The sequence below is a fragment of the Peromyscus leucopus genome, chromosome 13 (genome assembly GCF_004664715.2).
Source record: "Peromyscus leucopus breed LL Stock chromosome 13, UCI_PerLeu_2.1, whole genome shotgun sequence".
In the NCBI taxonomy this organism is placed as follows: Eukaryota; Metazoa; Chordata; class Mammalia; order Rodentia; family Cricetidae; genus Peromyscus; species Peromyscus leucopus.
In genome coordinates, this window is record NC_051074.1 from 7,474,934 (window position 1) to 7,618,573 (window position 143,640).

Genomic DNA, 143,640 nt, shown 5'->3' on the forward strand with positions numbered 1-143,640 from the left:
TCAAACCATCGAGTGGACAATGGCGCTCTTCTTCCCTCAAAAAGCCCTCAGCAGATGATCATTTGTCACAGATGCATGACAGAGACAGGTTTAGAATAGTATGTGGGGCTGCCTTGGTGCACCGCCTTTCTTCAAAACCAGCAAGGAACAAGAAAGAGGTTCCGTGGTCAAGTAAACACATCTGAGAGAAATGGTGCCTCAGCCCTTCCTCTTCGCTCATGGGCCGTCAATCTAGTTATGGGATAAAACTAGTTGTTGGTTCATACCAATAACATGGATTTTTTTAAATGGGAGAAGGTGATCTGCCTGGCAAGGACATGGCCTGAATCATTCCTTCAGTGACAGTAGCCAAATCTCTTCAAAGTGGGGAGACACACACACACACACACACACACACACACGCACACGCACACGCACACGCACACACACACACACACACACACACACGGCACACGCACACACACACACATGCTCCTGGGAGCAGGGAAGCCCAGGATGAGAATGGCTGGCCTACTCAGCCAACCACCTGAATCTCTATGATCTGTTCTTCTAACTGGAAAACTAGTGGCTGTGATTTTCTCAGCAACCTTAAGCATCCCAGGAACGGGTGCAGAAAAGCAGCACCCAGTCGCAGTGGACCAAATCCAAGTGATGGGGCAGGTGTAGAGAGTAGGCAACAGTAGACAGGAAGAGCAGAGAGGGTCTCTCAATGCAGCAGGAGAAAATGAATCTTCCAGTAATAGACACCACTCAGCTTATTTGTAGCTTACCTGGAACAGACCCTTCGGGGATGTCAGAAATATAGAAATATCTTTGGTCCAACTACTGCCCTGTGCCCTGTAAACACAACATGTATCTACAGGTCATTTCCAGAATACTACACACAGGCCCCGTGGCCAGTGGGTATACAAGCAGAAACAACCAGTGGGCTCACTCTCTAGAACAGACAGACAGACAGCCATCCTGGGAGTCAGTGTAAGACATCCCTGCTCCTTCACACCACAGCTAGGCTGCAAAGTGCACAAGCTACAGTGGTTTTCAGAATTCCTTCATAGAATCAAACCTGTGACCCCCAAAGTGGACATTGACTACCACCTTTTAATCCTGGTCTCACCTCCACCTCACTTCCCACTCCCCAGCTTCTCGGTGGCCCCCTTCACCTCTCTAAGAACTGACTCACATCTAACTCCTCAGGGCTGCATCTGGAGGAACCCAAAAAAGAACACTGGGTCATGATAACCCATTTTAGGTCCAGGTCTCATAAATCAAAAAGGAAGGTGCAGAGCTCAGCTCGTTGCTAGGATCCAAAGTTCTCTGCTACCGAAGGTCCTTTCGGGGCTGTGCTTGGGTGTCTGGCAGTCTCATCTTTCAGAGCCATGAGTCATCAATGCTCCAAATCAGAGCACTGAACTGAAGCCACCACGGTCTCTGCTAGGACAGGAGATGACCAGGAAAGAAGGTCCTAGTGATTTCATGAGGACAAAACAGGACTTCTGCAGAGAGATGTATGCTTCCCTCGTCTTCTGTGGAGAAAGGAGGGACATTCAGCTGATCCTTCCTCAAAGCCCAGGTCCCAAAATATCTTAAGAGGACACTCAAAGTTGTATGGGCAGTCATTGTATGGGCAGTTTCTTCCCCACTCTGAGTCAGAGGATGGACTCCACTCTCCACTGACCACATGGTGACTGAGCAGAAAAGGGGGATGCCAGTTTCCATGGCGACATCATGTGTGTTTTCTATAGATGGAGTGACCCTAGAAGGGGATGGACTTAGGCCAACTTTCTTATGCTCCACCAGAGGGTGACCAGCCTGATAAAGGATCAAGAGCCTGTGAGTGGTGGTATTGCCTGACACAGAGATGTGGGGGAGAAAAGGAAGTTTATCCCCCAAGCTAGGTGACCAAGAGTCCTCCAGAGAACCAATATATGCTTCACATAGGGGAAACCTGCCACAGATGTGAGCCAAACAAAACCAATAGCAACTGGTAGGCACCAGCTCATACCTCCTCCCATCTAGTCCAGGAAGCAGTCCACCAGGGCACTCTATGGGCCTGGAGAACAAAGAGGGGGAGAATGCAGGGTCAGGTCATAGGTTTTCCACTCGAGTTTCACCCAGAGCCAGGAGCTGAGCTTGTCCTGGGGGAGTGGAGCCTGTATAAGGCTAAGACAGAAAGGCTTCATCTAGGATTTGAGATTCAAACTTCAAAATAAATAGGAGATTCCCATCTTAAGACTCAGTCGTGATGGTTTCAGTAACCAGTCACAACAAATGAACAGTAAGACTCACTGTGGTCTCGTTGGTGGAGCCGACATCTAGCAATGAGAAAGATCAGCACCTAGGGGTGGGAGCAGACATTGATGATGCTGAAACTGTGATTGATGGAAAAGATGATTTCCTGACCCCCAAGTCACTCAAGATGTGTTTTTGTTGGAAAGTGGGGTAACTGCAGAAGTCATTAGATGAGCTCAGGTTGGACCAGAGGATGGAGGCTCCTAGTCCAATATGGCCGGCATTCTCATAAGAAGACAGCCATGTGAAGACAGAGATACATGAGAAGAAGCCCTGGTTATGAAGGAGACTGGTGGGGAGCATCTGCTAGCTGAGGCACGCCCAGGGCTATAGCAACCTTGAAAGGCAAAGAGAGACAAGGGAAGAGGAGGTCTCCCTTCTGTTTTAAAGGCAGCTCAGTTCCGCTGATATCTTGGTTTAGACATTATCTTAGTTAGGGCTTCTGTTGCTGCAACAAAACACCATGACCAAATAAACGTGGGGAGGAAAGAATTTATTTGGCTTACACTTCATATTGCTGTTCATCATGGAAGGAAGTCAGGACAGGAACTCAAACAGGGCAGGAACCTGGAGGCAGGAGCTGATGCAGAGGCCATGGAGGGGTGTTGCTTACTGGCTTGCTCAACCTGCTTTCCTTAGAACCCAGGACCACCAGCCCAAGGATGGTTCCATACACAATGGGTTGCACCCCCCCCCCCATCAATCACGAAGAAAATGCTCTACAAGTTTGACTACAACCTGATCTTGTGGAGGTATTTTCTTAATTGAGGTGAATCCTTTCTGATAACTTTAGTTCATGTTAAGTTGACATAAAACCATCCAGCATAGACTTCCAGACCACCTGATTGTGAGGGCTCTTGAAATGTCTCCAAAGCTTTGTAATTCCCCTGAAGTTACCCTGATGTTCATTTGTCATCTAGACTCAAGATATACATGAACTCAAGTCCTCAGCATCTTGGACCAAGAAGCCCTCAGTTCTTCCCAAGAGCATCATTAATTTCCAGTAATACTCTCCTTGACCCAAGCCATCCCTCATGTCTGCACAGTGACATCAGTGCAGAGCTCAGTTCTTGCTCTTGTTTCTAAAATGTCTGCTCACTCTGAGAACTTAGAAATCTCCTTTGAGAATCTTGCAGGTGTTCTGAGAAGGGTCCCTGAGGCTACTGTCTCCCCTAACTGTCCTGACTCTGCACACCCCATTATCCCTCTCCTCTCCATCTTCTCTACAGATCTACATCAGTTTTACCTTAACAGTTCTGCTCAGGCATAAGATCCCATCTGGGGCCTACTATAGGCACCTCTCAGAGTAGAGGCATTCTATTCAAAAAGATAGTCTCTTCTCCAGTGGGAATTTTTTTGTGTACCCTCTGAGAGTGTATCTGCTTGTAGTGTTGTTGTTGATGATGAAGGTGGTAGTGGTTGTGTGTGTGTGTGTATGTGTGTGTGTATGTATGTGTGTGTGTGTATGTGTGTGTGTGCAGAGTGGGGAGGGGAAACTGCTTCATTTTACTTTATGGGTCTTTTGCCCTTATGTATGTCTACGCAGTATGTGTATGCCTGGTACCCCCAGAGGCCAGAAGGCGGCATTGGCATCCACCCCCACCAAACAAGAGTTACAGGCAGTTGTTAGTGTCCATGTGCACTCAAACACTGAGCCATCTCTCTAGCCCCAGGGGAGAACTTTCTGAAGAAAGGCGGGAAGATTGTTAAACAGGAAAAACAAAAACATCAACAACAAAGTGTATTTTGTCTTAGAGATTCCAGGGAAACAAGAATCAAAGGGAACCAACTCATCTCAGCCATTGTTGGGTAGGAAAAAAAATAATAATAATAATAATCACGGTAGAGGTCAGAAGCTGAGGTTCTGGGGTCAGCCAAAAGTTAGAAGACAGCATGAGCATCAGGCCTCTCTTGAGTCAAAAAGAGTCCAGGGCAACCCAACAAGAGTACAGGCTGAATGGGGGTGGCATGCACCTTTACTCTCAGCACTCAGGAGGCAGAGGCAGGAAGATCTCTGTGAGTTCAAGGCCAGCCTGGTCTTCAGAATGAGTTCCAAGACAGTCATGGCTACACAGAGAAACCCTGTCTCCAAATTCCACAAAAAAAGAAAAAATATATATGGTATGGTCTGCCTGGCTGTAATAAACACTGTGCACCTGGATATTCCACAAAAGGGTGGAATATCCAACTCCACTGGCCTCCCGTTTCCATAGGGTTTTCTGTCCCTGCCAGTAAAACCATAGGCTGGGCCTGAGCCAAAAGTCCTTGGCCTTGGGGGAATCTTGACCATGAGCACCATAGAAATAAGAGAACCAAGACCACAAAACCCATGACACATTCAATATACTTTATTAAAAAGTTTCTTTGTATAAATTTCCTAAAATTTTAAACATTAAATCCCACCTCCAAACTCCAAGACAACAACAACAAAAGAAACAACCCACATTAGAGGAATGCCAACAATATTCTCTATTGCAACTTTCTTTGAATTCTTTAATAGGGGCATTTGTCCCAACAGTGCACACAGATGAATGGGGGTCTGATTTCTTCCAATAAGATCATTTTTCAGAGAATTTAGAAGAAAAAAAAATTTTTTAATCTAATCCAGGAACTCAGGGCCATGAAAACATTAGACTCTTGTTTCTCCATCTAAGCCATGCAGCTACAGGGGGATGAACCAAGTAGAAATGTACAGAGCAGCTGTGACGTTGGGGCTGTGTTCCAGATATCATCGCTTTGCCCGGCACAGGCCTAGAATGAAACTCCAGCGGGAATTTGAATTTAGAGGAATGTTCACATAAACACCAGCAGTGGCTAGCTATTACATAATGGTCCAAGTATTCGGTAGAACTGCCTGGAGACGGAGAGCAGGGTCCACAGACACTTTTAGCACCATATTGACAGGTCACGTGCAGAGGCTTTCCTCCCGAGGTTGAGTGTCAATCAAAGCATGAAAAGGCACCGTGCTGGGGGCATTTACCCAGAGCTTCTATTAAAAAAAAAACAGTTGGAAATGGCCGCCTCCTTCTTCTCCCAGAGGTACGTGTTGCCCGAAGGCCATGCTTAGGTTCTGATCAGGCTGATAAATCTGGGTGTGGGAAGCATTGAGTGTAGAGAGAGGGAGAGAAGAGTGAGGCAAGAAATAGAGAGAAAAGAAAAGGAGAAGTCACTAGACATAAAAGACACCATTTACCACGGCACGAGCCCACTGCCTCCAGTCTCTACCCGCTCCTCACTGGTTCCTGTGACCTTCGTGGCTTCAGGTTTGGGCAGTCTGAAATGGGACCCCGCCCCGACAGCGCCCCAGCCCTACTTCCACTTGGTACACTGGCTCTCTCCCGACTCTGAGCCCAGGTCCTGTGCCATTACTTAAGGAATTCCCACTATGATGCAGAGATCAGATAGCCCCAGTGTCAACATGATTATTTATGGGAAGCAAAATTAGTTTAAAGTGAATACGTGAATGTTTATCATTAGTTTTGTTATTGATCATTATTCTATTCTAACAATCATGTACAGTGGACATTTCTAAAGAGACAAGGATGTGGTAATATTTCTGATATACTTGGCTCTGTGTTTCCTAACTGCCAGAGATACACTTATGCTTTCAGGACACAAATCAATCATTCCAAAAACTAATTTCATATGTGTGTGTGTAAAATTAAAAATTGTATCTCTTTTTAGTGTTTCACAAGAACATCTTATCTGAGGATACAATTTAACTTTATTCAGGTTTTCCATAGTCATTGTAATTCAATATTTTTCAGTGGTGCGGTTATTAACCCGGATCTCTACTAAGAGCAAAATAAACACAAGGGAATGACCACTTACCAGGACTGCACATCTTTTCACATTCTTCCTGTGACTTGAATCTGTTCTCATTGCCCCCACAACCTCCATACCAGAATCTCTTGCAGCCCCTCTCATTGAGGTCGTAGTACCATAGTAACTTAAACTGATCACAAGTCCCACCGTCTTTGGTCAGCTTACAAATGTCTATAATATCAAGAAGAGGAAGGAGCATCAATCGGACTGTGTCAACAGCTCAGGCTCCAGAGCCAGTGTGGGAGCCTCTGGGCTGATCTCAGTGCTACAGTAAAGAGGGGTTTCATGGTGGGAAGAGTTCAACCTAGCCACACCTGTTTCCTCACTGTTGTACTGACTGACATAAGGGTCCCTCTCAGGTTTACAAAGAGTAAATAAAATCACACCAAGAATCTCAAATATGAGCCATCATTGAACAACAAAAATAAAATGACTAACCCCTCCTCCCACCCCATTTCACTCTCCAAGCCATTTGCTTTCCAGTTCTTTCTATCTTTAGGGTTCAGAGAAGAAACTGAATTTTCAGACCACAGGCTTTTCTGCTCCTTGGTAAAATGGCATTAAATTCTGTTAGAATGTACTTCAAAAGTAAGACTGTACATTCCACAAAGAAAGTAAACTGAAATTTTTGGTAGAATGTAAATGGGTGTATTTTTTAAACTTTTATTTTATTATTTTTTTTTTTTTTGTGTGTGTGTGTGTGTGTGTGTGTGTGTGTGTGTGTGTGTACGTGCTACATCAGACCCCCTGGAACTGGAGTCATAGGCAGTTGTGAGTAGGCTGACATGGATGCTGGAACTGAACTCTGGACTTCTGCAAGAGCAGCAACCACTTTAAACCCCTGGACCTCCTCTCCAGGCCCTCAATAGACGTTTTTTAGGATAGGTGTGCACATGCACACACATGTGTAGCCAAGTGTTTTCCTGGCCCCTCACATAAAACTAACTCGAAGATGAAACTCCTCACCACAGCAGAAATACTCCAAGGCAAGACTGTGTGAGAACAGGATTTTTTCCTCCAGTTAAGGAAGTTCACGGTTTGCAGCCCAGCTGCAAAGGAAAGCCAGATCCCCTAGATGCCTACAGAGGTAAGTTTACAGTTCAAGAATAGTGAGGCTTCCGTGTACAGAACTTTCTGGCAAACTCTGGAGTTTGCTGGAAATGATGTGTGCGTGTAAAGTGCTTTAATCTCAAAGTCTGGAAGGCTAAGCCTTCTTTCAACAAAAGCCCTGGAGCAGAGACTGTGCATATTGGTGCAAGCCACTACCAGCCTGACACGCAGCTCTCCCCGCCAAGTGCCTCCTCCATCTAACACTGCACAAACCAGAATGTGATTGCTGTAGTTAGGGCTTCCTTGAGCAAGCAAGGAGGCTCAGTCAAGTATTCCAAATACAACTGGAAACGCATTCCTTGGCAGTTCCATGGTTTTAAGAACACGAATTTGATCACCTTGGGTACCAGCCGTGTTGATGTGTTGATATAAGAGTCTGCCAAATTTACAAGGCTGAAGTCAGAACCCCATGTCTACGATTGGGGCTTAATGTTTCACTTCAGTTTTCAGTGTGATTGTGACTGAGTTTTGGGTCCTTCCTTTCATTGTAAGTCAAACACTGCAAGCAGTTAAGCCACCGTCTCCCAAGAGATCAACAGCCTTGAGCACAGCCAAGGAAAGCAAGCATTTGTGCCATTTATCTCAACTTGCAGGGTTTAGCCCTTTAAGTTGTTATTGACATGAATTTCCCCATTGCATCATCTTGTGCCAATCAGTGGTAGACAGAAGATAGATGAATGGATGGATGGATGGATAGATAGATAGATAGATAGATAGATAGATAGATAGATAGACAGATAGATGATAGATGGATAGAGAGATGATAGATGGATTGATAGATGGTTAATGGTAGAGATATATAGATAGCTAGTGATAGATGGATAGATAGGTGATTGATGATAGAGCTAGATGGATGGATGGATAGATGGTTGGATGGAGGGAGGGATGGATGGATGGATGGATGGATGGATGGGCGGGCGGGCGAGCGGGCGGACGGACGGACAGACAGACAGACAGACAGACAGGTAGGTAGGTAGATAATCTATCCATGTGGCATATGGCTAACCAAATGGTGTACTGCCGAATTAAATTTACTTTCTATCCTACCAACACAAAACACTACCAAAAAAGAAAACACAGCATGTATCAACTGTGAGTCATATTTTGGTGTCAGAAGTGATACTATGTGAAAAAAAATATGTATCTTAGAATTAATACAACAATAAAATGTTGGCGAGCATGGGACAACCATTCATTTGTGTAACCGACCCAGTCATACCAACAACGGACACCAAACGTACAATGAGTTCTGCTGGCTAGCTTTGCCATTTGTACTTCTCTTCCACAAGCATGGTTCAACTGTTGATTTGTGGTTCATTTGGTAATAGTGAAAAGGAATCAGTGCTCTTAGTTAGACTTGCTTTGTTTAGAAACTTTCACTTTAACTGTAAGATGCATAGAAAGTATTCACCCAAAGACTTCACCAGGCAAAAATGAGATGAGAAAAAAATAGTTACTTACAAAGTTCTAAAACCAAAATTAACAGCCAGTGCATGGCCCTTGCAGTAATAAGCCTGTGGCTGTCAACTGCACACTCAGCCTCTCCATGCTTTCCCAAGTGAGCTAAAACCGAAGGATTTGTTCAGTGGTTGCTAAGTGCCCGTAACAGGCCCCAACCGTACTACTTTAAAGTGGCTGCACTGGGATATTTAAGAGCTGAAGAAAGCAAAAGGTGGAGTAGGGGCTTAAAGGGAGGTTTGTTTTGCTTGGTTTTAAAAAATACAATTTTTAAGCATCTCAAATGTAATTTCAAAGTCTAGAATCTTGAAAAGCAAGTAATGGATGGCACCATAGGTCTATCAGCAGAATGGACCTCCATCTTCAGGCAAGGTCTTACAGAGGCACAGTCCTCTACCAAAGGGACAGGCTTTATTTAGATGGAGGGCATGGAGCCGGGCAGTGGTGGCACATGCCTTTAATCCCAGCACTCGGGAGGCAAAGGCAGGCAGATCTCTGTGAGTTCGAGGCCAGCCTGGACTACCAAGTGAGTTCCAGGAAAAGGCGCAAAGCTACACAGAGAAACCCTGTCTCGAAAAACCAAAAAAAAAAAAAAAAAAAAAAAAAAAATAGATGGAGAGCATGGAGTCAGACTCCCTTCTCCTTGTGAGGCTATGTCAAGCAGACATGGATGCTCACCTTCATCCTCAGGCTGGGTGCTTCATACCCACCAGTGTGACAAAGACAGATTTCAGAATCACCTGCAACAAATGCTCTGTAGCCTTGACAGGGACGTGGGCTCCATTAAAAAACAAAGCTAACATCACCTCTCTATCACATAGTGGTGCACATCTGAGTGGAAAATGCTTCCCTAAATCTGAGAGCAGCAACTCCACACTGAAACACAGAACAGCCTGACCCAGATTCGTATTTAAGGATTATCTTGTTTACACTAACTAAACACTGTTTATCCAGTCTCATCCTTCTGAGATACACATAAAGGAAACAAATCCATCCCTGAATCTTGCTATCTAGGAGTTCCTCCAAGCCATCTTTTCCCAATGAAACAAGAATTTTTGTCTTTTCCACATCCAAAGAGGCAAAAGCTAATAAGAGGGAGTCGAATAAAACAGTTTCCTGTGCCTTTGAAGTGCATTGTGGGTAACACAACAGTTTTCTGTGCCTTTGAAGTGCATTCTGGGTCTTCTTTGGCAGGTCTTTTTTCCCCCTAAACTTTATTTATTATTTTTGTTGTGTGTGTGTATGATAGGAGAGAGGGATGTGCCACGGCAGGAGGACGGAAGTCAAAGGAAAATGTGGACGAGGTTCTCTCCTTCCACGTTTATATGGGTTCTAGTGGGTCAAAGGTCAGTTGTCAGGGCTGACCCCGTGACCAGTATCTTGAAGGAAAATCTGGGAACCCCCAGCCACAGAGATGTGGCTTCTTTATGAGATCAGTCCTCTTGTTGGGGCGCCCTTACCGGGGCAGCTTAAGAACATACCGGAATAGACTCTGAGTCGGGTGGCAGACAAAAGTCTGTCTGCAGTCATTGGTGTGGGCAGCAGAAACGGCCGACCAGCAGTGTCAAGGGTATGGAAACTCACGTTCATTCTCTCCTCTTCCTCCTCCCCCTCCCCCAACCAACTCTCACGGCACCGACCCACTTCAGTTTTCCAGTTTGAGTTGACGACATCATAGCATTAAACGTCTTCAAGGCGTTTTATGCAATCTCTCAGCCATTTAATTGGCACAACCTGTATGGATTCCTGCCTCGTTTCCATAAACTTCTATTGAGAAAATCCCCTAGTTTCCAGCCAGTCTTTTCCCTGGGAAGGGTAGAGGCACTGAACACCATACCGTCGTTTGCCCATTAAAAGATGGAGGTGGTTCTTCAGTCTAGCACAGCTACAAAGGCAGCTACAAATGCTTCTTATGGACAATGATTCACAGCGGGGGGAGGAAAGCACATGGTGAGAGGCACTCTGTTCCTCCTGACTGGCTAGAAAGTACCAAACCGTCTCCAGGCTAAGCAGAAGCTTGCACTTGGAGGACTATGAAACAGCACCATACCTAAGTCCTCTGGGGATATTGAGTTCTGTTAGCGCTGGCGTCTTCACTGACCCATCTTAAGTCAAATACGCTGACCGCTGCAGCAGTCGCTTCCTCAAAGCTCATGGCCAAGCCTCCCTTCTGCTACAGGGGAGTGGTGGTTGGAATGAGAACGGCTCCCACTGGCTGATGTGTGGGAACGATTGGTTCCTGTGCTGGCTAGTTTAACGACAATTGGACCCAGGCGAGAGCCGTCTGAGAGGAGAAAACCCCAATTAAGAAAACGTCTCCATACGATCAGGTCATGGACAAGCCTGTAGGGCATTTTCTTAATTAGTGATTGATGGGGTGTGGTGGGTGGTGTCATCCCTGGGCTGGTGGTCCTGGGTTCTATAAGAAAGCAGCTGAGCAAGCCATGGAAGCAAGCCAGTAAGCAGCACCCGTCCATGGCCTCTACATCCGCTCCTGCCCTGGGTTCCGGCCCTGCTTGAGTTCGTGTCCTGACTTCCTTTGATGATGAACAGTATCTGGAAGTGTAAAACCAAATAAACCTTTTCCTCCCTGAGCTGCTTTTTGGTCATGGTGTTTCATCACAGCGACAGTAACCCTACCTAAGATAGTCCCCAGTTGGTAGAACTGTTTGAGAAAGATTAGGAGGTGTGGTCTTGTTGGAGGAAGTGTGCCATGGCTAGGCTTTGAGGCTTTAAAAGCCTCCCACCAAACCCAGTGAGTTCTCAGCCTCCTGCTTGTGGGTCAAGAGATGGGCTGTCCACTACTCCAGCTGCCTGCAGCCTTCTACCTCTGTTCCACCATCATGAGAAGACCCTTATTCCTCTGCAACTGTAAGCCCCAAATAAGCTCTTCCTTCCATTAGTTGCCTTGGTCATGGTGTCTTATCGCAGCAACAGAAAAATAACTAATTCAGGGGTTGCAGGTTCTCAGACTCATATTCCAAGGACATAAGTCATGCCTGTCACACGCCTGTCGCTAATAGACACACTCTGTGCTCAGGTACCCAAGAGAGTGGTATACAAGACCAAGCCAGAATGTGGCGTTTCAGGAGCACATCTGAATTCTCGTGTTCTGTGGGGTCTAATCCGGTTGTCTTGTGTTTCCTAAGCAGTTTCTTATAGATAATTCAATGAGTGGATGAAACCCTATTCTTTGCAGCACCACAGACCACAGGTCAACCCTAGTCTCAACACTAGACAGAGAGGAAGTGACTAATGGAGACATGCATGCTGCCCGCGGGCTCAGAAGCAGCTCCATCCAGCTTCCTCTAGCAGTATGGTAACAAGCATAGTTCCGATGCATTTGAAACAGACAATATGCAGAATGAGATGAAACTCAGCAGCTGAGAGCCCCTTCGGAACTTACCCCCCGGAAGTCGAGTGAATCACTCTCAGGCAGTTGATCTCAATTTCAAAGGATTTGCAATTCCTGAGAGAACACTTTCGGAGAGCCCATAGTGGGCCTACTATTGCCATGACTCACCTGTTTTAGTGAGAAACAATGGTTCTGTGTTCACCATTAGATTGATGGTTGAACTAGATGCTGGTCGGGCTGGCTGAAGAGGTGGAGCCTGAGTTTTCTCTATAAGAAAAAAAATGCAAGCAACTAGTAGTTGATTCAGAGACAAAAAGGGCTGGGGAATGATAAGCCACAGATGCACACTTCCCTTCCTGGATTAATCTAAGCCACAGATGCACACTTCCCTTCCTGGATTAATCTAAACCACAGATGCACACTTCCCTTCCTGGATTAACCTCTTAGGTGATGGGGTGCTGTTGAAACCCAGGAGAAGATGCTGCAATACACATGTTAAATGCACCTGTTAGCAAGTGTGTAAGAGGGATCCCCTGCCCCAGGAGAATGGTGTCCTGGAGTTGGGCAGGTCTTCAGACTCCCTGAGGCTACTGGTGGGAATGCCTTTCTTCAAGAATGATTCCTCCATCTGAGCCATGCTGAACTAAGGATGATCTGCCCACACCCTTGAGCAGAGGGGTCAAGAATAAAGAGATGAGGACCCAGAAAGACTAGGAAAGAGGAGAAATATGTTCGTGGGTGGTTCAGAAGGACTGGAAATGAAGAACATGGTGGTGTGTGCGTGGCTGGGGTCACATGGGAAGTGAAGTGGGGAGATCATTTGGACCCAAAGTTTTCAGGACAGCCTAAGCGACATAGAGACCTAGCTAAAATAATAATAATAATAATAATAATAATAATAATAATAATACAGGAAATTCCTGAAAAGGAATGTGAGAGAAGGCCTGAGCCAAGTGTGCGAGCCAGTGGAGTACAGGCCGGTAGGGCCAGGGAGGGAGAGACTGGTGCCCTACCCACCACAGCTCCAGACACCTCATGACTCTGCACATGGAGAGTTCTCAGCCTCTTCCCTGGCTCCCTAAGGATTCACTTCCATTCATTGAACTTGGAAACGGGGACAGATAGTGACAACAGAGACCCCACCATCTCCACTGCCAGGATGCAAGCCCTCTTTCCCCAGGTGCCGCCCTGGATGGGATGGGCCAAGGCAGAGCAAATCTGGTCTCCCCCATAAAGTATGCCAGGAGCCAAGGATGAGGGCATACTGCACAGGGAACTCCATCTTCCATGCTTGTTGCTGTGTTTTAGATTTGCAAGGTGCAACCTAAGTACCCAAGGATGGAGAGCTTTTCCTTTTTAATTGGGTCGGTGACTCAGAATAGACTCGGTACATCATTGTTTTACATGCTGTTTGGTATGCTATGTAGAAATCAAGAACCACGCGCTCTCAAATCAGCCAGGCACTTACTTGTACTGAAACTCCCTTGGTAGATGCCTCTGACGTGAGACTGCAGGTAGCAGACCACAACCACGTGGTACGTCTGTCCAGGCAGCAGGCCACCGATGACACGGTCAGTGACAGTGAGGTTTTGTCTTAGGACCAGCGACTGGTCATGGGCTGAGGTTACAGTGAGGTCATAAAAATAGGAAGCAGAGGGCTCAGGCCGCTCCCAGTAGAGTCTGGCACTGTTCTCCGTGACTTCAGAGACCTGGACTTCTCGGGACACTTTCGCTGAAAGAGCAGAGCAGAGTGCAGAGTTACAAAGTAAAACTCCTCATGACTGGAACACACACACACACACACACACACACACACACACACACACACACACACACTCGGGAGCTTCAGAAGAGTCTGGAAGATGTTAGCAGACAGCTGTCACAAAGCTTGCCAAGAAAGGGAACTAATGTCCCGTTCATCGGTCGTATCCTCCATCAGGCTGCATGGCCTATTACCACATAGTAACAGAGCCCTCCCTCATTCATCAACAAGGTACAGAAATAACTGCTTTCATCTTCTTGTCAAAAATCACCTAAGATGATACTTTGAAATGTAAGTTCCAGCATGCTAGCAGGAAGTTAGGTGTGCACTACAAAACCAACCCTGGGATTTCAGACATGGAAAGTCATGACGTTTTAGGCTATGACATGAACTGGTTGTCAAGAAGTCTCTGCTCTCCCTCTGCTCTTAAAATGAAGACAGTTTCTATTTTTTCCAAGAGCATGTATGTCCTAGATTTGTCTTCTTTTATAGCATATGACTTTCTGTAGAATCTTCCTACATCCACTTTGAAAGGCAGGTAACAATAACTCTCATTAACTCACCCATCCCTCACTAATGAAGTCGGAAATGTGCTTTTCTTGCGTCAGAACAAGCACGCTGGTCAGCCTCTGAGGAACAACTGAGTGTCTGAGGTGTAATTTCTCACTTTACTGAACTAACCCCCAGTACTGCCACAGAACTCAGTGTGGGACCCCTTTCTGTGGCCACATCATTTGGGAAGGAACAAAGCGATTAATTATATCAGCTCCAGCTTAGATTGTTCCAAGTCACATTATAAGGGGAGCAAGTCTGGTTCCAGAAAGAAAGAGAGAAAGAAGGGAGAAAGGGAGGGGGAGAGAGAAAGAGGGAGGGAGGGAGGGAGGGAGGGAGGGAGGGAGGAAGGAAGGAAGGAAGGAAGGAAGGAAGGAAGGAAGGAAGGAAGGAAGGAAGGAAGGAAGGAAGGAAAGATGGCCACCCTGCTGCCCAAGCAGAGCGACAGCAGCAGGTTTTTCCTTCTCCTCCACTCTGAGTCAGGAAAGTCCGACTCATGGCCCACATTCCACATGCGACCAAGGATAGCTATGGATGTGACCCAACACAAAAATCATAAACTTACTTAAAACATTACAGAACGTTTCTTGTGTAACTCGATGACATAGTTCTCGAGCTTGAACTTTGTAGATAACAGCATCACATGGCAATGTCAAAGCAAGCGTTGGACAGATCCCTGGCCAATTACCCATGGGTGGTGAGGCCATGGGACCCAGAGAAGACTCTACTACTGCTATGTCCCTAAACCAGTGTGATTCCTAACTGCATTCTAAATACTCATCTTTATACCCACAGATAAGTATAGCTTTTATAGGTCATCAACGATGCTTCTTTTTGCAACAAAGACTATTGCAGAAAAAGTCACAATTGCTCAAAATGCAGAAACAGCTTCTAGTGGGGTACCCAGCCCTAACTAATGCATCTTCAACACAACCTCTACACCTAAAGCTCAGGGAACACTGTGGAAGACAGGGAAGACGTACTAGAAGAACCAGAGAAACAGGACATCTACATCCCAGGGAGGCAGGGATGGCAATACAGGAAGGAGTTGTCTTCATCGGGACCCCAAGCAGCCTTGGGAGGCTGTAACAGGAAAAACTGCTTTACAATACAGAGAAAAACAAAAGGATGTGTGGACAACCCTATGTAATGGCTAGCATCTTCGAAAGTCTATCATCTAGCTATGCCAACCTCAGATCAGCAGTCTACCCCAGAAACAGGCTTCCAGGGCCATGTCGTTGGAGGGGTAAATTCATACACAAAAGATGGTTCTCTGAGCAGGTTTTCTTACCCAGGGGCTTAGTAGTGGCTGGCTTGGTGGCAGCTGCTTTGGTCTGTGGCCTGGCGGTCTCTGGCTTCGTAGCAACTGTCCTTGAAGCAGTAGCAAGGGGTCTCGCTGCCGCGGGCTTCGCCGCTGCTGGCTTCGCTGCTACCGCAGGTCTGACTGTGGCTGTGTTCGTGGCCACAGGTTTGGCGGCCACATGCTTGTTGGCAGAGACCGGCTTCACAGCGGCTGGTTTAGCAAGGACTGGCTGAGCTGGGGCTGGCTGAGCTGGGGCTGGCTGAGTATGCATTGGTTGAGCAGGGGCTGGCTTAGCCGGAGCTACTGGTTTAGCAGGGGGTGCCTTAGCAGAGTCTGCTTGCTGAGGAGGGGTTAGCTTAGCAGGGGCTGCTGGCTGAGGAGGGGTTACCTTAGCAGGGGCTGCTGGCTGAGGAGGGGGTGGTTTAGCAGGAGCTGCTGGTTTAGCAGCGGTTGTCTTAGCAGGGGCTGCTGGTTTAGCAGGGGCTGATTTAACAGGGACTAGCTGAGCAGGAGCTGGCCTAGCTGGGGCTGGCTTAGCAGGTGGCAGATTTACAATTGCTGTTGGTCTGGTTGTTGTCGCTGGCTTCGTTGTGGTCACAACTTTGGGCGTATGACTTGAATTAACACTATGTGGACTGTTTCTGTTAAAAACAAATCAAGCATTACCTATACCCAAGCTTTCACATGTTATATGAAATAGAGAGTCATAACCCTATGATCTACAGCAAATGTGTGGTTTTAGCAACATGCAGGTACTGGTTTCTGTAGATCTTATATAATATTGCATATACTACATTTCTTACTTTTAGAATCTACCACTAAGAAAATGTTGAACAATAGATAAAATAGAATCATTCAAAATGATTACATCTATTATAAATAAATCTGATATTGAAAATCAGTTGATAATAAAAGGTGGAAAATAAAAGGTAGAATAAATGTTTAGCAATGTTCTAATTTAAACAATTAATTGAGTTATGTATATCAAAATCAGTACTATTCAATGGCACTATAAAGTATCTACTCATCAGGTAAGGTAGCTCACACTTGTAATCCTAAAACACCGGAAAGATGAGACAGGAGGATTGCTATGAGTTTGAGATCAGCCTGGACTACAAATGCTCAGGCCAGTACGGCCTACACAAGATGACCATGTCTTAAAAAAGTCAAAAAGAAAGGAAGAGGGGGAGTGGGGGAGGAAGAAGAGGGAAAGAACTGTGGTACAATATAGCAGATCCTCAACTCAGTTCACACTCTCCACACTCACTCTAATCTAGGCTAGCCCTTGGGCATATTTTGACCCATAAGATATGGTTTAAAGTACCATGTGCTAGGACTGGCTTCCATCTCAAGAGGCCTTATACTTAATCCTTTTCTCGTGAAAACCCTCGTTGTCAGTTTGTGAACAAGCCCAGGCTGGGACAATGGAAGAAGAGAGGTCATGTGGAGCAGAGATGAACCTTCCCATCTAAGACCAGGCTAGACCAGCCTGTCCATTGCTGAGAAACATATCATCAACATAAAGGAGACCCATAGAAAAAGAAAGAAAGAAAAACCATCCAGCTGAACCCAGTGAGAAATTTCTAACCCACAGGATTGCAAATTATTTTTGTTTTAAGTCTCTAAGTCCTGGGTACTTCGTTATGCAGCAGAAGTTAATCAATACAAAAGAATGCTTAAGACCTCACATTACTTAAAGTCGTATTTTCTATATTTCAGTGTCTCCATCCACAAAGCTTTGGATTGGTTGGAGAACCTCTACAGTTATTCTCTCACTGTATTTGGTACAACAATTATAATTACTTACACATGCTTGTGACCAAATTTCACACCATTCTTCACTGGTTGGTCCCCTTGGAACCAATCACACTGTTTCCTGATATCTGGAGGCAGGTAAAATGCGTTTTCACCTAGAGGAGGGAAAAAAAGTTTCATGTGAATCATGGAAATTAAAATGAGTGTGTCAATGGGCTGGTTACACAAATACTTGGATGACTCAGTTAACAATAGTATGTCTTCAATGTGAGAAAGTGGACCAGGACAGAACGCAGCTTTAAGTAGAAAGTATAACAGGTTCCAGACATGACCATCAAAAAATGAGCCAGTTCTGCTAGTGTCCTGTGGATGCTTTTTTGGGTACACTCTTATTTACCCCTGGGCAGAGCTGAGGCTTGTCTTTGCTTCGCACTTTCCCCCCAAATGTTCTGTGGAACAGGCCTTCAGAATGTGAGTAGGATGTTGTTCATGGACCTCGACTTTCTCTTCAATGATGAATATTCAGCATGGACACGTTTTCTTATATTTATAAGCCACCTTCATTTGTTTGATATGTGGCCTGTGCTGGTTCACTGTGAACCATGCCAGGCCCTGGCAAATACAACAAACTGGTTGTCCCTATGGAGGATGCAGTCTCCAGAGATCACAGGTCTAGAAACAAATGACCCATAAGCCACATAACTGATGCCCTAAGTCCCAGTGTCCAAAGGTGGGAACTATTGGAAATTAGTTTTGAAGACAAATGCAGAGCAGCCACTGCGATAATGAAGGAGGGAATGAGAGGGAGGGTATGTCCCACCCAGAGGACAGCATGGGTTGGGCAGCAAATCCCAAACCAATGCAACCTCGTCTAGAAGCTTCCCTCAATCCTCCCAAAAAGGTAGACTTCCTTATGGCACACCAGCATACTAGGTCATGTGTAGTCAATGTGTGTTTGGTCCAATTGCAACCCTAATTGTGAACTCTTTGGAACACCATCAAATGCCTCATGGATAGAAAGTACCAGTCAAATAAGGCAGAATAAGTGAGCAAGGGAGACAAGGGATGGTGCCTATGTGTGCCTTCTTGACTCTAGCTCCTAACTCAAGGCACAGGGTAGTCACATACACACACATGCACACACACACATACACGTGTGTGTTGAATGAATATATATACATACATATTTATATTATATTAATACATATATATTTGTTGAATGAATGGACAAGGTCACATCAGCACATGGATGTGTATATGTTTTTTCTGTGACTCTTCCGGCCTTGTGACCAGTGTATGGGTCAGGATGAGGAGAAGTAAAAGATCATCCACCAATATGACATCTTTACAAGTTGTAAAAAAAATTTAACAATCAAATAGTATACTTACTGCTGACAAAGGATGGCAGCAGCCTTCCAAAGCGCATCAGGGGCTCCTCGTTGAGCTCCGTTGATTTGTCCACAAGTTTGAAGAAGACATCATTGGGCTCACTGGCAAAGCTGTACACCTCCTTGACGTTCACCTTCCTGCCAATGCCCAGAACCACGAAGAAGTAACCTTTGCACTTAGCCTGCAGGATGACTCTCTGGGCCTCCTCCAGCTGCTGCCTCTGCATATCACCAGTCAGCATCAGCACCACAATTTTGAGGTCCCGTGGGTTTGGTGCACTTTCAAAGACATTCTCTATGGTGTACTCAATGGCATTGCCCAGGGCCATGGTTCCCTGCAGCTGGGTCATCCTCCTGCTAAGGAAGTCCAGCAGCTTTTCCTTGGCACCATAGTCTGTCAGTGAGAATTCCACCTTCACGGGGGGCACACTGGCATTGTCCACAGACTCGTAGGTCGCCTGCTGCACAACAGCCACTCTGGCAAAGTGCTGGGAGGCCTTGGGGTCTGGACTCAGGTCCAGCTGCCTGACCACATAGCTTATGTACTTCTTCATCTCATTGAACTGGAACAGAGTAGTGGCCTCTGAGCTATCCAAGATGAAAGCCAGGTCTATGTCCACATCGCTACCTGCTGCCCTCCGGTCCCTGAAGGAAGGCCGCCAGCTGCCAAATCCACAGGATGGGTCAATATTGCAAATGTCTAGAAAAAAAAAAAAAAGCATGGTGGCCTTTTATCTTGTGGTCCCCGCAGCATCCCCACCTTCTGGGAGTCAGGTGACTGCTGTCGTCACGTGAGATAGAAACTTCGCTAGGAAGGGTGGTGCACATCTATAATCTAGGCACTTGGGAGGCTGAGACAGAAGAATCACCAGGTTGGGGCAGCCTGGGCTACATACTAAGACTATGCATCACTGCCCTAATTGTGGCCAGATCTAAGTTTCTGTCCTTTATTTCACTAGATGAAACTTGTCAGTACCCTAAAGTCTTCATAATGCTCTGTGAGACTAAAACACTCCTGTCACTTGCTATTCCTTAAAGAAATATCTTCTAAAAATACTTTTGAGCCAAACATGTAGGCTCTAGATTCCAAGATGAGAACATCCTTGCCTGGCCTTTACATTAGTAAATACAGTGAGCCTTGAATCTTCACTGAACTAAGCTCAGCATCATTGTTCTCCATTCAAATGTCCCTCTGTCGTCATAACTTTAGTGGCTGTGACCGGTCAGATCCCAGGCCCAGATGAACAGCTTACCCAAGCAAACATGGCAGGTGAGGACGTTCTTCAGGAAGTCTTTGAGGTCCCCCCTTGCAGGCAGAACCAGGGCATGTCCCACTGCTGTGTTATTGATCTAGTTTAGACAAGGGGAGATGTTGGCATGGACACACACACACACACACACACAGAGAGAGAGAGTCATTATGCAAATGGGGAGTGGTAACAGGACAAAACCAATGAGACAACTTCCCCTCGGCACAGCACCTTATCATTTGGACTGTGGGTACTTAGATGATTGATTAGGTACCAAGTAAAGGGTCAGGTACATCCCTGATAGAAGTGGGGGCTAAAATGTTATGGTGGTGGCTTTAGTAGTGGCAGAAGCTGGCAAACACTGGTCCATCCTTTCCCTGTTCCCACTCCAGTTTAGATAGTGACAAGAAAAAAGAGAATAGCACTCCCAGATGAAAAGGTCCTGCCTATCATAGCAATAGGCATGTGGCATCCATGTAATGAATAACTGATGTGAATGAGTGAGGGAATTCCCGTCTGATCTATAGAAACCATAGGAATCTCACGTGCATCCGAGTCACTCAGCTCACGCAAAATTAGATGAAAAAAATGTTTCCTCATAAGAACTCATGGCCAGGAACCCAAGTTTAATACTGAATTCCAAATGCAGTGTCTGATCCCAAACCAGCCTAGTTTGGCAGAATGAACACCGAGGGACGGTGGTACTGATGGAACCGTAGCTTGCTAACACGGAGAGTGGTGATCCCCACTGGCAAGACACAAGAGCCCACATCACCCAGGGTCACCTCACAAGAGAGAAACCCAAGACACAGAGACGGGTAATGTGCCATGGCTATAAGGCAATGAGGACTAAGGACACCTAATTCTGGTCAGAGGCTCCTATCCTCTGTATCTATTATCCATGTGTCTTGACTAGTATCACTAGAAGTGGTCCTGAATAGACACTACTGGTCAGTTACAAGTAAACACACAAGTGAGAACAATATGTGTCTTCTCCATAGGCTATCCTAGGGGCCTAGCTAAGGAAAGGTTTTCGCAGTGGTGGAGATCTTGAGGACACTCATATTTTGATGACCTCCTTGGGAGGCTGTAGGCCCCATGACCGGCTCTGGCAGAGTCTTCTCCAGAACAGAGTGGAGTGAGCTGTGTCCAGTACATGGGCCTCAGAGTCTGGTGACCCAGCATCTCCTCTGCACTTGAGGCCCTCACTAACTCTAAGATCTTCTTAACCATGGGGTGGGAGTGAAAGCAATGTGTTATAGGAAGCAAATGCCCAGGACAAGGTCATGAAACTCGAACTGAGCCACGTGGCAGAGCCTTGCTCCCTCGCTAGAACTATCAGCATGGATAATGGGACCTGGAGAGAGCAAGTTACAGTCCTCTGGATGCTGGTCCGGTGCTGATGCTGCAGGCTGCTCTAGATACCTCCCAGGAGATCTCAATTAGCCCAGCCTCACTAGTATCTTTTTAGAAGCCATAGAACACAAATTCTTCATGAAAAGCACGTCATTCCAGAGAACCTTCTCGGGAATAAGAGGGAGGGGTACCCCAAAGCACCAAGCACAGACCTGCAAAGCGTTGATGAGCTGTCGGTCCTCCTGGCTGGTAAGGAACAAGGGTGTGATCCCCGCATCCGAAAGCTTGAGTATAGCCTCTCGGAGCTGGGGGGATGCTCTCGTGGGCTTATTGCTGAAGAAAACGGCCACTTTTCTCATCAGGAATCCACTCCTCACACGTTTAAACGTGTTCCTGGCCACAAATGACATCGCAGTCTCCAGGCTCTGTTGCTTAGACGTCAAGGCCACTTGGAGATTCTGAATACTGTCTAACAGGGCAGACTTCTTCTTGGAGTCAGCAAATCGGATCTCTGTGGTCACTTCATTGTTATAGGTGACCACAGCCACTCGGGCACCCCTCGGACAGTTGCTCTCGGCGATGGTCAGATCTCCCACAATGCTCAGGAGCACCTCTCGCATCCGGCTGAAGGTGTCCTGAGTGACCCCCTCAGAGGTGTCCAGGGCAAAGGCAAGTTCTGTTGGGAATACAGGGCACTCCAGGGGCCCTGTGGAAAATGGGGTTTTCAGAGATAGGCTTTACTCACACAAAGGAGCCTCCTCGCCTCAGAAGAATGTGAAATTACCAGTACTCACCATAGCAACAAGCTATAAAGGGAACAGAAGAAAAGATGAAAGCCAGGTCAGTCAGGTGAGAACGGCAAGGGTAAAAACATGATGTGCCATAGGTAATGGAAGAATGAATACTTACGGCATTTGTCTTTGATGTTTTGGATGAGGGCGCATTGCTTTGAAGGAAAACAAGAGTATTAGAGCGGGCAGGTAACAGGTGAGTCGGACAACAAACAATTCACTCGGAACACTCACTACTTACATCCACAGAGTCGCCTCGGTTGCCCTTGTGACCCTGTAAAACCAAACAAGGACAGTCTGAGAGAGGAAGCGGATGTGTGCGGTATGGAATGAGAGAAGGGGACAGGAGAGCAGGGGTGAGCACGATCGAGTCATGATATGTACACATACGGAAACGGCAGAGTATAAGGAATTACAGCAGCCTGTACAGTGGCTGTGTGCTAAGAATTATAATAACAAGAAAAATAAAGACAAAAGGTCAGTCTAGGGGCTGGAGAGATGGCTCAGTGGTTAAGAGCACTGACTGCTCTTCCAGAGGTCCTGAATTCAATTCCCAGCAACCACATGGTGGCTCACAACCACCCATAGTGAAATCCGGTGCCCTCTTCTGGCATGCAAGGACACTGTATACATAATAAATAAATAAATCTAAATAATAATAATAATTAAAAAAAAAAGGTCAGTCTAGTCGTAGGAACATGATGGGAAGCCATAGAAACTGCACAACCCTGAACTTTCACAACCCTCTGTCTAAATTAGATTCCATTATTTGAACAGAAGAAAGACACTCTGGAAGACAAAGCGTTCTCCCTAGGCAGTGAGCTGGCTTTGAAGAGGCACCCTCACACCTGGAAGCTCACTGTCCATCCGTGTAACTCATGAATCTAACCACAACCACTGAGGCCCCTTTCAACTGTTCTCAGAAACGAACACAGCTTCTCCTGAGAACACAGCTTCCTCCACTATGCACATTCTGCACAAACCGGTCCCTGAAGAAGCGAAGGTAAGGAATCACCACATTGTCCCCTCGAGCCAAAATTCTCCCATCTCTGTAGGATTCTACCCTTAGGCTCTTGGGACAGACTCTCAACTGCCCCCTGTGTCTTGTCCCCATGTTTTGTCAACCTGATGGTCAAGCTTTGCGGGCTACTTGGCCGTCTTTCCCTGAAGCAGTTTCTCTTGGCTATTAACCTGAAACAGCTGTGAGTCACCCTATTAAGTGTGTCCGTCCTCAGTCTTGCACCCATCACATCCACAGGCTCAGCCTTCTTCCCTTAGCTTCAAGCAACCCAGCCCCTCAAATTTTCCCTCGAGGAGAGCTTGGCTAGCTCTTGCCTGTTCTTCCCTGAACCTCGTGCGTTTCAATAGAGGGACAAACCAAATAGGGAAACAGTGGTATCAGTCACAAAGATTCCTCCTGGGCTCTGGCAAAAGCGTGACCCATGGGTTCTAAACAATGAGTCAGTGGATCCCTTGGGAATTTATAGACAAAGGAAGTGCTCCCCAAACCCAGATTTGGCCTAGTTGGGCAATTTCTTCAAGATACAAACAAATGTACTGCAACTTGCTCTCTCTGAACAAACCTTTAGTGAGAAATCATAAAGGCCATTATTATAATATTCCCTGGACCACAGGGTGGCATAAAAAACAAATTTATAACTCAGTGGTAGAGTGCTTGCCTGGCATGAATAGGGCCTTGGGTTCATTTCCCAGTACCACAAAAAAAGTTATTTGCTTTCTTATTTAAGTTTCTGGGGACAAAATCCAGGATCTTGTTCACGACAGGCACGTGCTCTGCCATTGAGATCCATTCCCGGCCTCCAGGAAACATTTTTCAAAGTGTATTATTTCAAATGCACTTCCCTCCGTCATGGCATCAGAAGGGAAGCAGTTTAATAAACAGACAGTCACACAAGTGCAGGGGACTTTTTTGAGGCGAGATGATGGGAAGTTTTCAGGGATCAGATGCACCCGTCACCCTTCCTTCCACGGAATGATTTGTTAGGACGTAGGTGGGTACTTACAGCTGGCCCTGGGTAGCCAGGGTCTCCCTTCTGTCCAACTATCCCTGGAGGTCCTGAATTTCCCTAGAGGAGGAAGAAGATGGAACAGTCTTAGCTCATGTAGGTGGGAGGGTGGGAGGAGAGAACTATTCCAACCCTCCCCTGTGAGAAGTCTCTCACTTCAGCAGGGCTGATTGTCTCCAAACTTAGGGGTAGAGGGTGACCCCAAAGAGTTTCCAGGAGCCTCCACACTGTACACTCTGGCAGGCTTGAGTAAGACATCTGTCTTTCCCAAACCATCACTAAAATTCCTGAGTGTCCAAGAGAATTAGCAACTGCCGATCAGTTAGATAACAGTTCATGAACACCAGTAGCTCATTGTTTCAAAATGATCTAGATTGACTGTTTTTACTGGTCACATTAACTTGGTAGTTATTGTTATTAACTATATTTCAGGCTAAAACAACTGTTAGTAGCTTATATCTATAGCTGGACCACGAATTGAGATTCTATCCAATATTAGGAGGGTAGGTGAATGATCACTGAAGACAAAAATCCAGAGGCATTAGTGGCTTAAGTGAGAGGTGTCTCTGAAACCAGGGAATGAGGAGCCCACAGTCCAGGCATGGCTCACCTGAGATGCTATAGGCTTCCTGACCAGCCCACTCCCACTCCCCCCCCCACCCCCGCATTAAGCCCTGCTCCCTCACTGAACAAACATGGCCAGATGGGACTATGAAGACTGACACCATCCAGCCTGGGACCTAAGCCTCCCTGGCACCATGCTGGGGTAACCTGTGGGCTAGTGACTTTTGAGACACACTATAGAAAGGGCTGTCAGGGCCTCCCCCAACGGGGCATGGCTGAAGGAGGCCCGCGCAGAAAACGGCTATGATGGGCCATGAGGACATTGGTTTGAAACTTGGAATTCCCTTCTACTGCCTGGCCTGTCACTGATCAGGCTGAGAAAGAAGAGGATGGTCTTTTAAAGGCTCGGCATCCCATCCTGTTGCCATGAGCCTGCTCATTCCCACCCGCAGCAAGGTGTGGGCGAACTTACCCTTCGGCCTCTGATACCTTTGGGTCCTGGTGGTCCATCTGCCCCTGGCTCACCAGGGGTTCCCTGGGAAGAGAGCCAAGAAATGACATGTCAAGTTCTGCAACAGAAGGGCCTGCTGAGGGTCCCTGGGGCAGGATTCCAACAGGGCATCTGGACCATACTTTCAAACAGTTCACAGGTCCACTTCTACAAACGGCTCCAGTGCATTGGTGTCATGTGAAGAAAGCCTAAATTTAGTCCATCACTGGTGTTCCTGCCACGTGGGTTAGGGCATTTACAGGTCCCGGATTCTTCCACTGTCCACATAATCTCAAGCACCATGGACAACGAGCACGGCCCCCTCCACCCATACAACAGGGAGCATCTTAGAGTCAGAGACTTTCCCAGTGTGGCCCTGTCCTGAGGGGCTAACACAAGGCTGAAGTTGAGATATTCTAATTTCAGCTCGTGGGAAATGCCAGGCTTCTCCAGAAGCAGCACTGTGCTCCATCACCCAGGGCACTCACCTTTGGTCCTGGATAGCCAGGGAATCCTCTTTCTCCCTATAAAAGACAATAAAGGCCTCAGTATCAGGTCCCAACTTACAGCCATCTAAAATCGGTTTTGATACAAGATGTGAGAAGCCATCTTGGTGACTCTTAACAACAGAAGCTTCAGCAGATACATACTTTTTTGCCTCTCCGTCCTTCGCTGCCAATCCCGTCTCTCCCATCGTCTCCCTAAGGGGAACAGAGAGAATGTTACCGCAAGCCATTGCATCAGGCACCTCACAGCCACCATGTCACACTGTCCCCCACCCTCAGCAGAGGGTGAGGGCGTGAATGTTTTCAGACCACAAGACAAGAGAAGGAAGTCTTCCCATCTCTGCCCTCCTCCACAGGTTTGAGCAAGGTCGTGTCCACAGAGATGCTCAGGTCTACCTGACCATTTATCTGTGAGGCTTCTTCAAAACAGGAACGCTGACCTTGACCTCTCAGACTTCCTGAGTCTTCTGAGCTTAGGTCTTACACTCCAATCGCTGAGCCCTTAATGTCCTAGCCTGTCACCCATTCCAGACACCCTCCTCCAAACACCTGGCTTCTCTGTCCCCAGGCCTGTGCCCACCATCATGCAACACATCCAGAGTGAACACTGCTAATCACTCCACAACAAGAAAAACATGTTGGAAAGACGTATCGATACTTTAAAGCTTGAGATGATAATCATCTGCTGGCTGGCACTTTCACAGAGTCTTCAGAAAGAGTGGTTGTTTTAGAGAAACCGCCAATAGCCTATAGATTTTTTTTTCATCCATAAAGCTGCCAATGAAACAAAACCCACTTTGTGATGAGCAGCTTTCACAATTTTCAACCGTATCCCCAATAACTCAAGCAGGGAGCCACAAGCCTCTCTGGGTCCCGGCTTTCTGCACCTGTCCTCGAGATTAGTGAGTCCTGCGGGGCACTGGGTGGTGGCCTTACCGTCTCCCCACGGGGTCCACGGTTCCCGACGCCTCCCTTCGGCCCTGGCTCTCCTGGTTCACCCTACACAGGGAAAGAAAGGATGACACACTGAATGGAGGCTGGCTCATATTTCACCTTTTAGGTTTCCACGAGGTCAGTTTTTTAATTGTAATAAGTCAGGCTCAGCAAGACAAGTACCACATCTGCCTCATGCATGAAGCGGCAAAGGCTGGCGTCATGGTAGAGTGGAGACCCATGGTCAGTAGGGATGGAGGAGTGGGGGCCAGAGCACAAATGAGTAATAGGTACCAGCATGCAGTGAGGCAGGAGGGGAATGTTCCAGCGGGTACTGTGAGGTGGCTGTGGTTCATAACAATTCATTACGTATTTCACCAGAAGAGTTTCAAGGGTCCCCAGACAAAGAAATGACCGTTTCTCTGACCTTATCATTCTATGTATGTATGAAATTATCACATTGTGCCCTATAAATAGGTACTGTTACGTACACAGTTTTAAAATGCTAAGTGCGGGGGCTGGTGAGAAGGCTCAGGAAGTGCTTTTGCTACCAAGCCTGACAACCTGGGTTCAAACCCCGAATGCCATGTGGAGAATCAAGAAAACCAAATCCCGCCAAACTGTCCAATGACTTCCACATACCCACTGTGGTGTGTACACAGCAACATACATGACAGGCAGACAGATAGATAGACAAAGAGACAGACGGAGGGATGAATGGATGGATTAAAATTTTCAGTAAAAAACAAAATACTGACTATACTTTTTTTTTTCCATGATCTCACTATGTAGACTAGGCTGACCTGACTAGAACTCACTATTTAGACCAAGCTGGTCTCCAATTCACAGAGCTTCACCTGCCTCTGCCTCCTGAGTGGTGGGATTAAGGATGTGCCCCACCACTAATTGTAACATTCAAAGGGTGTTTGTGGCCACTGACACACAGGGGGTCAGACTGAAGGGGAAGGGGGGGCAGGCAGCAGGGAGGTGGCAGCATCCAGTTCAGCACAGGCCTCTGTCCTTAGCCAAGCACTACTGTTCTCCAGACAAACCTTCCTCCCCAGGGGGCCAGTTCTGCCACGTTCTCCAGGCGCCCCAGCTGTACCTCCACTTCCCTGTAAGGCAAGAGAGGGGTGTACATTGAAGCAACAATGTCCAGACCGAGGATCCTGGCTGTCCCCTGTCAGAGGTCATGACCTGTCTCACCCACAAATCCCAAGCACTCGGTGATATTCAGCGCTATCCACTCAAGCCCACCGAATCACAGAGCGGCTCCTGCCGAGTCCACACTGTCAGCCACTCCGGCATCAGCTCCACCAGCCAACACCCACTCCGGCTGTCACACTCAGAGGCTTACCCGAGGTCCAGGGATTCCTTGTTCTCCAATCAGGCCTGGGGGACCAACGGGACCAGGAGGACCCTGGGAAGTGAAAGGCCATGTCACAGGTGAGTGCTGTTGAGCTGAGCCTGTGAAATCCTACGACTTCTAGGTAACCAAAGAGTGATAACAACCCAAATGCCAAGCAACCAGTGAATGGAAAAACCGTTCTTCATCCATGTGGTGGAATACTTTCAGCCACTGAAGGGAGTAAAATTCTGGCATGTGCTAGAACATGTCTGGAGTTCCAGAAAACTGTATTAAGTGAAAGCAGCCAAACATAAAAATCCACCTATCAAGTCCAGATAGGCAAATCCATAATGACCTGTTATGTTAGCCAGAGGTAGAGGGGATCAGGGTGTGGGAGGCAATAAAGGTGGGGGGCAACGGGGATGGAGGGGGTAGGGTAGAAGGAGACAGCAGTTAGGGCGACAGTTGTGGGGGTCTATAAGGGTGAGGGGACATGGGTGGGGATGACAAAGGTGGAGGGTAACAGGTGGGGTCAATAGGGTAGGGGGCAACAATGGCAGAGAGCAATACGGAGGGGTGAGGGTGCGATGGCTGCCTTGGGGTTGGTAAAATGTTTTAAAATTCTCACACAACACGACGAATGCTCTAAGTGCTGTGGAACTGTTAGTAAAGGTCAAATCTGGGTCACGTGACCATCACCTCAACTTAAAACAAAAGGACAAGGGTCTCCGGGGAATACTACAAGGCACGTGTCATGCCAGGGTACTGACCTGTGAGCCTCTGGTACCCTGCTCTCCCTCGAAGCCTGGCTGGCCAGGACCGCCCCTGTTGCCCTTGGAGACAAGACAAGCAGGTCAATAACCCTAGCTCTCTGTTCCGGGCTGAGGAAAAGGTACAGGAGGAGTGAGAACCTGCTCTCAGGGGCAGTAGCCATCCCTCTGAGCCTACACAATTGTTTCTTGCCTGTTCCACAGGGCGGCTTTGAGAAATAAGGATAATTTGGACTTAGTCCTCTCTGGCACCAGCAAGAAGGCCAGATACATGGGCATGCCCGGCAGAGGGCTACCCAGAACCCACCTGTCAGCCATCTTCCTTCCTTCCACCCCCTCTGGAAATCACATGAAGCACCTTCTACTGGAGAAGAGGCTGAGTTTGAGAAATGATGGAGAAGAAGGCCGAGGTTTTGTACGCTGTCGGCCAGGGAGAATATCTTAATCCCTAGGCTGACGGTGTCCCGGATTCTCCTGGGAAGCTGGGTGACCGAGGGACAAGAGACATGCCAATCCAGCCCAGTGGCTCACCTTAGCTCCTGCAGGTCCCCTTCGGCCAAAGCCCCCCTGTGGGAAGAAGCCATATGACTTTGAGGAGGCGATGGGGGAATGCTGAGTCCTAACACACGTATCCACCCATTGTAGAGCAAACTCCATGCCAGAAACTCCTGTCTGTCTAGGAGGCTGGTGAGCTCACACCGAGACCTTCCTGCCTTCTTTCTACTTCTGTGCTATGCCTGCTTGTTACTCCAGTGGAAGTTTGGGAATGACTCCCGACCTGCCAAGGAAAATAATGGCTTCTGGCTGCAGAACCCCAGCCAGTTCCCAGAGAAGAATGAGAAGAAAGAATTCCAACCTTCCTATTGCGCTAACTTAGCAGAGCCGGGATGCTTCCCTGTGGTAGAGAGAGTCCTGGGTTCTCAACCCTCCCGGCCAAATACAACAAGACCAACCCCAGTACACACATGTGGACCTGAGAGTTGGGCTTATGTCTTGGCAGCTTCTCCCTGGGTGTTCCAGAGGTGAGCCTTAGTTTCAAAATATGTGGGCTCACTGCAGAAGGACCCAGGGACTCCCCACCTTGAGACTGCTCCAGTGGAGAGCTGGGGGAAGGGATCTGTGGGTGTGCCAGGCTATCTTGTCAACGTAGGAGCCACATTCTCCACCCCCAGGGTGGTCAGCCCAGGAATGCACAGTAGCTACTCCTCGGCCTCCACAGTGCTGTTCTCCTGCCTTGGGTCAGTGTGACTGTGAGGACCACTCCTGTCCTGCATAGAGTAGCAATCCAGCCCCTCTCCTCCCTAAGGAACATCCATCACACTCCGTGTTTTATTGCTTAATGGCAGCCTGCAGAGGCCAGAGGAGGCAGCCAAGGAGTGCCCTGACCCCGAGGAGCCCATCTTGGTCTGTGTTTGGCAGAGCAGACTCCTCAGGGAAGGGACAGAAGGCATGTCTGTTGCTCCTCACCCTGAGGCAAATTTACTGTGTTCCATCCCTTGGCACCTAGTGAGGCTCTACATTGAGACTAAAAGAGGCCCTGAGTTCCAACAGGAGTTTCTACCTCCCGCCCATAGTGAACATGACCATACCCCACCCCCACCCCACCCCCGCACTGGACTTTCAGCCCTGTCCTAAAATTGTTTTGAGAGCTGGGTTAAACAGCTGATGACAGCGGCCCTTGTCTCCGTGGGACTCAGCCATATTAACCCCCCACCACACCCAGACTTTTACCTACAAACTCAAGCTCACAAGCCCGTATGGTAAGCATTTGGCAGACTGAGCTAGCTCTCCCGTCTAATGTCCAAACTTTTTAAGATAACAATTTAAGTTTTGTTTTAGGAACTTAGAAGCCCTTGAATGCTTCTAAGGGTGTCACCGCTCTGGGAAGCCCTATGCCTCAGGAACTCACTGTGACTGCCAACTGCTGGGCCCAGCTCTGCTGGGGAGCCTGTCCTGAGCTGCCCAGACCAGCCCCCACCACCACCACCACTAACTTCCTGCACTCCCTGAGGACTGTGACCTCCTGGCCACTTCTTCCTCCTCAGGTGGGATTCCTCTTCTCCCAGCTACGGGGACCTGGCTTTCTGCTTGCCTGGGCCCGGGAAGCTTTCAATGGGCTTCATAACAGTTATGGCTTCACCTTGGCTTCCACATTTCTTCCGTGGCTAAATGTGCAATGAGTCGTTCAACGACATACATTCCAGAAATGTATAGAAAGTACGACGTGCTAAACCACAGTGAACCTAGTTTCCTTATGTGAGTGGCACCAAGAAAGAACAAAAAAACAAAACAAAACAAAAACCAAGCAATTATACAAGCAACAAGTGTCTGCTTCAGCCTTCTCCCCCCTCTGCCCTCAGCAGCCAGCATCAGCTGTTAGGATGAGAACAGCAAAGACCTTTCTCTTTTTCTTTTCTTTTTCTTTTCTTTTCTTTTGTGTGTGTGTGGGGGGGGGATTATTTAGCGTTCTCTTTGAAAGGAAAGAACAAAGGACTGATGACAGAGGAAACGAAGAATAAAAATTTTTTCTATAAGCAACAAATTTGGTGTAAAGATCCACGTCTTGCCCTCTGCCTTCCCCATGGGAACACAAGCACGAAGCATGCTAGCTATGCTCTGTGAAGGCCCTAGACTGTGCTCTGGGGCCTCCCTGACACCTCCAGAACCGTGAGCCAAGCAACGTTAAATCAAAAGCCAAAAGCTACTCATTTGAAATTGATGCTAATTGTCTTATTTGGGGTACTGTGTCTGTACAGCATAAAATACGGATGGTTTCAGGAATGGCTCTATCTCCTCCTCCCCCAGTCAGGAGCTGCTCCGTATCAGAACACCAGACGCCAGGCACCAATCTCTTGCCACTGAGCAGCCTGGCAGGACACAGCACCCTAAGATACTCACATCCTTCCCGGGGTCTCCTGGCCTTCCCGGGACGCCATCTCTGCCTGGGAGACCCTGGTGAGGGGAGAAAAAAACAGCCTGAGATTCTCACCTGCAGAGAACATTACCCGCCACCTAGAGAATGTTGCTGGAGATACGTGAGGGGGGGGGGGTCTATTCCCAGGGTGCGGGTCTGTCTACAGGAGGACAGAGATCCGAACACTCTTGAGGGACAGTGCTGCTGGTCTCACAGACTCTGCAGTTCATGGGGGCTGCAGTTGGTGAGGTGTGGTTGACACGAGTCAGTTTTCCGCCTTGAGCACAGAGGGTCTCTGGGTATGGATCACTGTACCATGGGGCCGATGTCACCCGTCTCTCCTTTGGGTCCTCTCTGCTGGCTGTCCCGTCCTGAGTCACCCTGAAAACGACAGGGGTTGGGGAATGAGCCCCATAGGAGGAAAGCTGCAGCCACTGGAATTCTTAGTAGCAGTGAAGGGAAGGTTCTCAAAACAGTGCTCCGAGCTACATCCAGCCCAGCTAATGGTCAGAGCCTAACCATGGCCCTCACTGGGTGGCCTAAGTCCTTCCTACTGAGAACATTCAGCCTCACTTTCCATCCTCTACCACCAAGGCAGGTGACCTGCAGAACAGGCCATCTCAGCAGTGGCCTTTGGCTTAAAGGGTTTCCAAACCACGAACTACAGAGAGCTGCATAGGTTCACTTTTTAAGGCGAGTGCAAAGTGTCCCAGAGGGCATTCCCAGACACACATCTACCAAGTGGCATGCAAACGTTTGTTGTACTGGAAACAAATCAACTCCACTGGACCCCCCCCCCAAATTGAAAGGATAAATTTCATATTTTATCAGCACATTTTAAACGTAAGCCACTCCTTTCTTCTCCCATAGCCTCCCCCCATGAAATCCACAAGAGAGGATCTTCCTTACCGGGTCACCGCGAATGCCAACGTCTCCTCTCTCTCCCTTCTCTCCTTTGGGTCCTTTGTCGCCCTAAATCAGTCACACATAGGAAGTGAAAAACTAGACATTTCCAGTGGAATCTTTTGACAGGTATTTTATCGAGTGTTTGAGATTTATAATATGATGCTGTGTGTTATATACAGGTGTGGGATGGTTGCTATGGTGAGGAAAACGATTGTATCTATTATCCCACTCAATTGCTTTGTTTCTGTGATCAAAGCAGCTGATGTCTCCTATTCTGACTGGAATCTTAATACAGCAGTGTTTATTAATTATAACCTTCATGACATATATTAGAACTCTAGATCATTCATCAAAATTACATTCCCCCTTTTGTAAGTCTCATGATAACACCTATTGCCATTTCCCACTTAGCATGAAGCTGGGGGAAAAAACCACTTCTTTTCTAAAATAAATTTTCTTTTCAAGTATGTATATGTGTCTGTGTGTATGTGGACCCAAGTGCAGTGTCTGCAGAGGCCAGAAGGGGGCATCATATCCCCTGGAGAGGAAGTTACGAGCAGTGATGAAACATCCAAGCTGAGTGCTAGGAACTGAACTGGGGTCCTTTGTAAGATTAGTGTATGTTTTTAACCACTGAGCCATCTCTTCAGCTCCCAAATCACATCAAAACATTTCTGATGTGTTTGGCTAGTCCACAAATGGTTCCTGGGGAGCCACTCAGTGCCAGGCATTGGGAATCCATTTATAGCAGAACAAACGCTGTCTCCACCCTGTAGAACATGCTTTCAAACAAGGAAATAGCATATAGGGTGTAACAGCTGAGAGGGGACATCACTCATACATCTACACACAAACCCATGGAAAGAATATTAACTGGTCCCTGGAGACGGTCTTATATCTTCCCCTGCCCCTGGGAACAGTGAGATAAAGGGACACCTACCCTTCTTCCAGGACTCCCCTGTTCTCCAGATGAACCCGGTAACCCCTTGTCTCCCTGTAAAGACAATGAGAGTGGGTCACGCGATGTGACAGCTCCTCCAGACTCAGCTGCTGGTCACGCGATGTGCCAGCTCCTCCAGACTCAGCTGCTGGTAACTGGGACCTCAGGAATAGAAGCAGTTGGAACTTGGGAAGTAAAGTCACCCACCTCTTCACCATCCAGACCATCCAAGCCAATTTCTCCCAGTTCACCCTGAGAAGAGAGACACAGACAGTGAGTGGAATGAGTTATCCCAGCAAGGGAAAATAAGAATGTACTGGGGGCATTCGCATTAAAGCAAACAAACTTTAGTACCTTCTCTCCTGGGAATCCTCGAGAACCCTGGAAGGTAAGGGAACAAAGGAAACATGAGTGAATCAGGGCCAGTCCCTCAGGACAGATGCCAAAAGATGCTCCCCCACCCCGGCCTGTGTCTGAAAGGCCCTGGCTCTGAGGGTTCCACATTAAACATGTATTCTGGCTTCCTCTCTCACCACCAAGTGAGGTGCTATAAAGTGAATGTGCCTGGAGGTGAACACTTGGGTGGTCTTCATCTCTGGAACGGAGAGGTAAATCCGAAGACAGAAGAGCAGCTTCATAGCTGGCAGTAAGCTGGCCCCTCCCCTTCCACTCTGCTCTCCATGTCAGCAAGCAGCCGCCCCTGGAATCCCATGCAAGTCATGGCTGCACCTCTTCCCCTGGCTCCTCCCAGCCAGCCTGTGGCACCTCGTGACTGGCTCCTGGCTGCTTAATGTTTCCACAGGAAACTATTTCTCTGCTCAGGCTGCTTTCCAGCCATAGCCTCTGCTCTGGACTCCTGACCCACCCACTGCAGAGCTACCCTCAGTAAGAGACCCTGGCTACTGGGCACTAAGTATGGAGAAACCCGGGCCCGCAACCCTCCCTCCCCAAGGCACACAGAGAGGTCGGATCCTCCCTGCATGCACGTTCCTGCCTCTCCTACGCCCCGGATCCATACTGTACCTTGACTCCTCTCTGGCCTGGGCAGCCCTGGAAACCTTGTGTACCATTCACACCAGGTGGACCTCGCTCACCCTGCAAAGAAAACAAAGGCATGTTGCACGCTGGCGTCCCTTGTCTGGTGGCTCTTCTAACTCGGTCTCAGAGAATGGCATGCAGCATGGAGAGGGTGTCACTGGAACCAGGCTATGTGTGCCAACATCCCCAGTCCCCTAGCTCCTGGCTGAGCAAGAACTCACAACTTTATGCGGGGAATAAACTCTGGGATGGTAGCAGCACCCAGGGGCTACTGCCTGACTGGCTGAATGTCAGTGACCCTGACACCCAGTATGGGTGCTGGGTCCCATAGAAGTTCTCTCCCCTGACCATTCCTCTGTGTTGTCATGGTTCCCAGCTGTTCCATGACAACAGAGTCAACACTGACTCCCTTATCTAAGCGGGACACCTGGAGGTCTCTTACTCTCCCGGGAGCCCCGCCATCCCATATCCCAGAGATGGGCCTTGTTCTAGGGTCCCAACGCCTCTCAGACTTGTCAAAGTCTTGCTACATAATAGCTCAGGCTGCCCCTCACCCCCCTGCCTCAGCCTCTCAGAACCTGGGATTAGGAGTGCTTACACTAATTTCTGCTCATATTCACTTAAAGTGGACACTGGGCACACCATGCTTGGAGGCCCCCTGCCTAACCTTTCTCCACTCTGAAACAGATCAAGTCCCCACCTGCATGTCACATCCACAATTATGACGTTCAAAGAACCTCATTGCTCATAGCATGGAAATGCAAGGAAAACGGTTAACTAGGTTAGGAAATCATTTTTTCTCCTAATGAGAAGGGCCCTGGCCGCCAGACAGATGACAAACTCCACTGTTCGGCCCCCACTTGGGAAGAACTAGAGGCAGTAAAAACTTGAGGGAAAGGGTAGCTTCTACTCACCGGTCCACCTTCGTCACCAGGATAGCCTCGGTAGCCGTCTTCCCCGGAGATACCCTGAAATAAAGCACATGAGTCCTCATGTCACCTGTGTTCTGTATAAAGCACCTCATCAGTCCCTCCACTGGGTGGGGCTGTTCTGAAACTCAGCGGGGCAGTAAGGCAGTAGGCGTTGGCCAGAACCGAGTGCTGCTATTCAGTGATAAACCTTTCCATCAGGATCGTTCAGGCTCTTCCTTTACCAAGAGAGCTGGTGGCACCCCCTCAAGGCAAACGCTAAGGGACCCACTGACCCACATCGTGAGGCTGCCAGTGGATTTGCACGGGTTTTCCCATTGGTTTATGAAGTGACAAATCCAGATGTCCAAGAGCAGGAGGAGGGGAAGGTGGCAGGTGCTTGGGCCTTCTCTGTCACCAGCAAGACACACCCTGGGGATACCGGCCGGAGGCCAGAACTGGCAATAGCACTGGGGCTCTTCTCCCTCTCGTGTCCATACACGATATTGGAGAAGTCACTCAGCTAAGATTGTCGGGGCCTGCAGTCTAGCCTGAGGTGTGACGAGCCCAAGTGTCTACCTTTGGCCCGATGCTGCCGATGGGTCCTCTGTCTCCTCTCTCTCCAGAGCACTTGCATGGAACCCCGCAGCAAGCTTTCTCGGCAATGTTGTCCTGCCAAGAAAAAAAAAAAAAAAGAAAAATAAAGAAGAGAAAACAGGAAGCCACCAAGGGGCTGGTAATGGTCTCAATCTGTGGCACACGCGATGGAGAGACCTAAAGCCACTTCCTCAAAGCCGGCTACTGCCGAGGGCTCAGCTCTTGGCATAGGGTGGGATGCCATTGCTGGAAGAGAAAAGAGCAACCAACTATGGTAATTCTTATCCACGCTGTCCCAGACTAGACCAGGTTTCCAGAAATTTCCAATACAGATATTCAAGGTTTGTATTTATTCAGTATAACCTCCACCTGTCTAAACCTCAATTGTAAAATCCGACAAATACTTTAGAGCTGGCTGAGGTCAAAGAAGATTCAAAATGAGAAATTCATGGCCTGCCTTCCTCTGAGCCGTGGTCAGACTCGTGGCAATCAGTACTTGCCTGGTGGAGTCCCTGGAGGGTGGGCAGCATGTGGGAACCTGGCCTCTGAGCCACAACCACCACAATGTGGTCACCAGTGTCTCTACCACCACCAGCCCCTCTGCGTCCCTCCCCCACCCATCCCCTGACCTTACACATCCCGATGTGTTTACATTGCCATGCACTGAACTAGCTGATCACGCATGCCCTAGGCCATGAGCTCCCTGCAGTATTTTTCTGCCCTGTTCTAGGCTGAACCTGCTTCTACCCAATAAAAACAGCCTAATTTTGTGTGACAGAGAGAAGTGGAGAAGAAGAAGGGGCAGAGCTGGTCCCTCCCACTCCTACAGCACTAGTCCCTATCTGAGAATCACTGGCCCCACTCCCCGCCCCCACTCCCCATCCCAGGGGGCAACTGCTCCCACTGAGAGAGGAGCTCAGAAGAGGAGGCAAGGAGAGGACTCTCCCACCAGGGAGTGGTCTCCCTCTCTCTTTCCCTGTATAGTCGTGATTCCATCATGCAGATAAGGCAGATGCCATATCCAGGTCTCATACAGCAATAAAACAGGTCTCAAGTGAATTCAATGACACACCCAAATACCCTTCCCCCAGTCACCGGGCCATCAAGTCATCCGGCTTTGCTGTCTTGAGACGCCAAAAACCTAAATTAGTGTGTGTGCAAAACTCTAAGAGAAACAAAGACTCACAAGCTGCTCTGCCAGCTCATAATCCAAGTCAAGCAAGTTGAGCCTCAGGGGCCTGTCGTACATGAAGCCCCGCCCAAACTCCAGCTGCTGCGTCAGCCGCTCCAGGTTGGCCACGCGTTCAAGGCCCACCAGGATCAGGGCTCGGACACCTGCAAGAAAAGAACCATTTAATTAATACACCTCGCCTAGGCATTAGAGAGCCAGATGTCATTTTTCCTGACTCTGGTTTTGCTCAGTTATCCAATTTTTTGGGGGGAGGGGTGTTGTTCAATTTACATTTTTGGGGGGGGGCGGAGAGTGAATACAAGTACCACACATGATGGTCACACACACACACACACATACACACACAATCAGTCAATCAATCAATCAATCAATCAAAACTTTTTAAAAAGAAAGTATGCTTGAATAGCTCTGCTTCCTTAACATCTTCTAGAGCAGTGACTCTCAACCTGTGGGTCGTGACCCTTTTGGGGATCACGTATCAGATATCCTGCATATTAGATAATTATATTACAATTCATAACAATAGCAAAATTATAGGTATGAGGTAACAATGAAAATAATTCTATGGTGGGGGTCACCATATCATGAGGAACTGTATTAAAGGGTCGCAGCATTAGGAAGGTTGAGAACCACTGCTCTAGAGCCTCTGGCTTCGGCAACTGCTTCATCGTCAACAGCGGGATGTTCCAAAGCTCACCTGACCAAGCAAGGCTGCCCATCCAGTCATGGGCAGGTCTGCTTGATAAGAACTTATGTGATTTATTTCACATTAGTTATGTGTATATTAATTTAAGGGATGAACATTGGTTGTGTTATAGTTAGCGGTTTAACTATGAAGCTGGGAGAACTGGAAACTGATAGTGTGGCAGCTTTCTAGTCATCTCCTGCCATCCTTAGCGTATGTGATGGCCTTGAGTGAACTAATACTTGAGTCCTTTTGCAAAAGCCTCACTAATTCTGGATAGTCCCCTGGTAAATGTGTCTCTGAAGCAGGGCTAGGACCTGGCACTAAAGCTATCCCTTGCTCAAAAGTAACTTTAGTACTCTATGTTATAGCCCAAGCAGGGAAAGAAGGGCCCAGAGGCAGGGCTAGAGCCTCTGGTGGCCCACACCCCAGGACTCCATTGCCAGACCCAGCAAAGTGGCAGGTCTGCCCTGGACAGTGGGGAGGGCTCACTTCTCACACTGAGGAAGCCTGGCACCCACCTTCTTGCCGGAGTTCCTCCGATGCTCTGTGTAAGTCAGCCAGGTCGCCATCGGCTCCATCCGTGAAGTGAATGACTACCTATAAGCAACAGGAGTCAAGGCTCACCCTACTGCCAGAGAGCATGACAGACAGTCGGAAGGGAACTGAGGGGATGGTGAGTTCAAATTCCGCATCTACAGCCGAGGGGACTATAGGCCAAGGTCAAGGGCACTGTGCTATCAATGCGTAACATGATACGTGTGTGTGTGCTCATGTGCGTGTGTGCGTGCGTGCGTGAGTGCGTGCGTGCGTGCATGCGTGCGTGTGTGTGTGTGTGTGTGTGTGTGTGTGTGTGTGTGTGTGCGCGCACGTGCTGGACTAAACTGTGTTGAAATTCTGATTTATGGTACCTTAAAATGTGACTGCTTTTGCAGACAGGATCTTAAAGAAACAGCTAAGCTGAGTGAGACTGCTGGGTAGCCCCTAATCTAGTCTGACTGGTGACCTCCTAGGAGGAGCCGATTGAGCCACAAGCAGCCAGAGGCATGACCCCTGTGAGGACCCAAGGAGAAGGCTGCCATTTACAAGTCAAGCTGAGAGGCTTCAGAGAACGAGCCTACCAGCCTCCAACATTGTGAGAAAGAAATTCTTGTGGTTTAAGGCACTGTGCCTGTGGTATTTTGTTTGGCAGTCTTGGCAAACAAATACAGCATGAGTGCACATAGTGTGTGTGTGTGTGTGTGTGTGTGTGTGTGTGTGTGTGTGTGTGATGTGTTGTGTTAATAATGTGCAGTGGTGTATGTGTGTGTGTGTGTAGTATGGTGAGTGTGTTATGTGTATGTGTGATATAGTGTGTGTATGTGTGTGAGTGTGTTATGTGTGTTTGTAATGTGGTGAGTGTTTGTATTATGTGTGGTATGGTATATGTGTGTGTTGTGTGTATGTGCAATGTGGTGAGTATGTGTGCTATGTGTATGTGTGGTGTGGGGGTATGTATATGGTTTGATGTGTGTGTTTGAGCATGTGTGTATGATGTGTGTGTGTACAGAGAGAGAATACAAACAGACAGCCTATCTTTAACAAGACTATAATTAAAAGTGGGTCCATCACAAATCCTACTCTTCCCAGCTGAATTACTAATTTCTAGGACATTGGGGGCTTAAAGGGCTCTAACAAGACAAAGAAGACACAGGGAATTACGGTCAGTCCATAAGAGAGGAACTCTCCTCACAGGCGCTAACAACCCTGTCCCACCCACTGTGATACACGGCCCAACACTCAGGGTGAGTTTCCAGAAGCCAGAGTTGCTGCTGCACACGGAACTCCCAGCCCTGGGCCACTCACCTTCACACTGTCGGGTGAGGACTGCCTGAATTTGTTCTGGTACAGCTTCAGGGTGTCAGCTGTGAGGATGTATGGGTGCTGGCTTCGCATGTTGCGAAACTTCTCAAACAGCTCCGGCTGGTACTCGGCAAAGTCAAAGGCCTCCACGGGCCCGGAGGGCGTGTTGGCCGCCACCGACACCCGCACAGTGGGCAGCTGGTTGCCGCTGCAGCTGATCCTTTGCATCTGGCTGATTCGATTCAAGATGGTGTCCACCTTGGACTCGAGTCCCTTCTGACTCACAAATACATTCTGATCTCGAGATCCATCAAACCCCAGGATGACTTCCAGATTACAGGCTGGCAAGGAGAGACGCAGGTAGACAGCAAAATGAGGTCTTGCACGTGGGAACTCAGAGAAGCAACTAGTTCTGACTCCCTCTCACTGTCAGGAAACAAAACTCTGGGCCATTTGAATATGTTTGCTCTTGGTGGAGGGGAGGGGTTGGCTATTTAGTCACAATGATGTACATTTGGTATTTAAGTCTCTCTCAAGTTGGTGTTTTAAATTGAAAGTACTGTAGAACACAAATGTCCCAACCCAGGCAACTGATCCAATAAACATATAACTGCAAATGAGAGGCAGACCCATAACCCTAGCACCAGCCCACCCAGGAGTTTTATGAGTTCCAATTCAGGCTCCAAAGCAAGCTGTGTCACACAAAAATACATTTTTAAAAATAAGTGAGCCTAAACTATCTGGGGAATTAAATAGTGGGAGAAAAAGTGAAGCTGATAAGGCTTTGACTCTTATCCTGAGAGAACCTTCTAGAACAGTGGGTAGGTGAGCACAGGGTCATAAATAAATGTCCAAAGCAACCATGAACCTGGGGAACCCACAGGACAGCACTAGGGACACTCAGTGCCAGCAGGAAGAGTGAAGTTGTGCACGTGACGATTACCTTTGGAAACGTCTGTCACACCAGGGCAGAGGGTTTCGTGCATCGCGTCATGCAGAGTCTCCAGAACGGTCTCACTGAGTTCCGACAGCTCCTGTACGCTGCTCACCCGGAAGGCCGTGGCGCTGTTGGAGGCTATCCTCCCCACCTCCTCAGAGTCAATGTTTCTCACGCCCACAGTAAACACCTTGACCCCTTTCTGGGTGAGGGCCAGGCTCACTTCCTGAGCATCCTCCACTGACTTCCCTCCTGTGATCACGAAGGCGATCTGAGGGACGCGCTCATTCAGGCGGCTGCCAGCGTCAGGCACGAAGTGATTCAGCCGCAGGTGCTCCAGGCCCACCTTGGTGTTGGCATGCCTCCCTCCCTTGTAGACCACTTTGTTGATGGCTTCAATAATCTGCCTTTTGGTGGAATAGTCCCGCAGGAAGAATTCATCCGTCGGGTCTGAGTTGTACTGGACCAGCCCCACTCTGATGGAATCGCCATCTTCATAGACGGTGTCCACAATTTCAGATACAAAACGGAGTACTTCCTGGAAACTGTCCCTCCTGAAATTGATGGACCCATCCAACAGGAACACGATGTCGGCCTTTTTCTTCTCTACAAGTGAGTACAAGGGAGATGAGGGGAGCTCGGGCCTCCAAACTCAGAATGTGAACACACACAACACAAATCAAAATAACTAAGACGTCTACTACTTCGTCTGTCAGGAGAGCTTGCACTCTGTTCCATGCCCCTCTAGACCCATCCTGCAGACAGTACACTAAGAACTGGAAGATAAATGGCAAGTCACCCAAATAAAAGGGAAAGGAGGCATAAGAACTCAGCAAACCAGACCTGATTATCTGACCACTTACACTTATGCTTCCAGAAATGCCAAAATGGGAGATTGGAGACAGTGTGAGGAACACAGGATGTGCCCACCCAGCTCAGAAGGAGACAGTTAAAAAATAAAGAGGGACCGTGGATCCCTCAGGAAAACTGCCCCTGCTTGAGTACACTGAGTGTCTGAAAGACCATCGCCCAGAAGAGAAGCAAGGCAAAGGGGTCTGGAGGGGTTGGATTAGAATCTCAAGGGTAAGAACTTAGACATGGAGAGGCTGCCATAAGTAGGACAGTCATGGTGATCATATTGGTCCAAAGAAGGAAGTGTGCCTAGATCACAATAGGTAACCCACCATGAGAGATGACCTGACTTCAAATCTGTGTGCAGTGGGCATTGGCTGACTCCAGCCAATGAATGTGATCCTCCAAGACAACTACATCAAGCCTTCAGCAGCTCTGTGGTTAACTTCAGGAAAGATGGAGGGCTGATGACCATATGCTTTGGGGGACATGTTTCCCTCTACAATTTCAAATGAACTATTTCCCCAGTATTTAATTTCTAATATCTGTAGACACAACCCTGACAATATTATTGCAAAGAAAGCTAGTTATCATTTCATTTAAAACAGTTGACACCATATTCTGCAATCAAGCATCAAACAGCTCCTACCTGGCCTTGAGGGAGAAAATATGTCTACACCAGGAGGCCGAGGAGTAGCCCCAGATGGTCCAAATGCAAACATGACCCTCTCTTCTATATTGGGCAGCTCTCTGAATTCCCGAACCGTGAAGACCAGTCTGGGGTCATTGATGATGGTTTGCAAGTCGACTCTATCGATGTTTCGGTCACCTATCCCTATACTCGTGATCCCTGATGAGCTTATGATTTGGGCATGCCTAGCCACATCATCCTGGGACTTCCCACCCAGGATTAACACCAGGTGTTGAGGCACTCCATCTTCTATCCGGCTCCCAGCAGACTTCACAAAGAGGTTTCTTGCCACAAACTCCAGGGCTTTGCCAGTGTTCAGGGGAGACCCTCCTTTGAACCTCAGACGCCGTATAGCTTCAAGCACAGGAGCCTGTGACCTGTGGGTCTTCAGGTAGAACTCAGGGAAGACATCATTGCTGAACTGCACGACCGCAATCCTCTTTTGACTGGGGCCAATGTTGAATTTTTGAACAATCTTGCTCACAAAGTCTCGGATATAAGCGATGCCTTCAGGCTTGACGGCATCGGAGCTGTCAATCAGGAAGACAATGTCGGCGGCATCACTTTCAATCACTGCAGACAGAAGAAAAAGTGGAGTTCAGTGCCTGTGCATTCCCGCTCGGCCTTTCTCACTACCTCAGCTTCTGGCGCTTGTGTTTGTCACACCTAGTGTGACCCAACACTGAAGTTATAATCTAACACGTGTTGGGCTTTTGAGACTTAAGCCTTGACAGATGTGTTTTCCAGGTTAATGGTGCTTGCCAGCATGCCTGATGATCTGAGTTCAAGATCCCACAGAAGAGCAACCACTCTCAAAACTTGTCCTCTGACCTACACACACACACACACACTTTTTAACAAAAAAAAATGACATTCTAAATGCAGGTAATAACTACTTCTTCAAATATTTTAAGTCATCCAAAACTTTCTCTAAGTCAACTTTATTTTGATTTTGGCCTTGTGGCTTGGGTTACTACTAATTTTAAACCTATGGGGATTGTTGAGAAACTAATCCCATGTTACCATAGCAACAGAAAATCATGAATCATGAACAGGAACCACCAAAGAGACTGTGACCACCGAGGCCCACATCTTTGTCACATGAAAGGAGGGAGGAGACACCTGAGGTCAACTGTGACCACTTGTCCACAGTGAACACCACTAAGATGAGTCCCACGTGGATCTTCAGCATTTGCTGCTGCTCTGCCTCCATCCGTGGGGGAAGGGTTCCCACAATGCAATGCTGCATGCCAAGAGTCATGTCAACTGTCCCCAGACATTGGCTTTCTTATATTCCTTGAATCTTGTTAAATTGCATTTTAATGAACCTATAGCATTCAATTTTTTTCTTTTTACTATTATTTTCTCTTCTCTCCAGGATGAGGTTTTTAACTAGTGGAAAACTCTATACTGCAAAGTTTTACTTCATGCTGGGCTTTTTTTTTAATTGAATGAAATTACCTGAAGACTGTTGCATTAGATTTATGAGAAACAGAAGTAATTTCCTGTCCAGGCTTGGGTCCAATGCCCATGTTAGCTCATGATGAATGTGCAAATATTCCAAAAAAGAGATAAATCCAAAATCTGAAGCAATTCTGGTCCCAAGAATTTTGAATATTTCAACTTGTATAAAATTAATCAAAATATCTTGGGAAAGATGAGCCACATTCTCCTGTTGGAATTCCAGATGTCTCTCAGCTATCCTTCAACTAAACTAATAGGTTGCCTCTCAGTGAATTTCGGCCTGGTTTTTGCCTCAATTCCAGGCTTTTCCAGTGCAATACTACAAAGTGAAATGTTGAGCTGATTATGAAGTGAGGTCATTCACTAAGAAAGAGGAAAACTGGGGAACTGGCCTGGGTCACAGTCTTGGGGTTCCCTGCTGAGCACAACACCCCCGGGACCAAAGGGAAACAAAGAGGGGGAAGTAAGAAAAGGGGGTAAAGAGATATGGGGGTGCCTACAATATATACGAGTATGAAAATTTTATTTTAAAAATATTATGTTAGGAGAGCAGCCTGCCTCCACGGGTCTTACCTGCAGGAGGATAGCGAGTACTGGTCAGGATCTGCTGGATCTGCTGGGAGGTTAGAGTGGTGATGGGTGTCAGCAGTTTCTGCTCCAGTCTGGGCAGCTCCCTGAAGGTGCTCACTGAGAACACGTACTCGGGGCTCAGGGAGATCTTCACCAGCTCCTCCTGGTTTGTGTGCCTGGCTATGGTCAGAGGGGCCACGCCAAACTGCTTAAGCTCCACTGCTGAGTCGTCTACCTCGTCATCGGACTTCGACGATGAAATGAGGACCAGGAACTGCGGGACACCCTCTTCTATCCGGCTCCCCAGCGGCCTCTGGAAGATGTTCTTGAGCACGTACTCCAGGGCATTGCCGATGTAGACCTGCCTCCCGCCCTTGGGCCTCAGCCGGCGCACAGCATTCTGCACTTCATCCTTGCTGAAGTGAGCATTCAGAGGAAACTCCATCTTGGGGTCCTCACTGAACTGGATGACTGCTACCCGGGTGGTGTCAAAGCCTATGTCCAGGAACTCAACCAGCCTCTCAATCAGGGTGCGGATGTGCTGGAACTCCGGGCTGGCATTTTGGGATCCATCGATGAGAAAGACCACGTCCTTCTTGCTGCTAGCACCTGTAAAGTAGACAGCATTATGGCCTTCAGCTTCAAGGATGTCAGACCTCAAGCACTAGTGAGCCATCTCCTAGTCTGTCATCAAATCTGTGCCCAGTGGGCAAGAGATCTTAGCACCAGGCTCTACAGTAAGAAGACCAAAGAGCCATTCCTGTGTGTTTTCACATCTAAATGTCAGATGAAAGAGAAACCAGCAAGAGACTTGGAAGGCAGAGCCCGAGGGAGGCAGAAGCCAAAGAGCTGTACCTACACCAGGGGCATCAACTGTGGCAAGAACTGCCCACAGGCCCCCTACGAGGGTGCTGGGAAGAGGCACTGGTTCTGCCAGGTGGGGGACTCAGAAGAGAATGCACTCTGAGGAGTGTGAGGAGGTGAGGGTGAGCAATGGGTTGGTGTGGTTGTGAGAGGGCAGGAGAGACCCTGCACAGTGCACACCTAAGTCTTCCAAAGGTGAAGGTGCTGGAGGGCAGTGGGGTACTGAGAGAGCTGTCCCGAGCAACACACATCTACCATAAGAGGAATCATCCAGCACCGTGGAGAACGCCGTGATGGGGGCACAGTGAGTGAGATGTGAAGGGGGTAAACTGAGCAGGGACAAAGAGAAGGGTAGAAGGCAGAGATGGGCCATCCCAGGGGAGGGGGGCGGGGAAAGATCACTCTGAAGTGTGAAGTGTGGAACCATCACTGGGAGGGACCAAGCAGAGCTTCTGTTCTGAGCATTCTCTTCAAGTTACTTGTAATTTCTCTACGAAATGAGACTCAAGGTCTGAAGTTGAGAGTGAGGCATGGGGAGAGAGAAGTGGGGGACACAAGATGGAAAGAAAGGGGGAGCATACAGAGTGGTCACTGATGTGGGGGGGAGTGAATGAAACAGGAACCAAGCTTGTGGAAGCGTAGGTCTGGTTTCACAAGAGAGAGACTCTGCACACACACACACACACACACACACACACACACACACACACACGCGCGCGCGCGCACAAACGCACACACACACCCAGGCACACAAGCACCCTAGGGCCTCGAGGTACACCCTGACAGATACTCCTGTGCTGCAACAGAGTTCAGAAATGGCTGCATTCCCCTGCTATGCGAAAGAGAGAGAGAAAGAGAGAGAGAGAGAGAGAGAGAGAGAGAGAGAGAGAGAGAGAGATTCCTCAAATGTATATGAGTGTGAACATCTTCGAACATTCCATGTAAGTGCACAGAGCACATGGCTCTCACCTGAACACCAAGGAAAAGCTGATCCTCAGGGCACACAGGAGGCAAATCCTGCCTCCAAATTTCTGTCGCATGCCATTACCTCATCTTCCTTCCCTGACCCCTCATTCCCCTCTCTCCACATCATGAAAACACAAGGCCACTTCTGCCCCTTGCTGTCCTGTGACCACCCTGCCTCAGTGCCCAGGATGCACAGGCCCTGGGCCAACACGTGCTAAGGATGGGTGCCTCTTGGCCTCTTTCCTTCTTAGACCTCGTTCAGGGTTATTGTGCACAGAACGGCATGGCCTCTCCACAGTTGGGACACCTCTCAGTCCTAAGCAAATGTCACACATTGGTGCTATAGATACAAACAGAGGGGAGACTCTACCCCTCTGGACAGAGCAGGGCATCCGTGGTCAGGCTCCTCCTGATAGCAGAAGGCTACTGCTTCCAAAGGTGCCACTTAGGCTGGACACTCAGCAAGGGTCTCCCTCAGGCTCCTCTGTAGAGCCTGGATTTATGCCGCGTGCATGCCCTCTTCGGTGCTTTAATTTGGCCACAAACAAGAATCTTAGCTTCTCTATTTGATACCTCAAATAAATAAATAAATAAATAAATAAATAAAGCTCCTAGCTTTTCATACAGCTCTACACTCTATGTGGCAGGGGAAACAAGACTGAAAATGCTTTGCACACAGTCCAAGCAAGTAGCCAAGGTGATTATGGGGAAGAGAAGCTTTAATAATCCCACCCCAACCCCTCACCTGCGCTCGGCAATGGCAAAATCACTGGTTTCAAATTGCTCAGCTCCTCACGGTTAAGCTGGATCACCCTCTCGGAGACCACTTGCTGGACCGTCCCAAGCTCCCGGAAGCTGGGAATGGCCACAGCGAAGTCCGGGATGAAGGAGATGGTCTGCATCTCAGAGATGTCAGCGTTCCCGATGCCGATGCCAATGGGCACAGCCCCGCCCTGCTTCAGGACCGCCGAGGGGCCTCTTACATCATCCCCTGACCGCTCGGCTGTGAGCACGATCAGGAGCTGGGGGACACCTTCTGCTATCCTGCTCCCTGTGGAACTGGTCAGGATATTCCTCAACACGAAGTCCAGCGCCGCCCCTGTGTTGGGGATTGGGCCACCCAGGAGTGTCAACCTGCGGACGGCATTGATGACACCCTGCTGGTCCATGTGGGAATTCAGGTAGAATTCAGGTCTGGTCCGATCGCTGTACTGTACCAGGGCTACCCGCACCCGGTCAGGACCCACATCCAGGCTCTCCACTACTCTCTGCACAAACTCCTTTAGCAGGGGGAAGCCACTTCGGACACCCTCCGAGCCATCGATCAGGAACACCACATCCTTTTCACCTGAAATTGGAGAGAAGCACCTGGTGACTCACACAGGACTGGACACAACAGCTATATACCACCGTGTTGGGTGGCATAACCGCCCCCCAGGAAGGTCCAACCCCAAATCCTCTGTCTGTGAAGAAGACTTTGCAGAGGTGATTAAGTAACAAGTTAGGGAGGAAGGGTGTGGATTCCCCCCAACAGGCACAACATCATTACAGGAAGGGGGACGGGACTAGGGCGCACATCTGGAGGATGGAGAAGAGGCCATGAGCCAGAGAATCTGAATGACTTCTGGACTCTGGAAAAGGGAAAGAAATGGGCCCTCTCCCAGGCCCTCCAACTAGAAGGCAGCCTGCCCTACCAACACCTTGACTTTAGCTGGGGGAGGATGGATTCTGATACTTGACCTAGAAAAATTGTCAGGAAGGAATTCCTTCTGTTGCAAGCCATGGTGTGTGTGGTAAGGCATTGGGGCAGCAGTGGAAAATGAATGTGTGGGAAAGAGAAGGCCCTTTGTTTGAACTTTCTTAAATGTGGACAGAATTGCAAGGCCAGGTGTGGTGACCTTTATGCCAGGACTCAAGAGACAGAGGCAGAAGGATCTCTGTGAATTTGGGGCTAACCTGATCTGCAGAGCAAGTTCCAGGCCAGCTGGGTTATGTACCTCAACCAATCAGGAACTGCTAACTTTGAAAGGTAAACTCCAGGAAATGGCTGGGAACATGGAGAGCCAGGCACTTTGCAAATCTTAAGACTTCAAAGGTTCAAGGCACGAGAGAATCAGTGGAAGAAATGAATGTGACCTCTATGTCAATGTCACAGATCGCCCCAAACCAACCTTGAGAGACTCCCTTTATCAGAAAAGAGGATCTAGAGACTCAGTTTCAATCAAAAGGAATATATGATCGGTGTGTGTATAGATGTGATCGTAATATATATTTGTAGTGTTGTGTGTGTGTGTGTGTGTTCATTCTATCAGCAGGGCAAGCTGCCTTCTAGCTGGAGGGCCTGGGAGACAACCCATTTCTCTCATGATATCATGAGAGAAATATATACACATATATGTGTATATATATTATGTATACATTCATTTTATCATGCAAGGAAGAGTGGTTAAATACCAACTTAAGGGAGTGTGAATTCAGTCAGAAATTTAAATGCAGCTTTCATGATGGAATTGAATTCATCTACCTCCTCTAATATCTTTAGTTTTTAATGAATGTAACTGAAGGACTTGCATCAGTGATATTCCACATAAAGCATATCACTTGACACTTGATGTCAAGATGAAGGCTATTTTAGCTACAACACAGCCATGATAGATGGCTTTATTATCAGATAGGAATTTTTAAAGACAAAATATTGTTATCTAAACCTCTTTAATGCATCTTATATGAAATAGTCTAGTGCCTTTAAAAGGTATTCACCCATATCCTTCCAAGACACAAGTTAGAAAATGAAAGACATTTTGTTCCCCTGGAAATGGCCTGCAATTTCCATGTTCTCTGTATGCCCTGGTAGGGCTTCATCTGAGAACCTAGAGCCAACAGCCTCTGCTAAAGTTCTAAAGCTAGAGACTGGGCCGCAGGGGGAGCCCACATGGATGTGCCATACCTGATACAGGCCCTACACTCTGGGCAGCTTTCAGAAGGCTCACAATCTGTGGCTGGAGGTCCCCAATCTTCGGAAGCGATTCTGCAGTCAGGATGAACGCAGGGGATGGCACGATCTGCTCCAGCTCATCCGGATTAGCGTTCTTGGCTTGAAAGATGAAAGGTATCACGCCTCTCTGCTTCAGGGAGCTTGCTGGCCCGGCCACAGCATCTGTTGACCTACCGGCAACCAGCAGCACCAGGAACTGCTGCACGTTATCCTCAATGCGGCTGCCAGCCGACCTCACAAAGATATCACTCTGTGCATAGTCCAGGGCGTAGCCCAGGTTGAGGGCTTTACCCGTCTTTATCTTCATCCTTTTCACAAGATTCAGGATTTCAGCCTTACTCTGGTGCTCACTGAAGCGTGACTCCAGCCTGACGTCATCACTGAACTGAGCTATCGCTACTCGGGTCCCGTCCGGCTTCACATCCAGTTCCTCAATGATCTTGTAGAGAAAGTCTCGGATAGCAGGGAACTGGCCCACGACATTGGCGGAGCCATCAAAGAGGAAAAGAATGTCCCGCTTGCCCTCTACAAGGAAAGCAGATGGACACAGTCAGCCAAGAGACCCTGACACCAGGTGGATCCTGCCGAGGACCACCACATGATGTGGGAGTTCACCAGATTCATCTGACATCACCATATCAGCTAGAGAAGAGAATGAAGACCCTGCCGTGGCCTCCGCTGTTCCAGGGCAGCACAATTTTTTTAAAGAAACAGCCCTGGGCTGGCCGTTCTACAAGCCCACCCCCAAGACATTCTTGACAAAGCAAGCTGCTGGAAAGCCTGCCTGTCCTGTTCTCGCAGTTAGACCACTGAGAACAGCCCAGTGTTTTCATGCCGTTACAAATAAAACCACCCAAACTCTGTTTCTCTCTATACTTCTGCTGAAAACTGACCTCCATTTCCTATGACAGAGACTGGTTGCAGACTAACTTCCCATGGACACCTGGGCTGACAGGGATCTGTTCCCACTCAATCATGTTTTCAGTAACTTTAAGGTAAAGAGTCAAGACCCAAAATACTGTCAATGATTTGGGGGCAGGGTTCAAATCTCTGCTAACATTTCCAATCTCCCCAAACGGAAACCACAGAAAACATGAGTGATGGCCAAAAGAGGGCCGTACCACACCATGTAAAAATGTCATCTCAAACTGTTCTGAGAACTACTTCAGTGAGGCAGCCGTTGGCTCAGGCTTGCTACCCGTCTGGGTGGAGGTGGAAAACTGGTGGGTCTTGTGTATCCGTCTCTGAGGGTCATAATAATCTGCCACAGTAAGAGTAACACAGACTCACTGTTGCGTGAAGATGTACAGATAACTTTTGACACATGGCAGAGTCTGAATGTAGAATGCCACACAAAGGAAGGATTTGAATTTTAAAGGATGCCAAGGCATAATTATCTAATAGAGTCAATCAGTCTCTCTCTTCTTCTCTCTGTGTCTCCTTCCCATTTTCCTCCTTCCCTCCCCCCTCCTTTCTTTCCCCTTTCCCAACTTTCTCATGGATTGTCACTCTAGACCAGTGGTTCTCGATCTGTGGGTCGTGACCCATGTGATGGGTCACCTAAGACCACCGTGCATATCAGATACTTACATTATGATTCACAACAGTAGCAAAATTACAGTTATGAAGTAGCAATGAAATAATTTTTGTGGTTGGTGGGGTCACCACAACATGAGGACCTGCATTAAAGGGTCATGACATTTTAAGAAAGTGGAGAACCACTGGTCTAGAATGTTCACCTTGTTCAGCTTCCGAACAAATCTGAGACCACATGAACAGGTCATAGCTGGATGTTCGACACTTGGAGTCTAAATTTGTTAGGGCAGTGTCTTCAGCCAGTCCAACCAAAATGAACCCACCATCCTTCCTCATGTCACAGGCTCTGGGCTTTCATTGACCACTGCTTCCAGGAAGCGGGGGAGGGGACACTGGAGGGAGATTTACCTGGCTGGGTTAGTGGAACTTCCTGTACACCTCCACTAACATATGTGGTTAGGGGCTGAATCAGCTGTTGAGGCAAAGCCGGCAGCGAGCTGAAATCATCCATGAGATACACCAGGCTTGGATTAAAGGCAATGTGTTCTAGCTCAGCCTTATCCGCCCGGCTGGCCCCCACACAGAAGGTCAGCACGCCCTCGCGCACCAGGGCGTTGGCAGCTTGCAAATAGGCGTCCTCAGAAGGCCCCGCCATGAGCAGGAGCAGCAACCGAGGCACACGTTCCTGGGTCCTGCTGCCGCCCGCCTCTGTGAAGTGATTGGCACGAACATAGCTCAAGGCAGAGCCTGTGTTCAGGCCCGCGCCCCCCTTGAGCTGCAAGCGCCTCAGGTGAGCAAGCATCTCTGACTTGGTCTGGTAAGTGTCTAGAGAGAACTCCGTGACTGGGGTGTCGCTAAATTGCACTAAGCCAACACGGATATTGTCACTTCCAACATCGAGGCTGTTAACTAGGTTGGTTACAAAGTCACGCACATAAGGAAAATTGTTTTTTCCAACGTTGTCGGATCCATCCAAAAGGAAGATGATATCCCGTTTGTTTACGTGAACTGCGGTGAAGCACAGAGAACACAGTGAGACACACCCCTGAGAGGGCTTCCCATGTGTGCCCACGAGAGCACACATGGCACACTCAGAACACAGAGGAAGTCAGCGTGGCAGAGCGTGTCATCTGGTAAAATATGGCAAGCGGCTGCATATTTTCCTCCCGTGGTGGCTGGAGCTTGTGAGGTACGCCGATAGCCAAGTGTACAAAACCGAGATTGCTCACAGACAGACAAAGCACTAGGGTTAGAATGTGTACAATCAACAAAATCACCAGGTTCCTGAAACAGCGTGCCCTCCCTGGAACTGAATTCCATAAGGTTTGCCTCATCTCCAGACCCCTAGTCACAGGATGGTCACCCACGCTGGGTGAACCCTCTGGGAGTCACCTGACTGCACAAAGAGGACTCTTTCCACCCAAAGCTCAGGGAACCTCAGCCCACACGGCCCTAGGAACACACCTTCCTTAAGACTACCTGCCAATCAAAGGATGTGGTCCTCTGATGGGAGTCCTCATCCCCCTGCCTCTCTCTATTGTTCTGCTGTCTTATTAAGGGTCATTTCAGTAGTGACCAGTAGGGCAGATCCTCCAAGGATGTGGCAGGATCCTAGATGTGATAGTTAAACAATGTCAACTTAGCAGACTCTAAACATTGCCTAGGAGGCAAACTTCTGCGCATGTCTGTAAGGGAGTTTTTTCTAGGGTCGTTGAGGTGGGACAATGTACTCATTCTGTGGGTCCTGGGCAGAGTCCAAAGGAGAAAGTTCAACTGAGCAGCAGGATCCATCTCTCTGTGCTTCTTGACTCTGAAGCTTCTGCTGCCATGGCCCCCTCCCCATAGAGGGTGGCACCCTCAAACTGTGAGCCACAATTAACCCTTCCTCCAATGCCTTGTTTTGGTCATGTACCTTGTCACAGATACCAGGGAAGTCAGGTGACAGTAAAATGCAAAGATATTATATCCTGTGTTAGGCCGAAATTAATTGCATGAAGAAAAGTTTATCTGTGGGCTCAAATCTGGGGATTCAACCAAGGCTCAAGAGTATTTGAAAAAAAGTGTACAGAATACAAGTCTGCCCCTTGACAGCACTTCTGAGTGGCTATAATGCTAGCAATCAGATTTGTTACTATGTATACGATTTATACTTGAGCATTTCAATATCTAAACCTAGGGACTTGAGCATCTATGGATTTCTGTATCCGTGGGTAGAGGGAATTGACCATCCCCTGTGTGTACTGAAGGACACATGTAGAACTTACTACTTAACTCAGACTAACTGGATCCTCTGTTCATTCATCAAATTTAACTCTGGCTATAAAAGAGTGGATTTGGGGGGGGAGTGGAGAGAGAGAGAGAGAGAGAGAGAGAGAGAGAGAGAGAGAGAGAGAGAGAGAGAGAGAGAATTTGAGAGCTCTGAAGACCAGATATCTGAGGAGCAAGCAGGCACCCATGCAGTAGGTTCATGCACTATGTAGTAATCCTTCAGTGTGAGGTCTGTGAGGAGGGCAAGCTGGATTCCAGGATATTCATCTTCTCTTCATTACAGATGGAGGTTTGTGTTTGCCCAGTTCACAGGCTGAGAGCTTTATAGTGTGTTTAGGAATAGCTCTGCACTGTCAATCATATTAAATGAGGGCGCGGAAGGACCATGTGTTTGGTCTTTACACCCATCTGTCAGTATGGTTTCCTGTTGAAGGGAATCCCTTATACAGAGAGAAAAGAGGGGTTAAAAAGCTGAGGGTGCTACATCTTCTGTGAGTAGAGATACTGTCAGCTCAGAAAAGGAAGGTCCTTGACTCAGGGGAGGTTTCTAGAAAGGGTCACTAATAAAAACAGAAGGGATGCCTGTCATAGAACTTAGAGTGACTTCTGTGGCCAGAAGAACAGGCAGGTGGCCTTGTGATGCTGCAGTTTAAATTACATGCATTTACAGAGTGACATTTTCAACTCTACAGTTTCAACCCTGCAAAAAAAATTAAACCTTAAATAAATAGTTTGCTGTGGTTGTTTTCGCCACGAAACAGTGGCCTGTCCATTAAACATCAGTATGTCACTGGACATTTCTCAAAGGTTCTGCCTGCCAGCCCCCTCCTGTATGTATAGACCACAGCTACCATACCTTCTGTGGTTCCAGTGAGAGTCCTGAGGGGCGCCAGCAGATTGGGTAGCATGCTTAGCAAAGAAGAAGGGCGGAAGTCAGCAGGAGTGAAGACCAGGGAGGAGTCGAAAGCGATCTCTTTCAGCTCGTCCTCATCAGCTGCCCTGCTGCCGATGGCAAAGGCCATGATGCTGCCCCGCTTCAGCTCCTGGGCTGGCTGGCTGACCTCATCGAGGGACTTACCACCCGTGATCAGCACCAGGAGCTTAGGAACCCCCTCAGCTGCCCTATGGCCAACTGAGCTAGTAAATAGGTTGTTTCGAACAAAGTCCAGAGCTGAGCCCGTGTACAGGACTGAGCCTTCCAGGGGCTTCATCTTCCGTACAGCAGTTATGGCGTCCCTTCTGGTGGAGTGGGAATTTAAATAGAACTCGGGCTTGACAGTATCTGCATACTGAGCCACTGACACCTGAACCAGGTCTTGTCCGATTTCCAGCCTCTGGATGACTTTGGTAATGAAGTCTCGGATGGCATTGAAGTTGGACTGCCCCAGGCTGGAGGAACCATCCACCAGGAAGACTATGTCCCTCTTGTTGACTTCCATGACTGTAGATAGCAACAACAAAAGGTGAATAGAATGGCCTCAGTGATCAGGTTCCACAGCGACACTCTGAAGCCCTCTGTGCACAGGAAAGCTCTCGCTCTGACCAGTGTCACAGGGGGAAGTGTCACATACAGTGATGGGCTCCCTTCCAACCCTGCCTACTTGCCATGTGATGAAGAAATAGCTTCAGAAAAAGAGAGTTACTTTTAGCTTCACACACCACCACTAAAGAGGTAGTTGGCTCTTCACCGCTACAAGCATAGTTTGAAAGTTTGGATGAGAAAATCCCGGGTCTGCTCAGAAAGCTCTTTGTATCCCTAGCCTGATTTCAAATCCACATACCGACAAATGCAAAATCAGGTAAAGAATGGGCACTCCCTCCCCTTTTTCTTTGGTTATATCTTACGTGGCTTCCTTCAGCAGGCAAAAACAAATGTTTACCTTTTCATAAATTTTGGGAGAAGAAACCAGTCTCCACCCCACCAAGGGTAGCCATAGGTTTTCACTTCACAGCCCAGGGTGGGAATGGTGACATGCCATGGCCTGACATGCCATGGCCTGAGTGACTTAGATAAACCACAAAAAACGAGCACCTTGGACAGAACTCCGCTGGCAGTGACTTCACTCAGCACTGTCTCAGAATGTGTCCAACCTACCCGAGGGATGGGGACGAGGTCTCTGCCAGACTCAGTGCCCATTCCTGATGTCTCAGGCTGCTCCTAGACTGTAAAGATACTAGCTGAGCTGAGCTGGAGTAGGCATATTTAAAAAAAGGCCCCCGGGTATCCCTTGTAACAGACGTCAGGTATGACAAGCCAATTTTTTTTAATACCCAGCAGAAGAAGGAAAGTTGGAAATAAAGGCAAGAAAGAGCTTCCTAAGGACTGAAACACCTCTCATGATGTATTCTAAAACACAGCTCATTCCTAGTCCCAGGGAGCAGAGGCTGGGAATACGGTGTCAGGGTCATCGGCGCTGCCATAAGGCATGGCTTTAGTATGCCTGCACCTCCTCCAGCACTCTTTGCACCAAAAGGAGACAAATCTGAATTCTGCCAGGAGGGGGGTGTTCATGCATGAGCACTTTTAGTGCATGTGCCCAGTTACCTGCTGGTGCAACTGTGTATGGATCACCTACCCCTCCACCCTAGGCCACAAACAGGATTGTGACCATCCATTCAGGGATCTCTTTCCTCCTTCAGTTTAGAACGTGCAGTCTCTTGGGGTTGCGTCTCTGATTGCAATGTAAAAATGTCTTTGCAGATAAACTTAGTGTGTATGTGTGTAGTGGACTTCCCATACCTTTACACCACTGGGAGCAATGTTTATACCAGTGTATATATGCATGTATTTCACATATAATGTTCCGCATCTGTGTCACACATGTTTATCATGCATCTCTCATGCAGCAGACTGGTAGACAAATGCCCATGGGATGGGCACCTGTGATGTGTCATGCCCCTTCCCAAGCACAGGTTGTGACCTGATAAGAGTCACACTTGCCGCCTCCCAAGTTTTAGCATCTCACCATACATTTTACCAGTGGTCCATGGAAAGGACAGATGTCCACACATGGGGGACATGGAAATGGTAGAGCATGGACTTAGCTTTGTGGATTCTACAGTGTCCCTCGGGGCTCCCAGTTTCCATGACACAAGTCCTCTTTGATTACGGACAAGGTCACTTGGTTTGTGTTTGAAGAGACCCCTGGAATGGTGCTTAGGCAAATCTAATAAGCACCGAAAAAAAGTCCTAAGCCACTCAAAGAAGGATCAGGTTCCTATGTTTGCCACATGCTTCTGTCGTCAGCTGATTAATCTTTGCAGGCTAGTGTCTTCTTCTGGACTCCCGCTTCTGTGAAATGGAGGAGGGGCTGCATGATGGGCCATCTCACACCTCACACCCAGTTCTTAAACTGCATGATTCTCAGGCTTCCTGTTAGGGATCCATCTCGAGGATGCACCAAGGCTTCCTGACAGGACCAGGTTTTCTCTCCCCCAGAGCTCTAACGAGTCATAATCTCTTAGGGAGTGACCTTGAAGGTCCTGCTAATCTCAGCCAGGAATGGCCCTCTTCAGCACTCACTCCTGCGACTCACAACAAGACAACCCAGGATCCCTTTTCTCCCTCCAAAAGCTTGGGAGTTGGGAAAGGACATCCTCAGTCTCCCCATTAATATCTGCAAACGAATCCTCTCAAGACCTACTCCTTCCCATCTGTTTACTCCTGTCCCCGGTCCTTAGAGCTCCAGTCTATCCTCTCATCTCTCTTCCCAGTCTTCTGAAGGACTTGGGAACCCAGTCATCTGAAGCTCCCACAACAACTGGGTCCTCCCATCCACCCCACCCCTGCTTCTAGGGTCACCTTATGACCTTCTAGAGACACTACGGAGTATGCACACCCCTGAGATCTCCCGTGATCTGCCACCTGCCTCTTCTCTTTCAGACAAATGGCACCCCTGCTTCTTCATCCACCAAGTTCAATCTGACCTTCAACCCTTCCCCTCCCCCGGTCAAGCCCTCTCAGCCTCACAACCCCCACCCTGTGCTACCCTCATGGGCTCTCTGACCCACCAGCCCTCACTTCCCCTCCTGCCAAAGTCTCTGTGGTCCTCTTCCCTGCTCCCCTTGTGTCACCCAAGCAAACGGGTGTTCCTGGGGGAAACAGCGCCATCAGGAAGTCTGTGTTCTACAGTGGAGACCTCACAGCACACATGGGTGACAGCGCCAGCATGCCACAATGGGATGCTCCCAGGAAACTGGTCTCCCCGTTCTGCAAAAGGACCACCTCGTGATCTGTTCTCTGCTCGGTTTCCCTCCGCTGGCGAAGGAGGGTCTGATCTCCACCTACATCTGTAATAACTACTGACTCTCCCTCCCCCAAGCCAGCTGCTGCTCCAGCCTGTCGCGTGGACTCTGGGCTCCTCATGCCCAGCACTCCAGCCGGGCTGTCATCCGTCTGTCTGTCGGTTCAGGGAGGACACACTTCTTGTTGTAAGGACAGGCTGCCTGCTGCTCCCTTTGCCTAGACCACTTTTCTCTCTGCTCTTCCTGTGCTCTGCCCATTTCCGTCTACAACTTTGCAGACGGGTCCACTATCCTCTCCAACACAGCCTCGTTTGGTGGCCTTGTAGCTTGCCACACTTGAGAAATGTAATGCTGTGTGGTCACCAACTCACATGTTATAGACCCAACAACTGTACCTCTCTTTCTCCACCCTGTATCCCCAATGTTTGGCATAATTACTGGCACATATCAAATATTCAAGAATATCTACTGAATATTTATGAGTTCATCACTGAGACTCACGGTGACGTCTGTGAGGAAGGAACTAAAATGCCAGTTAACAACAGAAAATCCAACATAAGGGCAGCACACCACCCATTTTAATACAGAAGTCAAAGAAAGCCTCTCTTGAAGCAAGAATATCTTCACCTGGAACAACTTCTTTGGTGGGAATTTAAGGAATCAGAGCCCAGAGACATTGTGAGATTGGGCCAGGATCACAAGATACCTGAGACCAGAGCCAGATCTCCCAGAGGCAGTCATGGTACTTACTCTGTTTCTAAAACAGAGCAATGGTTTGCTTCCCATGTATGCAGACTCGGAGAAGCTCAGTGGACTGGAAATTTCCCCTTCGTTGTTTCCCTAATTACCAGAGCCATAGCAAGGCAGTCTGATGCGCAGCTGCAGCTCAGACCACAGCGGAGCAGGTGCCAGACCTGGAGTCCCCTTTCTTCAGTGTTTCCTCTCAGAGCATCCAGCTCAGGCTCCTGGCCTCCCCCTCAACCCCCTGCACCCTGTCCCCATCGAAACAGAAGGAGCAGGAAAGCGAAAGGGGGCACAGCAAGCTGCAATCTGATTGGCCTCTGGTCCCAGGGATACTAAGAGCCTTCCCAGGAAAGATGTTATGCATATGGCTAGTTCTGGTGCCAAAGTCAGGTGACAATGTCGTGGCCCTGAGCTTTCTGTCACAACTGCGTTATCACCAGAGCTCCATCTGAGGAAGTATGATCAGTTTTCTTCCACTTTTACTCTGGTTAGAACAGCCAATTAGCAAAGTCTAGGGAAGCAGAGGTCAACCCCACATATGAGCCAATGAGGAAGCTTTTCATTGAGACTTAAAGGGTCCTGCTGTTAATTTCATATAATGGCATGTTCACCAAGACATTTAATTTTAAAACACTGTTACCCTGTTGCTAAGGAAAGCCAGCCAGGAATCCCAGGGATACCTTGGGTAAATAGGACAACAGTCATTTCACAGGTCCATCCAGGCTCTTTCTTGCAAACATAGCTAGACAGACAGGTGTTTCCACACAGAAAAATTGGAATCACAGACTGTAGATGCTAGCCAGAGTCTCCCATGAGCCTTGTTCACATGCTCATTTTCACTGAGCCCACACTCTGTTGAAGAACAATGAGAAACGGGGTCTTGTGTTCCAGGACTGAGCTGGGAGCATCCCTATGAGAAGGTAACACCAGAAAGTGACCTGAGTGCTTGTGGATCATGAAGCCTTTGGGAGTGTGTCACCACTTCCTGGGTGGTTTCCAGCTGGCCTGTCTGGGGTCATGAAACCAACACCATCTGAGAGTGATGCACTGCAGACCACCAGCCTTTCTGGTGTCCCCACATGTCCAGTGTTTAAGCGTGTATCTCTCCTATGACGCTGATTGGCTTGTGTTCTTTAAATGACTCCAGTTGGCTGTGCTGATGAAGGCCTTCCATTTGAGCATAGATGATAAACCTGCCACTCAACACAGCTCCTCCCAAACTTGGAAGCACAGGTCCAGAATGATCTATGAATAAATACTCCATGCAGTAGGTGCTCAGCTGGGCCTTACCTTCAGAAATGTCCCTCTTTGTGTCCACCACACTGAGACAGAAGCAGACACCAATCCCCTTTGCTGCTTTTGGGAAGACACTGTTTATGAGTGTACTTCTAAAACATGGACAGTACCTTTACCCTGGAGTAGCTTTCTCAGAACTGGGGTGAATCCCTCAAGCCCTTGTCCAAATGACTGGATAATAGATGTCTAATGATGTCTAATAGCTCAAAGCAGCAGGTTTGTCACATTAGCCTAGAGAGCACATTTTGCTTACAACCCACGTTCTAAGAGAGTGTTCCATTCATTCATCCATCTTTAGATTTATCTGAACAATGCAGTGACCACACACAGCCCACACAGAATTCAGCACATCCCAGAATGACTGACTGGCTGTGAGTACTTACGGGTTCTCCCAAGGTGAATCACTCCAGTGCCCACCTTCCTTTTAAGACAATCAACACACAACACACCCCCATTCCTGTAAAGATGGCAAAAAAAAAAGGCATACATACCTTGTGTGACAATGGTTGGCGGTTGCAAGACAATGTGCCTTTGGGCCACACCAACAAGGTACGGCAGTAATTGCTCCTGGAGGTCCCCAAAGCTACGGAATTCCGGGACAGTAAACACCAAGCTGTCATCGGTAGCTATGTGTTGAAGCTCTGCCCTGGAGGCAGCCTGGGCTCCAAGGCCAAATGAGAACACGCTAGCCTGCTTCAGAGCTACCACCCCATCCCGAATCTCATCACTAGAAGGCCCGGCACTTATGAGGACCAGCACCTGGGGGACCCCTTCCTCCACACGGCTGCCACCTGTCCGGGTGAAGTGATTCTCTACCACAAAGTCAAGGGCCAGGCCTATATTGGCCAACTCCCCCCCAGCAAAGCTGAGCCTTTTCACAGCTTCCAGAACCATAGCCTTGGAGGGGTAAGCATCCAAGGAGAACATGGTTCTGGGCTCATCGCTATACTGGACCACCCCCACTCGGATCTGCTGATTTCCAACCGAGAGTCTCTCAAGGACATTTACAAGGAAGTCTCGAATGACAGCGAAATGGGCACTTCCGGTGTTGTCTGAGCCGTCAATAAGGAAAACAATGTCGGCTGAGTCTTGTGCTTTAAAAGAAAGAAATGCAAAAAAAAAAAAAAAAAAGTGAAAGCATTAGAACAAGTGACCACATGCATCATCTCGGCTTTCTGACGTGTTTCCTTGGAAACCATTAAGAAACACGAAACACAGACAAACAAAACACAATGTCGGTGAAGGAGTGTGGAGTCTCTTTTAGTTCTGCATTCTGAGTGGATAAGAGGCAACTATTTACAACCGTGGTTGAAAGAGGGGCATTCATAACAGATTTTCATCCATGATACCTTCACGGTTAAACGTCATACTCCAAGGGAGAAATCAATATTCTGGCTTTTTTTCTTCTAAATTTAGAGGGAAATATAATTGCATCTGATTATAAGAAACCACACTGCATGAGAGATGATCAAGTTGTCACAAATCCAAAGGTTATTTCGAATTTATGCTCATTTCTCATCAAAATAAATTTCAATGCAAATTCACAGCTTAGGAAGCAAAAGCCCAGGTTTGTGGCCCAGTGACCGATAGTTCCAGAAAGCTTATTTAATTCCTGAATAACTAGCGTTCATTTGTTTCTTGAAAATCAAAGTGGATGACTCTACACACGTCTGGGACCCAAAACTCAGACACAGTTTTAAAAAAGATCCCTTGGTGTGCGATAGATCCTCTGTTCATCTCTCACGAGCATGGCTGTGTGGAATCCAAACACGGGGCTGGGGTCGGAATGTTGGTTGTGCATTGCCTCTATATTCAGTCAAATAATGAAGAACAATGTTAAGCAGAGTGACATGAAACCAGTCATGACGTAATTATCCAGCCTCATTTTATGACACCCTAGCGGATTACCTCGCAGGACCCAGGATGGCTAAGCCAAAATCAGTGCTGCCATCACTGAAGGACATAAAAATGGCTGCCAAAGACCTCTCTTTCCGAGTGACGGGAACTTGAGCCTTCCGGTCTGTTCCCGAAAATGGGGGTTACACAGAGACTCGGGGAAAGGGGAGCAATGAGTGTGTCTACAATCCAGGGCAGGGAAGTCCAAAGGTTTAACTCAAGCACGTAAATCAAACTGTTCCCCAGAAAATGCTTTAATGCTTAAGGGTGTCCTGGGGCCAAGAAGGGTCTCTGCACGAGTATGAATATTTATACTCTGGGGGCTCTGGAGCATAATTATTAAACTGTAATATAAGAAAAGACCATCCATTTGGATTTTTGAGTGCCAGTGGGTGTTTTATGTTTAAATTTAGTTTTTCTTGTGCCAGAAAATCTGTTTATGTTCTCACTGGGGAAAGGCCCTCAAAGCTCATTTCACAAAACCAGTGAGTTTTTCTCTCAGGCAGTGTTCTCATGAGAGCTGAAGCAGGGGGATGCCAGGCTTCAGTGCACTCTCCCTTCCCACATACTTAACAGTCCTTCCCTACACATTCAGGGTTTAATCCTGAGAGCGGTTTAATCCAGGGGGACGTAGAATTTGGAAGGTTGCTACCACTGCCCTCCCCACAAGGAACAAGAGGACAGTTGCCTTGCTACAGTGACCGAGGTCTTCGGTGTTAGTAACCGTCATACGGCAGCAGCAGCAGATGGTCTCTTGGTTTGAACTCCAATTAGTCCCCAGTCTTCAGCCCCAACACAAGATTCCTGAGGGATATCGGGAGGATGCAGAGCCAGAGAATGTGAGTTACACAGGCCATAAAAAATGACTCTCACCATTGCGTGGAGGACACCATAAAACGCCTCCACATTTCCCAGTCTAAGCCAGTGACCTCAAGAGACACAGAAGGACCTGGCTCTTAGTCATCCTATCTAGACATTTTAAAAGAGAGTTAGTTATGATCAAGATGGACACTAAAAAGCCCTCTAGTCACCACAGGGCATGATTCTGTCTTCCTTGCTTCCACTATCCCATACTCTTTGGTAGCAATTCCTAGTGGTGTAAATACCCCAAAAGAGCTCTCTGGGTGGGAAAGCAAGCTGAACGCCATCGGCAGTAGGTCATAAAATGGTGGATAATTTGTCATCACTGAGTAAAAATCCATGATCATCTTACACACACACAATAATGGAACACACAGAGCATGCTTTGTTAGCCGCAAGAGCCGAAGCCTCACAGCGACCCAGGAGCCCCTGGGTCTTGTGTGCAACAAGGCGCACAATGGCCAACACCAAGTCCGAGAGACATCAGACTGGAAGTCGCCTGGCTTTCTGCTTCGCGTCTCATGTGTCACACTCTCTGCGGCACCTTCTATGGAAAGTGTTTGGGATGCCCAAGGAAGAGCCCTAAGCCCTACCTGCCTGAGTGCCCGGGAAACATCACGCACCTATTTTCTGTACAAAACACAACGTTTGAAGAAAATGTATGCTGAACTCCTCAGAATCACCCTCAGCTTGTATTTTAGAACAAAGGTCTCATATCTCAGTTGCGTCCATTTTCAAAGGGTGACATGGGGACTTCTTAAAACACAACCAAGACTAGCAAGAAGAGCAAGGTCCATTCAGGATGGCAATCCTTAACGCTTCCCGTGGGTAGGCTCTTGCTTTAGAATCAAGAACGGTCTACAGGGAAACAGTCCCTGCAGCAACCTTAGTCAAACCGCTGATGTGTCTCTTCCTAAACTTTATTCAGGGCTCACGATTGGGATTAGGGCTACTAGTTTTATCTTATTTTAGCCTTGCTATGGCACACGCAGTGAGACATGGTATGAAGGAAGTGCCGAGTGCAGTTAATCAGAAGAGGTGACAGACTCATTCTCCACCCTGGTGCTGCCAGTGGCTTAGACATAGAAGACAGAGATGTTCTCTTGGCATAAAAACAAAGGTTTTAGCTGAGCAGAAATAGGCAGTTGGTAGACTCTTTGCTCCAGCAGTGGTCATTTCGGGTTTTATCCGTACATAATGGCTGCATCACCTATTCCTGCTTATTAGTTTGCCAAGTTAACTTTGGAAACGTGCCATTCTCTACTAATCACATTTTTAAATGAGTGTATTACTACACCCATATTCCAAAAGGGGTGAGTCAGAGAATCTCAGCGGACACAGACAGCTACCCTGGGTTCCCCCTCATCCTTCCCTCCAAAACAGGAATGTGACCCAGGGTGATCTCTAGAACCTACCTTCATGTCCTATAACCTGGCAGGATGGCACACTGCCAGAGGAGAGCCCCCCCCCTCACTGGAAGCAGGGGACCCCACTAGTCTGAATAAATGGGCCAAGCTGTCTCCTCCCTGTCATTTGGTAGACCTTGGTAACCCAGTCCTACCAAAGCTGAGATCATGGAGGACCATGGGGAAGCCATGGGATGAACAGCATTCTGAAACTCCTTAGGATATATCAGGCCCATAGCATTTATGTACCCAAGCCTCGCCTGTCTCCAGCAATACGTTTCTTTCTGCTGACACCTACCAGCTCCCTCTTTGCCTGCCGCCTTCTAAATCCCTGTGATGAAACCCGGCCTGGTATTATTTTCGTATAGTGGCTCTTTGTTCTGATAACAATACTGAAGGGTCTGCCTTCTGTTCTGTCCGGCTCCCCACCCGCCCCTTAGAGTGCTTGATACACACCTCAAATTCACTACTGCCTCTTCATCCCATTCCTCAGCATCGTGATCAGCAAGAGACTGACTTCTCCAGCTGCCTTACCTCCAGCCTCCGCCTCGGCCATCCTCTTAATGGAGGAGAAAAGCTGCCCACAAGCTTTGCTTCCTCTCCCACTTCCTCTGGGCTGTACATATCTCCTGAGTCCTGGCTGCATGATCTTCTCTAGTCAGGAACCAGCCACCATCCATTAGCCCCTCTCTGTGGCTTCAGGCACGTGGTGATCGACCTGCAGCCACACTGCATACTCAGAGCTATCTAAGGAGACTTTTAGATGACCTTAGGAGTCTGTATAGATGACCCTGATGAACACCAACCTCTCAGCTCCTCAGCCTCCTCATGCCCAGAGGTCCTCTCTTTAGTGATCGTATGATTTAGATGAATGCATAGGCCACCCTTCCAGCCTCATTGGCAACCCCGCCTGTCCCCCAATCCCCAAAGCCCTCTGGCTACACACTGTGCTGTCTCCCTGATACACACTCAAGTCCTGCCCCTCAGGCTTTCATTCTCAGAATCCTCCCCATTCATTTTAGCTTTTCCTCGGCTTCCCCACCTTGCCGGGACTCCATGGGAGGGTGTTACAGGTGGCAGGGCCCTGGTAGCTTCTACTCAGTATTTCCTCTCCTTATAACTCCCTCTTTCAAAACTCCCAATCCTTTGATTCTGAAAGTACCTGAGGAGTCTGAAGAAAGCTAGAGGGCCACCCTGGTGGAGCTGTCCCTTGGCAGGCAAGGTCTGATTTTCAGTGAGCACTGCTCTAAGTCAGCAGTCATTTCCTGCGCACTGTGGGAACCCTCATCATGCCTCTGCACCCCTTGTTCCAAACAGCACCAAGCCCAGGCTCCCGTACCTGGTGCTGCTCTCCTCCGCCATCGGCATTCTAGAAATGACCCGTGCCCACACCACCTGAACTGCTCAGTTTCTCTCCTACCCACCCCAGAATCCCAGGGATGCAGACCTTTTCTCTTGAGGAGGAGACGCATGTCTCTCGCATCATGGGTCTGAAGAAGCTAATCGTGGCCACTAGGCAAGATTGCTGCTGAGCAGGACAGTTTCTGCTCTTGTCACATCCCTCCCCTCTCAGTCTTTTGGGCACTTATCAATGGAGGGAGGGCCAATGAGCTTCATTGGTTTAAGGACTTTCTGGGTACTGAGTCTGCCCATCTGTATAATGTTAACACATAGCGTGACAATGACCTGCTGTCACATACTCCTACGGTGACCGTGAGTAGGGCATTACAATCTGAAGAGCCCCCTGGTTACAGTCACAGGGCACCAAAGACACAACGGTGCAGACCCTGGGCAGGGATGTCACAGCTCTGCACTGGCTCCTTCCCAAGCTTGTCACCCACCCTCTAGGACTCAGTTTCTTCCAAACAACCTTGGGCCACATCACAGCTAAGACTCCCTGCCCTCTGATTGTGTCACACCTTAGTATCACTGAATGGGAGAGAAGAGTGGTCCACTGTTTGCCAGACACCAACACTGACCCCCCTCTCCTCCCTCAGACCAGTGCATCCTGGTGCTCTCTGCTCCTAGGTGGGCGCCTGCTCATCCGAGGGAGGCTTTCTACTTAAGGAAGGTAAAGTAACTCTGGAGTCCTGTCAGAATGTGGGTTTTAAATGTCAGCTGTCTCAGAAACTTCTTGGTACAGGCAGAGGCTGGGTCTGAAGGAGACTGAAGAACACAGTCATGCCTTTGCTTTTAAGCTTGAGAACATCTCTTCCCTAAGCCCCCAGCGTCTCTTAGGCACTACGTTGCTTTCAGCCAGTGTTTGCTAAGCTCATAGGCACAGAGCAGCAGGGCAGGGAGCAGCCTGGCCGAGAAGACGTTACCTGTGATGTCTTTAAGGCTTCCCGCGTCCCCAGCCCTTTCTGAGTTCACGGAGGAGTGTATACAGGACACTAAGTTCCCTACTACACCGTGAAGTGAGGTAACGTTCTCTAGGTTGAAGACATGCATACTGAGCGGTTCGCTTGCTATTTCTCTCAGGGCTCTTTCATCTGCATCCTCAACTCCAACTGCAAACACGCTAACGTCCGCAGACTTAAGCTCCGCTGAGGGCAGAGCAAAGCCATCCTCTGATTGTCCGTCAGTCAACACTATGATAACCTGAGGGACTCCATCAGCGGCCCGGCTTCCAGAGGCCTTGGTGAGGTGGCTGTGAATTATGTATTCTAATCCTTTTCCAGTCTGATTGCTTCCCTCAATGTAAGACATGTTCAAAATATGAGAAAGGACTTCTTGCTTAGTGTGGTACGTATTTAACAGGAACTCGGTATGTGGATTTGCGTTGAGCCGGACCAGAGCAAACTGGAAATCATTGTCTCCCACAGCTAAAGACTCTACAACATCAGACAGAAACTCTTGAACGAGCAGGAAACGGTCCTTCCCAGCACTCCAAGAGGAATCCACTAGAAACACTATGTCAGCAGCCACACCGTTTTTGACATCTTTAAAAAAAGACAGTGGTTCAGGTTTTTCTACCGATACAATGACCTCCCATCAATGCACCTCTTCCTAAATAAGTTAAGCAGATCTCTCTGCTACTACCAAGTAGGTCACACCTGGCTTGCAACGAAGGCAGGTAAATAAACTCACTTACCTGCAGAGCAGAGCCAAGAAAGAGGACAAGCCGCTGCTATACCCAGCAATAGTCCAAGTCCCATACTGAGTAGCCCCAAGTCATGGGCCAGCAGAATATTCCAGAATAGCAGAAACACCTCCGGGTGCCTTTGAGCTGAGGCATGACTGTTTACGACAATCTGACCCCCTCCCCATGTCCACCTGACCGGACCAAAGGGATCACGTGTCACTGACAAACAACCATCCTTAGGAACTCACTGTTTGGTGTGGGGTAGAGAGTGGCCCCAACAGGGATATAAGGAGCCCACTGGTGTTTCATTAGAACTCACTCCAACCCCCAGGGCTTCCCAAAACTTGCAAGAAATGTAATGTGACAAGTAGTTCTGTAAGTGGAGAAAGTCATGGCTATTTAGAGGGAGAAGTCTTGTTTTTCTTGGATTTTTGAACATAAAGAAGAGGAGCTTTCTCACCAGTTACTACATATTTCCAGAGCAGAGCAGCCTGCCTATATTCTGAGTAGTAACGTGCTTGGTCAAGGATGCTCAGTTTCCCCACATTTATAGGAACCCTGGGACCAAGCCATTGGTGGCCCTGGGGGGAGCCTTCAGAAGCTGTGCTCAGGCTGCCTCTGAGAATCTACTTCCCTCATGTTTCTCTGAGAGGCCCTAAGCCTTGCTGCTCTCCCACTGGGGTAGGCTACCTTCCCCCCCATCTAAGGAACCCAGCCTTGTAGACAGCCCTGTCGAAGGCCCAGTATCTCTGGGCAATGCCAGGGAGACCCCATCAAGGGCTTCCTGTTCCAACACTGGAAGCTTATCTTGCTGCCCTAAAATCTTGAAAGTAAATTCTTCAAAGGGGCATTAGGATTTACTGTTTAAAGTTGTTTATGGAAACATCATTTTTAAAGATACAACAGTTCCATGTATAACCCATCATTCTGTGTCTAGAGACAGAAACAGGCAAGGTTGGGTTTTGTTTTATTTCTTCTTTTAAGAAAATAATTTTTATCACAGTAATTGTCTTCTTCTGGCAAACCAGTGCCAGGGATGTGGGAAAGTTCCCCAGATGGTGATCATGGGGTGGAGACTCTGCTAAGACCCAGTGTGAAGATAATTCTGCTCCCAAGCAACTCAGGATTTGAAACTCAGGTTTTAGCCCCCAAAAAAGTCACCTTGCCCTGGACACAGTGTCTGAAAGGCCTGCAAAGTCTGTCCACACCCTGTGACATGCGCTGCTCTGACTCTCAACATTCCCAGGCCCCACGTCCAGCTCTGGGTGGCTAAGATCTAGAATCAGGCAACCAACGCTAGTTTATTGTTGTTGTTGTTTGTTTGTTTGTTTGTTAGGAAATGTAAACCTTACCTGCTTGCTGTTGGGCGTGAGTCACGACAATGCCTGAGAGGAGGAGGCTAACGACGGCCACAAGGGGCAGATACCGGTGTTTCCTCATCTTGGATGTCTAAGCACCAAGTGTGAACCTAGAAGAAAGGACAGGGTGAAAAGAATGATCAGTGTTTTCTCTCATCCTGCAAAATTTTCCAAAACCCATTGCTTTTTGTGTCATTTTAGACTTCTGAATAGGCTTCGTGCGTTATTCAGTCTTTGAACCAGCAGCAAATGATAAAAAGCAGGCAGGCAGACCGACAAGGAGACACAAACAGACACATCATCATGACCTCCAGTTGGCAAAACCCCTAGAGACAGCAGTGGTCCCTCAAGGCTTGTTACCTAAATGTCACAGTTGTCTTATGAGGCACTCTGATTCCCTACAAGAACGGAGCCACGCAGTACACTTCTCAGAATGGGTCCCCATGGTGAAGTGATGCATGACTGCATACTACACGCGCACGCGCGCGCGCACACACACACACACACACACACACACACACACACATGCACGCACGCACACACACACACAAGCACACACGAACACTCTGAGCTACAGAATGAGTTCAAGGCCAACCTAAGCAGTCACCGAGACCCTTTTGTCAAAATGAAGAGTGCAAAGAGAGCTGGAGATACAGCTTGGCGATAAAGCATTTATCTATCATGGGTGAAGTCCCTGGTTCAGTCCTCAGCTCTACAAACAAGTTGGGTATCAAGAAGGAGAGAATGGCAAACCAGAGGTGGGTAGATGGAGCTCTTAGTGTGTGTGTGTGTGTGTGTGTGTGTGTGTGTGTGTGTGTGTGTGTGCCTGTCTGAGTGTGCACATGGGCACCTTGTACATGGATCCCCTGGAGATCAGAAGAGAGTGTCAGAGCCCCTGGAACTGAATTTACAGATAGTTTCGAGCTACCATGTGAGTACTAGGAATGGACCCTGAGTCCTCTGCGAGAGCACCCAGTACTCTTAGCCACGGGGCCATCACTCCAGCCCCAGGACCTCGGGCCTTCTTACTTCCTACTTGGACATTTTTTTAAGCTTGAGGACAATTTTATTAGAGTTTAAGGGTAAAACAGCAGAGCAAGCAAGCTGTACATCTCAGCAGACGCCGGAAGGAGGGAAGTAAAGACAAGGAAAAGAGAAATCCACAGTTTACAATGGTGATGCACAAGCAGCCGCCTGGATGGGCCTGAGCCTTTGGCCTGTATTGAAAAAGAGATCAAGACAAGTTAAAAGAAAAACAAAAGGTTATCCCTTTCTGAGTCCAAACTGAGGAAAGCGGAAGATCAGCGTCACAGCACCCTCTCCACCACGGTTTCCTCTCCACCACGGTTTCCTCTCCACCATGGTGCTCTCTCTACCACGATGTTCTCTCTCTCTGCTGCAAGCCTCTGCACCAAGAAGAGAGGCTTCTGGGAATGGAACGTGTAACCCTCATTAAAACCCCCCATCTCTTGCTGGCCGTTCCCTAACACCGTGTGGAAAATACAGTTCTATTTTCTTTATGGACCTTCAAAGTAATCTCACCACAATCTGGAACATTCTCTTTTCACTCCAATTGCTAAGTAATGAGTTAAGTGGGCACCCTCTTCTGGAAAGTAGTATCAGCTAACCCTGTGAGCAAGACTCTCTCTCTCTCTTTTTTTTTTTTTTTTTTTTTTTTTCCGAGACAGGGTTTCTCTGTGTAGCTTTGCACCTTTCCTGGAACTCACTTGGTAGCCCAGGCTGGCCTCGAACTCATAGAGATCCACCTGCCTCTGCCTCCCGAGTGCTGGGATTAAAGGCGTGCGCCACCACCACCCGGCGAGCAAGACTCTCTTACTCCAATGACTGCATACATCAGCCACAGTCAGGAACTACATGGCTAACCCTTCTTCCAAACTGAGGCAGGCAGCGACTTGAAGAGAGCGTGCTCCTGAGAAAACAGACTGATGGAAGAGGCTGAGGAGTGAAGGGTCCGTGTGCACAGTGGGTGACAGGTAGAGGGATGCTCACCTTCTGACAGGAATAGGCTCTGCCCAGCCAAAGGCAGCGAGGCCTGTTTCCAACTCGGCCTTTTCCTCCCTTGCTGGCCAACTTTCCCTGCTGTGTGCCAGCCTCCAATCTCATCATCATGGAACAAACCCAAAGAAATTCAATTTGCATGGCAATGAAGCTGGAGCTGAGGGCAGGATGCTCATTACCTGGTTTCCCATCATGCACCAGCTGGCGGCTGCAAATGTGACTTCCAGGCAGACAAGTTCAGGTTCAGAATGTTCAATAGCCCATGTCATCAGGCCTGCCAACACCTTCTCTCCCTGCTCAGGCTTCACACCAGCCTCCTCATCCTCCTGCCTCCAATAATGAATCAGCTTGGGGCTGGAGTCTTCCTCAAGACTCCTGTACAGAGCTGCCTGGGTGTTTCTGTCCAGGCTGGTGTCCCCTTACCTCGCCTCTCTTCCCCATGACCTGAGGCAGTGATTCCTGTCATTAAGGACCCATGGTCTTTGGTGGTGGGACTCAGCATCTCCCAGTGAGCAAGTGGGAAGGCTGGAAGGCCCAGGTGAGCAAGGGTACTTCATAGAGGCCCAGGGAAGGGACCAGAGTCAAACAGATCAGTATTAGTTCATATTCTCACTTATTTTTCTTCTGTACTGAGTTTGAGAACATAGTATCTGATACTGGGAATCATCTAGAATAGTCTGTGGTTAAAGGGGAAAGTCTATCTGGTTTAAGAAACTGAAAATCATTTAATCTAGGGATATTGGGCTGACTTCATAATTTAGGTTTCACTATTAGGGTGTTTAAATGTCCAAAGAGGCTCTTTCTGTGAATAAAACTCTAGCCGAAGCCATCTTCATCAGTGTGGACAATAATTCAGGACCTCCCCTCCCATCTTCTATCCCTCTGGTTTTTAAGTGCATAACAGATTTTCAAATGTGGGGTTTTTTATCATATTATGTTAAAAGTCCAAATACTTGTAAATTGCTTCTATATCCTCTGTGTTGGGTATGGTTTGAGCCTGCCTGTGGAGGACCAGGAGAATGGAGAACAAGATGTGTGTGTGGTGTGGTTTGCACAACAGCCTTCACCATTTTGTGGTTAAAACAAGACTCCATTATGGTGATATTTTGTTTGTACTCTAACAAATAAAGCTTTCCTGGAGATCAGAGGGCAGAGCTAGCCACTAGTTAACCATAGAGGCCAGGGAGTGGTGGCCTGTAATCCCAGCACTTGGGAGAAGGAAACAGGAAGTGATATGGCTGGGTGGAGAAAGAAAGTGATAAGGTAAGGAGGCAGAGACAGGAGCTCTGCCCCTTTCAGGCTGAGGAGTTGGCGAGGTAAGAAGTGGCTGTGGCTTGTTCCTTTGTCTCTCTGATTTTTCAGCATTTACCCCTCTATCTGACTCCAAGTTTTTATTATTAAGACCAATTAGAATTCTGCTACACTCCATGAGGCCTGCAAAGTGTGAGGGCAGCAGCATGCTGGAAGTTGGATAATCTGGAATAATCACCTGTTTCCAGAAATGCACAGCCTATCAAGATTGTATAGAAAACTATGAAAGAAAGAAAGACAGAGAAAGAGAGAGAGAGAGAGAGAGAGAGAGAGAGAGAGAGAGAGAGAGAACAAACAACCTCTGAGCTGACATAGCTACTATGGAATTTGAGTCAGCTGCCAAACCCTCCTGAAAATAAGACTCAGGAATGGGTGGCTGCAGAGGGAAATCCCATCAACCATTGAAAGAATTAACCCAAGTTCTGACCAAACCCCCCTCAAAACACCAAGGAAGAGGCAACACTTCCAGACTTGTTTCATGTGCCCATGATTATCTGGAAACAGGAATATGAAAAGATACCACCAGAAAAGAAAATTACAGACAATATTCCTGATAAATACTGATGCAAACATGCTCAGCCAAATTCTAGAAAACCAAACTCAAAAGCAGCTTAAAACGAGGACACACCATTACCAAGTGAGATGTGTTCCTGGAATGCAAGTATGGTGTGTGACATATATATATAGATACATACATACATACATAGATGAAGATAGATGATAGATAGATAGATAGATAGATAGATAGATAGATAGATAGATAAAGATAAATGATAGATAGATAGATAGATAGATGATACTAGAGATAGATGATAGATATATAGATACATACATACATACATGAAGATAGATGATAGATAGATAGATAAAGATAAATGATAGATAGATGATAATAGAGATAGATGATAGATATATAGATACATACATACATACATAGATGAAGATAGATTATAGAGAGAGAGAGAGAGATACATACATACATACATACATAGGTAGATGGATGGAGAGAGAGAGGTTGGTAGATAGACAGGCAGGCAGACAGACAGATGATAGGAGAAATCATATGCTCATCTCATTTAATACAGAGAATTCATTTGACAAACTTTAGCACATTGTCATGATATAGATAAGTAAACCATTCAACAAACTGGGACTCGAAGGAAATCACTACACAATTAAAGCCACATCCAGAAATCTTCAGCAAGCATCATACTCAATAGAAAAAAAAACTTTAAAAAACCACCTGCTTGGGTGCAGAGCTCAGTGATAGAGCACTTGCCTAACATATGGGTGATCCTGGATCCCGTCCCCAAACAACAAAAAGGTATGGTTGAAAACAGAGAGCTTTTCTGAATAGTGACTGGGTCTTCTCTCTCACTTCTTTTTAAGAGAAACTAAAAGGTCCAGTCAGATCAATTAGGCAAGAAAAGGAAGCTAAAGGCACTCAGATTGGAAAGGAAAATGGAAGGCCATTTCTATATGCAGATGGCATGCTGGGAAAGCTGGGTGTCCATGATCAGAGGACTGAAGCTGGACCCTGGCCTCACACCACGTGCAAAATCAAACTCAAAATGAGTGAGAGACCTAGCTGTAGAGCTGGGGAGATGGGCCAGTCAGTAGAAGCTCATGCCACCAAGCCTGACCACCCAAATATGGTCCCTGGAACTGGGATGGTGGAAGTAAAGAACCAACCCTTTTGAGGAGTCTTCTGACCTACACATATACACAGACAGACAGACAGACAGATAGACAGATGATAGACACACAGGTAGATAACGCTTTTCAGGCCAGCAAGATGGCTCAGCAGGTGAAGACAATTGCCACCAACCCTGATGACCTGCATTAGATGCCTGGGACCCACATGAGGGAAAAAGAGATCCATTTCTTGCAAGTTGTCCTCTGACCCTCATGCCTGTGCTATGGCACACAAATAAACAAATAAATGTGAGAAACTGTCAAAAATGTGTAAGAGAGAAAAAGGACATGAAGTTGGGTGAGATCCTGGGGAAAGTAAAGAATATGATCTAAATACTTTGTATGAAATTCTCAGACAATAAATAAAATAAATGTAGTTTTTTTATTTTTAAGACCTAACTGTAAGAGCTGAGATTATAAAACCTCCCAGAAGAGAACAGGGAGGAGCTTTATGACCTTGTGTTTGTGTGAGTTTCTTGTGTAAGACACCAAAAGTCAATCAGACAAAGAGACTTGACAAATTGAACTACATCAAACATAAAGACTCTGTCCAGGGGCCAGGGCTGCAGCTCTGTTGATAGAGTGCTGGGCCACTCTCCCCAAAGCCCTGGGTTTGATCCAGGACACCCCATATACCAGGTGTGGTCACACCCTTGTAGTCACAGCACACAGGTGATGGAGAAAAGGGGATCAAAAATTCAAAGTCATCCTCAGCCAAATAGCAAGGAAAAAAAGAAAAATGGGAAAAGTTAATTTCTTTCTAACAAATAGAACAAAAATCAATGTAATGAAAGCAGAACTCACAGAGTTAAAAGAAATATCAACAACCCTATCTCTGATTAAGGGTTATCCACAGTACTTAAGAAGGTACACAGCAATGAAAAATCACTTGTTTAAATGAGTGAAGGGCATGAAAAGGGATTTCTCCAAAGGAGATACACATGACTAAGAATCATGTGAAAATATGTTCAATGTTACTAAAATTGGGGGAATCTAAACTAAATCCACAATAAGCTATCATGCCCATCACAGTGGCTGCTACCCAAACACAGAGGCAGGACAGACACACAGGAACTGTGGCTCCTGTGCACTATAAGCAGGGATGAGAAGCAGTGAAGCTAATAAAAAAAAAGTGGAGGGTCCTCAAAGATTAGAAATAGAATGGCCATATGATCCAGCAATCTATGCACAGGTATACAAATACAAAAATCTAAAGCCAAGTGAGATATTTGCATAGCCACACCCACTGCAGCCTTACTCATAATATCCAAGTAATTTTAATAGACAGATGAATGAAAATGTGTATTTCCATGCAATAGCATACTAGTAGGCCTTAAAGGATATAACTGTCATATGCTACAATGTGATGAACCTTGGGGGCATGCTACTAAGAGCCAGTAACATACAAAAAATGGTAACAATAACAACAAGATGAAACAAGTGTATGAATCCCTCACATGAGGTATCTAATGTAGCCAGACTCTTAGAAACAGTGAGGATCACCACCTGTGACTCAAAACCTGCCCTGTGCCTCAGGCTCTGAGACTTTCAGGAACTGAGCTCTGCTGCCATAAAACCACCCGTCCAATCCAACTTCCTCTTGATAGCATGTCAGCAGTGGGAAGAGCACGTGGTTCTATAATGGCGTCTGGGAAGCTGTCCACACAGTTCTTTCTGCAATGAAGTCAGATGGTGGCAACACCCCAAATGTCCCGTCCCACTTTCATTGCCTGATTGACACAGAAATGCACAAATCTGAAAAGCAGTCTGCGGCGGTCAGTGCTGTGGCCCACGGTGTGCCCGTGTCTTAGGGAAACCTCAGTGCCAGCAGTGGGGCTCAGAGAACAACCCACAGCCAATGGGGAACCCTCTGCTGACTGGCTGGTCTCGCTCTCACCAAGTCACTGGCCCAGCTCTGCCCCTTCACTCTATAGAACACTGACAAACTTAGGTTTCACTCTAGAAACTTCCTAGACCTTTCTACCCTTCTGGACCATTCTAGAATTTTCTTCATTAAAAAAAGGCTAAAGAAAACACAATCTATCTCTCTCTCTCCTCCTTCCCCCCCCCTCTCTCTCCTCCTTCCCTCTCTCCACTCCTCTCTCTTTCCTCCTTCCCTCTCTCTCCTCCTTCTCTCTCTCTCTCTCTCTCTCTCTCTCTCTCTCTCTCTCTCTCTCTCTCTCTCTCTCTCTCTCTCCATGCTAAATTAACTGATGACTTGCACTCAAGGACAACACAGAAGAACACTGTACACATGCTATTCCTCATTCTACTGGAGTTGGTAATCACATATTTGATGGAGAATCTGCATCCTACATACAGTTTGTTCTTCCAGAGTCACTAGTGGCTTTCTAACTAGTCTGGAGCAGTATTTTAACATTAGATTAACTTATTTGAAAAGCTACAGCTCTCTCACAACTGTGCACAAAACTGCATCTCTGAAAGCACTGTGCCCCAGGAACAGGCCCATTCTTTTGTGACTCTAAATTCAACTATGCCACTACTTGCCACCACGTTCCATCAAGGTTTTAGGCATCACAACTCCAATCAAAAATTGTTGCATGCAGATATTCTAGCAATCCAGTTCAATTATTTTAAATAATTAACACAGGACATATATGAGTTTAAATAATATTGCATGAGTGTGTGTGTGTGTGTGTATGTGAGTGTGTGTGTGCATGTACACATGCATGCATAAGGAGGACAGACATCAATGTTATATGTTTTCCCTAACTGTTTTCTGCCTCGTGATTTGAGGCAAGATCTCCCAATGAACTTAGAGTTTACCAATTGGGCTAGACTTACTAGCTAGCAAGCCTCCAGGAATCCTGCCTCTGCCTCCCAGGGCCAGAATGACAGGTGTGTAGAGCCACACCTGGACTTTTATGTGAGTCTTGAATAAAACTCAGTCCTCCGGCTTGCGCAGCCAGGACTTCACTAGTTGAACCATTGCCCCATCCTTCAAGTGGCATCCTGCAGGAGAATTAGGATACAAGAACATACTAGCATCTTGCTACGAGGCGGTCGGCTATGGGATCCATGGGGGTGGGGAAGGTGGGGTCTGAGGCGAGGGCTGTCTGACCACTGTTGAGTCTAAGTTAAGGACAGGAAGAGCTGTGATGTCTCTGCAAACCACATGGACAGAGAGCTCAGTGTGGGTGAGTCATGTGGATTAGTTTTGCTAACAGTTTGTTAACCATCCCTGCCCCTCACACAGGGGACTCCTTTGAATATACTAATTCGGCCATGTGTTAGTCACAGAGTGAGTCACCCTAGAGCAGGCCCTAAATGAGTCCCTACCCTTCAGTGCTCCCTAAAATCTGAGTGCTGATGCTACGATTCTGTAATGACTTCTGAAGCCACCAGCTCATTGAGTTTCTCTAAGGAAATGGCACTCACATTATATGAATGACCTGAGCCAAGATGTTCATTTTCTCAGCATTCATCTTGAAAGAGCAGCTCCCAAGGTGCCAATGGCTCACAGAGTGACAAAGTCCATCCGGGTGTTGAGGAAGAAGTAAGGATGGGGAACCCCTTCACCTCTGAGAAACAGGGCAGGAGCTAATAATGCTCTGGGTTCATGTGTCACTGAGCTTCTACTGGTGACCAGCTAAGCCGCTGGATCCTTGGGTATGAAATTGAAAAGAAATTATCTCCATGGTTTGCTGCAAGGAAAGCAAGACTCGGGGATGTAATGAGCCACACAGTAGAGTTAGCAGTAAAAATTAATAAATATTCAACAGTGGGGTCAGAACCTCTACATCATAGGACTGCCTCCTCGGGATGACGGCAGGGGAAGTGCTTGTAGGCAAAGCAGCTTTCGTCTCCATTTCACTAATCTAAAGATGTCAAATATCACCGCCCCAGAGAATGACCTGGATTGCCCGTCTTAATGAAGGGGAACAGAGGTAGCTATCCCCCTTCTTCTCCCACCACTCTCCTCTTCTTCCATCACTCTCTGGGAGGAGAGAGAAGTGGACTGAAGAAATAGTCACGGGGCTTCTCTCTCAGAGGCAGGATTTCTCGCCTTCTTCCAGCTGCTTCCCACCCCTACCGTGTCATAGCTGAGAAACTAAAACCAGGTGAGGAGAGATGCTTTGCAAAAGCCACATAGATTAAAAAAAAAAGATAGGGCCAGCATCCAGACTGAAGTCCACGGCTCCAAGGAAGAGATGAAGCTCAGGAAGTAATACAGGGTAGGCAGGCTTTGGCAGGGACCGCCAGGAAACTCCCCGAGTCTTGGTGGGGGAAGAACGGGCATCCTTGGTGTTGGTGAATGTCTAGCTCTGTTCTTCCTGATATGAAAATATAAAAGTCAGACTTGGCTGTCTGGGACCCTCCAGCTGGGCGGGGTGGGCTGTCCTTTGTCGGGGACTCTGTGCCCTCAAGGCAACAGATTCAGAAGCCTGAGTGCATTATTCACTGTGTCCTCAGCTTTCGGGTGAGCATGTCTAAGTCTTGTATTTCACTGTCTCCTTTTCACAGAGTTGAGGGGTCTTTTTCCCACGTGGTTGCTGCCCACTTGAAGTTTCTGGGGACTCCGTTTATTGTCAAGGTTGCCCTACTTTGTCTTCAACTCCAAGTCATAATTGTATTGCACAGGCTTTCCCAGGCCATTGTGCAATCCTGTGAAATTAGTTTTCATTAAGCTTCCCCCAAAGCATTCTCATTTTCCATGTCTGGAAATCTTTTTTAAGAAAGACACACACACACACACATACACACACACACACACACACACACACACACACACACACACACACACGGAAATCATTTTGAAACAAAGACTTAAATGCATCCAGAGCTCCCATTTTGAAGTCTTGCATTTGATTTGTCTCCAGGCACCGCTTTATAAACCCGGGCAGCTCTCCTATAGAGTTCTGAGGCTTCCATTAACACCTCACTGTCCTGCTTAAACTGGGGCCACAGCCATCGCCAAAAGCCACAACAAGAACCTGGCTGTGCACCCCCACACGCTGCGGAATAAAACCTCAAATTACGTTACAGTGGGGTGTTCGCTTACTCTTACCTTTACCACCCTACTGTCTTGACTTTTAAGAATCAAAGCAGGAGCTGGAGAGATGGCTCAGCAGTTAGGACTGTTCTTACAGAGGACCCAAGTTCTGTTCCCAGCACCCACATCAGGCAGCTCACAACAGCTTGAAACTCTAGCTCCAGGAGATGTGGTGCCCTCTTCTGGCCTCCATGGGCCACTGCACGCAGAAATCTTTAAGAATCAAAGTGCCTGGTTCTGCCCTTTTCCCTTACCCTTCCCTACTTTCTTGTCGCAGAGATCCCATGGGGAGACCTAAGAGAAGAGGGTAGGCTTTTCTCTATCACTGTTTGGCACAATCTTGCAGAAATCTTTAGAAGCAAATCATCTGGAACACACACACACACACTCCAAAGGAATGCATCAGAAATTGAGTTTTTTTCCATTGATTCAACAACTATGGCCTTACATTTCTGTTCTATGACAATGCTCAACTGTAACAATTTGAGTTGGCATCTTTCCTGTGACTGCAAATTCCTTCAACATTTGTGGTCATATGTGATCATGCATGAGCAAGCACCCTTCTTGTCACATGCCAGTACTAGAGAGCGCCAGCTCCTCCTGGTGGGACCAAATAGGGAAGTGCCCAGGTGTTCAGCAGCCATCATAGGGTTCTATAAAAGAGGTGATAGAGAAAGAGAGGGTGTGGAGGACACACACACACACACACACACACACACACACACACACACACACATTAGCTCTTTTCCTTATCTGGAAGCAGCACTTAGGAGGTGGAGGCACGAATTTCAGGAGTTCAAGGCCAGCTAGATACATGGTGAGTTGGGGCCATCCTAAGCTACATGAGTCTCTGTCTCCAAAAGAGGGGATGGGAGCAAACTCCAGATTAACTGTCCAGATATTTAGAAAGGGGCTTTAAAAATCTATTCCTAGAATCCAAGAAAATAACCATGAAGCAGAGAGTTCTCAATCTGCCATGCTAGAGGCCACCATGAAACATAAAAGGCACTCTGAGATCTGAACTGTGTGGTAGCCAGATGAGACGCTGTGCCCATTTATCCGGCTAATTATAACCATCAGGCAGAGACTGCATTGGGCTTTGACAGTCAGGGAGAAAACCTGCTACAAAATGCTTCACAAGCAATTATACAAGCGGCCGCCACTCCTTTCCAACCCACGACACAGGCCACAGTTGGATCTCGCTCTCCGAGCTTCCCACATTCATCCCATTTCTTCCTTTGCTGGCGAGGGATTTGGGTTCCACCAAGCCTCACTCGAAACCATGTGTGCCACAGCGGATTTATGAAAGCAAGTGGCCGCAGCACTCTCACGGCCTAAGGAAAGGTAAGTTTTTGCTTACTTTCAAGTGTGAGGAAAGAATTCACCTTGAAGTAGACAGAGATCTTGTATCAGTTTGCCTCCTTATTGTTTCTACCAGTAACCTCCCCCACGGTTACTTTTTAGGAGTAAAACAGGGCAAACGGTGTGAACTAGCAGGGATCCCTGGACCACTGTGTTGCATCTGCATCCACTGCATCCTGGCAGGTCCCTGACATCCCACATCCCCTACAATGCCCTAGATGGGTTTAAGTTGAGCTGATTCTAGATGCCAGTGCTGGCTGCTGACTCAACTCGGGAAGATTGCAGAAGTGAAAAGCTAGTTTTCTGGAACAGTTTCCCCTGAGACCTTAGTCATGGCCAGCTGCTGGTCCGTTCTGAAATGAAACTGACCCGTGAGTTCTTCCTTCCAGCGGCCAATTCCCAAAGTGCTGGGGCTGTGGAAATCGAGAGAACAGTGCACACTGGGGGATTCTACAGAGCTGGCCCCCGGTGAGGCTTTCCCTGGCCACTCCCACCTCACAAACACTTCTCCGTATTTCAAGATTGTTAAAGCTGAGGAGGAGAGAGGACGATGCAGGGCTATGCATGGCCAGACCCTGCAGGTGAACACCGTGCCTCGGGATGCAGACCCTGCAGGTGAACACCGTGCCTCGGGATGCAGACCCTGCAGGTGAACACTGTGCCTCGGGATGCAGGCTTGGCAAGCCGGCTTGTATCTGTCTCATTCCTCTCCTTTTTCAAATGTCCAGATTTTTTTTTTTTAGAAAGTTTCACATATACAGCCCAGCCTAGCTAGCCTTGAATTTCTGATGCTCCTTCCTCTGTCTTCCAAATGCTGGTGCTATAGACATGCATCACCATTTCTGGATTGTGTGGTGCTGGGAACCAAACACTCTCCCCACTGAGCCACATGCCAGACCCTCCAGGATTTTTTTTTAAGCAATGCCGACTCCTCTGCCACATCATCAACTCCAAAGAACACCTGGGAAATACAGAAATGCCTTTCTTCCCATGGTACTTCTTAAGGCTTATCCACCCTACCCATGCCTGGGTCCTGGGTGAATGCTTGGTGGAATCCATCAGGCAGGTACAGAGCATTTGGCAGGGCTGGCATTATTACTGCTCCAAACACTGTGGCCACACACCAGCCATTGGCCTCTCTGAGTAACATGTCCCACGTCCCCAAAGGATGTGAAGAAAGCATTCACCAAGACAATGTTCTTTCTAGGATCTCAAGAGCCAAACTCAAGTCATGAGTTTGCCAACCAGAAGAGCAGAGTCTAGGTCTTCTTGCTTGTCCCCTCCCCTCTCTTGAAGCTTAGCAACCTGGAGTACATTGAACCTGACTGGCAAGTCTGAGAACATGCTGTGGTCAACTAACAGAAGGTCAAGGGGCTCTGAGACAGAATTTAGTGTCTCGGGTCCCCTTGGATAAATAATGATAAGTCAGAAAGCCACCACTGTATTTTAGTCAAAAAGTATTTAGAATGAGATGTTTGTGTGAATTTCTTTCAAATATGTCTGGGGAGGACAGCAAAGGGCAGGTTATGCACACTTGAAGAGCTCCCAGCTCAGCGGACTTTAATAAGAGTGTTCAAATAAGAGATTACACAGTGTATGTACAAGCATGCTTCAGTCTCCGTGCTCTCCATGGAAGCTTTTGTAATTTAGGCTCAGGAAATGTGTTTCCTTTAAAGTTTACCAATTGTTCGACGCTCTTGAAATGGAATCACTTAAGAGCAGAGAATGTGTTGTTTGGAAGCATAAATTTCATTCCAGTATACTCATACACAAGCGGGGAAGAAAAATGGAATTTTAAGTGTATGCCCATCACAGAGAGTGTACTGGAGCAGCTGTAGGCCAATCCTAACTGCCACCCACAGCTGGGGTGTGAATTGGCTGGCTCCCCACAGGCCCTGAAACCCCACCCTGGAAGCACTGGGAACTTCCATTTTCCTGACACTCAGGGATACACCGCCCTCTAGTGAAAAGAAACAAGAACGCACCCCCAGAATGCCCTATGGGCTTACTCAGACTTTCCTTCCCAAAACAGACATGTGAGACTGGGATGCATTAAGAATTACAATTTTGAAAGCTAACGTAATTAATTCCTAAAGAGCATCTCTTTAAAAATCAGGACCTGGCAGGTACTCCCTGAGAATAAGACACTCATTGCCTTGATTTACATGGCAATGGATTTTTATTGAGCATTATCTCTTGGGGTTTTAAAACCCCAGTGAGCACAAAGGAGCTTTATCGAGAAGTGGGGGAACAGAGAGAAACATCCTCATCTACTTTAACAACATGTTTTAGACCCTGCCGCAGGCCTGGGGAGCCGGCTCGGTGTTAAGAGCACTCTCTGCTCTTGCCGAGGACCTGAGATCAGTTCCCGGCATCCATGTCGGGTGGCTCACAGCTGCCAGCAAGCCCAGCTCCAGAGGGCTCCAGCACCTCTTGCCACCGTGGGCACCTGCCCTCAAGTCCATACCCACACACCGGCACACGATACACATAGTTAGAAATAGTAAAAATAAATCTCAAAGTATGAAGCATTTTGTGTTTTTGGTTTTCTAAGCTGAGCCACAAACAGGGTTTTTAAATGTCAGGTCACACCTCAAGTCATCAACTATTTATATAGCAGTTGTGTGTTTTTACTGCCTGCCTGCCTCAGCCAGGACACCGTGAGCAGTTCCTACCTGGAGGTCAGCGCAGAAAAGCCTCCTTGGTACACAGTGTTTCATTTAGCTCTGCACATCACCTGTCATCCTTCCCCCAAAGACACCCAATTTACAGCTTCTTCCACAAAGAAGGGACAGTTATTTCACTTTTTTTCCCCCTAACATAGTTAGCATGCTTTCAAGAACTTCTCCCATGTAACAGAACTGGCCACTCGCTAATGAATTTTAAGTCCTAAATGTGGAATTTCACATAAAAAGCAGACGGGGACACAGACAGCTGCTGTACTGGAGCCACGCTTTCCCCAAGTCACCACATGTCTGGGAAGGGCAAGGAAGCAAGCGAGCTCTGGGTGGTAAACGCCTCTACCCACTCCCAAGGAGGAAGGTGGTCACAGGAAGATGCTGAGTCCTTAAGCATTGGGGTCTGTAGGTTCCACTCCAAAATCAAGGTCAGAGTTCACAGCCCCAGGAGCTGGTTGAATAGAGGAATTTCTCCCACTTGATGGTCAGGGATAGATTATATTGTACTGTGTGAACTCACAGAACACACTTAGAGTGTCACTGCAGGATAATTCCAAGTGCAGAAGACACAGGCAGTCCTTGCTCAGGACCATGATTATCTTGTCTCAGATACATCATTAAGGTCCCGGGCTTGAGGGTCTCCACCAGAATGGGGTGTGGTATACACCTCCAATGTAAGATACACTCTTAGGCCAAGGATACCTCAGCCACCCCCTAGGAAGGTCCTGTGGCCACGCCCTCTGATTCCCAGACTGGAAAAATCCAGGAGAGGCACTCTGTGCCACCCATCCTGTTCCTCTTCCCCACCCAGTGTCTGTTGAATGGCTTTCACTGCTGTGAGTGAAGAAAAGAGAATTCCCCTTGTAGTAACGTGAAGTTTTCTCCTGATCAAAGACACCCAGACGTGGGACCACTATTCTCAATCTTAAATTTCTCCAAAAGAAATTCTACAGCCCCATTCCCTCCCCCTCCACAGAAGTCCACACCAGAATGGAGCAAAATCCAGGCTATCACTGCGAGTCCTCCATGCCCTCGAGGTGGCCTGGATGGAAGACAGTCCCACACTGGAATCCCAGTCACAGCACCATGCCCTCCTCCTCGAGGTGGGCCTCGCTTCTTTCTCCAGGAGTTGTGTGTCCTTATGAAGACAAAGCCAACTGTCCCACTGCTTTGAGTAGAATGTAACAGGGGACTGTCTCCTCTGAGGGGATAAATCTGTCAGCCTATGCCACATGGAGGTACAAATGCATCTAGGATCCCCTACTGCTGGGGGCCCCTTCAGTCTCATGGTTCCAGCAACGGGAAAGGATGATGTTGGAAGCCCAGCCTCTCAGGTGGGCCCTGGCAAGCGGTTCGGCATCTAAGAGCCCCTCCCTCCTCACCTATGAAGCTGGGGAATGGCCACACTGGAAGCTTCCAGCCCAAAATCACCCAGGAAAGAAGTATAATGCCTCAGTAATGGCAGCTACAGCAACTAGCTGGTTCTACATTGTTTTGTTAAGAGCAATATAATTTTTATTTTAAAGGCTTTTCCAAATTTCAGCTTCTTGCAGTATTCAGAACTGTGTCCCCCTGAGAAGTCGGGAACTGTCTTCAGATGCCATGAGCACCCTCAAGCTCTCAGACCCTGGGGCTTTCATCTGGATCAGCTATGGGGAGGGAGAGAAATGGCCTCCTCTGGGGTATAGGGTGCCCTCTCATGTTCAGAACAGCTTCTTCCGGAGGTCCAGATCAACCACCAACTTTGCCTTTTATAAAACTCATTTCCTTCAGCTACTGTCCAGTATCCCAATGAACCCTTCCCCGATGACCCCACCCTTGCACTGATCCTATAGCAGCTTGAAATAGGTCCCCCAAACAGGCTGGCAACTGTCCATGAACACTTTCTATCCTCAGTGAGAGAGGATTAGAGCCCCACCCAGCATCCTCATGGCCAGGGAATAGCCCTTGGGCCTCCCAACTTGGCACAGGCCTCCCATCTGGACAACCTAGGTCAGCCCAGCCCTGAGTCTGGCCTTATCCACCGGGAGAGCTGCACTGGCACCACATTCCCCCTCCGTTAGGCCTGAAGTTCCCTTAAGCACCCCCAAAGGACAGCTCCTGCAACCGTGGCTTCAGATTCCCGAAAAGATGGAGCCCCAATGGCCATGGCCGAGAAGCTCCTGCCCAGCCCTGAGCCTGAGCACCAGTGTCTCTCCAAACTCAGAAGACAGTAGTTTTCCTGATCACCTCCCCACAGCAGAACCACTTAGGAGTCTACTCTAACCCATGAGCCCTGGAGAACCCAGAGAGATCCCAGGACTCCACTCCGCAGGTTGCCCTCCGCTCCTATTGGATGTCTCTGCAAACAAAGCACATTCCAGCTGGCCTGGGGAAGAAGGGGTCACTCTCCACAAACCAGCAGGCAGAGAGCAGCCCAGCGGGGGGTGCACGGGGCGCAAGCAGGAACACTGGGGATGCTCCCAGCAGCCGCAAGCTTAGACACCACTGGGTAACTCGTGAACTTCAGCAGGTTAAAGAAGCCCAGTGACCACAAAGGACAGAAACAGAGGCGGACTCTTCCAGAAACCTAAAATTTGTACAGAAAACCGACTGGCAGGGTGACCGTAAGAGCCGCTAACTTTCGCATCTGGTTGAAATATTTCCTTCATGCCACAGTGGAAAAAAAAAAAAAAAAAGCAAAAAGCAAAAAATCGCACTTACCCTGAGCAAACCTGAAGACGCGTGTCCCTGGACTTCTACACTCAATCACGCTTCACCAGGATGCATAGTTTTCTCTCTCACTAAATCTCCTTCTCTTCCTGCAACCCTTCCCCACCTAGGAAAGGAGGCTCCAGGACCGGAGGACGCAGTCTCCTCCTGCAATCCGAGCTGGAGGCTGGAGCCTGGAGAACTGAGCAGTCTTTGCTGAAAGACTGAACTCTAAACTGGATAGGGTCCAGGGGTACAGTCAGGGCTTCCTCCTGCTCCTCCTCTCCCTCCCACCTCCCTCTCCCTCCTCCCCTGCTTCTCCTCCTCCTCCTTCTCCTTCCTTCCTCCAGACCCCTCTTCTCCCCTCCCCACTGTAGGACAGACCCAAACTGTAAATGAAAACCAGACCCTGGGCTCTGTTGCTTCTGGCCTGCTCTGTAAGCTGATGTCACCTCTGAGGGCCGTCTTTGCCCTCCAAGCGTTTAGCTGGACTCCTGCAAACTCTAACTCAAAAAGAAAGAAATGGACCATGAACTAGGAGGAATTATAATTTTCAATCATTGGTTGCTGAAATAAAAATAAAGTGTGGTAAGGATGGGAACCTAAAGGGCTGGGGACACAGCTGAGCCCAGTGGCTCTCAACCTTTGCTTCGACCTCATGCTTCGACCCTTTAATACAGCTCCTCATTCTGTGGTGACCCCAACCATACAATTATTTTCATTACTGCTTCATAACTGTAATTTTGCTTCTGTCAGGAATATATATGTATGTATCCGATATGCAGGGTATCTGATATGCGACCCCCAAAGGGGTCATGAACCTCAGATTTAAATCCACTGGAGCCAGTAAACTGCGTGATGCCTGTGTATAAGGACCTGGGTTCTGGCCCCAAAACACATATTAGGAAAAAAAGTGGGGACAGTGTAGTGGCCCTTGCTTGTCATCCCATCACTGGGGAGGCAGAGACAGGCCGGTCCCTGGGGCTCAGGGACCAGCAAATCAAAATCAGCAAGCTCCAAGTCAAAAAGACCCTGTCTCAAGTAATAATAATAACAATAATGAAAGAAAAACATGGAAGGGATGGAGAGATGGGTCAGTGGCTAAGAGCACTGGCTGCTCGTGCAGAAGACTCTTGCAGAGTTCAGTTCCCAGCACCCACATGGCAGCTCACAATCATCCAGTTCCGGGGGATCTGACACCCCCCCCTTGACTCTATGGGCACCACACACACACACACACACACACACACGGTACACAGACATAAATGCAGGCAAAATACTCATACATATAAAATAAAGATACATTAAATTTAAATTTAAACCCACTTCAATAGTTTTAAAAATAATAATAAATTGACCACTTCTAGCCATCACCTTCTGGGCCTGGCCTCTGGCAGGAGAAAGAATGAGTTTTGGAATTTCTCCGTGGGTATCCATGGTTTCCCACCACCATCTGAAAGGAAAACAGGAAATGCACCTCCCCCCCTCCACCCTCACCACACCCTCCCATTTCTTCTTGAAGTTTCTGAACTAAGAGCTCTGTTAATAATCTCTCCTTTCAAATATCAAACCCAGCAATTAGCGTCGTCTCCTTGGCTTGCCGCTAACCAGAGCTCCGATGCCAGCGCAGAGGGCAGGAGAGGGAGAGCTCTATACATAATGATTCTGATTGTGAGGCTTGGCCTCCTTCTCCAACTCACACTGGGATGGGGGTGGTGGGAGGGGGCTGGTTCTCCAGCCCAGACTCTTAAGAAAGCTCTCCAGTCAGAACATGAGTTTCTACAGAGCTTTGTGCCCTTCAAAGCACGTTAAAGTACATCTCTACTCATCTCTCTCTTCCAGATCTCAAGGACTTCCCCCACCTGGAGCCCTTTCAAATAATATGCAGGAGGAGGGTGCCCATGTGTGCATTTAAGATGCAGAGAAGAACACGGGTTCCTGCTGTGTCGCTCTCCATCTTATTCCCTTGGGAAAGATCTCTCACTGAACCTGGAGCTCAGCTGTCAGCCACCAAGCCCCAGCAATCCTGTCTCTACCCCCTGTCCTGAGCTGAGGCTATGGTGGCACACTTGGCCACATCTAGCTTCTTAAGTGGGTCCTGGGTATTCGAACTCAGGTCCTCGTGTGTGCTTGAGGAGCAAGTGCTCTCACCCACTCCGCCACCTCTCCAGACCCCAAGACAGTTTGGGTTAGGTGAAATTATGCTCCTGTGTCACAGGTGAGTAAAGCCGTACTCCAAGAGGACCAGCAACATTGTTAGGATCCTCACTGAGTTAGTAGCAGAGCCCAGGTCAGAGGCCCAACTTCGGGTAGATCTACGCTTCTCACCACCCAGCCATCATGAAGAGTTAGAAGTCACAAGACATCAGGAGAGATCTAAAGAGTGTATTTTGCCAGGCGATCTCATCAAAGCCATGTGCAGGGAAATGAACTCTTTCCACATGTCACCTCCTTCCAGTAGAGGGGAGAAGGGGAGGCAGCGCCCCAGAAAGGATGCTCAACCTGCAGCTCCATGGATTCCTGATGCTCTAAAAGGGAGGCTGTTCCGGTGCTGAGGACTCACTCGCTGGGTGTAGGGTGGGTGGGTAACGGGGATGGAGACCTGAACTGGGGGTTTCCTCACCCACCTCCTTTAAGTGAAAACGGGAGCAGAGGGTCTAGGTGTGGAACCACACTGCCCATGTGTATGACATGGGGGGACAGCATTCCCCACTCAGACCCCAGTCCTCTCTCCACCCTGCAGGCATGTATCCTGGCCCCACTAAAACACCAAGGTGCTTGCTGCCTTTCTCTTGGATGGAGTGCCAGGACCGCCCTGGGGAGCACTATCTGTCCATGGCTCATTCCTGATGCAAACAGGCAACTTTTAACAATGGACGTCCCAAGCAGCTCATTCCGCTGAGATTAACTGAGCCAGCACTCTGCACAGGATCACACGTGTGGCCCCCTCTGTCAAGTGCAGATGCAACTGTGCGCTTTCAAAACAGCTCCTTGCTCGTTGTTAGAAATTAGTCTCATTCAAAGGGTGCTGAGCCAGGATAACCAGGGAAGTGCCTCTCTGCTCAGCAAAGAATTAGAGTCTTTATCATGTAATGGTTACCATGTTCTAGACCCTCTCCCATCTCACATGTGACTATAGAAGCTTCTGGAACCTGGTGGCAGCCCATGGCAAGCCTCCCTTGTCCCGACTTAAGAGATCCCTGTCCTATGTCTTTCTCACCCAACCATCAGTATTGGAGATTCTACTTTGCCACTTGGTCCCAGGAGGAGAACCCTGTTGCTTTGCTTTTCCTGAACCAGGTAAGACGAAGTGTTAGCAAGTCCATCTCCCAGGATTCTTTGCACTCTGGAGCTGGATGTGGAGGCGCGGGGGGGGGGGAGGCACAGGGGGTGTTAGGTCCACCTCCAATGCACTGCTGATCAGTGCTGTGTGGAAGGTTGACCCGAGACACCCATGACTTCACTCTGGCTGTCCTTGTTTCCACAGGCCAGCATCATTCAGAAGATGCTGTGGGTGGCGCTCCCGGAGTCCTCCATAGGAAAAGCAGTGGCTACTGGTTCACACCCACACTCTCTGGGGGGCCAGTGCCTGTGGATTCTGGGAGCTGTACACTCTGGAGATACAATGGTTGTGGTCGTCAGAGTGCTAGGAAGCCCTCCAGTGACCGGAGCCTTGTCTAATGTCTCCTCCTGAGTGCAGGTGGAACCTGAGTCTTGCTCAGTGACACCTGCCCTTGACAGGGGACATGGCTCCCTCACTGAAGGACCGTATGCAGCAGTGCCCGTGGGAGAGTCTTTTCTGCCACCACTTCCCGTTTCCCAGGGCTCTGTCTCTCCTCAGCTTCTCTGGTCTGAATGTCTGTCTGCGTCCTTTCAAAATGCGTGTGGTGAACTTACCTCTCCCAGGACTATTTTATGTACACCACGAGCTTATTAAGTCAGCTTTAAGGTAGTAACAACGGCCGAGCTGCACCTGAGAGGCTGAGAACCTGGTAGTTTCACGGTGCTTGAGTCTGGGTGCCTCCTCAGTCAGAGCAGTCCCTCAATGCCTGTTGCTCACTGGTTGCCTGGCAACTAGTTTTTACTCAGTCCATGCAGCTGGGTACCTCCACAGTCCCAATCTGTTGTCGGAAGCCAGGAAGTTTCCCAGAGAGCCGCTGGTCTCTAGTTCTCAAGGAAACCTTGGCGAGTGGTTCTGCTATCAGGTCAGGACTCAATTTCAGCAACCACAGGGTGAATTAACTCTGAAGTGGATGGGGAGAAGCAAGGACAAGGCAAGATGGTCTTCCCTCCACTGTCCCCATTATCTGAGCTGATTCTAGAAGGTGCTCCTGGCAACCAGGGTGGGCCTCCCCACATTAATAACAAAATCAAAACTCTCCTTAATGTGGGGCTCCCTAGTCAAGGGACTCTTGTTCGAGGCAAAGTGACATTATAACCAACCATAGTAAAGGCTTTGGGGAGGTTTAGACCGTGAGAATGGAGCTGTCATTTAAAACGCCGTCCATGGGCCAGGAAGCCGACCTTGCCAAACATGAAGGCTGCTGGTGCCTTGCTCTTGAGCTCCTGTCTCCAGAACTATGGAGACAGAGACTTCTGCTGCTGTGAGCTGAGTCCATCCCCAGTGACAATGACAGACCTTGACGAAGTCAGCTGCTGCCCCATGACAGGGTCACACAGCAAGCTAGTTTAGGAGTCTCTAGGAGCTTCCAACAGCCCAGACCAGCAATCTGGGAGCAGGTCGTGAAGCCTACAGCCACCACAACAGACCCCTGAAAGCTACCACAGGAGTCGTGGAAAGACCCTAAGTTCAGAAAGATGTGAACCTCAGCCAGCATCTAGATCCAACCTACTGAATCCAAGTAGCGGACCCAGCCATGCCACACCCAAACTCCTAACCAGGATACCAATGCATGTACTGTGACAACTTGTTACACAGCCATGGATGACTCATTCAGGACTGAGCTTGGCTCTCTTGGGATGGTCCACATCCAGGACTAGCTTATGTGGGCACAACACTCGAGGCCATTGCCTTGGGCCAGACAACCTCTAATCATGACTCACACTCCAGACTTCCATAGGATCTCACACCCCATATACCACAGCCTGAACCCCCATGGGACCCACCCAGCCCACATATTAGACTCCCATGGGTTACCCTCAAGAACACCCTGACTCCCTAGGATCACCTCTGTTCACACTCTGAACTCCCTTGGGATCTCCCCGGGCCTGTTATGGTCCTTCCTCAGCCCACACACTGGCCACCACCACCCCACACTGGTCCCCTCACAAAATTCCCTCAAGAATACACTGACCTCTCTGGGATCTCCTCAGCCACACTCTGGCTTCTTGTCCTACTCTTAGTCTCCTTCACCCACCCTCATGAGGTGGGCACTCTCCCTCAGCAATCACTTGCACAGGGCACCCTGCTTCTAGAGTATTTTAACATAGATACACTATCTTGGAGGAGCAAAAACTACCCTCTGGGTGTTAAGAGACAGTCTCAGGCTATGGGAGTCGGGCTCAGCATCCCAGCTCCTTCCCTGTCTTCTGGGAGATGGCAGAAGCCATAATGACTGAGTGAACATCCAAAATCCATATTCCAGTCCCAGCAGCCAACGGAGGGTACTGCTCATCACCCCCTCAGACCTGGCTTGCAACTGTGTGGTGTGTTCCTAAACCTCAATCTTGTTTCCAAATTTCTGAAGTGGGAGAGGCTGGTGCTGGGGTTCCTGGGAAGTACCGCTGGGGGGGGGGGGCTGGCTCAAGGCCTCTCCTCTGAGCTCCAGACCAACTCCATGAACCAAGTGATGTTCACAGTGTCTAGATCTGTCTCCTTCCCGTCAGAAACCTGAAAGAGGCAGGTGAGTGACATCCAACCCCAAGGCTCTTATGGCCCTTCCGGGCTCTACCACCCCTCCCCTACCCCCCAGGCTCTTTGTACACTCCTGTTTTAAGGCATACTTGGAGGAGGAGTTATAGAATTATAGATCATCCAGGGCTGTCTTCTGCTACACATGCAATATTGTTCTAGCAATGTTGAATAGAGCAATCAAATGACCTGTCCCTTTAACCCGCTGAAACACAGGTGTGACGGAAGCCGTGCTGGCAGCTGTCAAGTCTGCTGGCTCTGTGCCTCAACCAGCTCTTTGCCACAAATCTCCTTTACTAGGAAGCTCAGAAGAATGCGGTCCTCTTCCTGCAGACTCTCCCAGAGTTACCTCCACCGGGAGGTTCAGGATGGACACATCTCATCAGAACCTTCACCTGGCACACAGCTGGCCTCCAGCTCTCAGTGACATGATTCACAGAGCTGCCTCTCTGCTGCCCTCTGGAGGAAGCCAAGCAGAGAGAAAAGAACAAGTAGTGGACAGGATGAACAGCCTTCCTGAGTCCAGACGTCAGCCACCGGCCTGTCCCAGAGTTTGGACTTACCCCCTTTCATGCCAAGTCTGCCTTTAGTTATAGCAGCCAAAAAAAAAAAGCATTCATTTTCTACAACAATTCAAGTTCGGTTCCTGACACAGCCAAATATGTCCTGCACGATACACTCATAAAACTGCTTCAGTTGGATTCCCAGAGCTCAGCCTGGTGCCTGGCTGTGGATCTCTGCATCTGCCTCCATCAGTCACTGGACAAAGGCTCTATGATGACAGCTAGGTTATTTGCTAGGCCGGTCACCAGAGTAGACCAGTCCAGGCACCCTCTGGACCACTGACAGCAGACCAAGGTGGGGTTATCCTTGTGAATTCCTGAGAGCCTCCCCAGCACCCTGCCTCTTCCTATTCCCATGATGTCCTCATCTATCATAGTATCTCCCTCCATGTCCTCCTACTCTGTCCCTGTTCCATCTTCCCATTTCCCTATGTTCTCATCCCCCACTCCTCACCCTCTGCCTCCCCCAAACCCAGTCCGCTCATGTAGGTCTCATCCACTTCTCCTTCGCAGGGTCATCCATGTGTCCCTCCTAGGGTCTTTCCCTGTTAGTTAACCTCTCTGGAGCTGTGGGTTGCAGTCTGGCTATCCCTTCCCTCACATCTAGTATCCACTTATGAGTGAGTACATACTATGTTTGTCTTCTGAGTCTGGGTTACCTCACTCAAGATGATATTTTCTAGTTCCATCCATTTGCCTGAAAATTTCATGATATCATTGTTTTTTTACTGCTGAGTAGTACTTCATTGTGTATTTGTGCCACATTTTCTTTATCCATTCTTCAGTTGAGGGACATCTAGGTTGTTTCCAGGTTCTTGCTATCACAAATAATGCTGATATGAACATAGTTGAGCATGTGTCCTTGTGGTAAGATTGAGCATTCCTTGGGTATATGCCCAAGAGTGGTATAGCTGGTCTTGAGGAAGACTTATTCCCAATTTTCTGAGAAACCACCATACTGATTTTTGCAGGCGAGGGACATCAAGATCATGATGGGAGGACATGCAGAGATGACTGGCCACACTAGTGGAAGCCCATGAACTGTGGACTGGTGGCTGTGGAGCCCCCATGGGACTGGACTAGGCCCTCTGGATATGGAAGACAGTTGTGTTGGCTCAAACTGTTTGGGGGGCACCCAGGCAGGGGGATCAGGATCTGTCCCTGGTCTATGGGCAGGCTTCTGGGAATCCGGTGCCTGTGGTGCGATGCCTTGCACAGCCTTGGTGCAGTGGGAAGGGGCTTGGACCTGCCTAGGCTCAGTGTGCTGGGTTCTGCTGACTCCCCTTGGGAGACCTTGATTTGGGGGATGTGGGAATGTGGGGTGGCTTGGGAGAGAGGGCTGGGGCGGGGAAAGAGGGAGGAGAGAGGAGGGAGGATCTGTGAATGGTACGTGGAATAGAAAATTTCTTAATAAAGAAAAATGAAAAAAACAACCTGCTTCAAAGAGGACAATTACAAAATGTGTCCTGGGCCAGCAGGTCAGTGAGGCCAGTACAATAATCCCCTCTATAATTCTATAACTCCTATAAATAGACAGGAGAGGAGTTTTTGTCACTGACATGAAGGCCCAAAAGGTGAAATGAATGACAGATGTCCCCCTACCATATCAACCGAGACGCATAAGGACCTGGAGACTGTGTTGTTATATTCGTCAGGCTTTTGTTTCTGTGACAAAATACCTCAGAAAAGCAACTTCAAGGAGGAAGGACTTGGAGTCAGTTCCAGAAGTGACAGCCTATGATCAGCTGGCTACATGGTTGCTACACTAAGGAGCTGCTCACCTCGATGACCTGATGGCCAGAAAGCAGAGTACAAGCAATGGGAAAGAGCATGGAGGGGCCATATGCTGTGTGACAGGCCCCAGGGACTCACTTCTTCCATCAAGTCCCCATTTCCAGAGTCCTGTCATCTCCAATAGTCTAGTAAATTATAAACCCATCAATGGATTAATCCATGGATGAAGGTAAGAGTGCCCTCATGATCCTACTCACTTCCGGAGCCCCCTCTCCCATACCTCCCTCACTGAGAACAAAGCCTTCAATATACGAGCCCATTGGAAGAACATGGCATATCCCAATCATAACATGGTGATAGATACAATCAATCAAAAACCTTTCTAACAAAACATATATTTTTTTCAAAGAAAGAAATTCCTGGGGCTTCTACATTTATCTCAAATAACTTGGGGGGCGGCACTTTAACTCCTCTGGGGAGACTGTGTGAACCAGAAGTGCCACATCATCCCTGAGCCGGCTCTAGGAAAATCTTGCAAGCTCACCCAGTTAAAAATACAACAGTCTTCCTAGAAGTCTGGGAGCCGTTAAACACGTTCAGCTGATTAATTTCAAGGCTGTCACAAGCCTGAATGTGAGAGGAGCCAAGAAACCTTCTCACAGTTGATTGCAATTCAATGATTTTAGCAAAGATGTGTTTGGTTTTATAATTATAGGACTACATGAAAATTCCAATTGAACCCTTTGCTTGGTGCAGTTTGAAATGTAAATTTCCATTTGTAAAAAGCAGGTGGATCCAGTCTCTCTTTAGTAATCTGTCTTAGTTGGGGTTTCTATTGCTGCAACAAAACACCATGACCAAAAAGCAAGTTGGGTTACTCTTCCAGGTCATAGTCCATCGTTGGAGGAAGTCAGGACAGGAATTCAAACAGGGCAGGAGCCTGGAGGCAGGAGCTGATGCAGAGGCCATGGAGGAGTGCTGCTGCTTACTGGCTTGCTCTCTATGGCTTGCTCAGCCTGCTTTCTTATAGGACCCAGGACCACCAGCCCAGGGACGGCACCACCCACCATGGGCTGGGCCCTCCCTCATCAATCACTAATTGAGAAAATGCCTTACAGCTGGATCTCATGGAGGCATTTCCTCAACTGAGGCTCCTTCTTCTCTGATGACTAGCTTGTGTCAAGTTGACTCACGAATCCAGCCAGCCCATAATCTCGGAATGGAGTTTTTTTCTTTGTGCCCAGAGTCAGACATTTCCTGGCCAGTTTCACTGCCAGCTCAGCCCCTGCTGCTGGTCAACAAATGTGCCCTGAGGGGTTCTGTGTGGAGACTGAGGACCAGGAGGTGGTGCCTAGACAAATCTCCAGGGAGATTTCCCTGCAGAACCTGCCTTGATGTCACTTGAATTGCACCCCAGAAAGACCAGCACCTCTGCTTGGAAGCGCCAGAAGTGAGCATCTGCCTTTACATCTTGGAGAGATAAGGGCTGTGGAAGCTGTGGCCTTTGAGAGACTTGAGAACTAGAAATTGCATTTGCGGAGACAAAGGGCAGATTTCTCAGGACTAAAAAGTTTGGGCTCTTTTGTTCAAAACTGAGCTGTGGCTGAACGGACAAGAATTTGTTGGAGGTCTGTGCAGGAAAGATGCAAGACCCTGAGTCTGCAACCCAAGAAGGTCAAGAGCAGTTAAGCCAGAGATGCACCAGGGAGCCAGACTTAGGAACAGTTAAGTCCAGACTCACAAGGGCAGATCCTACACAGACAGGGAAGTAGAGGGAGGGGTAAAGTCAAATTGTTGTAGGAGCAGGGCTCCCCGCTCAGACCTCCCCCAGCGGAAATCACTCAAGATCAATAGACACGCACACCTTCTGTGTTCGTTCGCCAGGGCCTCAGAACAAAATGCCTAAAGCAACAGAAATCTGTCTTCTCACTGTCCTAGAGGCTGAAAGTCATGGTGTGGCCGAGCCTCGTGGTCTCCAGAGCTTTCAGGGAGCACTCTGCCCACTGCCTCCAGCTGCTGGGGGCTCCAGGTTCTTCTCCACCCATGGCAGCCTCTCATGGTGAAGCTTCTCTGTGTGTCTGTCTCTCTCTTCCCATTCTCATGGCGGCCATACTTGGTTAGACCCGGTCCTCTCCACAGTGGTCATGTCGTTACTTAGTTACGCACACAGTGACTCAGCTTCCAAGCCAGGACAGACATACTGTGAGTCTTGGCAGTTAGACTTTCACACATCTGTTAAGAAGAACACAATTCAGTCTATAATGTCCTGGTGACCTAAAGACAGGCTCCCCTATAGAGGACTGGACCTAAAGAAGGATACACTATGCTGGTATATAAGTTGGAAAAATAGGTAAGCCCTATTCCCAGCCAACTGGGAACTTCGTTGTTTAACAAATTATTCCATAAATACATAGATTCCAACTAAGCTCTCCAGTGCCTCCTCCCTAATAGGATTGACCAACCACACCATCTAAGAAAAACCCCTAAGAAAGTAACAGAAATGTAAACAGCAGACATAAAGAAGAAAAAAATAGAGAAAGAACAGGAAAGAAGAAGGAAAGAAAGAAAATGGCAAGAATGAAAAAAGGAGAGAAAGTAAAAGGAGAAAAAAAGCAGGAAGAAAGAGAAAAGGGAAGCATGAATGTGGCGGTTTGAATAAAACTGGCCCCCATAGGCTCATAGGGAGTAACACTATTAGGATGTGTGGCCTTGTTGGATGAAGTGTGTCACTAGGGTGCAGGCTTTGAGGTCTCAGATGCTCAAGGAAGGCCCAGCGTCACTCTCTCTTCCTGCTGCCTACTGATCTGGATGTAGGACTCTCAGCTCCTCTCCAGCACCATGTCTGACTGCACGCCACCATGCTCCCCACCATGATGATAATGGACAAACCTCTGAACCTGTAGGCCAGCCCCAATTAAATGTTTTCATTTATAAGAATTGCCGTGATCATGGTGTCTCTTCACAGCAATAAAACCCTAACTAAGACAATGAGAAAGAAGAAAAAGACAGAGAGAAAGAAATGAGGAAGAACAGAAAGAGGGAGGAAAATGAGGGAGAGGAGAGAGAAAGGGAAAGGAAAGAGATTAATGGAGTAGGTCTGGCAGTATACACCTTGAATCCCAGCACTCTAGAAGCAGGAGGATTTCTGTAGGTTCAAGGTCAACCTGATCTACATAATGAAGCCAGTCAGTGCTACATAGTGATTCCCTATCTCAAAAATAAGTAAATGAACATCGTGGGGGCGGAGCTAATATAGAAAGGAAAACTTTTCCATTGAGTAATAGTAAATATTCACATGGATCAAAGAAAAGATATTGATTGGTCTGAAGAGATGGCTCAGCAGTGAAGAGAATGGACTGCTCCCTCAGAGGACCTGAGTTCAGTTCCTAGCGTCCATGTCAGGCGTCTCACAACTGCCTATAACTCAAGCTCCTGGGGAGTCAATGCTTCAAGCCTCCAAAGGCACTTGCACATACACATACACAGTCCCCCCACCCAGTTGTTGCCATAAGGTGAGATTTGCTCCACATCACAGGACTTTGTGTACTGCTGCCCCCAAAATAATAGAGCCATGAGCCCGTGGGCTGAAACCTCTGGAAGCATGAGCCAAAATAAAGCTTTCTCAGTGTTAGGATCCAGACCAGACTTCTGCTGAGGCTGTAACACCTGCAGCAGCCCCCGCCCTCCTACAGGTGCTGATGGGCACCTACTAAGAGCACTAGTTAGCAAGCTTCTGGGTAGCCAGACATCTGGGCTAGGAATTGGGTTTACATCAAAGAGATGCCAGTGACCACACACCTTACTCCAAATCCCTTTCCCTGCCTTCTGCCAGGGAATCAGGAAGCCTGGCTGCAAACTCCAGCTGAGAAGGGACCCTGACTCAGCTACATGGGCCTGAATCTGTTTCACAGACTCCCACCCGTTGATGAATATGTCTTGAAGATGTGTTACATTCATTTATGCTGTGGAATATTTGTTCAATGGTGCAAAGACGTGTTGCATTCTTTTAGGTTGCATTTGTTTAACCCTGTAAAGCTGTGTTACTGTGCCTGTCTAAAACATCCAATTGGTCTAATAAAGAGCTGAGTGGCCAATAGTGAGGCAGGAGAAAGGATAGGTGGGGCTGGCAGGCAGAGAGAATAAGAGAAGGGGGAGGAGCGAGAAGAGGAGGAGAGGAAGATGCCAGAGACTAGCCACCCAGCCACACAGCCACCCAGCCACACAGCCAGTCACAGAGTAAGAAGAAAAGAAAATTATATAGACTAAAGAAAGGTAAAAAGTCCAGAGGCAAAACATAGTAAAAGAGAAACGAGATAATTTAAGTTAGAAAGGCTGGCTAGGACCAAGCCAAGCTAAGACTGGGTATTCATAAGTAAGAATAAGTCTCCATGTATTTATTTGGGAGCTGGGTGGCAGGCCCCCAAGAGTAAAAAAAAAAAAAAGTACACCCACCCCCCACCCATGCTGTCTGACCTGGAAAACTCTCCTCAGAAGCCCCGCCATGCTGTTGTCTGTCTTTCTGTCTGTCTGTCTACCCATGGAATTAATAACTCTTCTAATAAACATCTACCCCCCCTTCCATGATCCAGCTCAGTGTCCCTTGAGCCCCACATCCGAGACTTTCTATTTTAAAGTCGATTTTCTCAAGGATCTTGTCACAGCAACAAGAGTTGACTCTATGGGTTTGTACAACAGACCATGGATGGGAATCTATGCCTGACCCTCTCCCCAGTAACTCTAGAAACAGGGAGGCAATGGAGCGATGCCTCCAAATGCCTGGAAAGTATCTGAATCGTGTGTTCACACAACTATTAATCAAATGTAAAATCAGAAGAAAGACACAGTTAGAGAAGTCCTCAAAAATTTGTTGTCCATTACATTTGCCAGAAGTTCACTAAAGGATACGCTCCAGCGCACAGACAGGCAAACCAAGGAAGAGGGAAGAAGTCGGGCTTGGATGAGCTGCAGGAAAACAGAGCTTCCGGGCAGGCTCAAGAATGGCCTGTGTAAGAGGCACAAGACCAGGTCACCACCCGAGGATCAGAAAACCAGGACAGGGTTCTACAGGAGGCTCAGGAATTGGGAAACCAGAGAAAGGGTTCAGGGAATCAACATGGGTTCATATATAGGCATGAAAACCCATGATGGGGTCATAGTTAATTCTCAAGAGGTACACGTGCTGAGGAGTTACTTAACCAAAACTCATGACACACTTGTGGGGGGTGGGGGAGGAGGCATGGCTGACATGAGATAGAGATGATTTGGTGTCCAGAGAAGGACGACTGAAGGTCTGGGGGAACCAGACAGACGGCAGGGTTTGAAAAAGGATGGGATGGCTTGGTGGATTTGGGCTTATTAAAAAGAGGGGAGAAGCCATGTCCTTTTTAAAAGGAGAAAAAACAAAGTCAGAATGAAAATCCAATAGCTTAGCTCCCCTTTGATACTGTTTTCAAGTTCACCAAGATTAAAGGGTAGAAAATTGAGAGTGGGTTTCCTAGCAACAGCACTGAGTGTGTTGGTCCCAAAGTACTACTTTTCAATTTGAAGAAACAGACTTTTGGCTTAAAGTTTAAAACTTTCAGGCGTAATTTCATATACAATGGGTTTTCCCTTTTCATTATCATTTACAAAGGCAAGAGGAGGGAAGAGAGAGAGCCTGGCACATTCTCGAAACCCACAGCCCCCTTCAGAGCAGCCTCAGAGCATGACTGTGGACAATGGTCACATGGTTTGTTGTTGATGTAGGTCTTTTGTTTCCTGGAAGTCACCCTGTCACATGTCAAAGTGATGAGGGCCTTCTTATATTCCTCATCAATTCTTATTCTGCATCTATTGTTATTAAAAGATAGATTGTTTTCTCAAACAACTTACTCCAGTCTCTGCCCCAGTGATATGCTAACCTCAACCCTGGTGAGTTGTGGGAATGTGGGCAGGTCTTGGGGTGCTTCACAGAGTGTGCATCTGTCATGCACCAGGGAGGCTGGTGCTGCTGGCTAGCCAGCTGTGCTAGTTAGAAGTTCATCATGTGTCAAGCCCTTGAAAGGAGTTTTTGCTCCTCCAGAGACAAGAACTTATTGAAGGAAGGTTCCCACAGTGTTCAAAGGTCAGACCAGGTGGTACACACTGTAACCCCAGCACTTGGGAACCGAGTCAGGAGGGTCAAAGCCACCACTGGCTGAGTAGCAAGTTCCAGGCCAGTCCCTGTCTAAGAGAAGAGAGAAAAGAATACAAGGACTGAGATATAGCTTAGAGGTATGCCTTGAAGCCTGGATTCCAACCCCAATGCTACAAAAACAAGCAAACCAACAAAACCAGAGAGCTGGAGAGTTTGCTCAGCGGTCAAGAGCACTTGCTGCTCTTGCAGAGGTCCAGGGTTCGGTTCCTAGCACCCACATGTTACAACCACTGTAACTCCTGTTCCATTGGATCCAAATCCTCTTTGGCCTCCATAGACACCAGGCATGCAAAGTGGTGCACATAAATACATAAATACATGCAGGAACTCACACCTACACAAAAAATAAAAATAAATAAGATTTTTAATAGTGAGACCTTGTGTCAATAAAAAAAAAAGAAAACCAAAGCACACTATTAGGCTGAGAACTTACTTTATCATATCTTCTGTTCCTGTGACCAAAAAGGCTGTTGAACTCTATTTCCAAGACAACACAAGTCTGAAATAACAAAACCACAAAAAACAAAAGTTCTCACAAATGTCCACATTACCATGACATTTACTCTTTGTTAATACTAAATGAACCATCACATTATGTTCGAAATAAGGTTTTCTCTCTTGGTTACCCAAAAGACAATTCTGAGAACTTCTCCTCCAAAAGCACCTTGTCCATCATTGAAATTCATGGGTTTTGTTTGAAACTGTAGGATAGCCATCAATAGACTAAAAGAACATGGCATGTGTGTTCTCTCATCCTCGGCCCTTTCCACAAACTGCATTGAACATAACCACTGACTCACCAAAGGCACACAGCTCCACCACAAAGCCCATCTGAAATTCCCCCATGGTTCCTGCTCTCCAGCTAACAGAGAAGGGAGGGCAGGCCCTGAGCATAGGAGGCTTCATTGTCAGGGGTAGGAGGCTTCATTGTTACTCCCACCCTCCTCTCTTCCCAGGAGAAGACATACCTCTAGTCATCACTGATGGCCCAAACTCACTTTGGTGGCCCCGTGATGTGCAGGAGCCCATGACTAGCTCAGCAGGTAGCAGATAATGCAGTGTGGTTTTAAGACTGCACGGCAGCTGTCTCTGCTCTCCAAGTCCCTCTTCTTCTGCACAAAAGTGGCACACGGTGGCTGCTTCTCCAGCTCAGCCATGCGTAGACTCAAGCTGATGAGAGCAACCCACAAGTGCTTTCCTGTGACGTGAGGAAGAAGCCGATGTTCGATGTGGAAAGCCTGCGGCATCACAGGACGGCTTGTTTGCACAGTGGAGCTGATGGGCAAGTTGGATGAGAAGAGTGACGTCATCTCCTGTGCACTGCTGGAGTGTAGAGGATCGTTCCCTAGAACACAGAGCTCTCCTCTGACCGTGCCCTGTCTTGTCCTAAAGTGTATCCAGCCTTGTGCTGCTCAGGTTCAAATCCTACCCTTGTCTTTTCACCCCAGAGTATGAACTGAGTGCTTTGAAACTTCTAACAAAAACACCTATTTACTGAATAAAACAACCCCTGCCCTCAACTAAATAATAATTTCCTAATGAGTCTACATAGCACAGTATAGTTCAAGTTCTTTTTAAATTTAATTGGTCAAATTTAAAAGTTGTAGAGTAGGCTGGGTATACAGGTCAGTAGTAGGACATTTGTCTACTGTGGATGTGAGAGTTCCCAAGTTCAATCCTTAGTGCTATATTGCGTGTGTGCATGAGTGTGTGTGTGTGTGTGTGTGTGTGTGTGTGTGTGTGTGTGTGTGTTCCCACAACCCCCATCATTGGCCAGGTCACAGTACACTGGCTATAATCCCTTGCAGTGACCATCTGAGATGACCTTAGGAGTCTTGAATGTCAGGTCTAGGAATCTTTCTGTTATAACCATCTATTCTCAGATAGGAATATGGCAGCTTCAAGACCATGAGGACTTGGCAAGTGAACAGCACCAACTCATGGCTCAGCTTTGTACTCCAGTCCTCACATCTGAGCTTCCAGGTACTGGTGAGGCTGCAACAACCAGCCTTCCACCAACCCCATGGTCAGACTGGCTGTCCTGGAGGACTCTCCTGACACTGAGGGGTCTGCCACTCACAAGGACAGTGGCCCTCCCCAACCAAGCCAAGGTGGTTTTGTTCATCTGTCTAACCTACCTACTATCCTCTCTCATTTCCTACAAGGTGCTGCCCAGCCCAGTCCCTGAGGTATCTGTGAGGCAGGCAGTGTCCTGTACACCATCCTGTTGCATTCAGCTGCTTCATCAATGGCAGGTCATCAGGCCTGCTGAACTCCATGCTACTCCTAGCTTAGAATTTGGTTCTGGAGTCATCAAGTGCCCAGTAATACAGGTCCTCTTTCTGCCACGATGAGGCTTCTTGACTCATCCTTGTGTTCTCAGATTCCAGGTTACTGTGGCAAGGTGTGGGCTCAAGCAGGTACTCAGAACGATGAGCTGACTAGCTCTGTGCACTCTGTGTGGACTTGTCACTCCAACAAGTGACACTAACCACTACCACAGTACGGTCAAACAGGCAGAAACACATGACCAATCAAGCAGATGTGCAAGGTCAACCAAGCAGATGTGTATGGTCAACCAAGTGGATATGCATGGTCAGCTAAGCAGATGTGCATGGTCAACTAGCAGGTGTGCATGCTCAACCTAGCAGATTGCATAGTCAATTAAGCAAATATACATGGTCAACCCAGCAGATGTGCATGATTAACCTAGCAGGTCAACCTAGCAGATGTTCATGGTCAACCTAGCAGATGTGCATTATCATACAAGTGGATGTGCATGGCCAACCAATGTACATGGTCTAGCAGATGTTCATGCTCTCAACTAAGCAGATGTACATGCTCAACTAAGTAGATGTACATACTCAACCAAGTGGATGTACATGGTCAGCCAAGTGGATATTCATAATCAACTAAGTGGTTGTGGTTGTGCATGGTCAACCAAGCAGATGGTAATGGTCAACCTAACAGATGTGCATGGTCAATACAGTGGATGTTATCAGGTACCAGTTCAGACCCTTGGGCTACTGTTTGGTCTAATGAATGCCACAGCCTTGTACCACACCAATCTGGGTTCAGCTACAGAATTGAAGGACATGATCCTTGAAATCTTCTGAGAGAGTATGGAGCACAAAGCCTTCACAATACACATGAGGAAAATGTGGTAAGAAAAAAATGAGGACTGGACCCACTGTAGATGTCTCTGGAAGTTCCAAGGCTTCCCAATCTCTTTTTTCTGTAGCTTTCCTTTATGGGGTATCAAAGTTTCAGCATTAACTATTTTAGTTTCATCTCTGCTACTGTGATAAAACCCCATGACACAAAGCAACTTAGGGGAAGAGATATTTGATTTAGCTTACAATGGCAGTTTATAGTCCATCGCTGAGGGAAATCAAGGCAGGAACTTGAAAGCAGGCCTGCCTGCGATCCCACACCTCTGACCAAGGAAACAACTTCACAGCTAAAGAAATACGTAGGAACCATGGAAGATGATACTTACTGGCTGGCAGGGAGACCCATGTTTTCTGATACAGTTCAGGACCACTTGCCTAGGGAATGGCACCACCCATGGAGGGCTGGGGCTTCTTATTTTAATTAGCAATAAAGATGGTCCTCACAGACATGTCCACAGGCCAATGTGGTCTAGTCAATCCCTCAACTAAGGCTTGCTTATTGGAAAATTACAGGTTATTTCAAGCTAACATTTAAAATTAACTAGCACAAACATAAACTTCCTGAAAAGAACATTGAGTTTTCCTCTGCTCTGCCTCTTTCCAGCCTCCAAGTACGGCAACCTTTTACAACTTAGCTCTTTGTTAGAAGAACATAATAGTGAGACTTTTCTTTCATGACGCAAATCAACCTCTGCTGGTCCCTTTTGTCATCCTCATCATCTAAGTGCCTCTGGGTCACAACCCATATCCAGTCCTTAGCTCACATCCCAAGATCACAACTTTAGTTTTCAGGAATTTGTTTGGAATCTGAAGTCTCCAAAACAATAAGCAACCATGGGGCCCAAGCCGGATGTACAAAAATTAAAGACAGAATAAGTTTAGGGTTGAAAACAAATTTGTCTTCTCTCAATAGCCCCAAAATAGTTTGTCCCCAGGTTGGTGAGAATGTTTCTCAGAAGATACTAAACAGTCCTGTTAAACTGTGGGAGATACAGGTACCTTTAATCTATCCACATCCCAGAAGGAGACACCCAACCAGATCAAGCCTGTCCCCATGGCACTCCTGGAGTCTGTCTCCTGGGGCCACTCCCTCCATTTTGCTACTGTTCTCCATTCCCCTGCCTCCACAGCAACTGGATTTCTAAATTTCTGTTGTCACCTTGAGCTTGTCTCATAGGTGTAAGAAGACCCAACTACCAGAAACACAAGTTAATGTAAAGAAAGAGCCAGCTTCTTTGTAGAAATTGACAAGCTGACTTAAGATTCATAAGGATATGAGACACCCTGAGTATCTTGAAAAAGTAGACCAAAACTTGTAGGGGGCTCACTCTTCTTGACTTCAAAAGTTACTACAAAGAGAATAGCATCAAGACAATGTAGGTTTTATATTATAGATGAAGTCCAAGAGAATCCTGTAGAGTCTAGAAATAGCCCTATGTTCATGCTCAGTTTATGGATGTCCTTTCCTTTCATGTTAAACAAAGTTGTTCAACAAGACAGCTCCAAGGTGAAAAAAAACAGTCCTTTTTTCAATCATTAATGTTGGGAATAACTGGATAGCCACATTCAAAAAAAAATCAACCAATCAACAATGTTAGATCCTTAACTCACATCAAATACAAAAATTAACTCGTAAGAGGCAAAGACCTACATGCAAAAGCTAAAACTATAAGATTCTGAGGACAAAGAAATCCATAGGTCTAAGTTTTCCCAGCCTTGGATTAGCCAATGGAGTCTTCCATGACACACAATGAAGAAAAAAACCAAAGAAAAAGTTTAAATTGGATTTCATCAGATTTCAAAGCTAATATTCTTCAAAACATATTTTCAAGAAAATGAAGGCACCTTAGAAAGAGATGGTGTGTGTAAAATGCATATAAATTAGATACAGAATCTGAAGCAAAAACACATCAATAACTATTACAATTCAGTAACAAAAAGGCAACCCAGTGTAAGAAGTGTGAAAGGTACCTGTACTGACTGGTTTTGTGTGTCAACTTGACACAAGCTAGAGTCATCAGCTAGGGAGGAACCTCAGTTGAGGAAATGTCTCAATGAGATGCAGCTGTAAGGCATTTTCTCAATTAGTGATCCATGAGGGGAGGGCCCAGCCCATGGTGAGTGGTGCCATCCCTGGGTTAGTGGTCTTGGGTTCTGTAAGAAAGCAAGCTGGCCAGGCAGTAGTGGCACACACCTTTGATCCCAGCACTTGTGAGGCAGAGGCAGGCGGATCTCTGTGAGTTTGAGGCCAGCGTGATCTACAAAGTGAGTTCCAAGACAGCCAGGACTATTACACAGAGAAACTCTGTCTCGAAAGTCAAAAAAAGAAAAAAAGAAAAAAAAAGAAAGAAAGAAAGAAAAGAAAAGAGAGAGACAGAGAGACATAGAGAAAGGAAAGAAGGAAGGAAGGAAAGAAAGAGAGAGAGAGAGAGAGAGAGAGAGAGAGAAAGAAAGAAAGAAAGAAAGAAAGAAAGAAAGAAAGAAAGAAAGAAAGAAAGCAGGCTGACATGCATTGTCACGGGAGGCCTTACCCTTTCTGAAGAGTGGATCAGAGGTTAGAAAGGAGGTGGGGGGAGGGAACAGGAGGAGAGGAGGGAGAGGAAACTGGTTGGAATGTAAAATAAATTTTAAAAATTAATAATAAAAGAAATTAATTAATTAAAAAAAAAGAAAGAAAGAAGGTTGAGCAAGCCATGGGAAGCAAGCCAGTAAGCAGCTCCCTTCCATGGCCTCTGCCTCAGCTCCTGCCTCTGGGATCCTGCCCTGTTTGAGTTCCTGTCCTGACTTCCTTCAGTGATGAGCAGCAATGCTGAAGTGTAAGCCAAATAAACTCTTTTCTCCCCAACTTGCCTTTTGGTCATGGTGTTTCATCGCAGCAATAGAAACCCTCACTAGGACGGCACCTGAACAGGCATTGTCCCAAAGAAGGTGAGCCAATGAGTGACAGGTGCAGGAGCATATGCTGTGGGCAGGCATTGGGGTGGGCAGGCATCAGGGTAGCATAGCCACTCCCAGGGAGGGGCCACCTCCCATGCACTAGGTTGACTGAGATGCTGAGCAGTGGTGAGAATATGGAGAAAACAGAACTCATAACCCTGTGGTGGGAATAGAAGACAGGGCAGACACGTCAAAAAAACTAGTTCAGCAGCTCTTCAAACTAAGCTAGTTTACCGCATTCCAGCATTTCCATTCCTACACATCTAAGAGACGTGAATGTGTGTGTGTGTGTGTGTGTGTGTGTGTGTGTGTGTGTGTGTGTTCAAAGGCTTGTACACAAATGCTCATAGCAGCAGTATTAATAACATCCAAAGGGTGGAAGCAACATAGGTACCCATCAGACAGTGAGTGAAGAGCCAGCAAGGTGGCTCAGCAGGTAAAGGTGTCATGGTCAATGCTGACAACCTGAGTTCAATCAGGAACTCACATGGTGGAAGGAGAGAACCAACACCCACAGGTTGACCTCTGACCTCCTCACACGTGCCATGAAATATGTAGGTACACACCATCCTTGTTTCATTCCTCTTGCTGTGATAAAACACTGACCAAAAGCAACTTAGGGGAAGCAAGGTTTATCTGGCTTACCCTTCTGAGTCACAGTCCGCCATTAAGGGAAGTCAGAGCAGGAACTCAAGGCAGGAACCTGAAAGTGAGCTGTAGAGGGACATTGTTTGCAGGCTTTCTCACAGGCCTGTGCCTAGCTACCTTTTTTATACAGCCCAAGATTATCTTTTTAGGGAATGGTGTTGCCCACAGTGGGCTGACCTCTCTGCCTCAATAATCAAAACAATCCCCCACAGACAATCTGAGAAAGATAATTACTAGATTGAGACTCCTTTGTCAGGTGATTCTAGGCTGTGGCAAGTTGGCATTTAATGCTATCTAGGACACAAACATACACACACAAACATCTACAATAAAAATATGAAAAGTTTCAGTAATGGGTGCATACGCAAACTATAATAGTTATATAAGATGACATTAATTGTCTATAAGAAAGATAGTGCTCCAGCTTGGGTAGACTTTGAAAACCTCATGCTGAGCAAGCCAGTAAGCTGTGTTCCTCCATGGCCTCTGCTTCAATTCCTGCCTCCAGGTTCCTGCCTTTAGTTCCTTTCCTGACTTGCTTCAGTGATGAACTATGATGTGGAAGTGTAAACAAAATGAACCCTTTCTTCCCTGGCCTCAAGAAAAAAAAAAAAAAAACTTCATGCTAAGTGAAAGAAGCCTGGCACACACACACACATCACACGGTATATGATACCTCTGCATACACTGTCTGAGAAAGTTTGTCTACAGCAACAAACAGATGCGTGGTCACCAGGAGGCAGTGAAGAAGACTACAATGAGATAAGACAGGACAAGGTATAGAGAAACTGAGGACACAAGTCATGTGCATCAGCTAAGCAATGGAGAAGCATGGAGCAGGTACAAGACAGGCGCCTGAGCACCCAGGATGGGGTTGGGCGTGACACTGGTCTCTCAGTGACAAACCTCGAGATTTGGAGTTGGCCACCCACTCCTGAGCTCCATTTATGGCAAAGTGAGAATAACATCCATCTTTCTGGTGTCATAGGGTTACCATGGAGACCGATAGGAGTAAGTAGAGAGTGTTCTGGCAGACATAACTCACATGGAGCTTTGGGGTGACAGAGCCACTCAGGCTGGTTCAGCCTAGGACCCTTTCCACAGTTGCTTCCTTGGCACCTTGGATAAGGCAGGTGCCACTTGCCAGGGCGATGTCAGGCCTGTGCGGTGCTCCCAGGTGAACCACTCTGTGTACTGTGATGAGAGCTTGCAACCCTAAACAGGACAGGGTATCCACATCTTTGTCAACCCCAGCTAGTAACCAGGACTGGAGAGATGAGCCCCCTCAAGAGAGTACAGTGACAGATGGAAAGAGTTCTACAGAGAGGAAAAAGCAGGAATGAGGAATCCCTACAGAAGCTGTCCGGGAACAGGGGACCATCGGGAGCTGCGTGGGTGGATGACATAGCAATGAGTAACGGAGGAGAGCCAGGATCACATCCCACCCTCTCGGCGTGACCACAGACAGGGAGTGGTTGGAGTCCTGAGTGGGGGTCAGTGAGGCATGCCCAACTGCCATTCAAAGGAACTGGCACAAGAGTGTCCTGTTCCAGCTGCCACCTCAGCCCTCCCTCAGGCAAAGTAAATGAGATACTCACTAAAGCCGTCAGTGAGGGCCGCCACTGATTCATGGTTTATAAGCACCGGTGAAGGGCTTTTTCCATTGGCTGCAGTCATGGATGGCTAAGAAGCTGTAAACAGCGACCGTCACCATGGGTGAGCCTCCCCACCTCAGTGTTTCCTCAGTTCACCTTTCCAACCATGGGCATGGTCACTGGACACCCAAAAATCACCCATCACTTCTCTCCTGCACAGCTTGCGCCTCCAGTTAGTGCTTAGCGGGCATCCGAGGCACGTCATGTCCAAACTGCTACTGAGATATGGGAGAAGCAGTGGGTGACTGCAGCCCATTTCCTAGAGAGACTGAAAGGGATCGGGTAAGGAGGGGTGTCTTCTCCAATGGGCTTGCCGGGCCATTAGCCTGGCTGTATCATTGCTTCATTCATTCAATGAATGAGGAATGAGCGATACAAATCACGATCAAATACACATGGTTCTCAGCATGGGGAAAAGGCTTTCCGATTCTTAGGACATCCTCTGTACCCTTGTCACCTTTACTCTCCCAGGAAAATGACTCCCTCCAGGTATCCTGTATAGAGATGCTGGTTCACTGTGGGTAAGACCAAGAGCTCGTGCAGACACACCACTGTCTCCCACCACCCCCGTGTCCTTCCTCAGGAAAGGACAAGAAAGCCCATCTCTCTGAAGCTTCAACTACTGCAGGCAAAGCCCATGCTAGAGCCTCTCTCAGAAGCTGGTCCAGAGAGGAGCCTAGCACCAAAGGCTGGCAGAGATGGAGTGCAGGGCATCTTTGTGTGTGCTCTAGAGCTGCTGAGCCGCACCCAACATGAACCCCTTCCATACCTCCACCCTCACCTGCGACCCTCCCTCCTTACCAGTGTCTCGCACTGGATTGGCCATTTTCAGGAGCGCCTACTGTTGGATCTGCTTCCAGGCAGCCAGACCTAAGATATAGTGAGCCGGGTCTGACTCAAATCCCAGCGGCACGGCCTCTCTGGCCAGGTACTCCACCTCCCCAGGTTTCAGTATTCTGCAACAGAAGCATGATAGCAGCACTGCCTGCAAGGGTATCCTGCAAACAGGCTGGGCGGGTTAACACAGTGAAGTGGCTGGCCCCTCAAAAGGGTCTGAAGACGCCCTCATTCTGCAAGACAGTGATGGGCAGGTGGCTAGCTCTGAGCTACCTATCAGACTGGACCTCACAAAGCAAGAGTCTATGTCTTCTAGAATCTTCCAAATGGCCATACCTCAACCCTTTAGGACCTACAGGATGCCATCTTTGCCAGCTAAGATGGAGCAAGACAAATAACTACTTTCCTCCATGATCACAGGATGCATATCTAAGCTCCCTGGGGGCAGCTGAGCCCATTGTCATACTGTGGGGTGGTGCCGGCCACTCTCAGGAGAACAGTGCTTCAGACCTCCTGCCCATGGCTTTCGAGAAAGAGTGACATGTGACTTTGATTCTAGGAGTCCCCTGGAGTATGGCAATTTCCGGGGTGTCCCTTAGAGGTAGGGTACACACCTCCTACTTCCCACATTCCAAACCCCATCTCTTTTGTCAGAGGCAAGGACTCCATCAGCACACTATGAAAGTGTCCCCTGCCCAAGCTTTCAGGGTCGTCCAGGCCAGGCTGAAAAACATGCCTAACAAGGACCATTTTCTGCAGACGGATGCTCCAGACAAGAATCATGCCTAATTTTCAAAAGCAATTACCCCTCCTAATTCTAAATGCCTCTCTCCCTGCCCCCAGGTATTATCCAGCTGATCTCTCTTGATTTCCTCTAACAACTGTCTGTCGAGATAGGGCCCGTACATATAGTAAGGAATCGCTAATCACTTTAGAAAAGAAGCGTTATGGATTATATATTCATTGGTTTATTTTAATTAAATGCAACATATAGATTCTGTGAACAGGAATTCCTGGAAAGAAGCTGTGTCTGCAAAAGCTGAGGGACTAATAAGGACTTCAGTGCCAGGAGAGGCTGGAGTGCTGCAGGTTCAGAACCTAGTTGCATTTACCCTGGGCTACTTTGTCCCTTGCCTGCCTCTGTGTCAAACCTAACATCCTGATAAACTTAAAGACCTTTGGGATGTGTTAACTTAACAAAACCCTGTTCTCCACCAATCAGCACTGAGTGTCATCAAGCAGCATCTGAAGCCTCCAGCTGAAATCTCTCTCTACCATGCTGCAAACACCTACGTACGCTTCTCCCGATCTATTTGAACAGTCCCGTCCTCGGCTTATGACTTTCTGTGTCATGTTACTATAAAAACTTCATGAAACTTCTTCCATATTGGAGCATGGTATTTAGGGTAACCTAAATCTGTGTTCCTAGACCATGCTCACTCAAATTTGGCTCTAGACTAAACAAACCCTTATTCTCTACAAGGTGAGAACAGTGCCTTTGTGTCAACAGTTCTCAGAAACCAGTTCTGAGAGTCTTTATGGAGATTTTTCTTCTCTCACGGGGAGGGGGTTCTAAGGTAGGTGTCTTGTAGCTTTCTGGAACTGTGGGAGACTTGGGGAATATACACAAGGTTCTATAGTTCAGAGATGATCATGTCCTTCCTCCCTTCCCCATAGTGTCAACATCTGACATGCCAGGGGGCCAAGGTCAGCTTTCATTCTTCTCATCCCTAAGGGATCCATACGACATCCAAACCCACCCCTCCAGTCATATACACTTTCCAGCTGTACCTGGGTGGGTGTATGTATGCTTATATATGTCTCCTATGAATAAACAACTCATGTTCCTCATTTATTGTCACACTTCTCTCCAGAAGCTGCCCCGCCCCACACCTCATCATTAGTTACGGCGAAGCTGGGAACATCAAGGTTCCAAATGGAACATCAAGGTTCCAAATGGAACCTCCTGATACCCCACAGGGGTGCCAGTGCAGGCAGCTGAAACTCCAGCATTGCCAGAAAAGCCAGAGATCTCACTTTAAAATATGACTCTTGCATGTCACAGGAAGTCTTTTTTGAAACAAACACATCCTGCAGGTCTCTAACTGTGACCTTCCCCAGAGAAAGGAGACAGCTGGGGTCTGGAAAGTGGAAGACATGCCTGTGTCTGTCACATGTTCTCCAGCAAGGAAGAGGGAGGCCAGGGGAGAACTCACAGGTCCCTTCCAGTTCTGGGTTTCTGATCTCTCTGCTTCTCCTCCCTGGCCCCAAAATATCCAGACTTACATTTTACATCCCCTCTTGGTGTCATTTTATTAGAATATTAACTAAATTATAAGTGTGTCTGTTCAGTGAGAGTCTGGTAATGAAACTTTAACTAACTACCAGATTTCCAACTGTTTTCCATTGACCCATATATTAAAATAGCAAAAGCCTTTGGTCTCTGGAGGGTTCTGGACAAGTCAGGATCCAGTAGAAATGACGCGCCCGTTGTGGAATTTCACTAGGCAACAGGCTCCAAACAGAACATGCTAACACTTCTGAGGACAAATGCAGTCCTTCTGGCTCCTTCTGCCTCTGCCACTTTCCTGTATCCAGTTTCTTTGCTGTTTTATTTTTAACATTACCTCTAAGTGTCCTGTGTGTTTTTGCTACTATAATTTAAGTACCCACCCCTTACAATGGTTCTTTCTGAGTCACCACATTATCATGCTGGTCACTTCTTTGGAATATGGCTGTCCCATCTCAAAATGCTCACCTAAGAGGAGCAATGAATCCCTGCTTTATTACCAGGGTCTAGGTGTTCCAGGGATGGTTTAGGGGTCAGTTTTAGCAGGAGGTCAGGGAGGATAACTGGTCAACCTCAGAAAAAGCCCAGTTCAAGTGGGAGAAAAGCCAATGTCAAGATCCAGTGGAGTGTCTGTGGGTTGGGAGTGGGATTTGGGAACCAGTAGAGACCGTAAACTTGGGTTGTAGATGTGGGGCCATCAGAAGGGAATTCTGTGCCTCTATATACCCACTCTGCACCACACAGAATGCAAATATAGATGTTTCTCAACTCATCCTGGAGTCAGCTCCCCTAACACACCTTCACTCAAAAATAGCAACTGTGGAAAAATGCATTTGGTACCCTAACCTACTGAATATGCTCCCTTAGCCACACAGCCCACGGCAGACGTCATTTATACCCCTTGTGGTCATCAAATTAACTGCTCTGCATTCATGGTCATTGCTCAGAAACACCAGAAGATCAGAGCACACACCATTAGCCCGTGGAAAGGTCGACAGTTGAGTCTGAGGTTGTTTCTACTGAATTGTGTGTTATGTATGCATGAGTCATCACAAATTGGGGACTGCCTCTACCTTTGAGTAGCAGGTGCCCTCATCTGCAGAGCCTTCTCACCAGCCTTCACCCTTTAAGTGAACACAAATTATGAAATGACCCCTCCTCCATGTAGTTTATTATCCCTCCTTTCCATGTCTACAAACATACATCACCACAGAGCACCCATCACTCAGGTACTTAGGTAAGAAAGAAGGATGTGCCAAGAGTACAGGAAGCATAGGGAGCCACATGCTAGCCCCCAAAAGACATGTCCAGACTCTATTCCCCTGAGCCCCAGAATATGAGCTTCTTTGATGATAAAATAAAATAGAAGAATCTCTGTAGATACAATGAAGGATTTTGAGACTAGATTGTCTTAGGTTACCTGACTCATAAAACCAATAAATAATGTCCTCACAAGAAATCAAAGCATGGTGCATCTGGAGAGATGCCCCAGCAGTTAAGGGCACTTACTGACCTTGAAGAGAACTGGGGTTCAGTTCCCAGTATGCTCTTGGAGGTTCACAACCATCTGTAACTACAACTCTGAGGGATATGATGCCCTCTTCTGACCTCCATGGGTGCTACACTCCTGTGGTGCATACACACACACACACACACACACACACTCATCTACATAAAACTAAAAAGTCTAGACGAAATAAAAGCTTGAGGGCACAGGCACAGCGAGAGGGAAGAGCCATGTGCAAATAGAGTCATAAACTAGAGAATGCAGCCACCAGCAAGGCCACCTGGAGCTTGTAGAAGGAACAGGGCCCTTCTAGCCACTGATCTCAGAGTTCTGGCCTCCCTCCTGGACACTGGAAAACACATTTCTGTAGGCTTCAACCATAAGAATTGAATTATCCTACAAGACACTCAAAGGAACCCACCCTTGGAAAGAGTCTCAACTGATAATGGAAAGGACTGGATGAGGGTCATCCTCTTGGCACATCCTTCTTTCTTGGGTGTCATCTAGACCCCCATGGTCCAGAGAAGCACATTGTACTCACCACTGTAGTGATTATATTTCTTGTTGCTGCATCAAATACCTGACAAAGGCAGCTAAAGACTATACTTGGCTAACATGCCCAGGTCATACAGTCCATCATCATCAGGGCAGAGAAGGTAGGCTGGTAGGAGCAGGAGGCAGCTGGTCACATGGCACCCACAGTCAAGAAACAGAGGAGATGAGTATTTGTGCCCAGCTTACTCCCTCCTTTTTATTCAGTTCAAGACCCCAGAGCATAATATGGTACCCTTCACATTCAGAGTGCATCTTCCCTAGTATAGACACTCCCACACACATGCTCAGAGATTTGCTTCCAGGGTGATTGTGAACCCCAGAAGGCAGCCGGGATTAGCTACTACAGGTCTTTTTACTTTGTGAGAAGCCAAGATCCTGACTGTCACTCCTGATCCCCAAGGTAAACTGGGTCATTGGTCACTTCTGATGCGCAGGCTGCCAGAGCTACATGCTGTCACCAACCACACAGTGGGACATGAGCTGACTGCAGCCCCTGTCTCCTCTGAGTTCTCACCAGGCTTCTTGGTCTTCTCTAAGGAGCCTCAGCCCCAACAGCACAGGACACAGCATGCTGGGGGTGGGGAAGAAAAGCCCTATTGATTTGGGACTTTGGGATCAGACTGAATTCAGCCCAATAAGCCTCTTCCAAGTAGGAAAGGAGTTCCAGGGGAACAAATGCCCTCTTACAGTTTGTTTTTACATTTTCAACTCAAAGGAAAATATCTAGAGCAGCTGCAGTTTTAAGAACCTGGAGAAAAAAAAACTCTTCCATTCCTACCACCTCCAAAATAAAATCACCCTTTAGCAAAGACATCAGGAAAATAAAAATGCTAAGCATCACATCCAGAAAAACCTGGGGGTATTTACAGCCAAAAGTCACACTAGGAAGCAGGAAGTGAGAGAAGCATAGAAAACTTAGGGGACATAGGGCCCTGAGGGAAGGATATGTATGAGTAGCTGCCTGGCTGCCACAGTACCCAGGAAGGCTCATGGAAGCCACAGATGCCATAGAGAAAGGCAACCTCCACCCAGGCAACAAGGTCAGGTTTCCCGGAACCAGGGAGCGGCATAACGGTCAACAACGAGCCTCAGCCAGGCTCCACACCCCTGCTACAAGGAGATGAGTAGTTTACTCCCTGGGCAAAGCCATGCTCAAAGAGCAAAGGTACAGAGACACCATAGAGAGCATTTCAGAAGGGCCAACTGAAAACCAGGGAGGAAAGAAGCCATGGATGCTGGACACAGAACACCAGTCCTGCCCGCTCACCCAGGAAACCCCAGCAATGCCTCATCCACAGAGATAGGTAGATGGCCATTTTCTAGAAAAATCAGCCAGCCTCCAAATAAAACAGCCTCAGAAACCACCTACTACTGGTCCCTAGTGAGCACACCAGCTGGCCTCCAGGTTACTGCAGAACAGCGCAAGCCATCCATGTTTAGGGACCATCCCACAGGCATCCATGTTTAGGATCATCCCATAGGTATCCATGTTTAGGAACCATCCCACAACCATCCCAAGGCCTGGAGCTTTTGTTGTTGTTGATGATGATATTTTATTTTATTTACTGGTTGTGTGTGTGTGTGTGTGTGTGTGTGTGTGTGTGTGTGTGTGTGTGTGTGTATTTTGTGGGAACACCTACGTGGAGGTCATAGAACAACTTTGTGAAGATGGTCCTCCTTTTCTATGTTTATGTGGGTTCCAAGGACCCAACCCAGGTTACCAGACTTGCACAGCAAGTACCTTTACCTGCTGAGCCATCTCTCCAGCCCATAGACCCTAATTTCAAACAATGCCTAACACTAACGTCAAAGGCCACGTCAGTCAATAAATGGTGAGGTGGGAAGAACTTAAGTTAAAGCCAACAGTGAAGATCAACATAGCTGAGAAAATCCCCCAAGAAAGCAGCGCAAAAATAAAAAGAATTATATAGTGAAAAGCCATTAAAGCCTCTAGATGCGGAAGGGGAAATTCTGAAAGAACTAACAGGGGCTCACACTTGTAAAGCTGGAGCTAGGGAAAATGAGATGGGAGGATCTCCATGAGTTCAAGGCCAACCTGGGCTACAGAGTCAGTCTGGTCTAGAATAAGACATTATGGGGTGGGGTTGGGGTTGTCTAGAAAACAACAGCCACTGGTCTCTGGTAAGCCTCCACACTTCCCCTCTGTGAGCAAAGTTCTTACCCTGGTCTTCATCTACTGCCACTGCTCTATGAGGCCATCACAATTGCTTAAGGATTACTAAAAATTAGGGAAGCGTTTGATTCTGTTAATTACCAAAAAAGAAATTAGTCTAAAAGACCTCCGCAGTCAAAGCCTTGCCACATGATACTTGTCCGATTCCCCAAACTTAGGAATAATTAATTACCTAATATGTAACAACTCTGAGTCTCCAAGGGCACAGGTGGGCATGGGAGTGGTGCCCTCAGAGAGTAATGCTGTGGGATGATTTGTATGTCCTGTGGGAGCCCTTCTTGGGTTCTTTGTGGCGTTACCCAGCAGGTCCGTATAGAGGATGATTAGGACCATGGGCCTGAGTGCAGGTGTTTGAGATGGTCTGCACTTGGCTGTGCTGGGGGATGGTCTGTATGTCAAGTTGTTCTGATTGGTTCATAAATAAAACCTGATCGGCCGTGGCTAGGCAGGAAAGATAGGCGGGACTAGCAGAGAGGAGAAATAAAAGGACATAAAGGCAGAAGGAGACGCTGCAGCCGCCGCAATGACCAGAGACACTGCAGCCGCCACCATGACCAGCAGCATGTGAAGATGCCGGTATGCCACCAGCCACGTGGCAAGGTATAGATTTATGGAAATGGATTAATTTAAGCCATAAGCACAGTTAGCAAGAAGCCTGCCACGGCCATACAGTTTGTAAGCTATATAAGTCTCTGTGTTTACTTGGTTGGGTCTGAGCGGCTGTGGGACTGGCGGGTGACAAAGATTTGTCCTGACTGTGGGCAAGGCAGGAAAACTCCAGCCACAGAGTAATGTGCACATTCAAGCTGAAAGCAGTTTTCAGACCCATAAACAATTTTCTAGAATGTTCTCTATTAGTTCCCTGTTTCCCTGCTTTCAGAACTCCTCACACACCAGCAGGAGGTCCTTCGAATGGAGCTGCACTTTTCTCTCAAGTAGCAGGGTCTGTGGTGCCACACTCGAGCAGCCGCTTATACCAGCACCGTTTACACCCAGCCAGAGAGGATTCGGCAACCCTGGGGAAGCACAGGCACCCTGCTCTGGGCAGATGCCCAGGTCCATGGCACAGAAGCGTCAATGTGCCCCACAACTGGCTGTGAAGAGACCCTTGGGTCACTTGCCAGCCATGGAAGTTGGTGCTAGGCAAACAATGGTGCCTGATGGAATGGCATGCCAAAGAACAGTGGGCAGAAGAAAAGCATTTGAGCCTGGGCAGCACCAAGCTAGCGGGCATGGCCAGGCGGGAGATAGGCACAGTTCACCCTGGACTTGGATTCTGGCTTCTGTTAGGTGCTGCAGCCCCTGCTGCCCCACCCGACCCTTGATGACCTGAATCTCTCTAAGCACAGGCTTCTTGCTGAATAGGACCCCACTTGACTCTCCGAAAGACCCTGGATCACCACCCCTACTTAAAGAAGGGTCTGGAAGCAGACGGAGTATGGTGTCTCTGTGGAGTAGCCTGGGAGAGGAAGAAGACAAGCAGGCAGATCCTGGTTGGGCCCCGGCACCCACCCCGGTGCCTGCTCTCACCAGGCTGCAGTAAGCACCACAGACCCACTACCATATGGGCCCCATTCTTTGTAGGTGGGGGGCACTACGTTTTGTCTCCATCTTGAGCAACACCCAGTCCTGCTTTCTCAGTTAAAACACCCACAGATGTTCCTTTGAGTGTAACTGCCACAGTGTCGCAAGGCAGCTGAAGAGGAAAAGTATTCAGGGGAACCCACATTCCTCCCAAGAAAACACCAGTTCAGGCAGCCACAGTGTGATCTGATGACCCAGAGCAGGGTTCTCTGCTAGAAGAGGGGAGGGAGGGGAGAAGGGGGGGGGGAGAAAGGAGAGAGTCAAGGGGAGGGAGAAGGGAGGGGAAGGGAGGGGAGGGGAGGGAGGGGAGGGGAGGGGAGGGGAACTAAAGTAGAAAAGCAGAAAGAAGGTCGGCGTGCTGCCCATGCAACAGTGCAGCTCAGAGTGGATGCAGACTTTAGCAGCCACCCCTCAGCAAGCTCCAGGATTTGGACAGAGATCAGCTGTCCCCTGACTGAGAACAGTTGGCACGTATGGACATAGGACACTTGCTAAACACACAGTTAACTGCAATTGGCTCCTTGGTTCTGGTCCTGTAAGAGCTGAGGCCAAAAGAATTGAGTTGTGCAAGCAATACACTGGGGTGGGGAGCACCAAGGACAGAGGGGAGAGGGGAGAAGGCAAAGAGAGCCCGCCCCAGCAATGGCTGTGATACCCGGCCAGGCAGAAGTGGGCGGGAGGAGGCTGGACTTCAGCGCAGTTCCAAGAAGGGAAGTCCTCAAGCCAGCTTTACATTAGAGGAGCCCGTGGTTCACAGGAACTGGCTGGGGACGGGATCCCATACACGCTCCTGCAGTCACTCTGGCCTAGAAACAGTCCTCCAGAAGTGTGACCTTGGAGAAGCCAGCTGGACGTCTCGAGGAACAGTAGCCCTTTAGCAACTGACCATACCAGAGCAGACTGAGTGTGTGGACGACCCCCAAGCCTGACCCCTCATCTGCCTCTGCTGCTGCTCTCTGCAGCCCTTGTCCTGGCTCCAACCTTCCCCCATGGCTGCTCATACAGACCCACCCGAGGAATCCCCAAGGAAGGTTCCCCATCCCACAGTGACGTCACAGTGCCTCCCAGCACCTCCCACAGCAGAAATGCAGCTTGTGTCCCCTGGGCCAGCTGTCTCCTCACCCAGAGAGCAGTTCAACCCCGGAGTCTGTCCATGGCACCCTTTTCTGTGCTGTGGCCACACAACACGACTCAGATAGCTGTGTAATGGAAGGATGGATGGGACTGAGAGCAGGCTCAGTGGTGCATCACATGACTGAGTACAGCTCTGGGTTCGATCCCTGACACCAGGAGGGAAAGATAAATAAACAGAAGAGTGATGAATTTTTGACTTGTCAAATTATCCTAATTAAAATGGATTTCAAAACTCAAAGGAACCTTAACTCATCATCTTAGAATATGAAACATCCAAATTTCTTGCTTGATTAATATCACAAAAACAATCATTTATATTTTAAAAATTCCAGTCGAAGGGGGGAAAGAGATGGCAATCAAGGGCATGAGCTGCTCTTGGAGAGGACCTGAGTTCGGTTCCCAGCGCCCACACTGGGCAACTCAAACCACCTATAACTGCAGCTCCAGGGACTCTGACACCCTCTCTGACCCCCTCCAACATCTGTACTGACATGCACACATCTCTGCATAGACATATGCGTACATGAACACAATTAAAAATAAATCTTTCTTAAAATCAAGTTGTGATACACACATGCTAATGGACTGGCCATCTGAAGCCTTGGGGAGGCTCTCAGCTTCATTCTTGCTGGCCAAGGGTTTGTGACACACAAAAGTGCATGCTTGCTTGGTTTGAGTTTTTGTAAGCACGCACACTTACTTCCTGGGCCAAGGTTACCTGATAGGGTGAAAAATTAAACCAGGCTTAGGTTGGAGGGGCCACAGCAAGATTGAGACTGCGACAATTTTATTGAGAGCAATCCGACTTTCTATACCCTTATCAGAAGCAGAGTATAGTGGCAATTTCCAGGATCAATGACTGTAGTTGTCAGGATACGGTGACGGTGACGTTTGCAAGCGATGCAGGGTACACAGATTAACGTCTAGGACCAATTGTCCTGGCACACTCCCCTGCTGCTGCCTTGACTTCAAGGAAACACACAGAGAAACACAAAGTGGCCTGGAGGCTTCGTTAACTGAAGGCACACAGTGCCCCAGGAGCCATGGACTCTGACCTAAAAAGCCTATTATGCATGCCTCTCAAGCTAAGTCAGCCTGATTTCATGATGATTTCCCCAAAGGTTTCGGTCTTGCTTTTTTTTTTTTTTTTTTTGGTTTCTGCTAAGCTTTCCAAGTCAAATAATTCCTTAATTATGGGTGTCTAAAAGAGACTTAACAAGAAGTCATGAACCCTTATTTGGAGCTAACAATGCAGAATTCAGCTATAGTGAAAGAGAGTTCAACATCAATGCAAGGTTGTTGCCAGAGACTTCAAGGTGTGGCTAAGCCAGGTACACAGCCAGGACTCTTCCCGCAGCTCAGTTAAGCTGCCCTCACAAAACACTAAACGCTAGGTGGTGTGTAAACAATGAAAACGCAAAGTCCACTGTTGTGTGATATTTTGTTTGTGTTCTGAGAAATAAAGCTTGCCTGGAGACCAGAGGGCGGGGCCAGCCACTAGTTAACCATAGAGCCAGGCAGTGGTGGCACACACCTTTAATCCCAGCACTTGGGAGAAGGAAGCAGGGAGATCAGGGGTTCAAGGACACACTGGGCTACACGAAACTGAACCATTCTAAAAAAGAAACAGAGCTGGGTGGTGGTGCGTGCCTCTAGTCCCAGCACCATCGGGAGGTGGAGACAGGATCACCCTCCATTTGGTCTGAAGATTCATAGAGGGAAGAACTCTCTGGTGGTTGCTGCTCTGCTTCTCTGATCTTTCAGCTTTCTCCCTAATATCAGACTCTGTATTTTTTATTTAATAAGACTAATTAGGATCTGAGGGGGACCCACCCACCTTTTTTTTCCGCAGGGTACTTTTGAGGAGTGAGGGATAAGAGATTTAGATAGAAATATAAAGGGGAGAGAGACAGACAGAAACACAGGATTGTGGTGGTAATCTAATTGTACAGAATTATTATTTTGATTGTATGTTAATAAATAAAGTTGTCTGGGGGTCAGAGCTATTAGAGCCATAGCAAGAGTGTGGCGGTGGTGGCACACGCCTTTAATCCCATAGATATCTGTGTGTTCAGGGTCAGAGCTATTAGAGCCATAGCAAGAGTGTGGCGGTGGTGGCACACGCCTTTAATCCCATAAGATCTCTGTGTGTTCAGGGATATAGCCAGCATTGGAGACATATGCCTTTAAGACCTGGGGGGCTGTACATTCAGACAGTGACGAGGCAGTCATGTGTTTGGGTTTACAACCAATGAGAAGGCAGAACAACATACTATAAAAAAACGAACCGACAGGAAGTAGGTCTCTTTTCGCGAAGCTGGGACAGCAGGAGGAAGGGTGAGATTTTAGCTCTGAGCTCTGACCTCTCGGCTTTCTCTTTTACATTGTTTCTGTGTTTCTTATTTAATAAGACGGTTGGTTACATCTACACAGGATAGTTTCGGGAGGGCCTGGATCAATATCCACTGGCCCCTTCTGTCTCTTCTAAAGGGATTTTTAAAGAAATGCCAAGGGACAGAGCAAAAGACCTCCCCCCAGCACAGCCAAGTGCAGACCCTTCCAAATACCTGGTGACCACCATGTGTCAATCCATCTCCTTATGCAGCCCTGCTGGGTAAAGCAAGCTCAGATCTCACTAGGAAACCTCTGAGGGCTCCCACGAGGATCACCATTCAGTCCACAACCTTGTCACCAGCAGTTTTGATGTCAGGTGACAGACACTTCCTGGTTCATAGACACGTGGCCCCTCCTCGCCCTATCCTCCTGTGGTGGAGGGGGCACTGAATTCCTAGGGGACTGTGAGTGCACTGATGAAGCCTCCACTCTTATGACCTCATTTACACCCCTAAACTCCCATCTACTCTACCATAGTCTTGGAGCTGGGGTTTCAGTGTGTGACATTGAGAAGGACACCATATTCTGGTCACAGTGGCTCTGACTGTTAGCTTTAATTATCAACTTGACACAATCTAGAATCACCTGGGAAGACAGTCTCAAGGACAGATTGTCTACATGGGGTTGGTCGGTGGACACGTCTGGAGGAATGTTATCTTAACTGTGTTGACTAATGTGGGAAGACTCAGCACAATGTGGGTGGCACCATCCCCTAGGCATGGGTCATAAGCTGTATAGGAATAGAGAAATCAAGCTTAAGCACAAGCAAGCCAGAGTTAGGTGAATTACAGGCCAGAACTCCCCAAAGGGTCTGCACAGTGCTGTAGCAACTGAGACACGCAGGGTAAGGAGCCAGGCCCTCCTCAGAACTTACGTGTTTCTGAACACAAGTGTTTCTTCCCATTCCTAGGGGGTTCTTGACCTGAGCAGACTCTCAGGAGGCTAGAAGAGAACCCAGGAACGTTCCACTCCTAGCTGAGGAGCTGATGCCTGTGGGGGAGGGAAAGACTTCTTAAGGGATGCGGCCCCTGGAGGGTTCTCCCTCTGGAGGATGCCCACACATACAGCCACACACCCCATCATCCACTCATCCATGTAGCCATAAACTCACATGCACACACACACACATACCTACACACATATACCTGCACACATATACCTGCACACACCCACATACACACATTCACACACACACATACATATCTACCCCCACACACATACACATATTCATACACACACACACACACACACACACCTACACACATATACCTGCACACACTCACATGCACACATTCACACACACACATACATATCTACCTACACACACACATACATATTCACACACACACACACACACACACACACACACACACACACACACACACACACCAGCAGCACCTAACGGACTCCCTGGGTTAAAGGAAAGAGCACATGAGGTGGAAAGGGAGAGGTAGAGGGAGAGGAGTTGGAGAGGAGGAGGAAATGGATTTGATCAAAACTCATCGTACACATGTATGACATTCTCAAAAAAAAATTAAATTTTAAAAATGTGGAAATAAGCACCCCTTGGCATGCCAAGATGGAAGATTAGGGAAAATATGATCTCTGTGGCCCATCGCTGAGTGGGAAGTTTTATTTATTCAACTGTTCCCTGTTATTTTCCTTCCAGGACAGGCTGAAAGTGAGTCTAGCCTGTGGGGGGACCCTGTGGCTGGGAAGAGCAGGGCAGCCAGAGACCAGTACCTGCCCTCCCAAGGCACCGCCCATTCCTCCTGTCTCCCCTCACCTTCCATTCTTCTTCACACCCACCTCCCTTTCCTACCTTCCCCCTCCTTCCCCTCGCCTCCTCCCTCCCCTTCCCTGATGTCACTCCTAAAGAGCATTGCCTTCGTGTCCCTCCTCCTCCTCTTCTTCCTCCTCCTCTTCCTCCTCCTCTGAGACCTCAGCTTAGCCACTTTCTCAGACTCTCTTAGTGAGCCTGGGAGAATCCCATATGTAGTGGAAACTTCCATGGAACCTTTGACATCTCATCCATTTCCCAACATCCATGGCAAAACCCCCTAAGTTACGTTTCCGTCAAAGATGGTGAGAAAGTATTTTCAGGAAATGCTGGTGCTCTCTGCTCTGCTGTTCCAGCCGCAGTCACTGCAGTGGGGTCAGGAGGATGGCTGCAAATGCGTTTGCAGAAGCTGAGCAGGGACAGGCCAGAGAGGTCCTTGCCCACTGCAAAGCAAGGCCCGCTGGCCTCATGAGCCGCTCCTCAAAGCCCTCAGCCGGCAGACACCACCCCACCTTCACTTAGACAATGGTCAAGTCCATTCCTCTGATGCCCAAATGTCACAGTATCATCTGAGTGGCGTTCAACTCTGACATTTGTTCAGCAGTGTGTAATGTCAAGATGCTACATTCCAGCCCTGTACCATGTCCTGGGAGCAGGTGAGGACTGTGCCCACAGGTGGCTCTACTGAAGGGTGGAGCCCACACATAAGGGATGAGAAACCCTTGAGTATGCCTTGGTGCCCCAGCCAAGGGCCCTTCATCTTGTCCTGGGTCCCAGGGACTTTGCTGTGCCCTGTTTATTTCCTAACGGCTCATGGGTTTGAGTTTTAATGATAGGGTCTGTTTGGAGTCACATTTGTATAAGATGAGGTTTCAGTTTTGATTCATTTTCTGGGGAAGAGAATATTCCCCAGAAATAGTCTCCATGGCCCCATCTAACCTCCATACGGTTTCTGCAGGTTGAGCCCATGTTCATACTCATCCTGGAAAGCTGTGGGAGCATTCACAAGCAGTGTGGAGCACTTAGCTGTGTGCTGTCCCATGGGAGTCACCAGGGCTGTAGAAGTAACTTCGAGTCCCCTAGGCCCTCTGCAGTCCCAAACCCATTCTTCTCCTGCTACCTGGCCACACACAAGCCCTCCAGATCACCCAGATCTGCCAAAGCTATCTGAACCCCCCACATTGTACACTGCCCCTCTGTGGGGTTGTGGTGCTGTGGGGGTTGGGACTGCAGAGCACATGGTGGGGTGACAGGGAGGACAAGAAAACCTGAGGACAGTGCTGGGGGAAGACGCACTTGGGGTCCCCGGCAGGCCACAAGGTCTGATGTCAACCACGCTGGTGTTTTCTGAGCCCTCTCTGGAGCTGAGGCCTTCTGTCCTCAAAGAGGCGGGTCCCGTCTCTAAATAGTGTATTGCCCTCCCCTCATGCTGCCGATGAGGCCCATTTCCTCTTCAGGCCCTTGCAGAAAATGAAAAACATCTGGGAACCATCTGCAAACCCAGACACGAGAGAGCACTCAAGGCTCTGGGGCTGCACTGCCCCTCCCCCAGAATTAAGGCGCTGAGTGGAGACAGGCCATCTTCTTCAGCAGCCTAGGGGTGGCTTTCCTTCCCACCTTCACAGGCCTGCTGAGCTCTGCCCAGCAAGGGAAGAAGCCAACCCTCACACCAGTCCCTCTGTCTTTCTGTGTCCCTTGTACCCCTGTGGGACAAGGACAAGACTGGGTGAGGGATCACTGGCTACACTTTGACCTGGACTCTGGAACATCATGGAGCTCAAAGGCTGGGGAGGGCCTGGCTGGTCCTGAAATGGGCGTAGCTGAGGTGGGAAAGAGCACATATTACATGCACTGTAAAGGTGGCAAGACATCAGAGAGGTCTCCCGGAGCCTAGCCAATGTCTGGACATCCAGACTGCACATTCACAGTCCATCCAACCAGCAGGACGTGGGAGGGAAAGATAAGAACGCCCAACTTTACTAAAGTGACCAGTGTGTCCTACCTGCCACCAATGGGGAACAGGCGCCAGCCTGAGCCATCTCCAGGCTTTTTAGGACCAGAGGCGTGGAGAAATCTTGAGTGATCTGGGCAATCCAACTAGTTGAATGTTCACTCGGACAAGGGACCATCCTTAGAAATGTAGGTTCACCTTACGCCATGCAAAAGAGGCAGAATAGTTATCCTCTAATGAGATGCTGTACTTGTCCTTTCCAGAATCCCACTGCTAGTCTGCTTGCTTTCTGAATTATTCAGGAAAGTGTAACTTTTCCTTTTCCTCCATCTCTTGTCTAAGCATACATTGCATTATTAATTATTATTACTACATTGGTTTTCCCGGCATTTAGAGTTTCCATGCTTTCCTAGAGCTCCCCTCTGCACCACGTGGTTGTTTGTCTGCGGTGTGGCTGCCCACCATGCCAGCCTCAGTGGCATGGATTTCTTCCTCCTCTCCTCCATTCTCCTCCTCTGGGTGGCAGCTCAAATTTACAGTTGGCCTGCCCCGGGCTTTCCTTTAAACTCTAATAAAATTGTCCTTGAGCTTCCGTTTGAGTGCGTTCTTAAATTATGTTATTTATTGATGTGTAGAACCCCAAGAAGAGACCCTGATTTCTCCTGTATCTAGAGGAAGGAAGGCAGAGAGGGAGGGAGGGAGGGTGGAAGGGAGGGAGGGAGGGAGGAAGGAAGGCAGGAAGGAAGGCAGGAAGGAAGGAAGAAGGGAGGGGGAGGAAAGGAGGGAGGGCGGAAGGAAGGAAGGAAGGAAGGAAGGAAGGAAGGAAGGAAGGAAGGAAGGAAGGAAGGCAGGCAGGAAGGAAGGAAAGAAGGAAGGAAGGAAGAAGTGGGGGGAGGAAAGGAGGGAGGGAGGGAAGCCAATAGGATGGACTTCCCAAGACTTCTGGAATTCACACAGCCTTTCATAGACATTACCTCATGTCACTCTTCAGAAAGCCCGCAGGGGACCGTTCTGGACCAGAACCACAGCTGTCAGAGAAGCTGGACAGTGTCTAGCGCAAAGCGAGGCCGTGGAGCCAGGCTAGGGCTCTCTCCTCTGCTAGATGCTAACATCAGGCTGAGCGAATACCTACCCCCCACCCCCGTACCCCAGTCTCCCTCTTCCCTTCTGTCCTTGCACCAGGGCCTGAAGCTCTAAGCCTGGGGGCTCTTGCGCTCAAGACCACATGGCTGGCACACTGGTCGGACAAAGATATAGGGGACTGAGGTCCCCCGAGCATTTCTATCAATAACAGGCTGGAGTTAGGAAATGAACAACCCACTGTCTTAACCCTTGACACCTCCACAGAATACCTAAACAGTCACCAAGAGGCCTCCGGGAAGGCCACAGTGGCCATCTGCTTATTTACACGCTGTGGTGGTTTGAATGTAGTTGACCTCCATAATCTCACAGGGAGTGGCACTATTAGAAGGTATGGCCTTGTTGGAGGAGATATGTCACTGTGGGGGTAGGCTTTGTGGTGGTATTGTGTTCCCCAAAATATGGTGTACCCTAATAAACTTACCTGGGGTCAGAGACAGAACAGCCACTAGATACAGAGGCTAGAAAATGGTGGCACTCACACCTTTAATCCTAGTATTCCAGAGGCAGAAATCCCTCTGGATCTCTGAGTTCAAGGCCACATTGGAAACAGCCAGGCATGGTGACTCACGCCTTTAATCCCAGAAAGTGAGCCTTTAATCCCAGGGAGTAACATAGACAGCAGAAAGATATATAAGGCATGAAGACCAGAAACTAGCAGCATTTGGCTGGTTAAGCTTTCAGGCTTTCGAGCAGCAGTTCAGCTGAGATTCATTCTAGATGAGGACTCAGAGGCTTCCAGTCTGAGGAAATGGGATCAGCTGAGGAACTGTCGAGGTGAGGAAGCTGTGGCTTGTTCTGCTTCTCTGATCTTCCAGCGTTCACCCCAATACCTGGCTCAGGTTTGATTTTATTAATAAGAACTTTTAAGATTCTTGCTACAGGCTTTGAGGTCTCTTGTGCTCCAGCTTCGCTTAGTATGACAGGGTCCACTTTCTGGTGCCTTCTGATGGAGATGAGCCAGCACCATGTCTGCCTGTTCCCCATCATGAGGATAATGGACACAATCTCTGAACTGTAAGGGAGCCACCTCAGTTGTTTCCTTTACAAGAGTGGCTGTGGTCATGGTGTCTCTTCACAGCAATAAAAATCCTAAGACACACCCCCTGCCTTACTGCTCTAGCCCCGTTCTCCCCGAGATCACCTCCCAAATAAATGACTTAGACTCCCTTTTTCTCTCAGTCCCATTCTAAGGAATCCCAAGTTGGATTGTCGCACATACTAGTAAACTGCTCAGTCAAGGGCTGGGGATATAGTTCCATGGATGGAGCACTTGCCTAGCAGACACCGAGGCCTGGTTCCATCCCTAGCGCTGTGTTGGACCAAGTGTGGGAGTGTACATCTGCAATCCTGACACTTAGGAGATTGGATCAGGGAGACCAAATGGTCAAAGTTATTGGGGCTAGCCTGGGATACATGAGACCTTATTTCAAAAAAGGAAGAAGGAGCCGGGCGGTGGTGGCGCACGCCTTTAATCCCAGCACTCGGGAGGCAGAGCCAGGCAGATCTCTGTGAGTTCGAGGCCAGCCTGGGCTACCAAGTGAGTCCCAAGAAAGGCGCAAAGCTACACAGAGAAACCCTGTCTCAAAAAACCAAAAAAAAAAAAAAAAAAGGAAAAAGGAGAGGGATGAGGAAGAGGAAGAAGAAGAGGGGGGAGGCTGGAGAGGAGGAGGGGAGAGGAAGAGGTAACAACTGAGGCCAATCAAGCCGATGTGAGTAAATTTTCACATGCACATACTAAGCAGGCCTGACCTTGCTTCAGCTTTGGGAGATCTGGCACATTCGGGGCGATATGGCCATAGACAGACCTAACCAATTTTCTATAACAGGTAAATCATATGCGGTGCCCATCAAGCCAGGGCATCAGAGAGCAGTCACAGCCACCCTGACCTCCCTCCCCTCCTCACACAGTTTCAGAGACAGATGTGGCTAGTGACCACAGACCCTTCCTCTGCAGCAGTGTCCAAGCTCCTGGGAGCGCGTGCCAAGACCTACGAGCCATGTCTGTCCCCAGCAAAGTACATTGGGCACAGTGGCAGGCATGGTTCTGGTTGCCATCTCCAGCGACTCACAAAGGCATCAGCAGATGTCCCTGTTCCCCAGGCCCCCAAAGACTAATTTCTTCCTTGGCCAGAGCCACGTGTGCTGAAATGCAGGCTCCCAAGCCCCCAGGTCTCTGGGCTACTCCGTGTAAGAGATAGAGACGCAGAATTCCGAGCCGTCCGCATGGAACCTGGCCCACCTGGCTGAGTGGTAAGCTAAAAATAGGCATGACTCACACTGGGCTGGGAGGGTGGACCAGAGTTCCAGCAAGAGCACACCCTCCTCTCCCCCCCCCCCAGCACCACCTAAGGCAGCCAAGGAGCAGAAGCCATGTGTACCCTATGTGCAGCCCAGCATGGGCAGGACACACAGTGCACGTCTCTGGCACCAATCTTCTGTGAGTCACATGGTCAGGGAGGGCCCTGGGGCCGGCGCCTCACATTCTGCTCAGCATATCTGGATCCATCTGGCCAGGCGCTGGATCCCGCTTGGAGTCCCTGGATAAACACATCCCGTCACTTAGGAAAACAGGATTCGATTTTCCTTACTTGATGAAGAAAACCTCTAGGGGGTAGTTACAAAATGTATGCTGGGTTAGGCGAGTGTGGGTTTGCTGGCTAACTGAAACAGGAAGCCTAGGGTCTTTGCACGGCACAACACAGAGAAAGGTGCTTGAGGCAAAGCAAGAGAGAGAAAAGAGCCCCAGTGAATGGATGTTCACAATGGCCAGACGCTACAGTTACAGATGCTCGGGTTTACACACTGGCTCAGTTCCAAGGCTGCCTCCAAGGTGACTGTTTGCAGTGTGGGATGGATTTTCCCGTAGAAACTGCTCATTGACAGTAAAGTTAACCCATTGATGGCTTTTACCAATAGCCAAGGAACTGAATACATCATTGCTTCACTTTCCCAGGCCCTCTCACATCTATCACTTCTGTGAGAAACTGATGCTCATGAATACAGCAAGGGATTCTCTCTTGTCCCTCTATAGCCCCTGCCTCTATGGGCAGAACGTGGGTTCCCAGGGACAGGTGGTGGAGAAAGATGGCCTGAGCCAAGTGTGAAGGCCAGGCCACATCAAGCTCTGCTAAGACGGTGTTTCTGGGCCTCAGTCACTTCACTGGCACCCAGTGCCGACTCGTGCTACTGTCCTTGGAATTATGAAGTGATAGAAAGTATACAGTGCCCAAGGAACAGTGCTTGGCAAGCGCTCACTGTCGACTCTACCTTTATCCACAGAGGAGAGAATTCAAGGGGAATTTCAATATGTCCTTAACTAAGGGATGAACCATTTTGTTCTTAAGCTGATCATCATGCCTGATTTGTGGCATTCTCTAACAAGGATCCAATGGTGGATGGATGGATGAGTGAGTGGGTGGGTGGGTGGGTGGATGGGCAGATCAAAAGATGGACATGTGGGTGGAGATCATGCATATCCTGTCTCCTGGGAGTTTAGTGCCCTTCTCCTAGACCCTTATCAGTTGCTTTTCTCCCTGCTGTGACAAAATACCTACCAATAATGACTTAAGGAATGAAGAGTAGATTTTGGCTCACCATTGGGGGTGTACTCCATCATGGTAGGAAGTTATGGCTGCAGAAGCTTGGTCTGGTCACACTGGACCGGTCCCATTGCATCCATAGTGAGGAAGCAGCAACCTATGAAGACTTAGGCTCAGCTCATTTTCTCCTTTTTGTTCAGTCTTTGACTCTGGCCCTACGGAACGGTGCTGCCCACTCCTAGGGTAGATCTTCCCTCCTCAATTAACCTGAGGTAGCTAGGATTATCTAATCCTTCACAGATGTGCCCACAGGCTTGTTTCCATGGTGATTTTAGAACTTGTTAAGCTGAAGATACTAGCATTCACAGACTGCCTCCCAACTCCGCCATGGGCCTTGAAGCAATTGAATCCCATCTACTGATTACAATTGTCTGGCTCTGAGGCGTCATCACTCTGCTCCAGCCCTTCTCTAGGTCTTTGCCTCACCACTGGTCCCCAGGGCCATGTCCATGGAGGCAGTTTCCATGGTTACCCCTCAATCCAATTATCTGTCCCTCTAGCGTCTCTCTGAATGTCATTCTCCCATGAAGTTAGCTCTCATTTCCCCATACACCTCCAGCCTTGGTCTCTTGTCTGAGAGGCAAAGTCAAGTTGAGTCTTCCTGAGGATTATTGTCATGTTCAGATCCCATCGGTATCTTAAGTCCAACCCCAGATGCCCTCTTGTTCGTGTTTACTGCCTCAAGCATTTCTGCTACTCCCCTCCTTGGTCCCCATTCCCTAATAACTGTAGTTCTCTCTCAATGGCAGGTTTGCAGGAGCCAAAGTCCCGCCCCTTCCTTTCCTCTGATTCTCCCATCTGATTAGTCAAGAAATGGAGGTGGCCATATTGTATCTGCACATCCTGCTTTCAGGGGAATTCAAATTTGTCCCCGATGCCTCTAACTCACTAATCTCTTTATATGAAAAACAAAACAAACAAACAAAAAACATTTACAGCTTCACGGACAAGCTCCCCAGTCACAGTAGCCAACATGTTATTAGCGTCTCTTTCATGGTGTTGGTTGTCTATTGCTGCTGAAAACCACGTCCATATTGAGTAGCTGAGAGCAGCCCTCACTCTGTACCCTCCTGTGGTTCAGCTGGGTGGTGGTCTGCTGCATTTGGGTGTTGGCTGGAACAGTCACCCTGGGGACTCACTAAAGCATCCAAGACGTCTCGCACACATTTTCTCTTCTCTGTGTGGTAGGTCAGAGCTTCCAAATAATGGAACAGCATCAGCTATAAATTCTGTGTCCATAACTGAAACAGCATCATTCCAGCCACATTCTGTTGGTTCAAGGGAGAACTGACCAGGAGGAAGTTTCACAAGGCTGTGAGCATCAGGAGGTGTAGTTCACTGGGGCCACCCTTCAAGACTAGTAGTTTCCATACAGTCCATACAGTCTTAAGCAGTCAGTAGCCTTTGAGATCCATAGCCATCAATATTTCTAAATTTTGGTATTCAGAGTCATCCTGACGGAAGAAAGGAGGAGAGGGGGAGGGAAGGAGGGAGGGAGGGAGAGAGAGAGAGAGAGAGAGAGAGAGAGAGAGAGAGAGAGAGAGAGAGAGAGAGATTGATTAGTGTCTATTGAGAAGTAAAACATCACTTACACTCTCTCCATTGGCCAAGACAAGTCACTTGACTACAGGAAGCCTTAGAGGTGAGACTGTGTTTACTCCTAGGATGATCTAAACTGTCTCTTGGCTGCTTCCTATTTCCCACACAGAAGTACAGCCAATATCAGTGAGCACAAGCAAGACCTTCACACCCTGTGAGTGAGTGTGGGCACTGGGCCACCCTCTCCAGGAAGGCAGTGTGCTTGTCAGTCCTGTCAACTCGGTACAACCTAAAGTCACCTGGGAAGAAAGTCCTGATGAGAAATTATCAAGCCGTCCTGTGGGAGTGTCCAGAGAGTTGCCTTGATTGTTAAATGGTGTAGGAAGAGCCAGTCCATTGTGGGTGGCACCATTCCCTAGGTGGGTTATCCTGAACAGTGTAAGGGAGGAGAAAGCTAGCCGAAAATAACAAGCAGGCAAGCAGAGATGCCTGCATTTTCCTTCAGCTCTTGCCTGTGGGTTTGGTGTGACCTGCTTCAAGCTCCTGCTGCCGTAAAGTCTCCACAGTGACAGACTAAAACTTGGAACTGCAAGCTTCTCCTAAGTTGCTTTCTGTCGGGATATTTCATCACAGCAACAGAAATGAAGCTAGAACAGGCAGGATGGGCTCGCACCCTTGTGCTCACCAGACTGAGCATGGGGACCACATAGTGCCCAGGGACCTTCTGACTCTAAGATTCAGTAAGGATTACTCAGCCAGAGAAAAATAAAGGCTTAGCAACCTCCGGATACCAACTTCCCATCTTCCTTCCCAAGTTCTGCGGTGTTGGCCGAAGGGGAAGGAATTCATTCCACTCAAGGGTGGAGGCTGCTTGTGTGAGGGTGACTTGTATGAGGGCCACGGTTCCCACCTAGTTAAGGAGAACACACAGCGTCATTGTGGGTGGCATATTTGGTCACTGCGGGCAGGTCGATTGGCCACTCAGGGCAGGTCGATTGGTGCACTCTTTTTACAACATGGAGCCATATTAGAGCAACGCCACAGGAAAATCCAAGAACAACAAGACACTTGACCTATAAGTGAAGGTGGAAAGGAGGAGGATTAACAGGCCAAAGGCACAGGAAATGACTCAGGATCAGATGCCCCAGGCCATCTAGGGCAAGGACTTAGGAGTCCAATATGCCAGGATTTGGGCACTGACTCCATCATTTCCCAGTCGTGGGCCTTCGTCATGTTTCTCTGAATATTACTTTTCTCATCTATAAAATCAGTCACATTAGCTTTCTCACGGGGTTCTTATAACCAAGAAAGAGGAGGTGCCAGGCTACCAGGAGATACTTGGTCAATATCTACATGGTGGCTGTTATGTGGGAAGCTAAGGAACTTTTGAGCGGATGTGTCAAGAGCGGATTAAGTCCTGAGTGAATGTGTATTGCTGAAATGGGAATAGTCCTGTTAAGGATCCCATGCCTCAGACCCATGAGAAATTGCCAAACCCATATGGATCAGGCTCAAGAATTGGCAAAGCCTTTCTCTGGTCCAAGTATGAATGCTTATAAATGATTGACTGATGTGTGCAAAAGCTAGCAACTGCAGCTTCCTCCTCCCCGGGGGCTTACCCTGAAACTGCGCCCACAGACACCTCCCACTGAGAATGGCTAAGTTCTTCCCCATATGCTGTACATAATAAACATGACGAGGTGTTGGAGCCCACCGAGGTCCTAGTGGCTTTACCCGGCAGGGCTTCATAAGAGGATGATTGGGCCACAGGCCTGGGTACCAGGTGTTTGGAAGGGTCTCCACTTGGCTTTATCTTTCAAGGGGGATGTCTTTTGCCCCTCCCCTTGGCATTGTTATAAAAAGCCCTTTTCGAATAAAGTTCTAGGCTGGTGGGTCCAGGCCCTCCCAAAGCTGTCCTGTGTTTCTGTCTTTCCTCATTGTCTAGGCATCTCTTTCTATCTAAGTATTTCCCACTTCTCCATGCTCCAGAGTACCCTGGACGTAAAAGTGGGGGTTGGTCCCCCACAATGAAGTTCTATGCTATTATGCAGTATTGGGGTTGTTCTATCAGTTTTCACAGCCCACCCAAACCTAGATTTTCCATATGTGTCTGTCTGTCCTTTCTTCGTTCCCTCCCCATTCCCAGTCAGGTTTCTAGACCCAAGCAACAAAAAACACAGTCAACCTGTCAAATTATTCCCATGCCACCCTCTGTTGGAATAGCATGATTTCCACACACCATTGGGTTGAGAGGAGAAATCATAGTTAATGACGCAACAGCTCAACCCTGATGTATCATGGAAGATCCTCTTAGCTTCAGCCACGCCACTCTCTTCCATCACATACCTGCCTCACACCACATACCCCATCTAGATGCATGCCTTTGAGTTTGGCTGATTATGGGATGTTTATACAATCAACAAAGGAACTTAAGCAAGCTGAAGCGACCCCCAGGAAGTACTGAGTCCAAGGAAATGCGGAAGAGCTGAGACCAGAAGAGCAAGAGCCAGGAAGTTCCTGCAGAGGTGGGCTCTGAGTGTCCCCAAGTCACTTAGAAGACAGCCTGGCTCAGCAGAATGTGTGGCCTGGGATTGTTGGAAGGCAGACAGGGTGCTTTGGGAAGGGAGAAACCAAAGGCAATGAAACAGGATCAGTACCTCTGACAATCAATCTAAGCACCAGTGAGTCAGTGTTGTGTGGAACGGGAATGTATTTCATCTCTGAGGCTGTAGGCAGAGCCTGTTTGGTTTTGTGTCCGATGAAGCTTTGCTGAGCACACTGCAAATGCTTGGCTTTGCAGTTGCTACTGGGGAAACATAACAGGACCTCGCTTCTAAAGAATCCATATTAAGCCAGGCAGTGGTGGCGCATGCCTTTAATCCCAGCACCCGGGAGGCAGAGCCAGGCGGATCTCTGTGAGTTCGAGGCCAGCCTGGTCTACAGAGGAAGATCCAGGACAGGCACCAAAACTACACAGAGAAACCCTGTCTCAAAAAACCAAAAAAAAAAAAAAAAAAAAAGAATCCATATTAAAGTTTTAGACAAATAGATGTGGCCCTCAGATAAGGCAAATTGCAAACTGGGTCCTGGGTTAGCCTGTCCTGAGAAACACATCTGTGAGATAGGCAGAGGTAAGTGGATGGGCTCAGCATTCCAAGTCCAGATGTTCCCAGAACCCAGGAGGGAGCAGTGGAGGATTCAGGACAATGTGGAGGGCACAGTGAGCTAGGTCATGGTCACCCAACCACAGCAAGGAAGTCACAATGCCCCAAGCCTGTCATGCTAAATAATATATAATATATAAATAAAAGATGGGCTTTTGTATTTTATGATGTGTTTCTCCCCACTCCTTCTCTCCCTCATCCCCCCTCCCCACACCTTTTCCCAGGGTCTCATTATGTTCCCAGGCTGTCCTTACACTTTTGGGCTCAAGCAATCTTCCTACCTCAGCCAGCCAAGTAGGTGGCTTTCTTACCACTATGCCCGGGATCAGCTGTTTAAACCCAAGTAGCTCACTCAGGAGTTGTAAGACAGTGGATGAGCCACACAGGGTAGATCGTGAATGGATGCCTGCCATGGACACGGACCTCCAGTCCCACCATGATGGCAGACTGAGCAGGGGTGCTGTAGATGGGGTCCCATCACCCCAGCTGCCGACTCTGCAAGGATAAAGAGGAGGCTGTTTGGCCGTGCTCCAGAGAAAAGAGAGGCAGGCAGACTCCAGCCCATGTCCTCCGCTAAAGAGGTTTGGGTTTCCTCGTTTTGAAACGTTTATCCTGAAAAATGTACAAACATCCAGCCAAGTGAAAAGAGCCTTCAAGGCACCCCTGCCTCTCCTCCGCTGGATTCGGCATGGGCATTGCAGAGCTTTCTCTCTGTCCCATGACCCTTCTCCAGCCTGCAGGCCATGCACTAACGGATGCAGAATCCTGAGAGGTTCTGGTCTATTAGTAGGATGAGAAACTGGGTGGTATCCTGGGATTGCCTCAGATTCCCATGTGAGCATCACCTCCCATGCTTGGTGGTGAAGGGAAAGCATTCCCAAACCATTGTCTTCTAGCTTCTGGGTGGGCTCAGACGCACAGGCACTGGGGGAGGTCTGGGGAAGACCAGTGAGCAAGACACACACACACACACACACACACACACACACACACACACACTCACTCTCTCTTGTGTATATCTATATGTGCGTGTCTGTCTGCCTGTCTGTCTCTCCCTCCCACCCCCACCCCTGCCCTCCCCGACTTTAGATAACACTTCCTTCCACGGAAACACCTCTGCATCTTGGGCCTTCGGGTGACCTTCTGGGTCCTGACCTGTTGTCCCTCAGGCCTTGGCTACAATGAGTAGCCAATGAGTTTTGGTCCTTTGAGAAGCATGGCAGAGGCAGATCACTTGGGCAGAGACGTGTAGTGGTCACAGTCCACAAAAGAAGGAAGGGGAGCTGGTGTAGGAAGACAGAAGGCTTCTGGTGGCACAGAGTCTGTCCCTGGAGAGAGAACCCCAGCCCATGATGCTGAATGAGCCCAGCAAGCAGCCCTGAGGAGCAGCTGCGCTGGGCAGAAGCCACCAGGCTCTGTCTGGCCCTGGTATTTCTAGAAAAGCACTATTGTGGGGCTGCCTGTAGAGAGGGCTGAGGCTCGCACACTGCAGCAGATGCTGAAGGCGCTGAAGCAGAGGCTGCCGGCCAACTCCGCCTCCAGCTTTCCAGCATGTTCTTTTGGAAGAAAGATCTAAGTGGTGTTCTGCCATATCCGCCTCAGCAGACTCATCCTTGGGGGGAAGAAAACGCTGAAGTCACACATCTTGATTCCATCCTGAAGGAACTCCGTGTGAGTGAGAAGTGAACGAGGGGGGAGCCGCTCGCCTTGGGATACTGATGTATATAATTTCCGTGCCAAAAGTCTCTTTGCTGTGGAAGTTTTTAAATAGCTGATGAGCCGCACGAGACCACAGCGGATGGGATCGTTAGGGCCCAGCTGGGATGAGTTAAATTATCTACACAGGACAGGGAAATACTTAAAGCAATAAATCTCCAGCGGTCGTCAATGGAACATGGGAAAGTTTCCTCTAAAATTGCCATCAGTTACCTGCTCCCGCACGGGGCCAAAACCTCCCACTTGGATTTTGGATAAACTATTCTTCCCAACTGGATATGATTTACATACAGTAAGACACACTTGTTTGAAATGCCTAGCTCAGTGAATCCTGACACTCTTGTGTATCTGAGACCAGCAAATGCACTAAAATGCATACCAGCCCCTCAGCGAGATGCAAAGCACTTCCTTCAGCCTAGGAGATGTTTGCAAATTCTGTGGCAGCCCTTCTTGACCCTAAGCCCAGGCAGCCACACATCTAACCTGAAGATCAGATTTGCCCCTCTAGAGACTCATAAACACACAGCCATACTCCATGACACCTGTGTCTCCTTCACATGGGGCGATGTCTGTGGGGCTCACTCATCTGCTCTGCAAGCCCTCAGTTTGCCTTTTCTGTTGCAACATAGCCTCCATGATAAACACGTGTGACAGCGTGTTTGCCTGCTTACTCACTGACAGTCACTTGCTCGGTTTACACAAACACTGTGTACAAGTTTCATCTCTCCCAGAACCCACTTATAATAAGTTTTTTTACTTTGTGGCAATTGTTAACTCATGTGTGGTAAATAACAGAGGGATCTACAAGCCTTTGACCTGGTTTCTCTCAGTGGCAATGTCTTACATAATACACAGCTGTGTGGTGTGTGTGTGTGTGTGTGTGTGTGTGTGTGTGTGCCTGTGTGTGTGCCTGTGTGTAACTGTGTGCCTGTGTGTGTGACTGGGTGTCTGGGTGTGTGTATGTGTATGTGTGGGTGTGGGTGTGTCTGGGTGTATGGGTGTATGGCTGTGTGTGTGACTGGGTGTGTCTATGTGTATGTGTAGGTGTGGGTGCATCTGTGTGGCTCTGTGTGTGGCTGTGTGCATGTTTGGGTATGTGTCTGTGTGGTGCCTGTGTGTAACTGTGTGCCTGTGTGTGTGTAACTAGGTGTCTGGGTGTGTGTATGTGTATGTGTGGGTTTGGGTGCACCTGTGTGTCTGTGTGTGTGGCTGTGTGTGTGTCTGGGTATGTGTCTGTGTGTGTGGTGTAAGTGTACATGCCTGTGTGTATGTGTCTCTGTGTGTAGGGGGGTATGTGTCTCTGTGTGTGCATGTCTGTGTGTGCATGTTTAGTTGTTAGCAGTTTTATTGCAGAAGTAATTCATGTGAACATCACCTAAGTAAAGATCAGTCACAAAGATCCTTTAAGGAACCTGACAGCTACAGCTACCTCCATCCTTTCGCATTAGTGGCCCGGGCAGCGCTATAAACCTCTGTGTCTTAGTTAGGGTTCCTATTGCTGTGATGAAACGCTATGGCCAAAGTCGACTTGGGGAGGAAAGGTTTATTTCACTCACAGTTCCTATAACAGTTCATCATCAGAAGTAGGGAGGGCAGGAACTCAGGCAGGGCAGGAACCTGGAGGCAGGGGCTGATGCAGAGGCCACAAAGGGATGCTACTTGCTCCCCATGGCTTGCCAGTCTGCTTTCTTATAGAACTCAGGGCCACCAGCCCAGGGATGGCACCACCCACAGTGGGCTGGGCCCTCTGTATCAATCACTAATTAAGAAAAGTGCCTTGCAGGCTTGCCTACAAGCCAGATCTTATGGAGGCATTTTCTTAATTGAGGTTCCCTCCTCTCAGATGACTTTAGTTGTGTCAAGTTGTCATAAAACTACCCAGAAGGCTCTGTAAACTTTTCACTCCCTGAGTGGAATCATGAACCATGTGTCTATCATGCCATCAAACCCATCATTTTGATTCCTGTGGCCCTCGAGTAACCCCTACATTGTAACCTGCTCATTTATAAGGAGAGTTTCACTTCCCTCACTCTTTTGAAGATCCTGTGACAGATGAAGGGCAAATTAGAATCAAGAAGGTAGCAACAGCTGCCCCAGAACCCAGCCATGTTGGAAGACGACAAGGAGTGAGTGTCCGATCTTTGAGAGAAAAACAGAGATCGGTGGGATTTCCCACCTACCGCAGGGCTCTCATCACAGAGGCTGGACACCTGGCACCACAGTGGGAAGTTTCACTACCAGCCATGGCCAGTGGGCTGGGACAGCTCTGTGTTAATTGCTACCTGATGCGTGGCACCCTAGGTCTCTTGGACCCTTAAAGCCCATGCAGTAACCAAACCAGCCAGAAGAGGGCACCAGATGCCCGGAGAAACCACCATCTAGCCTGGGGAGACCTGGCAGTTAAAGCCTGTCCAGAAGAGGAGGAAACCGCATAGGCAGAGGTCAGCAAGGTTGTCGACCCTGAGGCACTGGCTCTTCTGTTCTCCTTCCCCTAAGGATAAGCAGGTATCTGGTGAGGGTGGAGGGGGATGTTCGGTTGCAGGGAAGAAAGCAGAAGTGAAGTGTGGTTGTTAAGATACATACCCTAGAGGAGGATGCTTAGGCCTGGGCCAGGAGAGGAAAGGGCATCTCAAAAGGCAGAATATTAGAGGTCCAAGGGACATGCCCTGGTACCTGAAGGAGTTCAAGTGACTCTGCTGAGAGCCCAGCTCAGCATCACTAAATCAATGGCCTCCAGCCTCTCAGAGACCTCAGTATCCCGGTGGCCTTTGCAGGGAATCTGTGAAGGGAAGAGGCACAAAAGTCCTACTTGCCTCAGACGAGCCTGGGGGGGGGGGGCAGAGGGCGGTCTGCTCCACCACATACTGTCATAGGTTCTCTGGAAGGCCACAGCCTCCCTCAGCCTCAGGCCCTCCTCCATCAGTAAAGTACGGTGTCAGAAGCATCGGCTGCCCACAGGCCTGCTGTAGAGCTGAGGGGTCACAGAGGGGATGCCTAGTGCAGGGCCTCAAGCAGTGTGGGCCTGACAGCATCTCTGTATCACGGGAAGCCACCGTGAGCATCGCAAGGGGGCGGACAACTCTCAGCTGGGACTGCAATACAGAGAATGGGCTTTGCCTGATCCGGTGACACCCCACTCAAGGTCCTTGGCTACTGCCCCTTTGAGGCACACCGTCTCCTAGAGTCCAAGGTCCCTTCTCCGCTCCTGAGGCCGTGTCTACAGTGTCTACCCCGAACTCACCTGATCTAGAATTAACAGTAGAGGCCCCGGGGACTCTGTTTACTTAACGGCAATTGCTGAGGCCAGACATGGGTGCTGAAAGCTTGGCTGTAACCACGTGGTGCTGGGAAACCCTGAAAACCGCCTTGCCCCCCCCCCCAGACTCACCTTCTCCCCCAAATGCCAAGAGCCCAGATGGCCTATGGTGTGGCAGATGGCTTGGGATGTAGTTGACAGCTCACACCACGGCTACTCTCTAGAGCTTTTAGATCACACAAGCCTGGGGCCTGGCAGCCCTAACAAGCTAGGCCTATCGCCTCTCGTCAATTGGCTATTTCCAAAGACATGTGATGAATAAAGGCAAAAAATAAGATTCACCACGCTGGGGGAAGGAACAGATAAAGAGGTTTAGTGACCCCTAAAAGTCCATCTCCAGGCACTGTCATGAGATTTAGGTTTAACCAGAGAGCACAAAGCACACAGAAATAAGCAGTCCCGACCAAGGTGGGTCGTCATCATCGTCTCGGCTCTGGTCTCCAGTGATCTGACTAACTGTTCAAACTGAAGTCTCTTCCTAGGAAGTAACGTCCTCCCTCTGGCTGGCACTGGGGTCCCAGCCTTTTGCTTTTCCCAGCAGATTCCCGGGAAATTCCTATTTCTTGGGGTTTTGTTTTAATAGTCTGATAGCAGGGGGGGGCAGGGGGGAGAGCATGGGTGTCTCTCTCTAGAATATCTACCCTCCTGCCAGGATGGGTACATGGCCAGCTGCTTTCTAATTAGGAACACATATAAAACCCCAAAGTCCCAAGAAATCCCAGGCCAGAAGTGCTCCTGGAGCCAGAAAGTTCGGTTTACCTTCTCTGCCCTCTTCTGCCTCCCTGACTCCAGCTGCAGGGGGGGTGGGGGGAGGCAATATCATCACCACCGGCCTTGGCCTCTGTCTTCTCGCTGGGCTCAGCCAATGAGGGGCCAGGGGACCTCGGTGGGCAAAGGAAAGCCATGGTAGCCACCAAGTGTGGATGCACTGTGCCCCCCAGCTCTGTGGCAGCAGCCTCAGGGATACACTGTCCTGTCTCAGAACCTACGCCCTCCTCTGTTTTTCTGGCTTGAAGGTAGGTGGCTTTTGCTGTGGCCAGATGAAAGGAGGGGTCACCCCTCGCTTAGCCTTGCTATACCAAACCTTCGTCAGGAGTCCCTGGGCAACACTTCTGCCCCGTCTCCATCTCAGGCTATGACTGGGATGCCCACCCCCGCCCCACCAGGAGTCAAGCATTGAACAGTCTTGGGCTCTGTCCTGCAGTGCGCTCACTTCTGTGAGGACTTGACTCCATCCTGCTCCATCAAGCTGGATACCAGAAAAGGAGGAGATCTCAGGGCGTTCAGAAGGATGCCCCATTGGAAAACCCCTACGGTGGCTCTACCTCCCACTAGAAAACAATGCCTGTCCCCTCCCCCCACTGCACCTAACCCCCAACATCCATCAACCTACATGCAGTGATGCCCTACCAGCATCAACCTACATGCAGTGATGCCCTACCAACATCAACCTACATGCAGTGATGATGCCCTACCAACATCAACCTACATGCAGTGATGCCCTACCAACATCAACCTACATGCAGTGATGCCCTACCTGCCATAATGTTGCCCACAGTGATGCCTCTAGAGGCTGGCCTGTAGCGGGCAGGACTTTCCCAGGGTCCAGGGCCCAGCCTTCCCAGCAGTAGCAGCTTCACGGAGAGATGGGGGCTTTCCTAGCCTTAGGTCCCCAGGAGGCTGTATGTGGGTGGGTCCCTGCAGGCCTAGAGGTCCCAGGATGTATATAGGAAATGGGCTAGGGATCCTGGTGATGGGAAATCCCCACATTCCACCCCTACCAAGGGACTCCCCAAGCAGAGCTGGAATGGAACCGATGACTCAACAGTTCCTAGGCTCTGCAAAGCAGTCCCCAGGGCTGGCCAACAACCAAGGCCAGGACATCGGGAGTGGAGTCTGTCTGTTTGTTTAATTCAGTATTGGGAGGAGAAGGAGAGGGAGAAGCGGGGAGAGAATGGAGGGAAGGAGCAGGGAGAGGGACAGAAGGGAAGAGGGACAGAAGGGAAGGGGAACAGGGAGAACAAAATTGAGCACTAAGAAGTTTAGGGATGAGAACTGTTGAGTGGGAGCACCAAGCTAGTAACCTGGTTATGACTTAGCATGATTTCATTTTGAAGCGCAGGGCAGAGACAAGGACAGGCCACCAGAACATAGGGCGGTGGAACCAGGTTCCCCGATGAAGGTCTCCTAACAAAAGGCAACAGTGTCCCAGGAGTGGGTGGCCTGAACCCCACTGTCTTCCCCCACCCTCCTGGGTGGGCTCCAGGCCACCACCGTGGGGACAGACAGGGCGGGCGCCCTGCACAGAAGCCGCAGCCCTGCCCTTCAGGCCGTGTGAGTCACTGTGGCTGGCTGCACACCAAGAGGCTTCCAGGGAAGCCAGGACGACGGGAAGGAGGGGACACAGACCCTAGGAGATGAGGGAGGCAGAGGGTGAGAGGCTAAAACACGACTTTGCCATCACTAAGAAAAGGTGTCGAGGGGCCTGGGAAGGTGTCTCAGAATTAAACGCAGGAGACTGGACAAGGGCTGGTTCCGGTCAGCTGACTGACAGGTGACCGCCCTCCTGCCTGCCTGGCGGGTGATGGTTTGGCACTGCGCCCCGGGTCCACCAGCTATGGTTCTGTCGCCCCCTCTCGGTATGGAGGAGTCACAGCAGGACACTGCTTTCATCCTGCCCGGGACTGGGTCCCTGAGGCCAGCCTGGGGAGAATCCCCTCATACAATCCCAGGAGGGCCCTGCCAGTAAAGGATGTCAGTGGAGCCTGGTACAGACTTACCGTCCTTATAGGAAATGTCGGAGACCGGTCCTGCAGGGTGTCCCAGACCCTCATCTCTAGCACACATCGAATGAAAGACTTTCAGGAAGGACTCAGGGACGGAGAAAAGAAAGTAAGCAAGAGAGAAGGGTAAAATGCAATTCCAGCCTTCAGGAGGCGGAGGCAGGAGAATCACAAAAGGTATCTACAAGACAAATATTAATCCCTTGTATCTTAAGCCAGGCAGGGGGAAGTTCTGTCTTCACACCTTTGTTTCCTGGGGACCGTTTTGGAAGGAAACCACCTTACTTGATAGTTGTGAGCCTGACAGAGCACAAAGATCCACCTTCCTCCTACTCATCTCCAGAGAGTTGACTGCATTCATCTCCGTGCCCACCTGACAGTGGCTTACGTCGGCTGCTAATTTTGTTCCCATAGCAAGGGGTTTAGAGATGGACTGTCTACTGAGAAGACAGCTCAGTGATATAACAGGTGTCCAAACCTGTCCTTCCATTCAAGATGCTTACCTCTTTCTCCTGAGGGAGCCTTACACTTATCTCCTCCTGGCTGACAGACACTTTCCAGAGCTCTAGACCACTACCCCTATATGGTGATATATTGTGCACCCCATTAAAGCTTATCTGGAGATCAGAGGACAGAGCCAGCCACTAGATTAGACATAGAGGCCAGTACACACACTCTTAATCCTAGCACTCCGGAGGCAGAGGTCCATCTGGATCTCTGTGAGTTCAAGGCCACACTGGAAACAGAGTCAGGCAGTGGTGGCACACACCTTTAATCTCAGGACTTGAGATCTCATGTCTTTGCTTCCTTGCTTGGGAAGGACACACACCTTTAATCCCAGGAAGTAATATGGCAGGACACAGAAAGGTATATTATATAAGATGTGAGAAAACAGGAAGTCGCTCTCTTGAGCTAAGGTTTTGCTAGAGTTAAGACGTGGCTGGCTTTCTCTCTAATCTTTCAGCTTTCACCCCAATATCTGGCTCTGGGTTGTTTTTTTTTAATTAATAAGACCATTCAGCAATTCAAGTTACACCCCTATCTAAGTTCCAGACTAGAAGAAGCGAAAGAAACAGAATGGCAAAGAACTTTCTCCTAGTGAAGGCCTCTGTCCCCAGTGGCCTCCCCCATCCCCCACCTTCACCGTACAGAAATGGGTCCCATGTATCCTACTACAAGAGCGATGGAAACACACAGATTCTCCTCCAGGTGTGTCCCTCCCCTGCATGGAACCGGGACTCGTTAGTCCAGAAGGGACATACCCATTGGTGGACACTGCATGGTGCTATTCTGTGCTATGCTTTGCCTCCAAGGTGAAGCCTGGGGTTTCCACCATGTAGACAGAGTAATTGAGGCACAGTATGATTGAAATTCTTCCCCAAGATGGCACAGCTAACGGGTGACACTTTGGCCTCCTGGCTTTCGGGGTTATGGTTGATTGCTTGATGGTTTGAAATGGGCTGATGAGCTATTTTATGATATAGGTTTGTAGGTGCATTTATGATAACTGCCATAAAGTCCTTGTTGGTGAGACCTTTCGCCACTATGACAAGAGCTGAGGAAGTAATGTAAATAAGGGAAGATTTAGTTAGTGTGGCTCCAAGTTCCAGAAGTTTCTGTCCAGCCGCTTGACTCCATTGCTCCATGAGGCTGAGCTCTGTGGTGGGCAGAACATTTTAAAGGCATTCACCTTGAAGACAGGAAACAGAGAGGCAGATGAACAGTGGCACCAGGTACACTTTCCTCTGCTAGGCTCCGCCTCCTGACATTTCCCCGAACCTCCTAGAATGGTGCCACCAGTTTGGGACCAAGCTTTGAATAGATTGACATTTCATATTCAAACTATGAGAAAATCTTTGTCATGATTCCAACATCTGGTGCATCTAAGTACTGACTGTCGCTTTTTGTCCAAATGTTGTCCTGCCTCTTGATACAACCAGTAACTTTGCCCTGTCTCCTTGTCATTTGGGCTGTTGCATCAGGAGACTTGAGCTGAATAAATCTTCTGTATTGGCAGTCAGTTACCCTGTATAGTGTGGTAGGTTAGGTTCTCACATCAATGACAACTTTCCCTTTGGGGATCTTGCCATGTTATCTTTGTCTATTCTCTTACCTTATTCTCTTCCTTCTGGTGTTTTCTGAGGGGACAGAGGATACTCCCCTGGGCCACATATTGTCATTAGGTGAGCTTCTGGGGAGGGTCAAAAACCAATGGACCCTAGTCCTTTATGCCACTAAATGGAAGGCAGGGGACATATGGATTCCCCCATTTGTGAAGAGAGGAAACTGGACCCCCAAGTCAGGTTCTGAAGCAGGGCTAAGGTATCCTGTTGTGGTCACTGCTCATCATAGTCCCTCCCAAGTGGCTGAGGGACGTGGGGAATTCTTTGTGTCACTTTCTATTGAGATTGCATCAACAATTTTAAAATTGCTTCTAATCTTAAAGTATTCTCTTAAAAACCACAAAACTCTTTGACTCAGATCAAAATTCCAAATTTCAATTTTATTTTAGAGATACTGCTCTAAGTGTGTAAGGAGAGGAATGATCACATCTGCACCATATAAATCACCATAAATACAGAATGTTGGTAGGCTGATATTTGTGGAAGAATTATCTTTAAAAATCATCTGTCCATCAGTAGACAGCTAGCAGTCATGCTGTGCATGTCCTGTAGTCATCAGACAGGATGACAGAGATCTCTGCTGGCTGTAGTGAATGTTTGTCTCCCAGGAGCTCAC

The 143,640-nt window shown here is 48.3% G+C and overlaps 1 protein-coding gene across 7 annotated transcripts; it reads right to left on the minus strand.

Moving 5' to 3' along the window:
• Positions 1-4,616: 4,616 nt before the first annotated feature.
• Positions 4,617-84,916, minus strand: Col6a3 (collagen type VI alpha 3 chain). 7 transcript variants are annotated; one of them, XM_028880374.2, is made up of 44 exons: positions 84,671-84,916; positions 67,883-67,998; positions 65,770-66,387; positions 59,774-60,376; positions 53,854-54,438; positions 51,138-51,737; positions 49,146-49,718; positions 46,944-47,546; positions 44,372-44,977; positions 42,293-42,907; positions 40,798-41,397; positions 39,858-40,195; positions 38,534-38,612; positions 37,322-37,470; positions 36,118-36,210; positions 35,545-35,598; positions 34,616-34,687; positions 33,947-33,973; positions 33,800-33,844; positions 33,593-33,646; positions 32,656-32,718; positions 32,062-32,127; positions 31,731-31,784; positions 29,364-29,399; positions 28,833-28,895; positions 28,072-28,134; positions 27,767-27,829; positions 26,718-26,780; positions 25,926-25,976; positions 25,764-25,799; positions 25,258-25,320; positions 24,219-24,281; positions 22,436-22,468; positions 22,313-22,349; positions 22,198-22,209; positions 21,616-22,109; positions 20,051-20,147; positions 18,799-19,497; positions 17,462-17,564; positions 15,643-16,295; positions 13,506-13,769; positions 12,206-12,304; positions 6,121-6,285; positions 4,617-5,377 (listed from the first exon to the last, which is right to left on the minus strand). In XM_028880374.2, the coding sequence occupies exons 2-44, from the start codon at positions 67,968-67,970 to the stop codon at positions 5,364-5,366; spliced, it is 9,756 nt and encodes a 3,251-aa protein (XP_028736207.1). In that variant the 5' UTR covers positions 67,971-67,998; positions 84,671-84,916; the 3' UTR covers positions 4,617-5,363. The 7 variants fall into 7 exon arrangements, with proteins under 7 accessions (XP_028736207.1, XP_037065986.1, XP_037065985.1 ...); XM_037210091.1 differs by lacking the exon at positions 65,770-66,387; XM_037210090.1 differs by lacking the exon at positions 51,138-51,737.
• Between the last annotated feature and the right edge of the window lie 58,724 nt (positions 84,917-143,640).

Excerpts from the sequence above, each read along its gene's own strand:
- Col6a3 (XM_028880374.2), bottom strand. The coding sequence starts at position 67,970 with ATGAGGAAACACCGGTATCTGCCCCTTGTGGCCGTCGTTAGCCTCCTC. Across the intron at positions 51,738-53,853 it reads TCTCACTGGAACCACAGAAG|TTCACGTAAACAAACGGGAT; the intron begins GTATGGTAGCTG and ends GCTTCACCGCAG. Across the intron at positions 19,498-20,050 it reads CACCTGCCATGTTTGCTTGG|ACATTTGCAATATTGACCCA; the intron begins GTAAGCTGTTCA and ends TTTTTTTTCTAG.